General features: G+C 45.4%; 2 long non-coding RNA genes across 2 annotated transcripts; both read left to right on the top strand.

Annotated features, from left to right (window-relative positions):
• Positions 1 to 16,204: 16,204 nt before the first annotated feature.
• LOC120409032 lies at positions 16,205 to 47,992 on the top strand. Its single transcript, XR_005601062.1, has 3 exons — positions 16,205 to 16,350; positions 36,989 to 37,087; positions 46,160 to 47,992. It is a non-coding gene; the product is annotated as an uncharacterized LOC120409032 (long non-coding RNA).
• Positions 47,993 to 53,477: 5,485 nt separating this feature from the next.
• On the top strand, positions 53,478 to 119,175 carry LOC120409033. Its single transcript, XR_005601063.1, has 3 exons — positions 53,478 to 53,623; positions 59,974 to 60,126; positions 118,877 to 119,175. It is a non-coding gene; the product is annotated as an uncharacterized LOC120409033 (long non-coding RNA).
• Positions 119,176 to 144,179: the final 25,004 nt, after the last annotated feature.

Raw genomic sequence — 144,179 nt, forward strand, 5'->3', positions numbered from 1 at the left:
TGATGAAAATGAACATGTCTGTCTGCACTGCTTTGGATCATCGTTGAGCAGAACCTGTCATCAGCATGGAGACACGTCCTCTGGAATGGTCGTTGAAGCATGAAGGGTCATATGAATCTTCAGGGCATTTGGCATGTAAATATTTTGTGATGCTGGCTCCAACAGTGCCATGTGAACATCTGTTCTCATTTTCAGGTAACATCATAAACAAGAAACGGGCAGCAGTATCTCCTGCAAATGTTTGTCTGAGTGATTGGCTGAACAAGAAGTAGGACTGATTGGACTTGTAGGCTCAAGTTTTACATTTTATTTTTTAATGCAGGTTTTTTATATAATTCTACATTTGTAAATTCAATTTTCATGATTGAGATTGTACTACAGTACTTGCAATGGGGGAATTGAGAAAAAACTATTTCTTTTTTTACAGTGCAGATATTTGTAATAAATATAGAGTGAGCAATGTACACTTTGTATTCTGTGGTGTAATTGAAATCAATATATTTGAAAATGTAGAAAACATCAAAAATATTTAAATGTTATTCTGATTGTTTAACAGCACAATTAATCATGTGATTAGTCACAATTTTTTTAATCGCTTGACAGCCTTAGTAAAAACTAAGCATTGTACATTCCTCAGGCCCAAATATTTACAATGAATGTATCCACCTTCTAGCTGTTGCCTTGCAGACTTTCCTGAGGATCAGGATTTGAGCAATAGAATGTAGCTGACATACTGTAATGTATTACATTTATAATACAGTTATGACTTGATTTACAAATGCTCCTCAACACATCAATGTGCATAATTCGATCAAATCTACTCAGTATTTATCAAATGAATTTAATAGTTGGGGGCGAGGTCCCTTTTAAAAATTAAGTGCAGAACCGACAACCGTGGAGACATGAGTCCTAAACTTACTCATGCCACAGGTACAATATGGGCATCAGCAGTGCACAGCCCTGTCTCCCATGCTGCCGTGCAAATGTGACTCAGCCCAGATGTGAATGGGGGAAGTTGGCATCTCTGCTCAGGCTGCCAACAAAGGGGCAGACTGTGAACTGAGCTGGTGGTGGCTGTGATGTGGTCACGTGCCACTGGAAACTGGACTGTTGCCAACAATTCATTTCAGGTGGGCCACAGAACAGCCATGAGATGGTAATTCTTTTCAGTCGCTGCTGCTCTAGGGCCTGATCTGAAGTCAATGGAAAGACTGTCTTTGACTTCAGTGAGCTTTGGATCAGTTCCTAGGCTGGACTTGCTCTGGCATGTTTTAATCTTTTCTTCTTTAGGCTTTGGAATAAGCATTACACCAGTTGCAGGTGGACAGGATCTTAGGGCTTGATAGAAATAACATTGGCATATGCATCTGAGTCATTTTGTGAGTGAGATCCTAGCCCAGTTGCTTCTGAATTTTTCCCACCTGTTTTAAGCAAACAGGTTATTCTATGGAAGAAAAGAAGTTGAGTAACTTACTGGTTGAGTCAAATGTAAATATATCCCTCTGACTTACACATGTGTCTCCCATTTTCCCACAATGATTGTCTTTTTCATGCAGGGGCTGAGAAACCTAGAGGGATTTCCCTATTACAAAATCAGATTTCAAATGTGTAGCTGAATTGATTTTTAGAGCAGTGGTTCTCAAACTTTGCTATTGATGACTCCTTTCACATAGCAAACCTGAGTGCCACCCCCTCTTATAAATCAAACATTTTTATATTTAGCACTATTATAAATGCTGCAGGTTTGGGGGGGGGGAGACTGACAGCTTGTGACCTCCCCCTCCCCATGTAATAACCTCATGACCTCCTGAGGGGTCACAACCCCCAGTTTGAGAACCCCTGTTTTAGAGGCTGAACCTAAACCCTAGTAAAAAGCTTTGTAATTGGAAGACTAGCAGGAATCATCCTAACAAGGCATTACCCATAGCCTCCCAAGGAGTTATTGTTCTGGTGTATGCCATTCACATAGTCCTTCATCTCCCTGTTTCTAATGCCCCTGCCCAGCAACTGCCTGCTTCTTTCACTTCTGGCCTCATCTACTTGACGGAAATGCCTGGAGGTGGGAGGTTTCTGGTCTTTTACTGCAGTTGTCCTGAGGCTACCACAACCTGCATGGTGCCACTCACCACATCCACTGCCATGCTTGGCTAGTTTGTATACTTATCACTGCTCCCTAGTGGACGGCATACCAAAAGTGTTATGTCTGGAATTATCACAGCTACCCAAACTGCCAGCACCCTCAGGCAGAAGTTCTTTAATTCCAGGCACAGGAGTCTGTGTTAACTAGAGTGAAACATCCTGGGTTCTATCCCTATTATACAATAGTGCTGTCAGAACCAACTCCAGCTGTCTCTGAAATCCAATAGGAAACTCCCCATTGACTTCAGTGGGACCAGAATTAGGCAGGGAGAGTGTGTGTCTGTCTGTCTCATCAATTCCTGGCAACACCACCTAGGGTTCTTTCAGAATTTCCGCCATGTAGATTGACAGAGGAAAAGTCAATGACATTCTCATCAGTAGCTGATTGTTAAAGGTCCCACAGACAAATAGCTGGGGGTTGTTAACAGCGTAACTCATGTGGTTCTTAAAAATTAAGCTTACTTGCCATTTACCATGTACCAAATGGTCATGAGCTGCTTAAATTAAATTGGATAAAATTCATTGTTCCTAACTGTCCCATACTTGATATTTCAACTATAATTCTGTCTCAATCAGGTCATTGTTTCGTACTTCTCATTTCCCTTTCCAGACAGTCTAAACATCGTCTTTAACATTATCTCTCTGACACACACAGTTCAATATTTCTTTGAAAAATGAAGACTTCATCGCTACCAGACCCTGTTCACTAGTTTGTCTTCATTTCATGGTTCATTTCAGATGACTAAATTAATAACAATCTGTGATCTTGACACGTCCCCTGTAGAATGCAGTCTGGATTGGAAATGGTGCAGTGCTGCATGACACGGCTGTGTAGACCAGTGGCTCTCAACCTTTCCAGACCATTGTATCCCTTTCAGGACTCTGATTTGTCTTGTGTATGCCCAAGTTTCACCTCATTTTAAAACTACTACTACAAAATCAGACCTAAAACTACAAAGGAGTGTCCCAGTGCACTGTTACTGAAAAATTGCTACTTTCTCATTTTTACCATATAATTATAAAATCAAGTGGAATAAATATTGTACTTACATGTCAGTGGGTAGTACATACAACAGTATAAACAAGTCATTGTCTATTTGACATTTTAGTTTGTACTGACTTGTTTCTAGTGCTTTTTATATAGCTTGTCATAGAACTAGGCAAATATCTAGATGAACTGATGTACCCCCTGAAGACTGCTGCATACCCCCAGGGGTATGCGTACCACTGGCTGAGAACCACTGGTGTAGAACTTTCAACAGTGCTGCGACTGTGTCACTGAGCGTCACGGGGGACTTTATCCATAAACACTCTATTTTCTTTGATGTAACCTCCTGTAGACAAAAGAGAGACCAAACTCATTTAGTGAAATTTAACTATTTTTAATTCCTCATAATCTGAACTCTCATAATTAGAATATTTGAAATAACAGGGCAGACTCATCCCAGGAACAACTCCCTGAGTTCCTTAGAGCTACATCAAGGCTGAATTTGGCCCAATAAGCTAGCGGAGAAAAGAATCCCTCAAATATAGGGCTATTGTGTCAGGTCTTGTATTCTTACCTCCGTATCCCAACAGCTTGTATTCTCTTCCCTCCGCCCCCCTTTTTTTAAAGTTTGTAGGCTCTAGCCTTAGAACAGGTAGGCAACGTAGGGAGATGAGCAATGCAGACTTTCTAGTGTCTTAACCCCATTTCACACAGACGTGACATTGTAATTCCTACACGACCACCTGTAGAGAAAAGCCAATAGTTCCCTCTCTATACTCATTTGATGCTTGATCTCTCCACTGTGCCTGCCAACAAGGGGGCTGAACTGACAAATATAATAGCATGTTGTTGTTGTTGTTTTTCTTCCTACTGTCAGAGATTTCTCCTCTGCAGCTTTTTCCAACTGGAGCAGCCTTTCTGTATCTCTTTGCCTCATCAGCTCTCCACTTTTTTCGCTCTTTGACCAATATCACTCAGTGTGTGTTGAATGTAAATTAGAAGGGAATGGCTGCATTAGCCTGTCCAGTCCTCATCTGCCTTGGCTTATGCAGCAGTATTGCTAGGGAGAGAGCTTTCTCCCCCATATGTTGTCCAAGGGAGGAACACCAGGGCAGATGGTTCAGGATCTGGGTGGGTAAGGGCTGCAGACCCTGGTTGGGGTCTGTGGAGAAGGTTGTTGGCTTCAAAGGTATAAACATATGAATGTTTTGCTGTGGACTTTTTTCCTGTGCTGAGTTTGCTAGATATAACTTTCTATTTCTTCTTCAAGAGGAGTCTTTGCCAGGTCCACTCCATCCCTTTGAGAATCAGTGCCACATGTCCACTTCTTTACAGCAAATCTGTCAATAGTGCAGCTGGTGATAGGCCATGGCAAAGGGGAAGTTTCTGTAGTCACTGGTAATTTCTTGTAACAAGGCCTTAGCTATCATCAGGTCATTCTGCTCTCCTTGTGCTCATCTTGGCCTCTCCGTTGGCTCTGTTTGGGGATGGAGAACATAACCTCTGTACTCAGCCTGGGAGCTGCACATTCTTTTACTCAGTGCTTCATGTTCTCCAGCGTGTCAGACTGGGCTGTCTCCCAGAAGGGTCCAGGATAAAAGATTTCAGTGGCAAAGTACCAAAATCTGGACTGTGGCCTGCCCTGGCATGGGCCTACGGGGTAGGTGTAGAGCAAGAGGCCTTGAGCCCCCCCCAACCCCTTTCATGGCCCAAGCAAAGATAAAACACATTAATCTGTGTTACCAGGGGCAATTTGAACCTTGCTCCCTCTGTGGAACAAATCACCCAGAAAGGGGCAGGGAGAAGGTGTGGTCATTGCCCTAGGCAGTAGTCCATAGAGTGAATCATGTCTCTTGCAGGACAGGGGACAATCTGAGTCCCCCAATGGATAGTATGGGGCCTACTCCCACGGACGCCCAGGAATCCTGGAAGATGCACAGTCTCTCCTGATGCTGCTTGTGGGCCACAAGGCTCTGTTCTGGCCCCTACACTGAGGTGTGTCCACAAGTAAAGGCAGGAGCATTAAATGAGTGGAAATTGAACTATATTCTCAGTAGGTCACTTTGAACTCACCCCCTCCACCAGGAGGCAAAGTTTAAAATTTGCCAAGGTCAACCCAAGTTTGTGAATTATTTTGGTGAACCTTTCAGGACAAAATGTCAGGAATTCTACACTGAGATTGTCACACATTGTAACAGTCTTAGCTCTGGCGAGAAAATCACTATTGGGCACCATTAACATATTGTGGAAATATTGTAGTGGCGATCCAAATAACATGAGTCTATGGTGTTACCTCTGACTACAGTATATTGTCCTTCAGGCAGAGCAAACAAAGCTTTTAATTTTTCCACAGCTCACTTTTTGTTCTTTTGCCCATAGGTGCCAACTCTGTGGCTGGAGCACCCACAGAAAAAAAAAAAAGGGTGCTCAGCACCCACTGGCAGCCCTGTGGATCAGCGCCTCCCACCCACTGGGGACCCCACCAATCAGCTCCTTCCTCTCTCCCCCGGTGCCTCCCACCTGCCAGTGATCAGCAGTGTGCAGGAGGTGCTGGGGCGGAGAAGGGGAGGAATGGGGACAGGAAGAGGCGGGGGAGGGGTGTGAAGAAGCAGGGCAGGGGTGGAGCCTGAGGCGGAGTGGGGATGGGAAGAGGCGGGGCAGGGCTTGGAGGAAGGGGTGGAGTGAGGACGAGGCCTGGGGCAGAGCAGGGGTTGAGCACCCCCTGGCCTCTGAGTAAATTGGCGCCTATGCCTTTGGACCTGGACTGTGAACCAACTGCTTTGTCATTTTACACCTGGCCATTTCAGATCCCAGTGGGTCAGAGATGAAGAAGGGAGCCAGCTATGATGGCCTCCTGGAAATAAAATAATTGATGTTCTGTCCCAAACATACCCATTAGTCAATATCAGCTTAATCAAATTCCATCCCTGTTTATTCACTATTGTATCTATTGAGGTCAGGCATGGGTATTCCAATTACATTAAAATGTTTCCCCATAACATCAATACAATATATGTCACACAGTAAAATTGCTTATTAGTGTGAGCACCCAGTCTTTGCCCTACAGTTAGGCCTACTTCCTTTCAGTAAGATGGTCCTCTAGGTTATACACCCATGCAGGTTGTAGTGGGCGTGGGAAGACCTCCTTACGGTGGTTCAAAGACTACTTTATGCTGTGCCTCACAGCACAGAAGAGTCTCCAGCAAGCCACCACTGCATCCCTTCCTACATAAGTAAGGGGGAAGTGGGTTGTCCAGGCAGGTAGGGTACAGATCCCACCTCTCTGCCCATGCAGTGTGGAGCCATGCAATAATTCTGATTAATGCACACTAGTGTTTGTGGTCCCAGCTTACTGACTTTAAAAGACAAATTCTTCAAAGAAATTCCCCCATGGTGTACTTTAGAGAAACTCACACAAAACTGTTATCTTTCAAAATGGCTGCCATCTCCCAATGCTCATGTTTCAACTTACTGGTCTCTTTTGCAACTTCCTAAATTTCAAACAGTGGTTTTGTAACCTTATCTCTGAACTACCTAACATTTGTTTTTTTTATTTTTCATTCAACCGCTTTCAAAAATAGTTTGTTTAGTATAAACACTGGTATCTGAGATATCACAGCTTTATCCCATATTTATTTCTATCTAATTATAGGAAATATGGCCCTGATCCAAAGCCCACTGGAGTCAGTAACTGTGTGCAGTAAGTTTGAGTAAATGTTTTATTAGAAGTAACTACTGTATAACTAGTTCACAACAATAATGCTGTTTTAAATAAACAACTATCTGCTTTGTTAGCTAAATGGGCGGACATTTGGTTCCCCAGATGCTAGTTGTCTTGAAGTTTTGGTAGCTAGAGGCCGGATCCAACAGCCACTAAAATAAAAAGGAACTTCTCAGTTGACTCAAATGGAGTTGGATTGAGCTCTATAGAAGCAAAAACTCTTAGATGTCCTGCAGACACCCTCCTACACACACACACCTTTCCCCCCACACACCTTAAAGAGAACTTTTAGGAGACTGAAATTATGGATGATGATCTCCAAGGTTTTAGGCTGACAGACCACATTCCATCACCTAGGAGGAGGCCTTCAGTCCCTTATTGAAAAGCCCTATAGAACATAATACAGAATGGTGACCTTTCGATTGAGTCCTTTAGCATGTGACAGAGTGTTAGCTTGTAGGATTTGTAATGATTTCTTTTCTCTGCCTATTTACCGTATCTCCAAATGCTGTACAGTGTTAAGCTCACCAGCTGAGCCAGTACTACAGCACGAGAAAAATCTGTTAGAAAATGTTGGAACACGTGCCACAGAGGAAAATGGCATGAGGGAGACAGCCAGGCTTGGCTGACTCAGGAAAGTGACAAACAAGTTTGGGTACTTCCATTTTGAGGTACCAGTTTGAGAAGGTGGCTCAAGTCGGACACCAAAAATAGAGATGCTCACAAGCTTGGCCAGAGAGTGCATGCACTTGGCCTAGCATTGCTGTCAGGTCTGTAGGGACAGTAAGCCCAATGGGAGATCAAAGGAAGAAGTTACTGTGTGACACCCAAGCTCCAGACTAGCTCATCTCTTTTTGCACTGTGCCCTGTGAGAGGTGCTTTCATGTAACTCAGGCATGCAAATACCAGATGTGCACTGCAAATGAAGTACTAGCACATATGTGTGGCCAGTTAGGAGCAAGCAAATGTGTGTGCAAACTTTGATAATTCCGCCTTTAAAATTGGCCAGCATGAATTCATGATTTGTGTCAGTGGAGTTGAAGGCTGGTGGCTGGCTGGGCAAAGTATGGGAAGCTGCATGCAGGGAAACCTGCTCAACTATGCACAGTGTGACAGGTTGGATCAAAGAACCCCCCTTGGGAGCTGCCACCTGATGTGCCAAGACTACTTCTGCCCCTGCTTTCCTACCCCGTCATCTTAGGACTTCAGTGCCCTGCCTGGTTTGAGACAGACTCACAAGCCTGCTGCAAACCCAGACCCAGGTCTGAATTACTTGCCCCACCAGCTGTAGGCTTACCTGAAAGCAGCTAACAGAAGTGTTCCTGTCTTTAACACTCAGATGCCCAACTCCCAAAGGGGTCTAAACCCAAATAAATCCATTTTACCCTGTATGAAGCTTATAAAGCTTATACAGGGTAAACTCATAAGTTGTTTGCCCTCTATAACACTGATAGAGAGATAGGCATAGCTGTTTGCCCACCCAGGTATTAACACATACTCTGGGTTAATTAATAAGTAAAAAGTAATTTTATTAAATACAGAAAGTAGGATTTAAGTGGTTTCAAGTAGTAACAGACAGAACAAAGTGAATTACCAAGTAAGATAAAATAAAACACACCAGTCTATATCTAATACAGTAAGAAACTGAATACAGATAAGATCCTCACCATTTCCAGAATGCTTCCTTTTACAGACTAATCTCCTTTTAGTCTGGGTCCAGCAATCACTCACACTCCTTACAGTCACTGTCCTTTGTTCCAGTTTCTTTCAGGTATCTTTGGGGGTGGAGAGGCCCTCTCTTTAGCCAGCTGAAGACAAAATGGAAGGGTCTCCCCTAGGCTTAAATAGACTTTATCTTGTGTGGGTGGAGACCCTCTCCTCTTTCCTAAGCAAAGTCCAGCTACAAAATAGAGTTTTGGAGTCACCTGGGCAAGTCACATGTCCATGCATGACTGAGTTCCTTACCAGCCAAGCCACATTCCTGGGAAAGTCCAGATGTGGATTGGTGTCTCCAAGTTCATTGTTGTCTTAAGTGTTTCTTGATGGGGCACTTACTGAGAATAGTCTTCACTACAGCCTACTTAGAATCAAACAAGTATGCAGCCAATAGTCATAACTTTGAATACAAAAATGATACATGCATACAAATAGGATAATAGATTCAGTAGATCATGACCTTTACAGAGATATGTTACATGGCATATGTAGCATAAAATAGTGCTTCTCAAAGTGGTGGTCTGCTGACTGGTGCTGGTCCATGAGCCATCGGCTGCCGGTCCGTGGCGAGTTTCCTCAGAAGAGCATTGAATAGGATAATAATATAGCACCGGTCCCTGGCACATTGGAAAAAAAAAATTTCCGGTTCCCCACATCAGATAGCTTGAGAAGCACTGGCATAAAACACATTCTAGTTATGTTTGTGTATATATATAGATATAGATATAGATGATATACACACACACACACACACACAAGCATATTTCCATAAAGCCTTATGGGTGGCACTGTCACACATGGATTATATCTTGAATTTCAATAGCACCTTTTTACTTGGAGCATTGTATAAATGATACACATGTAGGCATTTCCGTATCTCCCCACTCAAATGCAGCCATCTCTGAGGCGCTGCTGATAAACAGTCTGGAACAATACCATGTAATTGTTTAGGGCAGGAAGCAAAGAACAGCTTGTGATCTCTTCCAAAAACTGCCACTGACTCTTCAGTGACAATGCTAGACCACGCTGTAAATTTTACCTCTCATCCAGCTGATGGAATCTAAAATAGCACAGTGGCCTCCTAACTCCATGCTTGAGTACTGGTTCAATATTGACTCAGACACCACTTCCTGTAGAACCTCTGAGGTCTCGCATCCAAACACTGACCACACCTACTCCTGCTTGGCTTGTAAGAACTGACAAGTCCTAGCCTGAGGCGGGAGGGCTTCAGGCCATGTTTAGAGCCATTGTTTCTAAGACTACCAAGCATGCAGGTTGCCATCAACAGGCTGCCAGCAACCTCTCTCTGCATCCCCGCTACATGCTCCCACACTGACACACCAGTAAGAACTTGTCTGTGAGTCACTCCATTCTGTTCCCCGGGTGGGTGTCTTTGAAAAAGGGCAAGGCACATGGGTTTGGATTCCTTTTATAAAAATGTCCTTTTACAATCAGTGTAACCTTTCCATTCCAATCCCTTTCAGCATCAAGACTGGCAAGTGCAAACGGTAGGGAATGTCTTGCAGAATATTTGGCTCAGCATGAGTAACAGTCTCAAATGTAATTTTTTTTTTTTTTGGCAAAAAGCATAGTGTAAATATAGTATAAGGAGAAGATGAGAAGAGAGGTTTTGTAAATAATGGGGCAGTGAGGAAACACAGGGCAAGGAGCATGGACATTGCCCCATAAAGGAAGGGTGCTTTTGAGAAAGGACTTTGAGCAAAGAGCCAATTTAGTGGATCGATATTATGTTTTGTATCAGCCAAATTGAGAAAGTGTTGGTGGGGGGAAAATCTGCACTAAGTGCATTTGCTTTTTGGCTGGGACTAGGTTTATTTTGCAATATGATTTGCCAGTGTTGTTCAGTGACTTCAAGCATGCGGGGGTGGGGGGAATCAATTTGCAATTAATAACCTCTCCCCTTCCCCTACCATTTAGAGAAATATAAAACACAGACCAAAACAAACCATCTAAATATTGTATGTGATATTTTACTTCCAGAAGTATTTGCGTTTTAGTGGTCAATTACTTCAAGTGGTCTCTGTACTCCATATAGTGTGTATGTGTGCCCTTTGTAAATCAATCAGTTATTATCCAGCACAGTGTTTCTGGGATTTCTGTAACAACCTTGCATTCCACTAACACATCGATTTCTATGTTTGTGTAGGTCATACAGTATGTAATGCACAGGGCAGGTGGCACCATGGCAGTGATTCATGCAAAAAAAGAACCTACATGTTACAGCTGACTGGAAAATATAAGAGAGGGGAATCATAATTTTTGTTTCAATTTTTTTCTGTTTTTATATTGAAATTTTGTCAAAATTCTGACATTGGAAAATTTTGACCAGCTCTAGTTGGCTTAAAAAACAAGGGGGGGGGCTTCCTGCCCAAAATTGAATTTTTTTTGACTTTTTTTACATTGAAATGAGACGTTTTGACATTTTTCATCAACATTTTGAAATGAGAAAAATTTCAACTAGCTTTACTAACTTCACTGTCATAGCAGCTGCACCCTCCATGGCCAGAGAGTCCCAGGCACCATACCACTTGCACCTCATTCTATCTTAAGGGCAATGGGTCATCCCAATAGGCTGCAGCAGAAGATATCTACAGAAGCAGAACTCAAGACTATGTGGCATGCTAATCCTTTGCCCAGAAGATCTTGACTAGACGGTTTCATTATGAGCAAATAATAGTAAAAACATCGACTTTTTTTAGTGATTGCAGTGGTGGTGGATGGTGCATATTGACAACACTGTATGTTAAGGACACAGACTAGGTAAAGCAAGGCTCGGGCATTGTGAGCTCCTAGGGTTCCCAGCTCAGCCCACACCCTATATCATCTTTTCTCTCTAGAAAGACACTCCCACCTCCTTAATATCTGAGGTGGTAACGATCACCTACCTCACTGGCTCATCAGAAAAATGTGCATCAATTCTGATTGGCAAAGACCACCTCTGCAAGAAGAGTGAGCACTTAGTTTAGTCTTTGTGAACATTAATTACACCTCTACCTTGATATAATGCTGTCCTCGGCAGCCAAAAAAATCTTACCGCGTTATAGGTGAAACTGCGTTATATTGAACTTGCTTTGATCCACTGGAGTGCACAGCCCTGCCCCCCCGGAGCACTGCTTTACCGAGTTATATCCAAATGTGCGTTATATCAGGTTGCATTATATCGAGGTAGAGGTGTACTTTGATTTTCCTATTGGAAGCTCCCACTCACAAATATGGAAAAAGAACCACGCTGGCTGCACTGGTGGTACTACTATCAGCCTAGCTTTCAAAGCACCGTTTAGGGAATTAGCCGCATGACTTCCATTAATATCAGTGAGCCAGACTGTACACTGCGCCCCGTCTGCGTTGTACAACATTTTCAGAGAGAGCTCTCTGTCTAGGGTTTTCTGCCCCACCCATCCTGATGCTATCTGAGCACTTGAAAGAAAAGTTGTGCAACAAGAAAAGAGCCTGATGCACCAGGATGTGGTCAGGCTTGAATGAGCCATGTTTTGCCTCTTACTGATTTTTGCAAGTGACTCAAGGTGAGAGCTCTGTGTATGATTCATAAAACACAAGGCTCAGTTCAAGCAGGCATGAACTGACATGTGGCATGCAGAAGCAGGGCTTCCAATACACATTTAGGGAGCAGCTCTCTTTTTGAAGCAGCCTGAAAACAGGGTGTGAAGCTGTTTTCCATGCTGACAATGTGGTCTCCACCAAGAGGCCTGCAGGAATGATGTCTAAAGGGAAAACAAGGTGTAGTTCCAGCCACACTTAATGGATACCATAGGAAGTGTGCTGTCATAGGGCCAATAGCCAAAAGCACGCTCTGGAAATAGCCTGGAATGAGAACTCCAGATCCCAACACTCCTCAAACTTTGGGGCAGTTTGGATCCAGATTCAAACTTTGCAGTTTAGTCCCATCTCTAATAATTGTCAGGCCCATGGAAAAACTAAACAAATTGTCACTAGAATAGTGTGAGGAAAAAGCAACTAATCAAATAAAATGGTGTGTTTTCTTATTGGGATGGTTACAGCTTTGGTGATTATTCATAAAGGGAAGGTGTGCATTGCCAAGAGCAGAATTTCCTAGCTCAAAATTGGGCAGTGACATACACTGCACAAGTGATGCAAATCAGATAGTGGGACAAATTGTCAGGTGGTTTAAAGTGGGGTAGTGCTACTAAGAGGTAGTGTGGCCTAGCAGATGATACACTAGACTGTGGGTCAGGAGAGACCTAGGTTCTAGTCTGAGCTCTGGCCTGCTGGTTGACCCTGGGCAAGTCACTTTCCCTTGGCTGTGCTGCAGTTTCCCCATCTGTAAAATTGGGATAATGATGATAAACTTTGTAGAGTGCTTGGAGCACTAATGATAAGTTAGGCATTACTGTGAAGAAAAAGAATCACTCGTGTAAACCATAACCTCATTGTCAGAATCTTCACTGCCCCAGGGCTGGATCTGCCATTACTTGTATAGTAACCTCATTGCAGAATTATTTCTGAGTGTTTTATTGTTCACAGATGTATGTATCTTACTCATAAATTTCAATTATCTGTGTGATATCTGTAGTCTCAGGGACACCTTTGAATACAATTAAACAGTGATAATCACTTACGGGTGTGGGGAAAAATGAAGGTTAATGTGTTGCTACTTAGGGAGGCTGACCAGAAAGAACACACAGACAAATGCAGCTGCATGTTTTCTCATGTAACCTAAGTATAAAACCTCCCATGGATCAGTCCAATAGCAGATGCATTTGTTTACATGGAAAACTAACACACCCAGAAGATAGGCTCTTCAGATCCTCTGAGGCCATTTGATTACATTTGTCAAGTTAGTGGTACTCTTTTTACAAACAGAGAAATATGCATCACTTTTTGATCCAAAGGCCATTAAACATTCACTGGGAAGACTCCTGCGGTGCTTTGGATCAAGGGCCCTAGATTGGGCCCCAAGTGTGCTGGTTGTATGGAAATGAGTCAGAGTGGTCTAACCTGCTTTGAGGGCCAGATCACAAATCTCCTATTGTACTAGAATTAGTCTCACAGTTCACTGATGATATTCACAACCAAAGAAATGTAAAGCTATCTGAGTAAGTCACGCCTGGAGAGGACACAGTGGAAAATTTGCAAATGTCAAACAAGGTTGTTGGTTGGGTACACTGGTCTCGGCGTTGAGACAGTTACTTAATTTTACTGACTTGGAACTTGCAGGTTCCAAGCTCTGTTCTGCAGGGTGAGAGAACAGGAAACAAGTTTGGCGAGAGGAGAGAACATTGTTATTGCAGCACTTAGCCTGGGAATTGGTTTCTAGGAAAAAGGCCATTTTGTGCCACGAGGGACAGTCATCCTGTTTTTATTAGTGTAGCTTGTTTTAACTTTGCCACTCTGGTAAGATTACAGGCCCAATGTCAAATATAAGGTTGAGAATGCAGGCACTGCCCAGCTGTATCATTGCCCCACACCGTCACCTACAGTACGCCTGCTACTTGGTTATTGGACCCTCCAGCAGTTCTGCCACTGCAAATCCACTTCAGTCCTGACCTGCAGCATTCCCTGCCCTTCCCGTCCTTGCCTCTCTCTCAGCTCTGTGCAGTATCTCCTGCTCGTTCGCACGTTTGCTGCACTATGAACAGATGGGTGCTGGTGAGTAACTGGAGGTAAAATCCTGGTGAAGACATGGCACTTTGAACTTTTCACACAAATTGCCGGGGTGAGTTGAAGACTAGGCTCTGTCATAACCTGACCTAACTCGTGTGAAAACTACAAGCTAAGTTTCTTTAGATTATGAATTGTGTTTATTATGGTAGTGCCTAAGAACCAAACAAGAATGGGACCTTAGTGTGCTAGGTAAAACCGGAAGGTCCCTCCCCTGATGAGCTAAATAGAGCAGACAGAGCCAAGGAGGAGAAGAGGTAGAACACGCCGGTGGAGCAAACAATGTGGTGGTAGCAAATGTCACATTCATTTCATGATTTTTGGGGGAGCAGGTGTAGTTAGAAGGGGATGAGCTAACTGGGAAGTGACAGGGGGTAAGAGGGGCAGGTGTGGAGTGAGGCTGAGGTGAAGAGACGAAGAAGGAGGGCTGGATCAAACAGCACAGGGCTGAGAAAGCCTGGTCAGAACTGTACAAGTTTCTCTGAATGTCCGGAAGTCCCTGCTTTGGCAGCTTCTGCCCCTATGGGCTGGAGTGTTTGGTTGGCTCTTCTCTGACGTCTTCTCCCAGGGCCATTGGTGGGGGGGACGGGAGGCAACATGGGCCCTAGTGCCACCAGAAGGGCACTCCAGTTAGTGAAGGGCATGCCCTGTGTTCTCGGTGAAGGCCAGGCCTCAGTCAAGAGCTCCCATAGTTCTGCAAGGGCTCTTGGGCAGCACCCATTTCTGGGCCCTCACACGGCTCTGCCAGTGCACCTCGGCTCTGCCAAGCTGTGCCCTCCAGTGTTGCCTTTCTGGACAGATGCTGGGTTCAGGTATACTGAACAGCGAGGGCACCAAGTGACTTTCCCTTCTGAGGTGAACAGAATATGAACTTCGGACTCCTAATAAGAAATGCTGGTGCAGCCTCACTCATCACTCAGCCCCACCTTCTAGCCCTTGTGCAAAAGTGACATCGCATCTATCAGACCTTTTACATTGTACCATAAAGTGTGAAATTTAAGAATAAAAGCACGTACCCCATGACGATCGTCCTATGGCAGGAACTCAACTGCATTACTGTAAGACATGATATAATTGAAACGTCTGGCAGATTTCCCACAGCATAATTGTTAATCCTCACTAGCTAGGATTAGTCACTACTTCTTACAAGCCCTGACACAAAGCTTGCAAGTTATTCAGTTAATCCCCACTTATGGGATAAATATTGCATCCTATGGGAAATTTGGCAGTGACTTCCTTCCATCCTATTGCATAGTGATGCATTGTGTCTCTTACAACTGAAGTTGGGGGTGCGGGGGAAGCAATAAGGTGTGATTGATGCCAGCAGACTTCATCTGTCAGAACGTAGCTGGATCAGCAGGAAAGTTTAGTACAAAATAGCTCATTGAAATACGAAGTGGTGAATGCCTGATTCTCCTTCTCAAAACACTAGAGTATTCCACCTTTACTGTTTTAAAGTATTAAATAGTCCTCACTTCTAGCTGGGATATACCTACTAATGTTTTCTTCCTTCTTTTTTCCCATAATAGCATGCTGCTGCTGGAAATGGTGGTGTTGCCTTCAATCTCATGGGGGTAACATTTTTAAAAGCATCTAAGTTCCATTTTGAAAAGTGCCTAGATGCTGAACCTCCATTGAAATCATTGGGATTTAGGCACCTACATACTTTTGAAAATCCCATTAGGTGCCTGTCTGCATGTGTAGTTGAAGTACCTAAATATTTTAAAAAATCTGGCCCTAAGTCACTTAGGTGCTTTTGAAAATGTCACCTTAAGAGCATTTAGTAAATACAGAAATGGCCAAATCTTCAAATTTGCTGCTGAAGTTTGAAACTACCAATTTTGCACCTGTGTTTTTCCATCTGCAATCAAATGATGGGTGCAGATTTGGGTACTTTCATTAATGACCTGATTTGCATCCACAATCAGGTAAGTGTTGCAAGTATTCAACAGCTATAATTTGTTTGGAAGGTGCAAAAATGCAGCTGCCAGTTGCTCCTGCAAAATGGGAAGTTGGAGCTTAGCTCTTTTTCAGAAGTTAACTCAAAGAGCAGACCAGCAGATGATTGAAATCAATGGACCTAAGCTGATTTACACAAGCTAAGGATCTGACCAACTGTAATAAGGTAAAGAGCAGAGCTGCTTGGAAAAGCATAAATATTTTCTGTAAAGAAAAAATTCAAAATAAATTAGAATTTGTATTTATCTTCCCAAATTGTTTTTTCATTAGAAAAATCCTAAACAAATATTTCCACTAAACTAAGTGGGTTTTTTTTTTTTTTGGAGGGATGGGGAGAGGAGGTTGGTGGGTTTCAATATCCAAAAAGTGAAAATAAATTTTGTGGGGCTCAGTTATTCATCAAACAGCTGTCTTTTTTCTGCAAATTTTTCTTCTTCTTTTGAAAATTTACATCATCTAATTTTTTAAAATGAAAAATCATGACTAGGTTTAGTAAAGAGCTAGCAGGGTTATTGAATATGAACAACTTTTCTGATAAGCCTACCTGTAACTAACCACAACTTCCAAAGTTTCTGAGTCTAGCATGCACTGGGGCTTAGATAAAGTCAGGCATGGATTCTTCAGGAGTTTTCTCTGTTGGTCCTGGGTTAGCCCACAAAGCACTTTCTGGTGGGTTTGGTACAAATGAGATCCTGTGTGTCAGAGCTTTCTGTGCTCTTTTCCAATCTCTTGCCCTACCTGGTGGACTTCCACCCTACAAGACTCTTCAGGACTGGTTTGGATTCTGATCCAAGCCACAACAGGCCAAATTAACCTGCTGGATCAAGCTTGCCCCTGTTGAAAAGAACAGGAGTACTTGCGGCACCTTAGAGACTAACAAATTGATTTGAGCATAACCTGGTGTAACCCCACTGGTTTTAGAGTTAGAGCAGAGTTAAATGGTGTCATTACAGTCTGACATCTTCCATTTGTTTCTGCTGGTCATTTTGTTTTCCCAACATCTGACAGATATATTTGCCTTGTGGGGCTTTTAAGCATTCTTGTGTGGCAACTGAGTTAGCAACACAGACATTTTTCATTATTCATTCATGGCATATTAGTGACTACAGAGAAAAGAGCTGTTGGATCATCTTGCATGTCACCCCTGCCAGTGTAGGCTTGTCCCCTACAGTAGTACTTTGTCCATTCCTGTTTTAAATAAGGCCCTGATCCAAAACCCACTGAAACCCCATGGAAAGAATCCCTTTGATTTCAATTGACTTTGGATCAGGCCCTAAAGCTATGATGCACCTATCCCTTCCTTACGGTGTTTATTCTACAATCTAATAAGTCTCACTCTGAGGATATATTAATCCAATATTCAATTTAGATTTTAATTTTGTCCTAATTATCTATACTTTATTCCCTGGGGAAAACCCTCACACACTTTGTGATTTGAGTTGATTTTGAAATAACTGCAGGTGTTTTGGAGTCAAATTGCAGTCTCAGTTGGCATTTGCAAGCTTTATTTTTCTCCCCTTCAATCCTTACTGAGAATTTTGTGTGAGAAGGTTATTTTTCTGTTTCCTCTCCTACATCCCTTGTCATACAAGGTCACTTCTTCAGCTGGGGACTGGTTAGACTTTAATTCTGCAGCCATGGAAAATTATTATCAAATGAGACTAGTTTTAATGCAGATAATTAACTGGCACATCCGGTACCTGGTTATATTTTAACAGGTTAATATTGCACAATTGCCTTCAGCTGTAGTGACTCAACTCAAAAATAAGTTTTCACTGAACCCTGTTTTCACTTAACTTTAAAACATACATGGCCTTGACTGTGGGCCTGATTCTCCCTTGCAACAAGCCCACGTTATACTTCTCTGGCAGAGTACAGGGGACTTTAACTGGGTGGAACTGGCCTGCTGAGAACACCCTCATTTAGGGAGACTTCCTGGCTGGTGTACCGTTCATATAAGAATTCTACTCTGGCCCTGCTCCCAACACTTGGGTGTGGGGGATTGGGGTGTGTCTGATACATGGCTGGGATGTGCTGCACTATGGCTATTCTCCATTTCCAAAGATTATGGGAAGTAGAGTGTATAGTAGCACAACCCTGGGGCTGCTCTGAATTACACCAGGGGCCAGGCAGAGCCTTGCATGGCCCCAGAATACACAGAGCACAAAGGTGGCTTCAAGCTTGCTCCTCCTATTCTCTGCTTGCCCCAAGTGCAGCGATGGAGTGACTGTGAATCAGACCTGTTTCTTTAAGGCATAACCCATGGTGATGGGATACAGTGGTGCACCATGGGAGCATCCAGCAGTGCAACCCTTGATGCACCTGCCCCATGTCAGGAGGAGTGAATTAATCAAACAGCTTATGCACAAGGGGTTGAGTTAAGGCCTACTTTCACCCTTTGTAACCTGAAAAATGTTCTTAACATAGGGGCTCTTGTATGGCATATGTATTGTAATATAGGATAATTTTGATAAATATCTCTATTAGCTGTATTTGTGAATGTTGATTCCTATATGGAAAAATGATTGATTTATAACAAGAGGAAATATTACAGTAAGTTGTAGCTGGGTTGGGAATAAGGAGTCACAGATTGGGGAATCCTAACGAGAGCATGTTTGTAGACCGCATTCATCACTCCAGTTAAAGAGTGTGTCAGTCTTTCCATTACAACTCCTCCTTACTGGGATTTGTAACTAATGTTAAGAAAAATCCCCCAGAACTTGTTTCTACCTGCTACATTTCAGGCTATGTTCCAGGCAAGCCCATTTACAGCCATATCCTCAGATGCTAGAAATTGATGTCATTCTGTTGACTGCAGTGGAGCTACACCAATCTACATCAGCTGAGGATCCGGCCCTTAGACCTTTACTACTTCAGGATATTTTATCACTCTTTTCATCTGAACTCTCTGTTGCTCCTTAGTCCACTGCATGGGATGGCACCTCTGTGCAAGTGTCTTATACACAATCTCAAACCGCGAAGGCTGGTTCATCTATGGGTCATCCAGTCAAAATTTTGGCTTTAAAACACAGAAGGTCAAATCTATAACTGTTGACATCAGTGGAGTTATGCTGGCCAAATTCTGTCATAAATGACACCCAGAGGCTTAGCTAGTATACAACTGAGGACAGAAATTGTTCCTTATTTTTTTAAAAGATCATCTCATTTGATAAACATTAGAGGACAAATCGTAGAATATCAGGGTTGGAAGGGACCTCAGGAGGTCATCTAGTCCAACCCCCTGCTCAAAGCAGGACCAAACCCAACTAAATCATCCCAGCCAGGGATTTGTCAAGCCTGACTTTAAAAACCTCTAAGGAAGGAGATTCCACCACCTCCTAGGTAACCCATTCCAGTGCTTCACCACCCTCCTAGTGAAAAAGTTTGTCCTAATATCCAACCTAAACCTCCCCCACTGCAACTTGAGACCATTACTCCTTGTTCTGTCATCGGGTACCCCGAGAACAGTCTAGATCCATCCTCTTTGGAACCCCCTTTCAGGTAGTTGAAAGCAGCAATCAAATCCCCCCTCATTCTTCTCTTTGGCAGACTAAACAATCCCAGTTCCCTGAGCCTCTCCTCATAAGTCATGTGTTCCAGCCCCCTAACTATTTTTGTTGCCCTCCGCTGGACTCTTTCTAATTTTTCCACTTCCTTCTTGTAGTGTGGGGCCCAAAACTGGACACAGTACTCCAGATGAGGCCTCACCAATGTCGAATAGAGGGGAATGATCATGTCCCTCAATCTGCTGGCAATGCCCCTACTTATACAGCCCAAAATGCTGTTAGCCATCTTGGCAACAAGGGCACACTGTTGACTCAAATCCTGTGAATGCAGCATGTGTAGCCATACCTGAGCTAGGTTTGATCTGGCTAGTTCTAAGTACAATCTCAGTGAAGCCACAGTAGCATTGGCAGCAGCACCGGCTGTACAACTTGCTCGGGTGTGTAAAGTACCAGTGTAAACAGTGCACCAGCGCTGGGAGTCGTGCCTCTTGTGGAGCTTTAGCATTGCCAGTCTAGACTAGCCCTGAGAAAATCTTGGCACCTGGTTAAATTCCTTCTGCACTTTCAGCTGGACACCAGATTCTTTTTCATTTCCTGCCATATGTAGAGGTGCAGGGTTAATTACTAAATTTCCCCTAGGTAGTTGCATTTCAGTTACAACAAGCCCTAAATATGGGACTAGACTGTGGCTTTGCCACAAGACCTGAGTAAAGGGTGGTGTTACCCCAACAGCAGGCCAGGAACAGTCAGAGAGGTGCACTATGATTCCTGCTTCAAGCCCTGCTCTTGTGCCAGAGGGGAAGTAATCTGTGCCAGCCCTATAGCTTGTCCAATTACTTGCCTCTCTGTGGCTTCTCAGCTGCATTAGCTGGTGTGTTTCTGGGGAGGAAACAAGACAGCACCCACTCTTTGTCCTCCTTTGCAGAAAGGAAAGCAGCAGCTGCACCTAGGCTACGCCACCTGCAGCAATACTGTGACCCACACTAAGCATAACCCGTACATGGCAGGAGAGTATTCGGGCTCATACCATGTGTCACCGTTGTGCCCATAGCTTGCATATCCGTTTGAAAAGCATTGTGGGTTGCTTTGGGATAAAAACTTCTATACAAATGCAAGATGCCATGGAATTAATCTGTAAAGGTAACTATGACGAGTAAGGACTCAGGGAATCAATGAGATCAGAAGGTGAGGAAATGAACAAACAGGAGAGTGGGGAGAAAAGCAAACAGGAGAAGGCACAACCAGCCAAATGACCTTTCTTTTAGACTAGGCTTCTGCTCTCCTTTTCAGTTCCTCCGTGAGGGGGTATGCAGACCCCACACTGGGCTCCCAGGGGTTAATACTGGACCCAGATAACCCCACCCCTCTGATCTGCCAAGCCTGCTCCATCTGGAGGAGCAGGCTTGGCAGACCAGAGGGGTGGGGCTAACAGGAGCTCAGAAGCCCAGGTAAAGGGCTGGTGGGCAGGCTGTAGAGAGACAAACCTTCACCTGAGAGGCCAGACAGAAGGTTGAGCCTGAGAGGGGACCACAGAGTAGGTAAGGGCCATAGGCAGGGCCTTCTCCAACCACCACCCACTTGGAGAACCAGCAGTTTATGCAGAACCCTGCTCAGTTGGACTCTTTGTTACTCTGACACACCCCAAACTGAAGGTCTACAGAGGTAGGAAGCAGCCCAGGGCAGCAGATGTAGACTCTCTGCAGGGAGGACCCTGCCCGTGTTGCTTCCCACAGGGCCCTGGGTGGGGACCCAATGGAGAGGGAGGGCCTGGGTCTCCCTAATACCTTCCCCCTTAAGGGCAAAGTCCCAGATGTGGGTGGAGTCCAAAAAACTCCTACCCTAAGGCCCAGAAATAGGCACATCTACTGCCCCCTGACAAAGAGCCAGGGGGCTGGAGGTCAGATGTGCTAATTGCTAGGCCACCTGGCCCTCTGAGTGCCCTCTCCTACTCTCTGCTGTGCCCTCCCTTAGGTTCAGCAGTTGCGTTTGGTAACAAGGTTTACGTAGGGAGGAGTTCTTTGCTCAGGTCTGGCCAGAAGAATACCAGATGCACCATAAGGGAGCTTTGCACTAGCTGCTGAAGCTCTGAACTACAGGACTGGACAACAGGCCTGGTATTGATCACATTTATGACAGCTTGTGTCTCTAGTGTAACAACAGCAACTTCAATTCAGTTGCTCCTAAGTAATTCTATTGATTTAAATGGATTTGACCTCTTTTCTTTACTTGACCTACTTTTCCCATTGCTGAGTTAAAATGGATGTTTGCATTTGTATTAGCAACCAGATTCCACTGCAATAAGCCGCATTATAAAGGAGTGAAATACATAGACATCCATATGTTTTGATATATATTTTAATTATTTTTTTTAGCTGTTTTATGTGGGTGTAGTGCTTTGGGATCCTTGGGGGTGAAAGGAGCAGTAAGACATAGGTGGTTGTTGTATACATTCATGCTGAAGCCTTGTGCAAGTCCCAGCTGTGAAGCTGAGCTTTAAGTGTAACAGCGAAGAATCATCCCCTAAGAAAACACAGGGAAGCATTCAATAAACTGATTCCATTTTTGTTAACAAAATTTCAGGGAGAAAAGTCAAAAGTGCTGAGGAGGCACTCTGCAGTCAATATGATGGCAGATTCTTAGGTGTCCTTAAACAGCATTTCCATTAAGGGCCTGATCTTTTACACCAAGACTCCTTTACATGGCAGTATTAAGGGTTCCATAACTATACTCACTTTCGGGTCCCTTTTCATTGCTAAAGTAAATGAGGCGCAGGCCTGGAAACTCTCTTGGAAACCCCATGCAGCACAGAGTCCTCCATGCTTGTAGCAGAAGTTGACCAGTTCCTTGTAGAAGTGCCTGTTAGTTTGGGAGGAGGCTGCTCCTGCCAAAATTTAAACTGACAATGCTGAGGATTAAAGGCAAGGATCCTGGTCCTCAGCAGATGTAAATTGGTGGAGCTCTACTAACTCCAATAGCGCTCCATGGATTTCTATGAGATGAGGATCTGGCTCATTAAGTCTACTACCTGAGTTGAAGGAGACACTTCAGTAGCTCAGACAGCCTCATGCAGGCCTCTTTAGCCATTAGAGAAGATAGTCAGTCATTGGAAGTAACTAATTGAAGCTGTTCTATTTAGAACATGACCTACAAGGTTGCTTAAGAACACATTTTGGCACATGCCTACAATTCACTAATGTGGGGCCACGTGTTATCTGTGTTTTCAGAAAACGTCTGTGGATTCGCCTTCTGTCTAAATAACAACCTATCCCAGCATACAGCCCTCCGCTCTTCACTATGTGCTTCAGATATGTAGCAAGTGGGGTTTGCAGCTTGTTGGGCCTGCACTGGTCATGGAGATAAGGCAATGGCAGGAACTTCCCTTCAGCATCTGGGCTTGCTGTGGTGAGGAAGGTGAGGTTGCTGTGGTGGCCACCCCTTCCTCTGAGAAATGAACAGGGTTTCAGCCTGAGAGGGACCTTGGTTCTGGAGGGGAATGTAAAATAGAGGACCTGGCTGCTACTTGTAATTAAAGATCTCAGGGCACTTGTCTTAGAAGAATAAACAGGTTAGCCCAGGGGTCTCAGTCAAGTCCTCACTGGGTAATTACAGCTCTTCAGTCTCCTTGCATTTCCTAATGCACACACTCTTCCCATCAGGGGTCAACCTGGAAAAAAATAAGTGGTGATGCTCAGAGAAGCTCTGCCTGCAGCTTACCCCCAGACCCCTCCACATTAGTGTATGGCCAGACACCTCCTCATCCTACCTCCAGTTTACCCTACCACTGTGGTCCTAGATTATAAGGGCAAAAGTGACCCCTGAGACCAGCTAGTCTGACCTCCTGTATGACCCCAGCATTTGGACCTCCCTGAATTAATTTCTGTCTAAACTAGAGCCTTTCTTGGTTGGGGGAAGTGAGGGAGGAAGAGGTAGTGGTGGGGGAAGAGGAAGAAGGGAGTATTGAGTCACTTTCCAATGTATATTAATGCTCATATTTAGTGGCTTTTACATTAAAAGCATACTGTGTCAGGAGTGTCGCTGTGCAATGGCTGCTGTGTTTAGGCTCAGAGATAACAAACCACTCAAGTGCAGCCAAGTGAGTTCACGTAACTAACCGGATACTGTATGCTTATAGCTGGACGAAGAAGAGAGAATGACTCTGGGATGCCTTTTCAGATGAGAAGTATAGTACAGTATAATATAAGGCATTGTATTATTGTACTCCTCCTCTTAGAATCCCAAGGGATGGCCTAAGACTCATACAGAGAAAGTTAAAGTGCTCCTGTGACGTGTATTGCAACCACATGCAATATCTTTGGGACCCATCCATATCGTATTAGGTTTATGAATGATTTATGTATCAGTGTGGGCTACAGATTGCATGCAATTCCATGGGGGGAAGGCTACCAGAGCTCCCCCAGGAATTAAAATCAGTGTGTGTGTGGTGGCTGGGTGATTACTACTGTCCTTGAGATTCTAAATGGCTCCAGAGAAGTAACAACCCCATGGAGTGGTTTGCATAGACTAGTTAAGGCTGAGTTTTCCTGAGACTGGGAAACAAAGAAATGGCTTTTGGTATATAAAGGCTGAGCCTAGGTGGTCTTCCTCTTGTGTCACCAAACAGGATCATGGGCCCTAGGGGGGCCCAACCTTTGCTGAAAAATTGGAAAGACTTGGCCTTAGTAGAGCCCATAAGACTGATGGGTGAGTCTGGTGGTATGCTTAGTAAGCATGTAGGAACTTCTACTGGTCTTTGTTGTCGCTGTGTGCTTTTTTGTACTTGAAATGCTCTGAGCGAGCGCACTTAGCTGTGTGGTCGCTGCTAAAAACACTGTTCACAGCCTTCAGAGAGAAGGCCACACCCGGGCTCTGGTCTTTAGGCAGACTGACTTGCTGGGGATATCACAGTGTAGTCAGGGAGCTGTGCAGCCTCCAAACCCCTGGGTAGGAGGGAGAGAGACAGACATGGGGTCTCCATCCAAGAGAGGTGATGGCTGGGCACCTAAAACCCAAGGGAATGCCCTGGAGGGATCGCAGAGGGGAAAACGTAGGTGCAATTACCCTGAAACTGTGACAGCTCCATTTATCACAAAGGACGCTGGCTTTGTTACTGTTTGGCTTCTTAGCATAGTACCTAGTATCCCATTGTGCTAGCTGCTGTACAAACATGGAACAGAGAGACTGTCCCTGCCCCCAGTGATCTCATAATCTCAGTACAGTTCTGAAGCAAGATGGTTTGTTACGGTGGAGAGCTGATTCTTAGCCAAATCCCTTTGGAAAACATGGAGTACGTCTCACCTTTATAAGGTATTTTATGCTCCAGAGCTGACTTACTCACACCCAAAGGCAGGTGAGTCAGACCTGACTGTTTGTCTGGAAAAACAAACAAATAAAAAACAATGAGTCACTTAATATAAAGCTGGAAAAGGCAGCCTTTGAAAGGAGGATTTTATCTATAAAACAACAAAGTTCTGATGAAGTATGGAGGTGAAAAAAGTTTTGTGGATATATTTGCAATCTTCCATTCTCTTCCCCAACGTGTATGAAAGGCGCCATGTTGGGGACAGAGAGAGAAAATAGACTTACACAGTTAGGTATTTTATTTGTTACAGGTGGGTCTTATGTTGGCCTTGAACCACATGTTATGTGGGGTGGGGGTTATTTTGTTAGCCAAAGTGAGTCTTGCAGGGCAAACTCATCCCTGGTGTAGCTTCACTCAACTTGGTGGAGTTACACTAGGAATAAATTTCATCCTGTGTCAGAGTATGGGACATAAAATAAAGAACACAGCAGGGCCTGTACAGTAATATCTGTGTTTATGTCTGGTTATCAGGCACTCGCAATGTTCAAGTGGTCTCACCAAATTGTTATGATCCTTGTATGTGCAACAACCAGGAGGGAGAAAAATATATTTAGGAGTCTGATAGCTACACACATTAGGTACATGATTTGTTTCCACTGAATGGAATTCTGCCACAAGACCTTTAAACACTCTCATAAAGGAAATGAGATACAAGAGAACTGCATTTTGGCTAGTAGTTCTCTAGTATCCAACTTACTTTGAGCACCAATTTCATTTAACTCCATCATGACAAGCTACGCTAGCTCACCATCCAGCCAAGCCAGAACTGCCCTAGCAATAGGTCAGAGCAGAGTAGAGGCTGGCCAGCTGAAAATCAGCATTCTCATCAGAATAAAAAGTCAAAATATTTTACGGGACAGAAAACTCTGAAAATCTTCAGTGGAGAATTGCTGAAAAGTTTTGTTTTGACACTTTTATTGGAATAATGTTTTGAAATTCCCAAATAAAAATGTTTTGTTTCAGTTTGGTTTGGCATTGAACTGCATCTGCCAGAGCTACCATGGTGCTTCAGGGGAGTTGCAGCTCAGCTGTCTTGTGCCCCCCTTCTCTTCTCTGGGCTGGGCTCCTCCACCAAACTACATCTCCTGTGATGCACGTGGTCATGGGACTCCAATGACCCACTTTGGTAGCTCAACCAGAGGGCAGGGCCTGGTGTGCCATGGCTAGCTGGGGAACCATATTTTTTCCTTTTGGGGGCGGGGGGGAACACTTGTGAGGAGAAATTCCTGGCCAGCTATAGTCTCCAGCTTTTCATTCTGCAAACCTCTTTGTACAAGAGAGAACTGTTGAGGGGGCTGGGATCTCTCCCAACACACACACTCCACTTCTACCTTCCCACTGTCAAAATCTTAAATTCTCTGGAATACCAGATAGTCTGTGTTTCAGAGACTAAGAACCACTAGACTAGAGTCCTTCAGCTACAAAAAATCAGTATATACAACTAAGCCAGGTATACAGCTGCAATAGCATTCAGTCCCTCAACCTCCAAACATCAACGTATAACCAAGCCAGTGATAGCGCTGTCATACACAAGTATGAACCTCTGCATAGGTGAACCTCAATAGAAAACCAAAATAAGGTGCCCTGTACCATAGCATAAATAACTTAAATGCCTCAAAATACAACCACACCAAAACCTATAGTAATAAAGCTACTGAACCTCCATGTACAACTAGATTACACCTACATCAGCAACAGGTTACAGCTCCAATGTCTAACAAATATGTACAACCAAAAATTGATTTGTTTTTTCCAGACAATAGACCAAGTAACTGGGAAGCTGCGCAAATGTAGTCTGATAAACCTGACACCAAATTAAAGTCCTGTCACTAAGCAAATTCCGAACTGGTCCACATCATGCAATGAATGGGGGATAATCTACATTCTAGGAGGGGCCATCCCACATATGCCCATCATGGGGGGTGGAAGGGAGAAACCACCCTGCAAATCTCTTTAATGGCAAGTAAATAGTAATGAGAACATATGTTTCCACTGCTAAGAGAATTTCCTGTGCAATGAAGTGCAAATATATGTAAATATGCAGGAACAAATGACACGCATTAATCACTGGGCTATTCTATAGCTATGGTTTTGATAGCTAAGCCTGTACAATAGTGCCACCATCTCTGCACTGGACTATAAGGTGGATAGAAAGCTGGCTAGATCATTGGGCTCAACAGGTAGTGATCAATGGCTCCATGTCTAGTTGGCAGCCAGTATCAAGTGGAGTGCCACAAGGGTCGGTCCTGGGGCTAGTTTTGTTCAGTATCTTCATTAATGATCTGGAGGATGGCATGGACTGCCCCCTCAGCAAGTTTGCAGATGACACTAAGCTGCGGGGAGAGTTAGATATGCTGGAGGGTAGGGCTAGGATACAGTGTGACCTATACAAATTGGAGGATTGGGCCAAAAGAAATCTGATGAGGTTCAACAAGGTCAAGTGCAGAGTCCTGCACTTAAGACAGAAGAATCCCATGCACTGCTACAGACTTGGGACCGAATGGCTGGGCAGCAGTTCTGCAGAAAAGGACCTAGGGGTTATGGTGGATGAGAAGCTGGATATGAGTCAACAGTGTGCCCTTGTTGCCAAGATGGCTAACAGCATTTTGGGCTATTTAAGTAGAGGCATTACCAGCAGATCGAGGGACATGATCATTCCCCTCCATTCGACATTGGTGAGGCCTCATCTGGAGTACTGTGTCCAGTTTTGTGCCCTACACTACAAGGAGGACATGGAAAAATTGGAAAGAGTCAAGTGGAGGGCAACAAAAATGGTTAGGGGGCTGGAACACATGACTTATAACGATGATTTAGTTGGGTTTGGTCCTGCTTTGAGCAGGGGGTTGGACTAGATGACCTCCTGAGGTCCCTTCCAACCCTGAGATTCTATGATAGGAGAGGCTGAGGGAACTGGGATTGTTTAGTCTGCCAAAGAGAAGAATGAGGGGGGATTTAATTGCTGCTTTCAACTACCTGAAAGGGGGTTCCAAAGAGGATGGATCTAGACTGTTCTCAGGGGTACCCGATGACAGAACAAGGAGTAATGGTCTCAAGTTGCAGTGGGAGAGGTTTAGGTTGGATATTAGGACAAACTTTTTCACTAGGAGGGTGGTGAAGCACTGGAATGGGTTACCTAGGAAAGTGGTGGAATCTCCTTCCTTAGAGGTTTTTAAGGTCAGTCTTGACAAAGCCCTGGCTGGGATGATTTAGTTGTGGATTGGTCCTGCCTTGAGCAGGAGTTGGACTAGATGACCTCCTGAGGTCCCGTCAAACCCCGATATTCTATGCACTCTGAGCAGCTGAATATCTACATAGAAAAGGCTTTGTCAAAATGAAACTTGTTACTTTGATTCACCTCTTAATGCCTTTAAAAGAAAACTGTCAGTCACTGGAGCTATTGGATGGAAGTGTGCAGCATGTGGGGGCCAGTGCTATGAAAGCATTTTAAAGTCTTCCCTTCCTTGATTGTCTGAGGTAAAGCAAAAATGATTGACAGCAGTATATATCTTGCAGTCGTTAGCTGGAATGATCGCCAGCCTTTCTTTGTCAGATTTCAGGGAGAATCAAATATTTACCACTGAGTGTAAGAAGGAGTTGGGGGAGGGAAGGAAGAGCCTGATTCTGATCTCACTTGCATCTGAGAGAATTAGGAGTAATGCTACTGAAGTCAGTGGAGTGATTCCAGTGTGGGCACCAGTATAACTGAAAGACCTCTTCCCCACCGCTCTGGTCATTGCTTGGTAGTGTGGGTTAGCCCTGTGCTATCTGTGGGTCTGATCTCGAAAGCTGTCAGTGCTCTGGGACCTGAGGGTACTTGGCACATCTCTGGATCAGGCCCTGAGCTGTAAGCTGAGCAATCTCCGACTTCAGAACATACTGTATTTTTAGCACAACTGATGGTGATGATACTGACAGCGGAACAATTCAGTTCCCTCCCAGTGCAACATGATTCACACTCTGTAAAAAATAATGCTCAATGAAAGAAGCCCTCAATCCCAAGAAAAGAGCACTGGAGCCTCTTAAACTTTCTAGAATGGACCTTTTTTCCCTGTGTTGTGTGTGTTTTTTTGTAAGAAGCAGTTTCTTGTGGAATAGTTATTTTTGGTCAGGTCTGCCAAAGAGCAATGACCGGAGCTCTTGGGTTGCTTTGACTTATGCTGGGGGACCAGCCTGACATAGGGAGCACAAATGTGTTTCAAACCCACTTTGTCACCTCCATCCTAACCCTGAATGGTGCTGTTGGCGGCTGAGTTCCAGCCAAAAAGCTGGGCTCCCTCTGTCCCTTAAACAAGTGGACGCCAAGTACTCCAGTTACTTGTTGGGGAGCTAGTTGGCTGAAAAAGCCGGCTCAGGATATTTCCAGAAAGCTCTCCGGCATCTTGATATCACAGGAGAGGAAATGCTGACCCAGATACACATCACTGTTTCAGGGAGGTTTCAGAAACGTTCCCTTATTTTAACAGTTGCCTGAGCAGAGAAGCATCTCTTTGAATTTTACATAACTTCTCTGTTTCACCGATCACAAGGCTAGAACTCTAGCAGGATTTTGGAGCTGCAGTAAAACAACTCTCTTCATGCTGCCAAAGCTGGTCCTATGTAGTTAGTGCTGTATAATAGCACTAGGGCAGTGGTTCTCAAACTTTTGTACTGGTGACCCCTTTCACACAGGAAGCCTCTGAGTGTGACCCTCCCCCCTTATAAATTAAATACACTTTTTAATATATTAAACATCATTATAAATGCTGGAGGCAAAGTGGAGGCTGACAGCTCGTGACCCCCCATGTAATAACCTTGTGACCCCCTGAGGGGTCCTGACCCCCCAGTTTGAGAACCTCTGCACTAGGAGGTGCTGCTAAGGCCCCTAGCAGGAGATATCTGAGGACACAGCCATGCTTATCTCCTCAGTGCACTCAAGTTGCTCTCCAACTGTATTACTTATAAGCGTAGATACTTCCTGGCCAATGACTCCATACAGGCAACCCCCATCTATTCCCCTCAGACACAACTATAAATTAGCAGCCAGGGATGCCTGACAGAGAAGAAGCCATGATACTGTAACATCTGCCACTACCACATCTTCAATGGATGCTGCTGCAATTGAAGCCATATGGGAAATTCATTACCAAAGAGACAGTGCTACTCCATTTCAAGGGAGAATCTGGATGTAAAACATTGGCTAGATTCTATGGTGGTTTTTTAAAGATATGAAATATTTCAATTCACTAATTTTGCTGGCAAGGTATTAAATTGTTTTAGCAAAAGGTACAAAAATTCTATGCAAAAGAGGGCTGTAAAGAGTAACCTCAGGGTGTTGGTACCTCTTTAATTATTAGTACAATGAACATGTTCCTTTTCACAGCCCTTAAGTGGGGATGTAATTCATATGCTAAAAATGATCGACTTCTTTAGAATCCATCGATAGAAATTAATAGCCCTGTATGGGGCCTCTACCTGCATAATGACCTGGTTTGAGAGTCACTTGGTAGCTCTTTACAAACTCTAGAATGTCCAGTGCCAGAATTAACATGCAAGTGCACAGAGGTGGCCAATCCTTTTTGTTGTGAATTTTTTTTATGTAGCAAATGCTCATCCCAGCTCCCCTTGATCAAATAACTGGGGAGTTTTGTGGGGCTTTTCTAGGAGATGGTCTTGGTGTTGACACCCCATGCTGCAATGAATGGGGCAGCTCAGCCATCGCAGAACTATTGTTTCAGGGTCTCTGCAAAATCAGGCATTGCTGCTTTGGTCAGACTTGAGTCATGTTTTAAAGATATTCCCCTCCTCCCGCCATGGGGGCTAGGAACTTGCCTTCATTTTTAAATGAAATCTGAGGTTGAGATTCTGATGTAGTCACATGAGGTGAAGATCTGGGAGCATAGGCCCAGGCCTGTGGTGCCTATACTGCAATCCTGATCTACCTGGGGAAAGTGAAATCACAGCTTTATTTGCAAGGAAACTACCACTAGTTACAGCAGAGGTTACTTCCTGATTCCAGGCTAGGTTTGCAATGCAGAATAGCTTCACAATTATATATTTCTGTGCAGTGTACATTAAACGATTCAGCCATAGGTACTGAAATAACGATTCAAGTCCAACAGCACTCATATAAAAGCTGCAGGGTGGCAAGAGCCTATCTTTTCCCTGTTCTAATAGCCACCTCTGACCTTTAACTGAGTGAGAAATGGCTTATTCAGAAGGAAAAACCTGCAGCAGGAATCTAGCTTGTTACTATCGCTTGAGCTGCACACGACATTTATTTCCTTTCCCTTTTGCAAACTTGATTCTCACATTTTAAATGGCACGGTTTCTATTCTGGGAAGTTGACTGATACATTAGCCACATCATCAAAGATCTTCAGATTGTACTGGGGTTAAGAAAATAACCATAAACTGGGGATTGGAGACTACATGGTTGCGAAGGTGAATACATCTTTAGAGACCTGAATTCAAAGCCTATCTAAGGTCACAACTCATAAAAGTCCCCAGAGAAACTTTTTTTATCAAGTTTACCAAACTGCTGTACAATTTTAAACAATTGGCATTCTTTGCTCCGGAGCATTTGGCGAGTTGAACAGCAAGGATGTCTCAGGTCAGAATTGAGGTGCAGCAGCAGCACTCGGCAGGAGAGGACCCAGAATTTCATAGTGCCAGTTACGTTGCACTGCTGTAGTTACATTGATGCATATGTCCCTAATCTAAGCAAGTCTTTACTTGGGTTTTCTCCCTTGAATAGAGCAGGAGAGCAGTAACTTGGATAACTTCTTTCCCCAGGAAAGCACAGCTCAGTGCAAGCCCCAGGCACTTTAGGATCCAGTCCAATGCCTTCCCCATACAGAATCACAGTCTGGCCTATCAGAGAAATGTACACCCTCCTGTCTGCTTAACATACAGGCTGTGAGAAAGCCCCCAGACCTGAATCCTGCAGTTGATATTTTGTGGACACAGCAGCAGATGCACCCCATTACACTGGGTCAGGGTTCACGCCACACAAGGCACAGGTGGTAAATTAGGATAATTAACTGGATAGGCTGTCTCTGGGGAAGAGCTGGGGCTTGAAGGACTGATGGAGCCCACTCAGCTGGGGAGAAACAGGAAAGGCGGGTATAAAGCCAGAAAGTGGCTGCAGGGGAAGTAGTCTGTAGTTACTCTCTGGGAGGAAGGCATTTGAGCTGGTACACCTAGAGGTGGGGAAAGAGCTCAGGGTCTGAGTGAAAGCAAACTACGGTTGCCAGGTATATGATCCTGGATTGGAACCCACAGCAGTGGGGTGCCCTGGGTTCCCCTACCAGCCATTGAATGAGTGGGCAGCGATCCTGAAGACTGTCCAGGACCATTCATCCCAGTCACTGAGGGAGTGACTTGGGCAAGGCAGTGGACTTAAGGACTGCCTGGGATGCAGTGGAGGACATTGATAGTTCCCAGAAGGGGAGGACTACAGTGAACTGATCAGAGGACCGAAGAAGGAGCACCCCATGTCCCAGAGGGGAGGAGAGACTGCAGGGTGAGGAATTGACAGAAGGGGGCATCAGATGGGTGGAGAGCTAATCCCCAGAGTGACCACAAGGAGCCACCACCTAACATTGAGTGGACCCGGTGACTACACCCAGTTACATGGGCAAGAAGGTAGAGTGGAAACAAGAGAGGGCAGTTAGGGAATTCAGTGTCTCCTGTGGCTCTTCAGCAGTGGATTCAGACAGGACTGTGGATGGGAGGAACCAGCAATAATGGCCTCATTCAATTTGATGGTGTTGGCTGAGAGCGGAAGGCCTGGGAAGGTCAGGGCCCATGTCACATAGGCCTAAGGCCTCAGAGGTCACAAAAGGAACAAAGCAATTTTCCTCAAATAAAGGTAGGTTCTGACATAAAACAGGAGATGGTAACTCAGTCATCAGGGGGGAAGCTACTTACTCCTAAGACAATGCAGAATGAGAACAAATGAACCATGAACAAATGGCCATGAAGTACAGCCCCTCCAACTGAAGAGTTCCTGGCCTCTATATGGGCAGAGCGCAGCACTGCTCCAGAGCTCATTGCAGGAGCAGGGCATTGGTACCTACCTAGCCCAGCACTCAGAGGTTCTATAAAATGGGTGTCCTAAGGATATAAACTGGGAATATGGGGACAACCTACAGCTGGAATGGTGACTCATCCCTCATTCTGATCAGGTGCCTAATGTAAAAATGTTAGTTAACTGGCATGACAGACAGAGTCAAAACCTACATGGTTCTCAGACTAACGGGTAAAATAAGCACGTTGTCTAGCAGTTTGAAGCGTAACAACGAAAGTGGCTTTTTATGGTGTCTGTTGTGTGTGAATACAGTGATGACCCAGGTCAATTACATGCTCACTAAAAGATCTCTCCCTGGATAGCCTGTGCCCTACCAGTGGCAGTGAGTCATTATGATCTTATTCACTGTGGAGATGCTGGCTTACCACTGTTCAGCAAGTCTTTTGTGAGGTATAAACGCCAGTAGTATGTTAAGTGGTGTCCTTTCACTGTACGATCGAGAGTCAGGAATCCAAGGGGATATCACATTTCTGCTTTTTCACTCTGACAGCTCTTGTTTGGGATAGGTACAAGACAAAAGCTAGTATGCCTGTCTGTCATCTTTGTGTCTAATCCTTCAGTGAGCAACTACCTTCCCTGAGCAGAGATCCTTGTTTCATTTCAGTTACCTTTCCTTTTTTTCCCATCCGTGAAAGAAGGATTGTGTCTGTCCTCACCTTTCCCCACATGTGTCCTATTTTGAAACCTGGCATTCAAACCCAGTCCAACACCACCCCAAACCCACTAATTAGTAGTTGACAAGTTAGGAATGCGAAGCTGTGCCAGTCTGAATGTGTGAGATTTAAAAAAGCAAAATTATGAGAGATTTGACGGGTATCATTGAACCAGAGCAAACTTTTGTATTGTAAGACTGAGATTTTTTTTTAAAGGCCTTTAAAATTAGGGGGCCAGATTGTCACATTTACTCACACTAAGGTCACCTTACTTGGTGAGTAGTGCCAGTGATTTCAACATGGAGTAAAATGCTACTCAGTGTGAGGGAAGCAGGCAGAATCAGACCCAGAAATTATGGAGGCGGGTGTGGTGTGGGATTTGCAAACCCAAAATCCAGGAGTAGTTTTGATCCTATTTTACCTGACTCCACAAAATTCAGGGATGGGTGTGGATAAACACATCTGATATTTTTTTTTTTGGTTCAGTTCTACTTTAATATTAATCTGAAAGGCAAGAGTCCCCTCTCCAAGCGAGCTGGGTCTAGAAACTTTGTGGCTTGTAGTGCTGGTGATTATCTCACCTAAGAGGCGGGGCATCTTGTGGTGATTAATCTCTGACTCTAGTCGGTTACAAAATCTTATTCATAAAAAAGTCAATAAAACAGCATTCAAGTAAATAGATTGTCTTGCCTTGGACAAATTTCCTGGAATTTCATTCTAAATACACACATTTCCTGGCACCTTGGTTGTGGAAATACAGTAAGTTCCCTTTAAAGTCAAACATTGAAGTTTCAGTTGCCAACCCTGTCTTGCTATCTCTCTGTGTATCTGCTTCCCCCACGGATGCTCTGAAAAGTCACAGCTAGGTCACACATTCTGACTGTCTCTGTGCTACTTGTTGTTGTCATGTCTGCTTGGAGCACTAAGTTCAAAGGCCATTTCATATTGAACCAGGAAGATGAGTTTGTTCCATACATGTGCAGGAAATACAGCTTCAGGCTCCTGCTCATCTAAAACAGTCAGAGCCTTTCTGTAAATACAGGGACTTCTGCGAACATGAAAGGAAAAATGCTAGGGCCCTCCATGTCCTAATGAGGAAATTAAAGAATTCACACTGGGCCTGACAGTGCCATAGAGAGCTCTATTGACTTGAACAGGATTACTCAGCATCAAGGTTACAGAATTGGGCCCATTATTAGAGTCTTGTCCTATTTGAGGATGTGATATTTAGTTTTCTAGCCCAAGCAACTCACCTAGGTTAAGTTGCACTTAATTCCACAGAGACTGGTTTATGGGCAAAAGTACTCAAATTGTACATGAGTGCATCCATATTCAGCAAAGCACGTGCCCAAGTGCTTTGCCAAATCAGAGCCCAGGTGGCTTATGTGCTATGTCAGTATTGGTGCTTTCTGTGGAATGAGCATCAATGAATTCTATAGCCTGGAAAATTAGCACTAGTTTCCCACAGACACACAAAAAGTTCCCAATACCCCTGTCATGCTGGTGCAAATCAGGAGTGACTCTGAGTTGGCTAGGGTTACGCAAGGGTAAGTGAGAGGAGAGTGTGGCCCAGTGTTCATCAGTCTTTTGGTTTTTATAGAACTGTAGAAATGATGGGCTGGAAGATTCCTCAAGAGATGATCTAGTCTCTCTCTTCCTCTTCTCTGCCCCAACACCCGCAGGCAGGATTAGTTATACCTAGACCATCCCTGACAGATGTTTGGATACAGTTTTATGCTCCCCACTCATGCCCAGCTTAGGAGAGCCCAACACAGCCACAGAGTGGAGCATCAAAGGGGGGACCACAGATGTTAAGGGCCAGCTTCTCAAAAATTGCTCAGCACCTTAACTGTTCCCACTGCCACTTGCAACCAGATCTGTAGATGGGTTCGTTGCCTAATATGCACCTGGTGCTCTGGAAGACCTGTCCACTTATTCTGAGACCTACATGGGAGCTGAGCTCTCTTGAAAACTTGGCTCCAATTGTGGGTGCTGAGCTGTCTTAAAAATCTGGCCCTCCAGAATATTGTTCTTCCTCTGTTAAATTCTTTGTATTGATTTATAGCGGATGGGAGCTTAGGCCCAGATCCTCAAAGGCATGTAGGAAATCAACTCCCATTGATTTAAATGGGAGTTAGACTTGCCTGCCTTTGAGGAGCTGGGCCTTAGACAGTAAATCCAGTATCCATCCAGATCCTTCTCTACGCTCTCACCTGGCTGGACAGGAGGTTCTGGTCACTTGGGTGGAGCATGAGGCCTTAGGCGACCAGTGGCAGACAGCAAGCATGGAAAAAGCTGTGTCCCATTGCCCATCCCCCTGATCCATGCACTCCCCTTAGTGTATCCAGGAGCCTCATGTATAACAAAAGCGCATGCCGGTGTATGCTATTGTGTAGCTAGATACATACTTTCTAATGGCTCAGGAATCTTGTCCTGCAGCTTTGTGCCTCACAGAGGCCCCAAGGTCTTTACACCTTTGTAACCGCACTCCCAGCTGCTTTAATATAACAAAGCTCTTTGTGAAGCTGGACTATAGACTTTTGCAGTCTGTGCCTCTCTGAATGGAGCTGTGAATGGTAGGTTGGTTGCTTCTTGGCTGGTACTGTAGAGGGGAAACAGAGAGGAACTTGCCTGGGTACTACTTGGTTCCTCCAGAGCATCTCAAAATCTCTGTGACATGGTTAGTATTGTATTTCTGCTGTAGCCTCCCCGGTCAGCGTTTCACAGTTGTCATAGGCACTGATCCCCCTCTCCCAGGCTGTGTTGGGAAAGGTATTAAATGCCCACTAATTTAATAACCAAATCCTATGGCTACAGATTCAGAGTCCTGTCCTCAGCTGGTGGAAATCAGCGAAATTGACTGACCTCAATAGAACTACACTGCTGTACACTAGCTAAGGATCTGGCCCTCCATTTTTAATAACAGCCCAGGGCCTTTTACTTCCTTCGCTCATCGTCACCAGAGATGGAATGAAGTTTGCACTGAGTCTAAGGCTTGTGGGCCTGAGACTCTTCCGTTCCGACGCTGGTATAAATCAGGAGTGAGATGACTGATGTGAGTGGAATTGCATTAACATGAAACTGGTGGAAGAGGGATATCAGGCCCCAGGGTTCATTGTGCTGGGGATGGAGGGAGGAAGGAGAGAGAGAGAATGTGTTTTTGCACTTCCTAATGAATTTGGACTCTAGAATGACAGTCTGTTTTTTGTTCCTTTTTAGAGCGGCATACAGCTGATCTAAACTGGGGCAGCGCATCTCTGGAAGTTGTCTTTCCATGGAGAACTCGTTAAAGTGCTTTTTATGGAGATCTTCCCTCAGGTTAGAAATCCTTCTGGGTTGTTTTTTTCCGAACACAGTTAATGTACAGCTCCCTCAATAGCTTGTGCAAACATTAACCTGCCATTCTAAAAGTGGAAACCGGAGGGGCCTGCCAAGAAGAGCTGGTCAGTGCAGGTCCCATGAATCATGTAACCAGCTCATTGGCTCACGGTGACAGCTCTCTTACTGACACAGGGAAGGGGGAGGGAACGTGACTCATTTCTCAAGCTGCTACCTTTAGGTTATGGAAACTGTTGTCAGGGAGTGCAGAACTGGGCCAGAAGTAAATGAACTGGAACAAGGAAGGCAGTGGTGATTTTTTACAGCTTGGAGGAGGAGCGGGGTGTGAGGCAGTGAGTGTGCAGTGCCCGTTCCTATTTAATTTATTGCTTTGAATAGCTACATGTACCCGATCTCCTTGTCTCAGAAAAGCTGGGGAGGAAATGAGTTAATTAGGATCAGGAGGGCATTGTTTCTGAATTCAATTTCAGCTGAGATTCAATTGCTGCCCGCCGCTGGTGCCAACTCAGATTTCAAAATGTGGCACTTGTGCTTTTGGAGACAGCAGCAGCAGGCTTACGCTGTGTGCATCTTAGCTGCTCGCTTAGAGAGCTTCATCTAATTAGCATTGAAAGCCCTGGCACTCTGGGGTAATAAAGCAAGAAATTCATACTAATGAGTAATGTGAGGCGGTGTTCAGGCAGGAAATTTCTCAACTGGAACCACACACATGAAATATCCTGGGGAATAGTAAGAAAAACAAAGGGAGAAATTGAAAGGAATTGGCTGGTTTGGGTGAGGAAGCTGGGGAAGGGAGATGTGAATCCTACATAATGGGAAAGAGGAAAATACTTTTCATTACTCACACACCCACTGGCTCAGAACACCCATCAACATTCAAGGTGTCTGCTAGTCAAATTGAGGTCTGACCTTCTCAAGCAGCCCATGTCTTTCTCATGAGATGAACCTAAATTCTGCATCTGAGCACCCCAAAACTTTTGTATGGTCAGAGTAGGAGCAGCCATACCTGATCCAGCCAGTCCAGCATCTTGTCTCTGACAATAGCCAGGATTAGGTGCTTCAGAGGAAGATTGAAGAAACACCATTCTAAAACCACCTACCCATGGGGGCAATTTGTTCATGCTGTCTCTCTGTTAGCAGTTGGTTTATCATCTCAAAGCATTAGGGGTCACATTTTTTTATACATCTCTCCTATCTAACAGGTTTCAGAGTAGCAGCTGTGTTAGTCTGTATCAGCAAAAAGAACAGGAGTATTTGTGGCACCTTAGAAACTAACAAATTTATTTTGAGCATAAGCTTTCGTGGGCTACAGCCCACTTCATAGGATGCATAGAATGGAACATGCAGTAAGAAGATATCTAACATACAGAGAACACAAAAAGGTGGAAGTACCTATCTAACATAACTGTGGGTGTTCTTGCTGAAGAGCTAGTCCTGTCTGAGTCCTCCCAAGCATGGAGAATATCTTGTGGCAAGGAGTTACTTTTTATACAACATAATTAACCCATGTATTTCAGCATTAAAATTGCCTGTCGGTTTCATGAATGACCCCTGCCTGCCTGTCTGTATATGATTATGTCAGTTTACAACTAATGAATAGTGTAGAGAAACAAATTACAGAAGCAGAAGGGATCAGAACTATTTGTGGTAAACCATTTACTGGGTCTGTCCGGCTCTGTCCTGACTTGTCTATGAATAAATAATGGCTTCAGCCGATGTATTCAGAGGTTTTAGGGCCAGGAGGGACTATTAGATAATCTAGTCTGACCTCCTGCATAACACAGGATGTAAGAGACTAGGGTCTTTCAGAAGATCCTATGGGGTTTAGGAGCCCAAATCTTTCCATTTCAGTGACAATTAGGTACCTAACTTCCTTGGGCACCAGCCTTGGTGAGTTTCAGGTAGAAGTTTGGCCAAGCAGGATGTATCCACTAAGACTGTGTGGCCTTTCCTTTCATAGACAGGCAGTGCAGCCTAGTGGATAGAGCATGGGACTGACTCGGGAGACCTGTGTTCTATTCCTGTGACTGACCTGCTGCGTGATTTTGGGTCAGTTAATTTCCTGCTCTGTGCCTCTGTTTCCCCATCTGTAAAAGGCCACACCTTGGTAAGTGCTTTGAGCTCCACTGATGAAAAGTGCTATAGAAGAGCTGGCGGGTGAAAGGTGTTACTGAATCTCAGTGTATGTACTGAAGTTGCCAGTAGCACAACAGTACTCATCTGCATCTCCCCCTTCCTAGGTTTTTCAAGCAACACTCTTCTTCTGGGAAAAGAGAGCCCTCCTTTTCAGGTCCACATTAATACAAAAGGGAAACAGCATAGACTTAATCCCATTTGGATCATGGCCTTTAGTCTGGTGGAAGATTTATGACACTTCATTTGAGAGGCCTCAATTCTGAGCTCAGTTAGGTGGATCTATATGTATTGTAGTTCAGACTGAAACTCTATTGAATTGCCTAATATTGTTGATCCTTGAGTTGGACTCAAAGCAGAAGCCAGCAGCAGCATTTCTCTAACCTTCACTGCTGTCATCGTGCTGTGGGCATGACTTGGAAAAGGGAGAATAATGACTAATTGCAGGTAAATGTTAAATCACTGGGGCCAGAGAAAGGGAAAAGCTGATCAGTTGGAGAGATGTAAATGGTATGTCCTAAAACCTATTAAAATTGGGGCTTATGATTTAGTTAAAATTAAACCTGACCTACTACTAGCCTCTGTTTCCTAAAGTATTAGGACAGAAATTGCCAGCAGAACAGAGTAATTGTTTATCCAGTTTGGTGTCCTATCTCCATCAGCGGCTTTTGATAGATGATTGAGATGAGGACGCAAATCCTGTATAATAGGCCAGATTCACGGACATTAGTGGAGTTACATCAGCAGAGATGTTGGCTCAACAATCTAACTGCGCCGTACTGTTCCCTGGAAGAAGAATTCCTTCCGGACCTCAGCCATCAATCAGTGTATGCCCTGAAGGATGAGCAATGAATAGCTCTTATCGTTTTACCTTTAGCTAGTTGTATTGTAGGCTTAGCTGGTATAAATCAATGTAGCTCCAGTGACTCATGACGCCTCAGCTGAAGATCTGTCCCTCTCTTCCTACTCATATGAAGTACTAGTGGCTTTGTGCAGTATGTTTTTTCTAAAGGGAAATGCACGTGCAGTTGCTTTATTATATTGCAGCCATCTTCTAAAGCAACCAGTTCAAAGATTGGTCTCCCTTTGGCACACTTACTTTACACCCATTTCTCTCAAATGAATAATCCTCTGATGCATCTCACGTGGTGCATGTTTATGCTGCAAAGATTCAAGCTTTGATGCCCCTGGAGCCTCATGGGTGAGCCATGTAGTTTTAAACAACAGGAGAAGCTTAGAAAATCTGGGGAACTTCTGTTTTAGCTGCTTTGATTCTGTACTGACCTCTCTCTCTCTCTCACCATTGGGCTGCTGCAGAGTTTCTGGTTTCAGAGGGATGCCTGATAACATATTTTGGGAGAATCCTGTTTGGCTTTTCTACAAGTTCCTTAACAGCTTAGGTCCAGATTCTGATGCCTTTTCCATAGGAACATTACCATCATACAGGTACATCTGAGTGGTCATTCTAGTTCAGTGTCTCCCAATAGCTTCCAGAACCAGCTGCTTCAGAGGAAAATGCAAGGAACCCCTCAGTAGAAAGTTGTGGGATAATCTGCCGCCTAAGCAGGTCTCATCCTAATGCCTAGTAGTTGGAGATAAAACCTGAGGTATATATCCTTGTCATTTATTTCAGTGGGACTAGCCATGGAGTAAGGTGCTATTCACCATGTGTAAAGGTATCAGAATCTGGCCCACTGGCAGCAAGTCACATGAATGGTGTTCAAGGCCTGTTGAAGTCCAGAGGAATATTCCTACAGACTTCACAGGGCTCTGGATGAGACCCCTCTCCCCAGCCAATGCAGTGGAGGTACCTATCAGCAGTGACTTCTCAGAGATCAAGGAAGGTGAGGAACCTTGCAGGCTGCAGGAACCCCAATAACTGTGGGGTGTCACAACGCTTTCACAGAAGAACCCTGGCATGGGAGGTTTACAGACACACATCCCTGGGGCAGATTTTCAGAAGTGCCAGTGGGATTTAGGAACACACACTGAAAAGCCAACGGGCCTTGTGCTTCAAATTCATGAGGCTCTCTTGAAAACCACCCCTCTTAATAATAAATAATAATAAAAAGAACTTGCATTAGAATTCCCTTCTCTCTCATCAGTCTGCTCCATAGTTAGGAGAGCATCTTTAAAAGCAAAGACCAGGGAGCCAGGAGGCTGGAGTTACTGGAGGCAGGACCGTAGAGAGGGTTGTGGCTGTACGAGAAAGGAACCTCAAGTCAGGAGATGCCAGGAGGTGCCAAAGGGAAAAGTTTGCAGGGAGAAAAAAATGGTGATGTGTATCCCTTGCTCCACTAATTTTGGGGGGGAAGTGTGAGGGGAAGAAACAGTCCCCGGTTACAGCCAAGAAAAGAGTCCCTCTAACAGTCAGAGCTCTGAGCTCCAGAACAATTCCTCCTTTAAGAGAAAAGGGTGACTGTTCTCTATGGCGCATGCTGTCTTTGCCCATAGCTGTTTCACTCTGAGGCGGTAAGTAACTTGTCTCAAAGGTCTTGTTTGCACTCGATGCAGCTTTTGAAATCCTGAGTCACTCTTTACCCAAACTCACCCTTAGATACATCTGTTTGCTCTGTGGTTATATAATGGTTGGGAAAGTCCTTGAGTGCAAAGAAAGAGGAACCTTTGACTGCATCTTAAAACTCAGCCCTGCTTGTATAATGAGAAGTTAAAATATCATTTTTAGCAATTGAGTCCCTTAATGAATCATCCCTGATTTCAGCATAACAGCTTTGCAAGCCCCAGAGTTGAATTTGGTTGTGCTTTTGGGATGGGAGATCTTTATGGATTTTGAATTCAAGACGAGCCCTATGAACCCGTGTGTTCCAAATTGCTCCCACTCAGGACCGGTTCTAGGCATCACCGTTCCAACCATGTGCTTGGGGTGACACATTTAATGGGCAGCGCTCCGGCCCTTTGGGGGTGGGGGGGCGGCACTTTTCAAGGCTGCACTTTTTTTTTTTTTCTTTTTTTCTTGCTTGAGGCAGCAAAAAACCTGGGCGGCAAAAAACCTCCCACTCTAAATCACCCTCCAAGAATCCGATGAATAGGTTTCCCCTTGCCATCATTACTCACTGATAACTTTGAGTCGGTACTCGTGACTCCAGCTGATTCAATGTGGGAGCAATGAGAGACTCTGAAGGACAACAAGCAATTACACTTATCAATAGGCGCTGGGGTGCTCAGCTCCTTAGAATACAGAACTGAGCAGCTTCACACTTGGCTTTTGCTGTCAATGTTATGGAGATCTAAAAAAAATCAAGTTCAGAAGAAAATTGGTTGAAAGTTTAACATTGGAAAGCCCCTGGAAAATCTTCTTTGAGCAATGAAGAGAGCTTTTGATTAATAAAACCACCACTGCATTTCTTATAGAACACTTCTTACCCACCGATCTCCAAGCCCTTCACAATCTCTTAGTCTAGTTATCTTCGCAAGAGCTCTGGGAAGAAGGGAATCATCATTATCATCCTCACTTTGCAGATGGGAAATGAGGCACAAAGAGGCTAAATGACTTGCCCAAAGTCCCACGGGAAGTCTATGTAGAGCAGGGAATTGAACACGGGTTTCCCATGTCCTCCATCAGTGCCTAACTGCTAAAACCACTCCTCTCAAAGGAGTCTGCAAATCAAATTACATTTGAAGTTGCAGCCACTGTTACATTGTCCAAATGTTCGCAAATCAGCTGTGGACTGAGCCCATGCATGGAGAGAGGTAGCACCAGAAAAGTTTAGCTGAGCCAGTAATCAGCAACTGAAAAACGGGAGGGTTGAAGGGAAACCTTAGGTATAGCTGGCACGGCATATAAAGTTAAATAGAAACGCAAATGATTATCAAGTTCCCCTTTTGAAATCATACAAGATCTTTTAATGCAAAGAGACTGGACAAAAATCCTGCCACCTCAATCTTTGTTCTCAGATCCAACAGAGCAGCAAACCCCCCTCTTCTGGCCTAGTGCATTTGTTAATGATCCTTTCCCGGCTGGGTGCATTACAATGGAATATGCAGGCATTTCTGTAGTAAGAGCCTTTTCCACAATGTACAGAGATTGGGGTTAGCCTTCCTTAGCGCTTGTCTTTGCCGGACAGGGCTCCCAGTCGCTCTCTGCCAACTGCACTCACTTAATTCCTTCCCTTTGTTCCTGTGTTTCCAGCCTCCTTTTTGCACCTTAGGGCCACATCTTTCAACCTGGGTCACCCTGGGTGCAGAGGAAAAAAGAGAGGGAGAAGATGTAAAGACAGCAACGTGTTGGCCAACGACTCCAAGAAGGTGAAACAATAGAAAATCAGACTGGAGCCACATGTACTTCCTAATTAGGCAGTTGACTTTCATCTGGCCATTAGTTTTCAATCAACAGCCCTCAACTTCCCATGGTTATTATGGGTTCACATTCCCTTATTTTCCTCCTAAGTCTAGAGAATTAAGGGAGTTTCCCTAACCCTGCTGTTTAGGAACTATTCCCTCTCAGGTAAGCAGTAGTGAGAAGCTGATGCTTATCTGAAACCTCCAATCTTAATCTCTTACCCTCATCTCCACAAAGGTATTTAGGTGCTTAGCTTCTATTGGTTTTTCATTTTCCTTTAAATCCTGTCCATTTCAGTCACATGGCATCAGGCAGATGATGATAAACCCATCTGGCTTTGCTGGCAAGGATATTAGCAAAGCCCCCAAACCCCAGAAGATCGTGCAGGAAATAATTAGGAATGTCTCTTGACTCCAGCTTCAGGGATAGTGAGTGGAAGCCTTGGTATGGGGCCTGGGGTGACTGCTGGAAATGAATGCACTGTTCTCATTACCTAATCACGCTAGTCTTAAGAGACAGGAAAAGCCTTGAGACACAGGCAAATCAGCTAATTAGCAGAGAGTGCTTCCAGCTCCCTGAACAGAGCATTGTAAAGAAATAGGGGAGTAAACAATTCTGTTTATGAATCAGTGTTTGTTTATGTTTATTTGTTTGAAATGATGATGAGCAAACAACTCTCTCACTATGCTGTCTGGACCTAATTTTTCCATTGCCTAGTGAAAAGTGAGGAGGAAAAGCTACCATTGTGCCCACGGAGTGTAATGCATCCAGTCTGATCCTGGTGTCAACGGCCACAGGGCAGGGCAGTGGCGAATCAGGCCCATTATTTGTGTCTGGCATTCTCATGAGCCTTGAAAAAGTTGGCTGCACAATGGGCAAAATGAAAGCTCGGTAAATTAGGTGGCTTAAACCTCCATTCCTGTTAAGCACCATTGGCCCTGCTGCCTGGTGTTGTCTGGACTGTCTGTTTGTAGAGCCATCAAGAGGCAGAGATGTCATTGAAACTGACAGTAGGACTATGCACTAGGGAATCAGAATGACTGGTGGCATCTGCTGTGCCACATCTGAGCCACTCTTCTCCAGGAAGGGTTTCTGTCCCAGCTGATGATAGGAATCTTCTAACAGGAGAGAACTGATGTGTCATCTTACAGCAGTGGCATAGCTGAGTGTGGCATATGACAAGGCTCCCAGCTTTGACATCTCTGTTAAGGCTAAAAAGTGTCTCTTGCTCCTGTTTCTCCTAAAAGGAGAATGAGGCAAGGGTGGGGTTTTTCCCCCCCATCTCCCTTCTATTTAAATGTAATTTGTTTTTTATGGAAAACATCCTTGTTTGTTTCAAATCTTCAGATTTTTCTGTTAAAAAAACAAAAAAACCAGATAATTTAAAATTTTGAGGCTTTTGGAAACCGAAACCCCAAACCCTTTCCTAATTTCTAAATGAGTGACTGAAATCATTTAGATTGTAAATGTTTTGGGGCAAGGACCTCTCTTTATTATGTTTTTTGTACAGCATCTGGCACAATGGGGCTGTGGTTGGGGCTCCTAGACACTACTGCAATACAAATAATAAACACTATACATACAGTGCCTTCAATTTAATTTGATCACTGGTACATTGGGTCCCTCATCAAATTTGATCAAAACTTCACAAACTGAATAACTGTTAATAAAACAAATGCAACTTTTGCCATTTATTTGTTACTTTTGCTCACATTGGGCCGATTATCGTTGGATCATTGATTCAACCATTGGCTCAAGACAGTTGTCATATAATTATAATAAGGATGAGACCTTTTGAATGAAGAAGAAACCGCTCCCTTCCCCCGGCCCCTTGTTGGCTTTTCAGGAGCTAGTGGGAAAGGAGTGTGGGAACTTTAGTTCTGTCCCCATGTGACCGGAGTTCACATCTCAATAAGTAACCACCACAATTGCCGCCATTGTTGGCAGTCTCAGCAGAGAGGCCAAAGACTCAATGGGCCATGGAGATGGAACTCCAGCCTTGCCCTTAGAAGAGGTCAGGGTCAGGGAACACGGACAGAATGTAGTGTAAGGGGAAGCTATTATTTGTGGATAAACAGAGGATATCAGTCTTCATGGCTGTCAATCTAGCATCTTTCACCAGCAATAAATTCGCACAAATTTAAAATGACTTAACAAAAAAAGGGAGCCAAGAAAAAACTGTCATAACAAAGGTAGTGACATCTGAGAGCCCCATTGTGCTAGATGCTGGGCAAGACATTACGGGATTGCTATTCCAAATTTTAGCTCTTTGGTTGCATAGATTAGAGGGGCACAATTTATCTCAAAGATGACCGTGAGAGCATCAATGAACATTTACACTTGCAAAATGGGGAATCTCGCATGCAACAGGCACTTAATGTGCAAGTACCTGTTTGCACATACAATTTTCCCTTATGCGCACATATATGCGCATATCTTATCAATTACACCCTCGGCGCATACCACGTATGATATTCTCCTTGGTGGTCATCTGGGTTGCAAGATCAGTCACTTAATTCTGTCAAAGCACTTCCAAATGGACTGGATTGAAATGAGCAAAAAGCTAAACAAAATATGCTAACAGTAAGTTAATATTCACCCCACTCTTCTGATTCCAGAATGTCCGATCAGGTGTGCCAAATTCTTCTCCTCCTCTTTCATCATCTCTCCAGTGAGAAGGAAGAGTCCTCTTCATGGGAAATAGATGTTACTATCCCCAGCTGCTGCCTAAGCCTACATGATTGTCAGCTAAACGTTAAGAGATGCAAAAACTGCTTCCAGCCAAGACAATCATAGCATGAATCCTATCTGTTTGGTCAGCTGGAGGCTTCCTCATAGGTCTCCTGGCTGCACTGCTACATCAAAGGAAATATGCTAACTTGGGATGAGCTCTTGCTGCACAATTCAGAGCTGGGCCTGAAGTTTGAATACTTCAGTTTCTGGTGTGTTTGGAGTTGATGTTTGTTTAGCCATTTACTCTATTATGAAAACTGGGACCAGCATTTGAATAAGGAATTTTGCCCTCTGCCCTGGGTATTTAGATCTGGGGGGTTGGTTCAGGCCCAGCACTAGTGCAAATTGTTTTTGCTTTTCAGTAATGTGGGATTTTGCTGGATGTAACAGTAGTGCAAAACATCCAAGGGCCAGGCCTAACTCAGGGTGTGCATAGACTGCTGTTAGAGGTGTGAGTGCAGCACATGGAGCCAGCCCTACCTAGCTCAAATAACAATAGCACTGAAGCCATATCCAGGGCCCTGACCAGGTGTGCAAAGCCCATGCTAAGGCCACACTGCTAGCACTGTAGAAGTATCCCAAGTCCTTACTCTCTCAAATTCCCCACTGAAGTCGGGGGAGCTAAGTCTGCTCTTCCACTGGTTTTAAGTACCGTTACTCTCCCTGGGTTACTCCTCATTTATAGTGGTGGAAGTGGGGATCAGGATTTGGCCCATTTTTCACTTTGTGACAGACGTGCTCTGATCTCTTGTGCTCAGTCACCTTCCCAAATCACAAGAATCCCTGGTGAGACATTCCATGCTAACCTGACCTGCTTCTGTGCAGCAGTGGAAATCACATAAGTCTAAAGATTCCTGCTCTCTTGTTCATGTTTGAAAATTCTCTGAATTACTGGCAATTTTGTGTGAATACCTTTCCGAAAAGAGGAAACTCTCTAAAGGTTTTCAGTTGTCGTCTGTTTCTAAATGACCCTGCTATCTGCATGCTGAGTCAGCTGTTTGTCATGTACAGGGGTTAAGTAGCTGCAATATAATCCTGCCTCAGGGTTATTTCATGTACATCCCCTGTTCAGTGGTTTTGAATTTCCCTAAAATATATTCACATAAATTTAGGCAGCAAAGAGAAAATCCCCCCACAGTGCATGTTTGTGCTTATGCTCCATGACTTGGCCTCAAATGTCATTGCACCACTGGGAAAACGACCTTGATCATGAAATACCACAGGCCTGTTTTTCTTTATTTTTGTAAAACTTTTTCCATGTGTAGGCATAGAATGTCTTCTGCATAATACTCACTCTGCACTGGAATATCTTTTGTATCCTAGGTCAGGTGTGTGCTGGAAGCCACTGTCCAGTGTATACTGTGGAGTGAGTGATTTAGTCCAGTTCCCATTCAAGTCAATAAGAGCCTTTCCATTGACTATATTAGGAGCTGAATCCTTAGGCCCTCGCTCTGTTTTTAATTGGGCAAAATTCTCATAGGTTAGGGTCGTTATGATTCAGTTTTTATTCAGCCCTTGTTCAGGAAAACTTCCATTGGCTCCTCAGAATTAGGACCTCAGGAGCTGGCCCCCTGTATGCAGACTCACAGTAAGCTTGCTGTAGGCTGGTGCTGTTAGTCCATCTGTGACAAATGACATACCCCATCAGTCCACCAGTAGTACTATTTGTAACCCAGGGGTAGCCTGAGAGATTCGTATTTATTGACCTTAGGTAAAATCAGCGAACTTCTCAACTGCCAACATTGTTGGCAACATTTTGAGGCCTAGCCTAGGACTTTGATTTCTCCATCCTTCACTTGTGAATTAAGGCCTTGTGGGCAGAAGGAAAGAAGGGGAAAAATGCAAAAATAGATCCATTAATTTGAATAAATACAGATACGTTCTGTAAAACTAAAAGGCTGTGCTTAGCAGTACATTAAACTTAGCTAGAGGGAGCTGGAGGGAAAGGGCAGAGGTATTTTTAGGTAACAGGAACTGGCTTTTTTTTTTAAAAATGGTGAGATTTGTTTCTATAATAAATGCTGCTTCATGGCATGAGGGACAATATAAAGACAGAGGCAAAGGGCAGAACATCTTTTATGTTGGTGCGTGGGCAAGGAGAAATAACATGCTGTAAATATTGTAGCTGACACAGCACAGACCTATTTGGACTGGAATATAGGGCAGTAAAAGCCATCAGGTGATTCCTGGGTGCTTTGTTAAATCTGCCAGGTAGTTAAGAGAAAGCAGATCAGGAAATAAATATGGCAGATAAGGGTGGCTTGTAGGGAGACCAGCACCTCCTATGACCGTGAAAGGGTTTAATGATTAACTGCATGGAAAAACTAAAAAAGAGGGAACGTGCTTCCAGGGGTCACACAAGATTGCTCTGTTGCACCATTAACTTGATAGCTGCCTTAACAGAGCCAGGGACTGGTCTGCCTGGACCTCCTCATGGAATATGAGCCATGAGCGAATTTTAAGCTGCTTTTAGGATCTGAGATCAAAGAGCAACTGGATTCCAAGGTTTGAGTGCAGCATCCAGAACATCTGACTGTGAGGGAAGACCTGAAAGGCCCTGGAAGAATCCTCATGGGGAATTCTAGACTCAAATGAAAACCATCCCAGCAAAATGTAAACAAAGGGGAGGGCAACGTGACTTTAACGGGTGTTTGGGGAAAAGATGGGAAGAAGAATGAGCACTTTGCCAGAGTAAGAACTGCAGGATTTGGCCTATAGGTATTACAGGGCCAGATGCACTGATTTACACCAGTTGAGGATCTCCTGTGAAGCCCATTTACACTAGATGAAGCTTTGGCCCTAGGATACTATTTTGAATGATTTTCTGTCAGTTTCCTTAAGAACTGCTGATAGCAGCATATGGCCATAAAAGTAACTCTTACCAACCGATCCCTATTTGGTAGTCTGTGGCTCTACCCTTGTTGCGTGATGTACAGCACAAAATGGGCCTGATTTTCCTCACTGACATCAGTGTAACTACATGTGCTTCAGTGGAGTTACTCCTGATATGCAGCAGTGTAAGGGAAAATGAGCTACTGGCCCTGTGTATTTTACTTCAGTGGATTAGGAGCCTTACTGAAAGACAGTGGAATTTAGGCCCTTACGTTAAAATGTTACCCTTTGTCCTTTACCTATAACAGCAAATACAGCACAATGGGCAGATCCTCAGCTGGCTTTAAATCAGTATAACTCCATTGGAGGAAATGGAGTCTAGGCAATTTAGACCAACTAAGGAGCTGGTGCAGAATATTAGAACTGCTGCAATACCAACTGGTGGGCATCATGAATGAACTAAGGTTGGGACATATATATAGTCTTTAGGTAGTCTTTTATATAACACTACCTATAAGACTATATATATGTAACATATATAATCTAATAATACACACACATATACACCTAGCCAGGGGCGGCTTTATGAACTACGAGGCCCGATTTGAATACCCAGCGGCGGTCCGGGGCTTTGGCGGCAGGGGGTCCACACCGGGTCTTCCACAGCACCGAAGGACCCCCCCCCCGCCACCGAAGACCCAGAGTGCTCCCCCTCCCCTGCTGCCGAAGTGCTGCCAAAGACCCGGAGTGGACTGGGTGAGTTTAAAAAAAAAAATTAAAAAGGCGCCTAAGGCACGGGGCCCGATTCCAGGGAATTGGCCTAAAGCCGGCCCTGCATAACATAAGAACATAACATAAGAGAGGCCGTACCGGGTCAGACCAAAGGTCCATCTAGCCCAGTATCTGTCTACCGACAGTGGCCAATGCCAGGTGCCCCAGAGGGAGTGAATCTAACAGGCAATGATCAAGTGATCTCTCTCCTGCCATCCATCTCCATCCTCTGACGAACAGAGGCTAGGGACACCATTCTTACCCATTCTGGCTAATAGCCATTTATGGACTTAGCCACCATGAATTTATCCAGTCCCCTTTTAAACATTGTTATAGTCCTAGCCTTCACAACCTCCTCAGGTAAGGAGTTCCACAAGTTGACTATGTGCTGCGTGAAGAAGAACTTCATGCACCCAGCTGTAAGTCTACCTGTGAGTTACCTCATGAGTGACAAAAAGAGAGCTAGTTCCCTACAGTATAACAGAGCCTGGATATTTAGAATTGCATTTGTACAATTGGGTATGCAAAAATGCACACTTATAATTTGTTCACACAGTGTTTGCAAGTGCATAAGTGACCACAGTAGCTGCTGGATCAATTGGCTACACATTTACCAATGAATGTACGTGTAATCATGAGGACTGCATGCACAAATGATGCATACAGATTTGTCTAATCATCTTGGCCTAGATACCTACTATGTGATCATTTCTCAGAAAAATAAATCATTAACATATTATTCATTATTATAGGTAATCAATATGCTCTGATCCTGATTCATGAAGATACTAAGCGCAGGCTTAGGTACTTCGCTAATCTCCATGGGAGACATGTTTAAAGTTTGGCATGTGCTTTGTTGAACTCAGGCCTCTATGCTTTTGCAAGCAGTGTGAATGATGGCTTGGCCACAAGGCACAAGATACTTACCACATAAACAGGACCCTGTAGTTGAGAGGTGCCATCAATAAGTAGAAGACGGCTTCTAATTAAAGCCAAGGAAAGAAAGGGACAGTCACAAATAAGTGCATTTGGGTTCCTCCAGCTGCTGGGGGTCAGCTTACTCATACAAAGTGTTGATGCCAGAGATCATTTATTGTGGAGTGTGTAAATGTGTTTAAATTATATTGGACTGCCCTTAATGATTGTACTAGAACACAATGTCCATGAGGCGAGAGAAAGAGAGGACTTATTTATGGAGAGGCAGCGAAGTGTTGCAATGGCTTCTGCAGCATGTACTGGGAGAAATAAAAACATTGACTCATTTTCAATGTACTGTTGTGCTGCACTGTGTGGTTATTTACAGACTCATGGTTGAAAGCTGATTTTGTAAACAGGCCACTATTTTAAGGACCAGAAATCAACAGTAATTGTTAATGAATAGTTTCTTAGGTTCTTGGCACATTATTATCTGGCTTTCAATTTTCTTATTCGGTTCAGGTAGTTGAGTCTTTTAATCAGTTCAGTAATTATCCCCTAATTGTCATACATTTCATCCAATTAAAATGCCCTAAAAATATAAACTTATCCTCACCAATCCCCTGTAGAGAGTCCACTCTAGGGGGGGATGGGAACAGAAGCACAAAGAGGTTAAGGCCAGTGGTTTGAAATGTGGATGCTTAAAGTTAAGCATCAAGGGTGAATTTTTCCAATGCATGTAAATGTTTTAGAAATGTAAGAACTTGTCTACATGGTGGGCTAATGAGCTCTACAACGGTGTGACTTCTAAAGCACACTAACATGTGGCACATTAACCGGTCTGTGTAGTGCACACCAGCAGAGTCTAAAAGTTCCCTAGTACAGTTTACCATAGTTCTGTTTCAAACATTAAAGCACACCAGCAGGATCTACACAGACCAATTGATGTGCAACACACCAGAACCTTTTAGAAATGCAGCCCGCCATCCCAGAGCGCATTACCCCATGGCCTGGATGAGTCCTACATCCTGTTGAAAGTTAGTGGGACTTGGACACCTAAGTCACTTGAGCTCAAAGGTGTTGAAATCAATGGAAGCTAGACACCCAAATACCTTTTGCGGAGCTGGACTTGAGGCACGTTTTGAAAAATGGAGCCCAAATCCATGTTTAGACACCTCCATTAAAACCCTGACTAAGTAAAGCATGGCTTAACTTTGAACATGCAAGTAATCGCATCCTTATTCAACAAAATATATACTTAAAGTTTAGCACACACGTGCTTTGTTTGACTAGGGATGGGTCTCAGGAGTAGAACCCAGGCCTGCAGGGCAGTGGGAAACTGATGCTTCTATACTGCCGCCATGGCAGAGCTGTGATCAATGCACTATAAACCCGGGAGATGAAATGCTGCCCATGGAAGACCCGATTGGCAGCACCCTCCATGACATGTACACTATTTAAGCATAAAAGCAGCAAAAAGTCCTGTGGCACCTTATAGACTAACAGACGTTTTGGAGCATGAGCTTTCGTGGGTGAATACCCACTTCGTCGGATGCAAGACTTGCATCCGACGAAGTGGGTATTCACCCACGAAAGCTCATGCTCTAAAACGTCTGTTAGTCTATAAGGTGCCACAGGACTCTTTGCTGCTTTTACAGATCCAGACTAACACGGCTACCCCTCTGATATTTAAGCATAGAGGAAGTTCCAGGAAGGTGTCCATGCAATTTAGCAGAACTTGGCTTGTTGCTACATCAGATCCTGATCCTGTTCCCTGCTATGGACCCTGGCTCTGTTCTCCAGTTCTGACCTTTTGGTTTGACTTCTGGTTTCTGACTCTTGGCTTGATGCTCTATTCCTGCTCTGATTCCTAGTCGTACCCACTAGATCAGCCTGCACGCTTCCCAGCCGTGACTAACGTGTGATTCATGTGAGTAATCCCATTGTGTGTATTGCTGAATTAGGGCCGAACGGGTCTGATTCTCAAGAGGGTGGGACAGCTAGCACTTTTGTTGCTAGAGAGATTTCTTCTTGCTGTTTGGTGGAGCGTCAAGAAGAGCTCCCAGCGTTTTGTAGTCATGTTAAGAAAGAAATGACGTAAGGGTGGCACCACCTCAGTGGAGACTTCATGCTCTGATCAAGAAAAGGATACGTAAATGGCAAGTTGAAGGATTCTGTGGCCCAGACGCTTTGCTGGTATAAAGTAGTGGCGTTCTGTTTAGTGAAGCTTTGCTTATTTACACCGGCTGAAGAGCTGGCTCTAGATAACTATCAGTGGGTTTTTTAAGTGAATTTAATTTCCGTTATCTTCCTACTTGCAGAACATGTATAGAACCTGCACCCCTTACCACCTGCTAAAGCACTATAACTCTCATTATGAGTGACCTGCCATGATAAGATAGCTCAGTCTCCATACCCACTTGATGAAGGTAATGGAAAGATTCATATTGACTCCAATGGGTTTTGGATAGTCCCTTCGTACTGAGACTATCCAACAAGCTACAGTTCTTATGGTTGCCAAATACAATGTATTCTATCCCACCTCTGTGTCAATAATGAAGGCCTGCAGCTGTGCCTGCCCATTGGTCAGGCAGTCAATGAGCACAGCTGGACCACTGCAGAACCACCTGTTTGGCTAAGGCAGCCAGGTGGCATGGTCATAAGCCCAGTAGCTGCAGAAGATCAGCAGCTACTCAATGCACATGCCTGTGGATTCTCTGCCTCCCTGTGGTTTCTTTGCTCCAAGCCCCATTCTTGCTTTGCTGCAGCCTAGAACCTGCCCTGCACCCAACCTTGTTCCAGTCCTGTTCCAGCCCTGTTCCTGCCTTCAGGTATGTGATGCTGTACCCCATAATGCTTTATGGGAATATGACATAACTGGAATATGTTTTGTGCTGCCTGTGCCATGTAACATATCTCTGTAAAGGTTATGGTCTACTATATCTATTCATCCTATTTGTACACATGTATCATTTTGTACTTGAGGTTAAGAATATTGGCTGTATACTTGCTTGATTTCTAAGTAAGCTTTGTGAGGCATTTGGTCAGCTTCTTTAGGAAGGAATTGACAAGGTTAAGTACCTGATCAAGAAGCACTTAGGGAACAATGCATCTTGGAATGCTCCAATCCACATAAGAAGTCTTCCTGGAGACATACAGGATACCATGTGGACAATGGCTTCTGCCTGTAAAGACTGAGAGTCATGCATGGACATGTGACTTGCCCAGGTGACTCCAGAACTCCATCTTGGAGCTGGATTTTGCATAGGACTGAGGAGAGGGTCTCCACCCACAAGAGAGAGTCTATTTAAACCCCTGGGAGACCCCTCCATTTTGTCTTCAGCTGGCTAAAGAGAGAGGCTCGCTACCCCCTAGGATACTTGAAAGAAACTGGAACAAAGGACAGTGTGCAAGGGGTGTGAGTGATTGCTGGAGATTAGTCTGTAAAAGGGAGCATTCCGGAACTGGTGAGGATCTTATCTGTATTCAGTTTGATTAGACATAGATTTGTGCATTTTATTTTATTTTGCTTGGTGACTTACTTTGTTCAGTGTTAGAGAGGGCGAACAACTTGAGTTTACCCCGTATAAGCTTTATACCGGGTAAAACGGATTTATTTGGGTTTAGACCCCATTGGGAGTTGGGCATCTGAGTGTTAAAGACAGGAACACTTCTGTTAGCTGCTTTCAGGTAAACCTGCAGCTTTGGGACAAGCAATTCAGACCCTGGGTCTTTGTTGGAGCAGACAGACGTGTCTGGCTCAGCAGCACAGGGTGCTGGCGCCCCGAGCTGGCAGGGAAGGCAGGGGGAGAAGTAGTCTTGGCACTTTGGATGGCAGCTCCTAAAGGGGTTTCTGTGATCCAACCCGTCACAAGGTAATCTGGTGCTGACCCTTGGCTCTGACTCTCTCGACCCTTGGCTCTGGCATTGAGACTCTGGTTCTCATCTTTTGGCTCCAATCCCTGTCTCTGGCTCTAATTCGACCTTGGGCTTTGGGATTTTGCCTCTGACCACTAGGCCTGACTGCCTACCACCCAGTCTCCTGATACACCCCCACCAACTTCTTTACCATGCTGTCTATTCTGGTTTCCCTAGTAACATGTAGAACTGCAGTGCTACAACTGTCATCTGTCCATGTTCATTGATCCAGTCTCATAGCTTAACATTTAAAATGACAAATTCTATTTTCAAAGTCTTGGTAATAAATTCTCTAATCATCCTATTCTCTGAAGTAGCTGAACCTTGCTCCTCATGCAAGTGGGGAAATAGCCTGCTTATTTAACACACTGTCTTGATTTTTCTTTGATCAGACAGTTAGCGCTAGGGCTGGCTCAGCAAGCTCCAAGAAAATCTATACGCCGGCGCTTGGCAAGATAGGTCACACAGGCCCTCAACACAATAGGGCAGCCCAATCCTCACATGAACTTTTAGCTGTATCACATTGTAGCGGGGTGGTCACCCGCTCCTGTCTTAAGGCTTAAAACAGCCTGGGGAGAGGGCTGTGGCAGGGAAGGAAAAGCGGGGCTGATTGGGGAACCAGCCACAGATGCGGACATGCCCCAATCAGGGCCCAGCTGGCCCTTATAAGAGGGCAGTGGGCCAGGAGCACACAGTCTCTCTTGCAGTAGAGAGGGAAGGGCCTGGCTGCCTGGAAGCTGAGAGGATAACAAGACTGGAGCAGGGCTGGGGAAGGCCAGAGGGTCTGGGGAGCTCTGGCCGAGAAACCCCCCAGGCTGCAGGCCTTTTTAAAGGCCAAGGAAGGTACTGGGGTTGCAGAGGGGCAGCCCAAGGGCAGGCAGAGGCAGCAGGCCCCAAACCCCCTTGCTGGTGATGAGTGGCATTTACACTGCAGTCTGCCCCAGGGAATGGGGCTAGTTGGTGACTGGCAGTGGTCATAGACTGAGGCAAGGTGAGGATAAAGGGTGGGGGTTCCCCAGGGAGAGGAGACCCAGATTTGTGGGGGTGCTGCCAGGGAGCAGGACCCCAGCCTGAAAGGGGCACCGGGGTCCAGAAGGGACTCGGGCCCAGCAGCAAGCGGGACACTGGCCTGCAGAGGGCGCTCCTGAGGCCGGAAACGCTAATTCTCTGGATGACCAGCAGGAGGCGCCGCAGGGGTGAGTCCCACACTGCTACACACATAAACAGTGCAGAGCAGCACTGGGATAGCAGAAGTGTGAGGACACTGGCTACAATTGATTTTTTTTTTAACTGATATTTTTGGGCTGTGAAACTCAGTGAGTTTTAACCTTTAAAAAAAGGAAAAGACTTGAAAGCATTAGCTAATCTGAGGGATAGCGTGGTCAGAGGCTATTTGGGCTCTTGGTACAGTTTGGATCCTGCAGTGAGGAGTAGAGTACTACACAGATCGGCTCAGAGAAAGAACTGTCAGTCAAGATCATGGTCATAAATATCTCAAGCCTTCCAAAAGTTGGGACTGATATACCTGAAGGACTGCCCCTCTCTCTCTACAGCCATTGCCATCCATGACAGCTGAGCTCTTCCAGATCATACCAAGGGTAAGATAGGCCTTTTTCAGGTGTGCAGCTCCCTTGTTGAAGAGATGAGGACAACCAGGAACCTTACCACTTTCCAACCCAAATCTTCCCCCATTTCACCCCTTGTTTCCCTGGGACCAAGAAAAGGGAACCATTAGCACCAAGCCACCTCTTTATTTTCTTGTAAGGCTGTGGCGTTCTGGTCAGGACACTCAGAACTGTGAGCCACCGTTACTCCTCTGCAAGTGAGAGCTTTGCTGGAGATTAGACTGTCAGCTCCCTGCCACACCCGGCTCTCTGCCTCACCAACAAACTCCTCAAGACTCTTTCAGTGTAAACCTTGCCTTGCAAGTAACAGTCAGATAATCCCAGCTCCTGAGTTCTCCGGGGATGCTGTAGTGTCCAGTATCTGTGTGACACTCACAGAAATTAAGTTAGCTGCCTCCAAAGAGACTGTGCGCACATCAGCGTGTGAGGTTAGCTGAAGCCTCTCACTGTACTTAAATACACTGTGTTAAGAAGGTTTTGTAATAAAACCAGAATAAGTTTATTAGCAAAAAACAGATGTAAGTGATACTAAGCAAGAGAAAAGGACAGGTATGGTTCAAACAAAATAAAGAATGCTTTCTAGCATCTAACGCTTAACGGATTAAATCTTGGTCTCAGCCAATTTTTCATTTATAGGTAGTTCCCAGAGACTTCAGCTCCCATGGTTGAAGGATCCACTTTTCATGGAGTCCAAGAGCTCTAGCCTCTTTTGTCCCTTAACTGATGGATAACTAGAATGTCTTTCTGCTCCCCTTATATTACTCAAAGTCCATTGTCTCTGCCTCAAGAGCCAGGCAGATTCCTGAGGTGCCTGCTCTGCCCTCTGATGTGCTCACTCAGCTGCCACTTATTAGCTTGATGGCTTTGATTATCTTATATGTAAATGTACTTTCACTGTCCTCTGCCTATAGTCAAGCCAGTCAGAAAAGGAAATCCGCATTTCTTTGTCAAAGGCTGGCTGGGTTTGTGCACTGCCTCCCAAATACATTTTACGAACATATTTCTGGCACACACACGACTCTCTGCACACTATCTGTACATACATCATGCAATGATGTTACCAGTTTACATATGATACCTGACACAACACTTTTTAGATATGTATTATGACAATTGTATGTTAGGGATAGTGAGTGTTTAGGTCTCATGCGAGTTACAGTAGGGTGGCCCTCTGCCAGTGGGAATTGAGGGGCTACCAGGGTCACAAAGGCACTCTGATTTCACAGTGATGAACTTCAAAGGCATCTATGGGAGTGAGGTACCCAATCCCCACAATTTAATAATGGGGTTTGGGGCCCTATCTCCATAATAATCCTTTGAAAATCCCCACCTAAGTAGCCAGAGAGAGATTTGCTTATGAACCTGAGTCCTGACCTCTATGGCCCAAAACTGTTTTTCCCATACTTCCCCTCCCTATATCTCTTCCAAGGTACCTCATTTCTGATCTGGAGTGTCCCTTGCTGTTTCAGTTCCTCTCTTGTGGAGACGCTGCAAAGTGTCCATGCTACACGATGGTTTTATAATGTATGTGCATTTTCGTGGAAGCCTGTGCTAAAGCAGCAAAAGTCATTTCGCTCATAATGAGCTGAGTCCAAGCCAACACCCTGGACCTAAACACTTCAAAGTTGGGTGGATGTTTGGCACTAGATCCAGGCCCAAACTTCACCACTAGCTCCTGTCTCTACACTGGGCCCAACCAAACTGCTGGATCCAAACACACCTAAATATTGGGGAAAGACTGGATCTGGGTCTGCTCTCCACAGCTCAGCCCTTTCTCTATGTGTAGCTGATGGACTGGTTTGGATAAATTAGTTAAAGAGGATTTAGCGTCTCAGGGGTTGGCAATTCTACTTCAGATGCAGTCTAGGTGCGACAGTCTGGTTCAAAACATGCCAAAGTCAACACAAAGACTTCCATTGACTTCAGTAGGCTTTGGGTCAAGCCCCTAATGACTAGGGACATGTGAAGCTTTCTGGATTATTCAAGAACTAACACAAATCTTCATGCAGTAAACCTTATCTGAGATCTGGCAGTACTCAGATTGTCCACGTGTCCTGCAGAGGAGTTGAAATTCTGCAAGAAGGGCTGTTATAAAATGTCAAGCCTGTTTTAAATTTGGTAGGCCCCAGAGCTTTAGGCTGTTTGGATATGGGCTAAAATGAACGTCTGAGCAGTCTGAACTTTGCCCATCACTGTCCTCATCACAGCTGGTACCAGCTGGCCTCCTTTTGCTTGCAATCTCAGCCCAAAAGTCAAAGCCAGAAAGGGCCGTGGAGGCTGATCTACCCTCTCACCCCTCAAAGTCAGCCCTGCAGCCCCGGACAGAGGCATATTGGTGACTCTGCCGCTGCAGGGCCGGTTCTTAGGATACAAGGGAGAGTTAGTCTTTGAGTCTGTCAGTTTCAGAACTTTCAGGGATCCTGCAATTAACTTGAAAATTGGAAAATGTACTAAAAAGCAAGCTGTGGAGTTAACCTGTAGCAAAACTCAGTGTGACAGATACTGCAATGACATACAGTATATCTGGGGATCCTACTGTCCTAAGTGTATGTATTACTACAGACCAGGGATTGTATGCAAATACAAGGTTGGAGGGTTACCACAGCTCCTCTGGAAGCCAAACATGGGAAGGGAGGGGGGGATGATTCAGGTGAATCATTCAGGTTGTAAACATGTCCAGAGAGGTACCACTCCCAGCCCCCAATAGACTGGTTCAAACTGAGTTTTCAGAGACCAACACTCAAAGCAAAGGCTTTTTTGAATAAAAAGGTTGAGTTTAAACTGACAGAGGACCTTCTTCTGATTCAACAAAGACTGGATCCTCTGGCCAATGGGCCCCCCCAATCCCTTGCAGAGGGGTTGAAAGGACTTTAGCCTACTAGGACCTCATAAGACTGATGATAAGCTGCGGGTATTAACTTGTATTGTTTTATTTCCTTCTGTAATCCTTTTACGTTAATAACGGATGTTTTGCATTGTGCAGGCTGGTTGGTAACTGACATAAGTCATTGTAGCCCCTGGAGAAAGGTTAACCCTGGGTGTTGGGCCCTGCTCAGACCTGCTGGGGAAATCATAGTGAGGTGCAGAGTGCCTGTAAGCCTCAACCTCCAATCTGGAGGAAGAGGGACACGGGTCTCCACTCAGCTGGTAGCCTGAAACCTTCAGTGGGTGCCTTCAAGGAAGACCAGAAGGGGGCTCAAAAGTGCAGTTAACTGTGACACTTGGCACTTACCATACTGTTCAGAATAGATCATCTGTGTCCATTTGGTTCAGATGTTAGAACTGTCCACTTTGGCTGTACATAAAATATACACGCAAGGCACTTTGACTTGTATTACAAAGGTGTGGAACATGTAGGGAATTTTTCTCTTTCCAATGTTGGGAATGGCACAGTGATGAGTCCAAAGAAGATTTGGTGTAAACTGGCACTGGTGCCAATTATTTTATATATTTGGAAGTTCTGTTTTTATCTGGAGAATCACAATGTAAAAAACCAGATTTGGGATTTTCAAAGGGATCTAATATAGTTAGGCACCTAAATCCCCCTCAATTTCAATTGGAGTTGATGCCTGAGGAAATAGCCAAAGGCATCACTGTAAACGTTAAGGGAATCTGTTGTTCTGTCAATGCATGTGCAGCGAGTTCCCATCTAGGGGACAGAAGACCCCTATATAGAAACCTACAGCGAGGAGACAGGAAGGAACAGGACCTGTCTGCAGAGTGTTCACCATTGGGCATGGGCTCAGCTGACCCTAGGAGATGATGGTTCCTGCTCAGTGGTCCAGAGGAAGGTAACTCTCCCTAAATCCTTGTCAATACAAGATGGGGAAAATTTCTGAATGTGTTTAATGGGAGATTGTGTTGCTCCTCATTAAAAAGCAGAAGTCACAGGATATGCAATTGGCTAGCTGCTATGCTACTGTTCAAACAAACACAGGCGGATTCTGTTTGCAATTCAGTAATGGGCCGGTCATGCAAACAGGCTCTGCTGTTTGTACTGTAATAAAGCTATTGAGCACTTTTCCAATATGCAGATTGCCTTTGATATGATCACCTTTTACTGATATTGCACAATCATTAACAGTCCCAGTATCTCCAAGCAGAACGCTTCTGCTGTATGCAGGGGCGGCTCCAGGCCCCAGCATGCCAAGTGCGTGCTTGGGGCGGCAAGCCGCGGGGGGGCACTCTGCCGGCGCCGCGAGGGCAGCAGGCAGGCTGCCTTCCGCGGCTTGCCTGCAGAGGGTCCGCTGGTCCCACAGCTTCTGTGGACCTCCTGCAGGTGTGCCTGCGGGAGGTCCGCCGAAGCCGCTGGACCAGCAGACCCTCCACAGGCAAACCGCTGGAGGCAGCCTGCCTGCCGTGCTTGGGGCGGCAAAATCCCTAGAACCGCCTCTGGCGGTATGCATTAGTCACCGAGAACTCTAGAAGTCCATGGATTTCCATGGCGTGTTCATGGACGATGGCAGTGACAGGTAGAGCTGAGCAAATAATTGGTTGGGGGGTTTTTTGGTTTCGTGACCATAATGAAAAATCCGGACAAAGCTTCATTTCAAGTTGGGCTGAAATGGAAACAGTTTGATTTTTTTTTTCTCACTGTGAAATGAAAAACCAAAATAACATTTTGTTTTGAAATTAATTTTTGTTTCATTTTCCTGGTGGTTTTACCCTCCTTTTCTTTTCTTTTTTTTTTAAATAAATCTAGCTAAATTGCTAAATGAAACGTTGCTTTGAGATGGAACATATAAATGTTTCATTCCAAAAATGTTGAAATGAACCATTTAGATGTTTTGGAGAAATGTTCAGTTTTTTCCAGCTGAAACTATTCACTGAATTTGCCAAGAGCTAGCCACTGCCCACCACACCCCACCCCCATTGAATTTTTGGCACATAAGATACTTATCCAAAAAGCTTTGCCCAGCTGTAATCTGACACTGTGGTAATCAACTGTACAAGAATTAAAATAGTGTCATTAAGCTGTTGGTTTACCTTTGAATCTCTAATGGGACACATACATACTTGACCTCCTAAAGGATGGTCTTTGCTTGTTGAAGGCAGGCTCCCTTTTTAATAAGTCCCATGCCAAATATAATCCAAGGCACAAAATAAGATGGAAAATGGAAGTCCATCTCCTGCAGTCAGGCCCGCCTACAGCAATTCCGGGCCCTAGGGCAGAACAGTCAATGGGCCCCTGCTGGTGCCCAGCGAGCGGCCGGCTGCGTTGCTGGGTGTGCTCTTCCGGCATGGCCAGGGCTTCCACATGCCCTCCTGTCTGCCTTCTCCACCGCCGGTACCACCCTGTGCGCACCTAGAAACATAGGCTCCCACGTCCAGATTTCCCAGGGAGTGCTCGACCTCCTGCTCCATCCTAGGCTCCTTCTCCCAATGCCCCACCCCATCCCTTTCTGCCTCCTCCCCCGAGGGTGCCCTATATACAGCTGGTGCCTCCCCATAGTGTGTGTGTGGGGGGGGCACGATTTAAAGGGCAGGTCATGCGTCTCCCCTTCCCTCCCCCCGTGCCCACCCCAGGGCCACCACACTCTCCCTGCCCCATGCTACCTGAAGGGGGGTGGGGGGCGCTTTGTCCTCCCACTGCCCCTATCGCCCCCTCCCTCCCCCCCGGCAAGTTTGACTGCTCTCCCTTGCAGGCAACCCAGGCGGGAAGCAGGAGGGAGCCGCTTTTAACGCCAGCACCTCCCGGTCACTGTTCTGCAGCCCCACCCGGCTCAGCTGCTGGGGACGGGCACCTGAGCCTGGGCAGGGAGCGGGAGTCACCTCCCCAGCCAGGCTTTCTCAGGCAACTGCCGCGCAGGGCTGCAGAGCAGCGTCTCAGCAGCTGGAAGGGGCTGGTCCCGCCCCTTCTGCTCCTGGCATCTGGGCCATGCGTCGCCCAGGCCTGGCCCGCCTCTTCCCACCCCCGGCTCCTCCCCCGCCCCGCAGCGCCTCTGGCACGCTGCCAAACAGCTGACAGCAGTGGGCAGGAGGCACTGATGGGGGCGGGGATGACTTGATTGGGGGGCCCGCCGCTGCTGGGAGGTGTGGGGGGAGGAGGGGGCCCGCTGGAGCCTGAGCCTAGGAGCCCTGTGGCTTGCCCAGGCAATTTTAAAAGGGCCCAGGTCTCCCAGCCACCACTACTGCAGCAGCGGCAGGGACCCTAGGCCCTTTTAAGTTGCCTGGGCCTCTGGGCAATTGCCCCCCGCACCTTCTCCCCCCCCCCATCAGCAGGCCTGCCTGGCTGCAGTAGGGGTGGGGGTCACTTTTTCTCATGATCTGCTATCTAGGCCAAAGTTCTGTTCATTGGATACTATTCCTGGACCAGTCATCTTCCAAAATGGAGCTTTGCAAGGACATATGTGAAGTCATCAATTTTCTTTAGACCCAACATGTTTTCCCTCTGTGAGATTGTGCAGGTGGCAGGACAGCTCTGTGTGCAAAGAATTTGCTTCCACTTGGGCTTCCAACCAGACAAGATGCAATTCTGAAGTGCTTTCTGCATTGCTGTGTGTTGAGAGCAGCAAGTCTTCATTTTCTTCAGATTCCCTCTCTGTGTGGGCTGTGGGGGTTGGCATGCATGTGTATTGCCCAGAGGGATAGTATGATTGTGAAGCTGAGCCAGGGAGGTAAGCAAACAGCAAGCTAAGTGACCCGAAATCAACCTTTAAGGACATATTAGAAAAGTATTGAAATGGTAAACAGGGCCATTCCTTCTAGATAGTTATCAAAGCCATGTTAAGTAGACTAAATTATTTAATATGTATTGTTGGAGAATCAAAGGCTAGATACTAAGTGTATTTGTCTGTTTACCTACATCTTGTTAGAAGTTTAATAGTGTAACCGGATTAGCTTGTAGATGCTAATTCCCTTTCATGTCTTAATTGCCTTAATTCTGTATGCATCTGTATTCAGTTAACCTTAAGATCAAAAATGTAAGAACTGAAGACAATGTGAATATCATCATTAATTTCCTCGGTTAATTGCCTTATGTGAAGGAGCATAACTAGTGTACCTGTGTATGCATAGGAAATAGCAGATTAGCTTCAAAGCAAAGAGCTACATTGCCTGTTCTTCCTCAGGAGGAGGTCCTGCTGTGACAAGAAGCTTCTTAGCTGCTTGGGAACTATAACAGAAGGTCTGGGGCCGGATCTTCTTTTATCTCAGATCTGCTTAAACTTTATCAGGGGAAGTTACAGTTGCAAGACTGAGGTCTCCAGGTCTATTCTGGATTATCCCTGCAAATTCTTGTGGAAGAATTTGAACAAACTCTGCACACGAACTGCCTACTGGACTAGAATCTATTGAACTGATTCTGGAAGGACTTTTATAAATCAGCAGCCTCACCATCTCCACTATGAAACTCACCTGAGAACTTCATTCATATCTGTGTGTATAATGATCTTTTAACCACAGTAACTCTTTCTTTTAGATTTAATTAATAAGAATTGGCTGTAAGCATGTATTTGGGCAAGATTTCAAGTATTCATTGCCCTGGTGGCAGGGCCGGCTCCAGGCACCAGCTTATCAAGAAGGTGCTTGGGGCGGCAACTCGGGAGTGGGGCGGCACTTTCAGGGATTCGGCAGCAATTGGGCGGAGGGTCCCTCACCCCCATTCAGAGCGAAGGACCTCCCGCTGAATTGCCGCAGATCGCGATCGCGGCTTTTTTGGGGGGGGTGCTGCTTGGGGCGGCAAAACCCCTGGAGCCGGCCCTGCCTGGTGGGTAATATGTCCAATCCCTTGGGATTGGTAGAACTTTATATATAGTGAATATGGTTTTAAATAACCCACACTAAATAGGCTTGACTGTCTGAGTGGGAGCCAAAGTCTGGATTGCTTAAAGGGAACAGCATTTTAGCTTCTTGGTAACCAGTAAGCCCTATTCTTTGCAGTTTGCCCTGATTGAACGTTCTCAGCATAAGCCCCTCCAGCGACCACGGTCGCAATGATGTTTTGTGAATTAGTGCTTGAAAGGGAACTTCTTTGAGGGGGAGAAACAAATGCACCTGTTATGGCACAAAGCTTTTCTCTTTCCTTGGTTAATGCTTATGTTAAAGCAGTGCCTAGATCAGCTCCATTCTGCTAGGCACTGTACAGTTGTTAGAGGTGGTCCCTGCCCAAAAGAGCTCGCAATCTCCATAGCTAAAAGGCGAGTGGGGAAACGGGCACAGAGAAGTGAAGCAACTTGCTGAAGGTCTGTAGTAGACCCAAGAATAGAAGCCCAGATGTTTGACTTGTATCTAGTGCACTTTCTGCCAAATGCCCAACATGCTGTGAGAGTGCCTGTCTCAGGAGACTTCCAATTTGGGTTTGAGGATTCTACTGTGCTGGGAATCAGAAGGAATTCCTCTGAGATCAAGTGTAAGTGAAATTGGAATCAGATTCCTTGCATCTTCAAAACCAGGTCAGAGGCTTCAAATATTTTTCCAAACGTTGTTCGGTGCTTATCAGAACCATAGCCCAACACAGAAGCATTAGAGGTTTGCCCATCTCTCGAGCTCCTGTTTAACCATCTCAAAAATGTCATCTTTGGTGGAAGCACTGGAAGATTTGGCATTTCCTTCCAAGCAGGCTAGGTTCTGGGAAATGAAGTCCTGATTTCCAGTAACTCAAGTGAGCTCTTCAGTGGGTTGTGAGAGAATCTAGGCTCCCATGTTGCCAATTCTCTTAATAGAAAGGAGTGTGGCGTAGTTGTTTTGAGCAAGCCCCTGAGAATCCGCTATAATGGGTTCTGTTCCCGCCACTAACTGCCTACATGGCTTAGGACAAGTCACTCATCTCTCTGAAGTGTGTTGTGAATTAAACATAAGATCATGGGAGGGAGATTGCTGTGGGTCTGGTAGAGTTTCCCAGGCTTACATTGGTGTCATTCCCTTGATTTCAATTCCATGGAAATTGCCTTACTCTGGTTTTATGCTATGGGGGATCAGGTCCCATAGGAGTAAAAAACCTGTATTATTATTGATGTATTGATTAATAGCTGAGGGTGAGAAGGTTGGGGAGTAATTAAACAAAGGGAAAAAAAATCAGTGCTGCTCTTAGAGAAGAAGTGAGATTCCAAGAAGGTTAACTGTACTCTGAGTTGTTGTCTGTTTCCCTGGGCTTTTCAGAGGAGGAAAGCATTAGCACTGGAGTTATTGAATGGGCTAAAAGGTGGTATCATCCCCCATGATGTGCTGCAGGCTTATTGGATACGACTGTCAGCAAGAAGTGTGGTAAAATCCAGGTCATGCCAGGAGACAGGCAGTGTGCCGCTGTGGATAAGGCACTGGTCTGAAAATTGGGAGATTGGATTCTAGTCCCAGCCCTGCCACCGACCTGGCTGAACTTAGGCAAGTCCCTTCATCTTTCTGTTGCTCATTTTCTCCATCTGTTTGCTTCCTGTGTGAAGTGCTTTGAAATCTACAGATGAAGAGATTCCAGTATTTAGTTTGTGTGCTTAGCCTCAAAGCAAAGAGCTGTCTATATTCCATCAGTAGGAGCAGCAAGCATGTTTATTAGGGGAATTCTTCTATCCCTTCCTTTAAGGCCAGAACTTCTAAGTTATCAAACTAAGATGTTATCTGTCAGCAATAACATGACAGGAGCTGTGGTTAGAGCAGAAGCATTCCTGCTAAGGGGCAATATGACCCAGTGGGTGCATGTGTATTACCAGATTCTTAGCAATGCCACATGAGAAGGTGTGTGTTTTTTACCAGACACTTGACTGCCTCTAGGGTAATGCACAGCAATGCGTGTGGTTATGCTGTATATATCCCTGCTTCAGATATATTGTCCAACCGAGGCTCTTCAGCCACCTGAGCAGTGCAGGTATCTAGGAGAACTATTTCCTGAAATGTTGGCACCCTTGTACAAATATGATCTCATTAAAAGTATTTGCAACAAATTGCCTAATGAAGCTGGTCCCAACCAGCTATTCTGGACGCCTCCGTGATATAAACCTTGGTCAGCCTCTTGGCGTACTTTCATAATGCCCAGATTATAATTAGGGGACGGTTGCATGTGTGGTTTGGAAGATGATAATGAGATCAAAATCATGCATAATTAACCTGTGGAACTCACCACCCCAAGATACCGTTGAAGGCCAAAGCTTTCCAATAGGATTAGCCCTTTTTGCAGATATGGAGAGAGGATAAAATTACCTTATGGCCAATACCCTTGAATATGTGTAGGAAGAGATACTATGAGTGAAATCCTGTTCCCATTGAAGTCAATGACAGGACTCCAATGGGACCAGGATTCCAAATTTGCTCACTAGACATAGGCTTGTATGATTCCCTATGTGGAACCCTAAAAAAGAGGGTAAGAATCAGGGGTGTTACAACTTGGAGGGATGCATTTTTCATAGTGCTCAGTGCAAATCCCACTGAGGCTAATAGGAGCTCAGTGGCTTATGCACAGTACTTTGCCAATATTGTTACCCTATGAATGAAGAGACTTGGGTTGATGAGGGGATTTGAATCATACTCATAAGCAAAGCAGGCTTCTGCGGAATATTTTTTGGCATAGAAAAGACCCCTGGGTATAATACAGAATAATTGGAAGGAGGGCCTACTGATGGTTGTGTGGCTTGGAAACTGGCGAAGTCTAAGCCGCTTTTGCTGTTCTTTCCCTGCAGGGGTGAATTTACTGTTGCTTTCCGTGTTGATTTTAGCAAGCCTCAGTACAATATTATTTGTTGTAGTTGGTGCTGTCTAATCCCTTGCTTGCTTGTGCCTTGTTTTCCTGACATCAGGACTGTTTCCTGTTTAGACTAGTATTTATTTATACTGGACCCCTGTAGTTTTGCCAAAGGTTATGGTGGCAGCTTAGCCAGCTACTGAAACTCAATTCATTTAGCAACCCCCTGTTGAATACTTATTAGCTTTATTATCCTACCCAGGCTGTTCCCAGAAAGCCAGCTTAAATAGTTTGGATGCTCCTACCACGCTCACATCAAAGGCTTATCATGGCTCTTCCTGGATATCAAGCACCTTGCATGAAAATTAAATCAACTTTATCACTTTAAAATGGTTGATAGTCTTGATTCTGGGCTCAGAGCCAAGATCAGTTAGAATTCAAGTGAGAACATGCAGCAAAACCTGAGCAATCTGTAGAAACTCCTCCACATCCTGCATCTTGTTTGTTTCTTTGACATGGTAAAAACCTGAGATGGCTAAATTACAACAGCTTTGCAAAAATGTCCTGACCACTTACCAGTCTAGATCCCAAATCTCTTTGCCCACCTTAACCAAAAGAATACTGAAACTCGAGAACAGATGCTATTTTACTCATCTGGAGGAAGTTGATGAGTAGATTGTTGCCAGGTCTGACTTAAGAGACAAATATGATAATGATTGCCCAGCTGATCCCAACCAAACTCAGTGAGCATGGAGGGCCCTCAGTACCTTTCAGGACTGCATCCTCTCAAGCAACAGATGGAATTCCCCCTCGTGCAGAGGATGTCCATGAGAGTGAAGTAGTGCATCGCGCATGTGGTGCAGTGACCACTATTATCCTCATTTTATGGATGAGAAGCCGAGGCACAATGTGATCGAGTGATTTGCATGAAATCATGCTGGAAAGCCCCTACTCTGCATCCCCACTGGAAGATTGTGCCAGATGTACAGTCAGCGGTTCCTTCTTGAACGTCTCTCCGTTTCCAACATGGGAATGCCATTCCTGGAATAGAAATGAGATGCTCATTTGAAATCCCTGTACACCACCCCATAATTAAGAACAAGAAATACGTTTGCTATTAATTAGCTTGCACTGACCCAGTTTTGACCCTCCAAATGCTGTAGCAGCGCACGAGGTCTCAGAGAAGGCATGTATGTCCTCTTCTCGGGGGAGAGATTAATCTTCATTACTTCTATTACATTAGCCTGGCACTCTTGGTTACAGTCTCATTACAGTGTCACGTGCATCAGAGCCGCTGGCTGAGAATGAAACATGTTCACGCTTACCCTTATGAAAACTATGCTACAGTAATGGGCCATAACACTGCAAAGTAACTGCTGTAAGATACAATCCATCTGGTGAGGACTAGGCCAGAGGCAAATAGCCATTCAGAAGTGGTGATCACCAAGTATTGTGCATACAGCTAGTTTGAGCTAAAACATCCTATTTTTGTTGTTGTTACCACATACCCCCTCCCTTCCCTGCCCACTTATTTGTCTCATCCCCATTTTATTTTGTCATAGAATGTAAGCTTCTTGAAGCCAGGATTTTCATTATATGTTTATATAGCACTGGCACAATGGGGCCTCTAGGCATTCCCGTGATATAAATGTTAAACAATAACAACACCGGGCCGGATCTAGCTAAGGCTCTGCGCTGTAATGTTTAGAGTAATTATGGCATGATCCCATGAGGAGTGATCCATTGAATTCTAGCTATAGAATTCCACCGAGTACAATGAATCAGGCCTGTAATGTGGGGTATGGTAGAGGGTTTTTTTTTTTTTGAAAGAGAGAATGAACCATGTGGCCCTCATGCAGTTTTCTTTGAATTGTTCCAGCTGATATTTACCAATAATATTTGTCATGGGAAGCTCGGCACCATGAGATCACAGCGCTTTGTTGCCAGTTGCAGGGAAGCCTGTTTTTTGTTTTGGCTGCGTCTCCCAAAGTCTGGTTATACCAGTCAGTCAAACTGGAAGACCCTCATTTGTCTGTGCGCTCTCAGCCTGCCAGAGCTCCTGTTATTATTTATGGTGCTCACTGCCGTAAGACCCCAAAATACAGGGTATGGCTACACTTGCGAGTTGCAGCGCTGGTGGAGGCTTTCCAGCGCTGCAATTAGTAAGTGGCCACACCTGCAGGGCACTTCCAGTGCTGCAACTCCCTGGCTGCAGCGCTGGCCATACACCTCACTCAGCATGGGGAATAAGGATTGCAGCGCTGGTCATCAAGTGTGGCCACACACCAGCGCTGTTATTGGCCTCCAGGGTATAAGGGTGTATCCCAGAATGCTTTTAACTAAATTACTCCCTTTGTTTTGTTATGCACCCTCTCTTTGTTTTGTTGTGAACCTCGGGAGCCCCGTTGCTACTACGGAGCTGCTTATCAGCTCCTGTTTGCTGTGATCAATCTGTGAACAATCAAATGAGATCCTCCTCCCTGCGTGATTCACAGGGGTTGAGTGTTTGCATTTTGCTTGACCAGCAGCGAGAAAAGGAGTCATTCACAGGGGTTGAGTGTTTGCTTTGCTTGAGAGAAACGGTGGGAGGGGGCAGAGGGGGGAAAGAGAGTATGTTGGATGCAGGCTGTTTACAGTTAACAGTAAGGGGGTGGGAAAATTTTCTGATTTTGCACAGTGTCAGTTCCAAAAATCCACTCTCTCTTCCCCCCCCCCCCCATCCCGGTCCCTGTCACACTGCCCCACACACCCCTCTTTTGAAAAGCACATTGCTGCCACTTGAATGCTGGGATAGCTGCCCATAATTCATCACTCCCAACAGCGCTGCAAATACTGCAAATGTGGCCACACTGCAGCGCTGGTAGCTGTGAGTGTGGCCACACACCAGCGCTGGCCCTGCACAGCTGGACGACCAGCACTGCAACTACCAGCACTGCAGATTTGTAAGTGTAGCCATACCCACAGACAATCCTTTCCCTGAAACATTTGTAACCCACAGGAGGTACCAAGAGGCCAGGATGCTGTGGGAAAAGCAGGGAAAGGAACAGGGAAGAGAGAAAGGATGGTCCAACCATTAGGGTGATTGCTTAGCACTCAGGAGAGCAGGATTCAATTCACGGCCCTCATCAATCACAATGGTCACATATAATTTAGGAAACATGGAGAGTTTTAAAAGATTCATTGGCAATACTATATTAAGTCAATTCTTGTGGGCCTCCTGGAAGGAATGAGTTGACGAAGAGGAGGGCCACAGATGGAAAGAGCTATTGTATACATACAGGACACAGCATTGTTACAGTAGGAAATTGGCCAGAGCTTAAGTCAACTTCAGACTGTTTTCTTCTTTCTGCTCCAAATCTGATTGTCACACAAATTTCCATTTGCTTCATCGAGGCAATGTGTGTGTGTTGTGGCTGGTGGATGGAACATGAAGGGGTTGTTAGTACAGTTTTATAGGTAGGGCCCTACTAAATTCGTGGCCATGAAAAATGTGTCTGTGAAATCTGGTCTCCCACTGTGAAATCGGGTCTCTTGTGCACTTTTACTCTATACTATACAGATTTTACAGGAGAGACCAGGGTTTCTCAAATTGGGGGTCCTGACCCAAAAGGGAGTTGCTGGGGAGTCACAAGGTTATTTTAGGGGGGACCTGGTATTGCCACCCTTAGTTCTGCCTTGATTTCAGAGCTGGACAGACGGAGTGGGGCGGCTGCTGGCCAGGCGCCCAGCTCTGAAGGCAGCGCCCCGCCAGTAGCAGCGCAGAAGTACGGGTAGCAATACCACACCCTTACTTCTGTGCTGCTGCCTTCAGAGCTGGGGGCTGGGGAGTGGTGGCTGCTGACGAGGGTCCAGCTCTGCAGGCAGAAGCGCAGAAGTAAGGGTGGGCAATACCATATCATGTCATCCTTTTGTTAGGTAAAAAGCAAGTCCTTACTCACCTCTCCAGCACCCGAGTTCGTGCGGAGTTGGTATGGGGCTCACAATCTGTCAGAGACCAGACAACACTTCGTTGATCAACGGGCTCACACCATCCTTAGCTTAAAGGCTTCGGAGTAAGTGTGGCAAGTTTATTAGGGTTGAGCATCAGTATTTATACACAGAAGTAAACAAAGTGATTAACAGATCATAATGGTCATGCATAATCAATCAAGATTCTACAGGATAAAACAGGTTAAAATGTAAATTTAAAAAGACAAAAGGGGAGATGGCTACTTAAGGCGAGAGGGGGTGTCATGAGTAGTTCGCAGGTCAGAGCTTTGATTAAAAGTTTCAGACAGAGACATCAAATCTGGGTTAAGTTTAAGTTCATCAAAAGTTCAGACTCAACATTCCTCCATTTGTAGCTTTGGGATAACTATTTACCAAAAGCTACACCCCATTTTAAGGAGCCAAGGGCGCTATAATTTCAGCCTGGGCCAACTCGAAGAGAGTAAGGCCTTTGGCTGAAGTAGGAAAAGAATAAACTGACCCACATGAGTTTATGAGGGAGGGGACACACTGAATACAGCAACACAGTATTATAAGGATTACTATGGCCCCAACAATACCCACCAAGAGTTTTTTAACCCACCCAAATCCAGGCAGCCAATTTCATAAAGCTTCCCACCAATCATAAGGTGGCTGGCCAGAGGAGTAGTTCTTAGCCATTTTCCTTAGATGTTTGGTACGTTGAAAGGTGTCAGGGTAGGTGTCATTTACAAAAACACAGCATTCTTTATTTATGAGGGCGCAAGTTTCTCCCTGGGCTGCTAACATTATGTCTAAAGCCATTTGGTTTTGCAAAGCTAACTGGCGCAGTTGGGACATTTCCCCGGACTGATTCTCAAATAGGGTCGCAGTTTCATTGGTTAAAGATTCTAGTAGTCCCTGTAGACGGATGACACCACCCCTCAAGCTAATAAGACCAGCCCACCCATGAAAAAGTTGTATTGGGGTGAGGGATCCACATATGGGATAAGTGGGATGCGCAAGGCTTGAAGCCAAGATTTTTACTAAAGGCGGTGCCATTAAAATACATGTTGCATTTACTGGTTCCCACAAAAGTTGACCCCTTTTCTTTAACAAAACACAGTGATCCTGTCTGATTTGTTACCCTGAGATATCTGTTAATCGGCACTCCTGTTTTGTCCCATGTAAGATTGTGTTGGACTGGATCTTTTACTCTAGCCGGTGGCATCCAAGTCATATTAGCAGTGGTCAGGGGAATGGGTGTGAAGGGGAGTCCCTGTTCTGCATTTACTGGAAATTGAGTACATACCCAGCAATTACTTCTATTTCCTAAAATACGAGTTTTAACCTCGTGGGAATATCTAATAAAAGCATTATCTTCATAAGCAGAAAATAAACTAAAAAGGCATAATAAAAAACATACAGTTGTCAGAATAAAAGGTCCTCTCATTTTTTTCGAGTCAATTTAAGTCTGATGTCTGAAAGAGGTAAGCTGGTCCACTGGTCAGAGTCAGTGTCCTCAGTGGTAGCAAGAGCTGCTGGTCCGTCACTGTGGTCCACTACGGCTGGCTTGACGTGGGAGTGGTGGATCCAGGATTTGCGTCCTTCCAGGAACACTGCAGTCTGGGTTGTTAAAAGAACCTGGTGGGGTCCAGTAAACCTCGGCTGGAGGGTGTCGCCACGAACGAACTTTTTTGGCCCAGACGAAGTCCCCTGGTTGGAATGGGTGGATCTGTTCTTCTAGTGGCACGGTCTGGGAAAACTGCGAGGCTTTCCAAAGGGTACGGAGGCGAGCCTGTAGGGAGAGAAACTGGCACGCGGTCATATGATCCCCTCCCAATAGTGAAACATCAGCACGTGGTAGCGCCCCGCCTTTGAAAGGGGGGTGTCCATAGAGCAGTTCAAAGGGGGATAATCCCAATACACGGGTTGGGTGAGTACGAAGGTGAAACAGGACCAAGGGAAGTACCTGAGGCCACTTTAACCCTGTTTCCTGACAGTATTTAGCCAATGTAAGCTTAAGCTTCCTATTTATACGCTCAACTTTTCCGCTAGACTGGGGGTGATAGGGTGTATGAAAGGAGTGTGAAATGCCCAGTCCTTGTTCTAAATGGCCAAGGACATTACCAGTAAAGTGGGGTCCGCGATCTGAGTCAAGCACGAGAGGGATGCCAAAACGGGGTACAATGTCTTTAAGGAGAATTTTTGCCACTGTGGCAGCAGTACAATTAGCAGTAGGAAAAGCTTTGACCCATGAAGTCAGGGGGCAAACCAAAACAAGGAGGTGCTTTTTCCCAAAAGCCTTTGGCATATCTGCAAAGTCAATTTGAAGATGTTGAAATGGAGCAGCAGGTGGAGGTCTTCCACCCTTAATTTTGTTAAGAGGCGGAGCAGGTCCATTACGCTGACATGTGCTGCATGCTTTCACTATTGACAGGCAGTAGGGTTGAATGCCTGGAGCATACCAAAAGCGAGCGATGGTGTCCACAAGGGCGTGCGTGCCATAGTGACCCCCCTTATCATGGTGCCAGCGAACTGCCACGGGGTATGTGGAGCGAGGGAGGCAGGCTCGGCCATCCGGCATAAGCCAGGTCCCTTTGACCAGAGTGGCTCCGAGGCTCTTCCACGACTGTAGTTCAGCAGCGGGTACCGGTACGGGGTGCGGTGCAGTAAAGGAGGAGGTTACAATAGCCAACGTGGGCATGGCTAAGGGTAAGACGGCAGCCGTTTTGGCGGAGGCGTCAGCCAGGGCATTCCCACGGGTGACGGGGCTATCATCTTTAGTATGGGCCCGGCAGTGAACTACAGCCAGGACCGAGGGTTCTTGGAGGGCGTCCAAAAGCTTGTGGATGAGGGGGAGGTGCTGAATGGGTTTACCGGCAGCTGTCTGGAAACCTTGAAACTTCCAGAGGTGGATGTGACAATGCACAACTCCAAAAGCATACTTGCTATCAGTAAAAATGGTAACGGTCTTACCAGCGGCCAACTGGCAAGCTCGGGCCAGGGCATAGAGTTTGGCGGCTTGGGCTCCCCAGTTGCCTGGCAGTGAGGCGGCCTCTTGAATGTCCCATTCAGAGGTGACTGCATAACCGGTGAAACGCTTGCCATTAACATAGAAGGAGCTTCCGTCCGAGAAGAGGATGCAATCAGGATTGTCAGGTGGCACATCAAACAGGTTGTTCCTTATTTGTAAGATGCTATGAACTACTTTCACACAGTCGTGCTGATCCTGGAGGACTGGCAGGTCAGGAAGCAAGGTAGCTGGATTAAGGGGCCCACACCTTTTAAAAATTAGGTTAGTGTCTTCTAGGAGTTTGGCCTCTAGCTGCTGCTGACGATGGGCCGAAAAGACTTGGGTCGTGCCCTTATGCAGAAGGGCTGACAAGGCATGAGAGGTCCAGACCGTGGTAAAATGACCCAGGGTCAGGCTCTTTGCCTTTGTGATCAGCAGGGCAGCTGCTGCCAGAGTCCGGGTGCAAGATGGGGTTCCCTGAGCGACAGGGTCGATCTGCTGAGAGTAAAAAGCAAGCGGGAAATGGTGGGGCCCGCTCAGCTGGGTAAGGACGCCACTAGCAATTTCGCCCCTCTCGTGGACAAAAAGGTGAAAGGGTTTGCTGTAATTGGGGGGGCGGAGAGACATGGAGGAGGCCACACTGTTCTTGAGTAACTGAAAGGCTTGGATCGTGTCTGGGGACCACTGCAAAGGGTCAGGAGCAAGGTTAGCAGTGAGTTGGTGGAGCGGTTTGCTCAACTCCCCGCAGGACGGCAACCAGGGGCGACAGAAGCCAATTAATTCTAAGAAACCTCGAAGTTGTTTCTTGGTGTTTGGCAGAGGGCAGTTTTGGATAGTTTTTATGCGGACTGGGTCCATTTGTTTTTCCTCTGGGGTTAACAGGAAGCCCAGATATCGGACCTTTTGTGAGACCCACTGAATCTTGTTAGGGTCTACCTTGTGGCCTCTGGTGTGTAGGTATAATAAAAGTGCCTTACCATCGATGCGGAGGGCGGCTTTTTCGCGGTTACCTAGTAGGATGTTATCTACGTATAGGACTAACGTGGATCCCTGCGGACTGGTGAAGCCTTCCAAGTCGTGGCGGAGGCATTGGCTGAAAATCGTGGGGCTGTCTCTGTAGCCTTGAGGAAGTCGTTGCCAGACATAACTTTGTCCCTTCCAGGTGAAACCAAAGAGATATTGAGAGTCTGGGTGCACAGGAATGCTGAAAAAGGCTGATTTTAAGTTAATAACAATGAACCACTTAGCATCCCAGGGGATTTGGCTGATGATAGTAGCTGGATCAGGAACTACTGCATGAAGAGGGACCACATACTGATTAACAACCCGTAGATCCTGTACAAAGCGCCAACGAATAGGGTCTCCGTCCTTTTTAGGATGCTTTTTGACAGGCAGTATAGGGGTATTACAGGGAGTGCGCTGAGGGCGGACTAGCTTTTGTGCAATGAATTTCTCGATAATGGGGCGGATGCCCTTCCGGGCTTCCAGCGACAGGGGGTATTGGGGGGACTGACGGGGAGGGGTAAGGAGGGCTTTACTTGAATCCTTACTGGCTCTGCCGAAAGGAGCAGGCCAACATCAGTGTCAGAAATTCCCCAGAGGGTTAAAGGCAAGTCAGTGAGGTCAGGGGAGGGGGGGGGGGTTCCCAATTACCCTGAGTTGGGGCCGAATTTCCTAACACTGTCATTAATAATCCTACCCCTTCAGGAGTGCAGGTTAAAGTAGCCTCAAGCTTCCAGAGTAAATTCCGGCCCATCAAAGGGATCGGACAAGCTGGGGAAAAAAGAAATCGGTGAGAAAAACATTTATCATTATAAATAACATTTAGAGGCAAAGTGAGTCCCAGAGACTGTGGGTTGCCCTTCACCCCAGTTGCAGTTTTAACCTTAGAGGATAGCCAGGGAGAGGGGGCATGATTTAAAAGAGAGAAAGTAGCTCCAGTATCAATGAGGAAAGAGACAGGCAGTCCTTGGACTGAAAGGGTTAGACAAGGCTCTTTGCTGGGAGGGGAGAAAGTGAGGAAGGAGCCGGCTAAAGACATTAAGGAAATAAGACCATTACATTGTTTGCCTTCGTCCCCGGGGTACCGTCATTGAGAAGGCTGAGTTTTCTGCAGCTGCTGCTGTTGCCCGTAGTTGATCCAGGCCCGAGGAACAGGCTGGGCTGGTGGTGCAGGGGTGTATTCGTCCCTGGTGTAAGTATCTGCGGATGCGACCGGACCCTCTGGGCGTCCCCAGGGGCATTTACGTTTAAAGTGACCGGGCTGTCCGCACTGAAAACAATTTCCTGGTGGCTGGGGTTGCCAGGACCCTCTTTCCCGAGCACCCTGAAATCCCCGGCTACGGCTTCTGCCTCGAATACCACCGCGAAAAGCTAAAGCCATCAACTTATATTTTTCCTTTTTCTCTTTCTTTTTACTACTTTTCCTTTCTTTCTTCCATGCAAAATCAGCTACGTCCAACACTGACATGACTGACTCACCTCCCGAACCAGGGCGAAACTTTAAGAAATAATCCCTTACAGGAGGTACTGACTGATTCACAAAAAACGAAATAAGAGTAGGGTGGTCTGCTTCTCTCTCAGGATCCATTTGAGTGAACATTCGGGCCCCCTCCAATAGCCTCGACCAGAACTTTCTGGGTGGCTCATCAGATTCCTGCCGAATCTGCATGAACTTAGCCTGATTAGGCAAGCGGCGAGCCATTTCTTTGAGTCTCTCTAACAATCGCTCTCGATCTGTCCGCAGCTGAGTCAGCCTTTGCTGACTCCAGTCTAGGGGATTCCAGCTGGCGGCTTGATCCCGCCTATCCATCCAAGTGGTATTAACCGCATCGCTATCCCCCCATGTCCTTTCTGCCATTCACAATCTACTACGTTCCTCTCCGGTCAAAACTCTACTTAACAACTGATCTACATCCGTATAAGTAGGATTATGACTTGAAAACAATCTTTCTAAAAGTTCTGTGATCTTTCGGGGATTTTCCCCAAAGGACCCTGACAACCGTCCCCACTCTTTTAAGTCCCATTCTAGCCATCCTTTATATTCCACAATATTAGTATGTTGTAACTGGCCATTATTGTCCACAAAAGGTTGGTCGTGCACCTGTAAAGGCATTTCTCTACTCACAAAAAGTTTGGCGGAGGCAGCCTCTGGGCTATCCTCAGGGGAGGGGTATGCATCCTGCTGCATCTGCTTGATCTTTTGCCTAGTAATTACTCCTCCCGAGGTGTGCCCTTCCATTTCCTCCTTATCCCTCTGCAGAGATTTCGATCTGGAGTCCTGCAGATTCCCCTCTGCGCTCTGGAGAGAGCCCCCCTGCGGAGGAATAGGGGCAGGTGCAGTGGGGACCAACTGACGAGTCAAAACACGCCGTGGTTTATACTCTTCATCGAAATAACATGGAGGGGATTCACTCTCGGGAGAATACCTGACTGCCATAATTTTTAAAGATTTCCACAGCTCTGCTGCTGTGTCCCAACAAAACCAGTAACATAACTGTCCCGGATGGTCTTTTTCGATCTGGCTCCTTACTCCTCTTAAGGCAGCCTGTTCGAAAGAGCCATACGAAGGCCACCTCATCTCCGGGTCGGCCAATACCGCGGTATACCCAGTCCAATTCCTTACACACAGTGTGTACAACTTTCTCCTAGACATTCCTGTCTGTACTGGGAGTTTCCCTTCGTTCCATAACTTATTTACAATCCCCAGCGGACTCTCAAGAGGCACGCTAGTCCCTTGACCCATGGTGTCTGACAGGAGCCCTCCAACTGGCGTTTATCCTGCTGTCCAGTACACGACCCCTCAATATTGAATTGGCTGGGAGAAATCTCCCGTGGCGCCTGCCAATTCGTATATGATTGGTCTGGCCACTGGACAGAGGCACCGCACCAGAAGGAAATCCCGGACGAGCCCCCAAATTGTTAGGTAAAAAGCAAGTCCTTACTCACCTCTCCAGCACCCGAGTTCGTGCGGAGTTGGTATGGGGCTCACAATCTGTCAGAGACCAGACAACACTTCGTTGATCAACGGGCTCACACTATCCTTAGCTTAAAGGCTTCGGAGTAAGTGTGGCAAGTTTATTAGGGTTGAGCATCAATATTTATACACAGAAGTAAACAAAGTGATTAACAGATCATAATGGTCATGCATAATCAATCAAGATTCTACAGGATAAAACAGGTTAAAATGTAAATTTAAAAAGACAAAAGGGGAGATGGCTACTTAAGGGGAGGGGGGGTGTCATGAGTAGTTCGCAGGTCAGAGCTTTGATTAAAAGTTTCAGACAGAGACATCAAATCTGGGTTAAGTTTAAGTTCATCAAAAGTTCAGACTCAACACTTACATCTGTGCTGCTGGTGGTGGTGGCTCTGCCTTCAGAGCTGGGCTCCCAGCCAGCAGCCACTGCTGCTCTCCAGCTGCTCAGCTTTGAAGGCATCACCGCCAATAGCAGCAGTGCAGAAGTAAGAGTAGCAGTACTGCAACACCCTCCCTCCTCCCCACACACACAATAACCTTGCCACCTCCCCATAACTCCTTTTTGGATCAGGACCCCTACAATTACAACACCATGAAATTTGAGATTTAAATAGCTGAAATCATGAAATTTACTATTTTTAAAGTCCTATGATCATGAAATTGACCAAAATGGACTGTGAATTTGGTAGGGCCCTATTTGTAATCCTTTCCCTTGATTCCAAAGCCCAGCTGTTCTGGACACATCAGTTACATGGTATGTTTTCAGTCTCCAGCTGGGTGAGAATCCGGTTTCAGGTGTAAATGCTTGCCGTTATGTATTCTAATGTTGTTTTCTACGAACATCTAGAAATTCAGTTTGCCATCTCAGCAAACATTGCTGTCAGGGAACTCATTTGCTAGACTGTTTGGAGAAAATCCCCACAGAAGGGACACACATACACTCCAAGCTAATTCTTTTACACAGTTGGAATTAATGTTTGCAAACAGCCTGTGGTACTGGAGTGGGTGAATGCGGAATCATGCTAGACCCCTGTGCCTTGCTTTGCTTACTGTTACATTAGCTGAGAAGAGAATCACAATGCTGAACTTATTATTAGAGCTGGTCAAAAACTGATCTTGTTACCAATGAAAAACTTTTGGGTTTTCATCAGAAATTAGAAACTTGACAAATTTTAGCCAAAACCCAAAATATTTAGATTTCAGAATACTGCTGTGGTGCATCTTGGGAGGCGTCGTTGTGTGTCTTATGCTCCCATTCCCCTCCCTGGCCAAACTACATCTTCCATAATGCATCATGGTCTCACCTATTCAAGAGGGAGGTGGTATGCCATGGGACTCCCTGGCCATGGTGCATCATGGGAGATGTCCAGCCAGAGATCCTGGCTCAAAGAAGAGAATAGAGACCTAAGTCAACCATACAGCAGTTCCCATAAAGCACCATGGCAGTATTTCTATACTGAAATATTTCAGATTTTAACCAAAAAAAATCATTTTCTATGGAAAGCTGACACTCCTCACAAAAAAAAATTAGTTTAATCAAAAACCAATTCTCTGTCAAAAATAAATAGTTTTTTGCTGGAAATGTTTTGACCAGCCCTACTTACTGTTTATTATTTTATTATGTTTGCATTTCAGTAGCACCAAGAGCCCTCAGTCAGGGATCAGGACTGCATTTTGGTAGGTCTGGGCCCTGTGTGAACATATTGTGAGAAACAACTGAGGGAGAAAAACAAGTAGATGGAGAAGGAGGACAAGAAAACTAGTGAACAGCAGCAATCCTAGCATGCCCGTTACGTGACCATGAAGAGAATGAAATGCTAAGACTCAGCTAAGCAGCAGGTTTTGTGATCCCATATCTAGATGGAGAAGAGAAGGTCTGTAGTTTTCTTCCTATCACAGTGGCTGGAGATCAGGGAAAGGGAGTAGGGTGACCAGATGTCCTGATTTTATAGGGACAGTCCTGATTTTTTGGTCTTTTTCTTGTATAAGGTCCTATTACCCACACCCCGTCCTGATTTTTCGCACTTGCTATCTGGTCACCCTAAAAGGGAGCCAACTGCTCAGAAGATGGCAAGACAACATGGGGAAGTTAATTACAAATGTTTTAAAAAATAGAATTAAGCTCCAATTTAGTGCCGTAGGTTGCATGGTTAGCTGCTGCTTAAGGAAGTCAGGTTATGATTATATAATTCTCTGGGGAAACACTACTGCAAATGGTAATAGGATCAGCTCAGAGCACTGTGTTGTTTAAAATATAAGATTTCTGAGTGCTGAAAACTGTGTGGAGGAGGATAGCGAAGTAGTGAGCTAAAAAAATTCTAAATCTATGCAGCATAGTAGGGGGGAAAAGCCAGCGAAGAAAAGGATTCATTTGACATGTGTCAGAGATATTAACAGCATAGGCAGTGTCAGCGCTAGTGACATCTTTAAGGGGTAAGTGGAAATTTAAACAGAAACATTTAGAACAGAAGCCTCAAAGCACTTTAAGAACAATAAATTAAAGCAATGATACAAGTGTGGTATAGCTCAGTCTACCTAGGAATGGCAAGATGGCTCTTTTCATGACCGTGTATAGCTATTGCTCTATATTACACCTCAGGGTACTAACACTAGACCAGCTCAGAGCTTAGGAGTTAGGGCCTGATCCAGAATTCATTGAAGGGAGACCCTACAAGAACCTACAAAGCACAGTGGCGATCAAGGGAGACAAAATCTTTGAAAAACCAAAAGCTCACAGCTCCTTGATTCAAGAATGTCATAGGCTAGAGACTGTTGAGAAGATGATCAGGACCCCTGGGTTCTCTTCCTAGCTCTGTCATGGACTCACTGTGTAACCTGGCACCAGGAGTGAAAGTAAGGCAGCATAGGCTGGTACGGCCGAGGGGCTGCAGGAAGGGTGGCCAGCACATCCCTCGGCCTGCGCCACTTCTCGCAGCCCCCATTGGCCTGGAGCGGTGAACCACGGCCAGTGGGAGCCATGATCGGCCGAACCTGTAGACGTGGAAGGTAAACAAACCGGCCCTGGACTGCCAGGGGCTTTCTCTGAACAAGCGGCGGCCCAACTTTGAGAAGCACTGACCCACATCAATAACGTGCATGTCATCATGTGTCAACACTCTCTAGTGCCCTGCATTGGTGAGGTAGGTGGTCTTCAGGTATAGTGAGGAGCGTTGAAATATCATACAACATCCCAAATATACTGCTGTGTTCCTTGTGCTGCATGAAACATTCTTCAACTGACTGTATTGCTCAATCTAGCACCTGGTAAAGAATTCAACTTTGAATTGTTGTTTGGGGTCTCTTATGGGATTATCTCATGCCTCGTAATTAAAATGTTGTCTTCTTCAGTGACTCTTGTATTTTTGAATGGGTGGGAAAATAGCTTCAGTGTGAAGTTCCTCTGTCAACTTCTGTGCACTCTTCAGAATGTTTTGAAATCCCTCATCTGACCGGTAAGACTGTAGGTGTGACTGCTTTGTCCAGTTGTTCCATTGCACCAGATATATCAAGGTCAATATCTTGGAGTCTCTTGCTTACAATATTTATTTCAAACAGTATGTCATGCCACAACACTAAGCCACACAGAAATGTGAAGTTATGTATGTTTCTGGTGATTCCATTTCCCTCTGCCACTGTTCTCCCATGAACAGTTCCTATCATATCATTATACTCCATAATGGCAACTATGGCATCATCTCTCTTCCCAATTTGGTGTTTGATAGGCTTTATCGCCTCCACTCGACTTTCCCATCGTGTGGCACTCAGTGGTTTCAGTGTCAGAGAGGCTGTTCCCAAATGTCACTTCAAAATTTCCCATCAATGAGTTGATGCAGAGAAAAATACATAGATGCTTTGAATTACATTTAAAAATTCAGCAGCCTCACCAGAAGCTGATGCTGCATCACTGACCACCAAGTTCAGTCAATGAGAACTGCATGGGACAAAAAAAGCTCCAGGGTGTAACTCTCAGATCTGTGTCTGCATTCCTCTGTTCTTTCCTCTCATGTTGGCACCATTATCGTAGCCCTGACCTCTCATGTTAGCTATCGCAATTCCCATATCTTCCAGCTTTTTAAGAAGCACATTTGTCATACCAGCTCCTGTAGTATCATCAGTGTCAAATTCTAGAAAATACTCTCTGACATCACCATTGCAGGGACATTCTCACTAGGCGGTTGTTGTTACATAATGCACCATTAAAGTCATTTGTTCTGTATGGCTGATGTCAGGTGTGCAGTCCAGAATAACAGAGTAATATCTTGCTGACTTCAGATCCGCCACAATCTTCTATTTGGCTTTTGCTGCCAGGAACTGTGTGATCTCATTTTGAATTGTTTTTCCAAGGTAGTGGTGTGTGTACATTTCTTGGGTGGTGACTCTTCTTAGATGTTCCTGAGTACAGAATCAAACTCAGCCATCAGCTCCACAGTTTTAAGGAAGTTTCCATTGTTTGGCACATACAGCTGATCTGAAGTGCCATGCAGTGCTAGGTTTTGGGTAGCAAGCATTCTCACAATGGCAATGAGCCTTTTCAGAACATTTTGCCAGTAAAGAGACTCTGATGCAATCTTCTCTTGATGCTGATCATCTATGGTGGCCTTTAACCTTAGTCTCATCTCAAGCTCTTTCCACCTATTGAATGCTCTCTGGTGATTTGCTGCCTTCTCATGGCATGCCAGATTTCGAGCCAGATTTTTCCAGTCCTTTGTTCCTGTAGAACCCAATGTGGCTGGAACATTAGACTGGAAGAGTTTGCAACAAAAACAGTATGCAGCGTTCTGGGTTTTTGAGTACATAAGCCATGGCCTCTCCACTTTGTCACCATTGGGGATTTCACTCCAGTAATGTGTTGAATGGAAACTTCTGTTTTCATTGTCTTTGGTGAACATGAAGTTTTTCACTTGCTGTGGCCTAGGCAGTACAAGGAAGTCCCTCAGGCTACTGCTCAAGTGGGTCCACAGTCCTGGATCATCTAGACTTAAGGAACTAAACTCAGTAGCAGCTGTTTCTTGCGCCTCCACCACACTCTTCTCTGATCTACACTTTTCTTCAGAAATGTGCATGGTTACATCAATTTGAGATGGAGATATGGATGCTGCTGTAGCTGCCAGGTCACCTGCACTCTGACTAACTGGAAGATCAGGCATCTCCTCACCACTCACATCCTCACTCAGGAGAGCTCCTTCCTGCTTAGGTAGAAAAGCTTCCTCTGCTTTCTTTCTTTTTCTGAATGCTGCCCCAGAAGGGCATTTTCTTCTTTCACTCATGACTGCTGTTCTGCACCAGCTACAGTGGCTCTCAACACTCAGTTGAAGGGGACAAATAAGCAGGCTGAGTGAGGGAAGATATCAGCGTCTTAAAGGCCTACCTGGCTCCTGCTACTTCAGTTGACTGCCTGTTCTCCTCAAGTGGGTTCAGGGAAGCAGCAGGAAACAGGAAGCTCCCTGAGAAGCTGGTGTTAATCAGGCCAGGTTCCGGGGGGTGCTAGAGGTACATAAGAGGCTCCTTCTCCTCTCTCTCCCTGCAGCTCCTGCTGCTTTCCGTTATTCCCTCTCACCTTTTCTCCTGCCTGTCCGTTATTTCTTGTGCCCTCCTTCCTCCACCACAGCACTCCACCATCTCTGTGCATCTAGAGCAGAGAGAATACATGCACCAGCAGCAGACACAATTTTCTACACTCTGGGTCCTAGTGGTGCCTCCTCACAGTCTGGCAACTGAAGCCGCCTCAGTTCACCTCATGGTAAGGCCAGCCCTGAATGAGCGGGTCAAATTATTTGATTCCAAAGAAAAGATTGGAAGAAAAATGGCTTTTTTTTTCTTTTAATCAAAAGACTTTTCCATGGGGAAATGTCTGGCTTCAGGAGCAACTTGTCTGTTTTGAGCCCACATTTTTTGTTTGAGTTTTCAATTAAAACCCCAACAACTTTTGAAGAAAAATTGTCAAAGAACTTTTGTCACGGGAACAAAAACTTATCCTGACTGGTATAGTCCTTAACTCCCAGGAATACGCTGTAGCACAGTGAATTAATGTCTGTACAATGCTTTGTGATTCTGGGATGAAATTTGTTTTCTAATCACGGCATGTTGTTACTCTAACAAATCTGTGGCCATCTAGGAACTCCCTGGTGGTCATTATGCTGCACACCAGGGCCATTCAGAACCCTATGCTGGCAGTCTGGGTGTAGCTCAGCTCCTCCTGCTCCAAAAGCACAGCCCCCTGACCATTGATCTCATGGAGAATCTCCATTAGCTGTTAGTAGTATAGGGTGTATGGTCCACAATTGAGCAGTTTTAATTGTCTGTAATAAAGGGCAGTGGTGCCTGTGAGCATGTACACAGACCAGGTAGTAAGTGTATTGCACTAATCATTCCATATACTGTATACTGAGCTGTAGTGAGGCAATTGCTGACACAACACTAAGATCTGTGGGTTAGATGGAAGAGGTTTTTACATCCACTTTGGATTGTACGATGTAACAGATGCACTCTCTCTTTCCCCGCGCTTTGTGCAATCATTCACAGCAGTGCAAAGTGAGCATAAAGCACTATCCAGTTCATCCTATCTGGACCCTTGTCGCACTGGTGTAAATGAAGGGCAGAAGAGACTCAGGCATTTGTTGTTTTCTTGGCTCCCTTCTCTTAGTACGTGACCTCTGTCAAGTTTCCTTTGACTCTCTGGTGTTTGTGAAAGGAAAAGACACCACAAGGGAGTTTGTTGATAACTGATCTGAGATCGGAATCTTTAAGCAAAGTCTTGACTTGCCTGACTTTCGGTTTCTGATCGTCTTTCAAAGTGAGGCCCAGTACAGTACTGCGCCAACCTGGTTGCTTTCCATACAACAGATCAGATCGCACTTAGCAATAATCTTTAACACCGTGAGGCCTCCCTTGGTTAATAATCCTCTGTCCCATTTATTTCAGTCTCTGCCAGTGTCATGGGTATTAATTTGTATCCCTCTTATTTCAAACAAACAAACAAGCAGAGCAAGGCGGGAGCAATATGATATCTCGGATATGTCTCTTGGAGTCGTTAGTGCCTAGCTTAATACAGAACATTAGGCAGTCACTGCAAGCTGACATACCGAAAGCTTTTACAGAGACCCACAGCAATGGCTGAGACTAGGGAGCAGTACACGAGCTGTGTAAGGAAGTGAGAGAGAGAGAGACAAACGTTCTCATTTCCTCAGGAACACAGCTTGATGCAAACAAAAGGATGAGTCAGATGCAAAGGACACTGGCCTCTGTCAGTTGTGTGATTTAGCAGCTGCTGGTTTTTAATTCTGTAATGTTAATATATTGGAACATTTAAAAAGGGAAATAGAGATGGGAAAGATGTGCCTCATTGTGTGTGGAGAATCTGATTTTCAGATGTGGGCACGTAACCTGGGCTTTCTGAGCTCTACTTTGGATGTTTGCCAGCTGTATGTTTAAGCTTGTGGCCATGGTTATGTATAGTCTACAAAGTTCTCTGGGGATTCTACAGGATGAAATGAACTGAAGAAATGTAAAGTTACAGAATTCTCTCCTCTTTGTCCAGATACACTAATGTTCATCTGTATATCTCAAAAAACCCAAGATCTTTTTACTCCTAGTTATCTTTTGCTAAGGTTCCCAGAAGTCTTCAATGAATGATCATTTATTTACTTGGTTGGTGCTGATGGCCTGTACTTAGCACCTTTTTTCTGGGTTAACTAGGTCAGAGAACAATTCTGTGTGAAATGGACAGGCAGACCTTTCCTGTTTCCTTAAAAATCCTCCTTCTGGCAATGGTCAAAACAATAGAAAGTCAACCAATTTAGGGGGACACAAATCTGACATCAGGAATCATAACATTCAAAAACCAGTAGGAGAACACTTCAACCTCTCTGGCCACTCAGTAACAGATTTAAAGGTGGCAATTTTGCAACAGAAAAGCTTCAAAAACAGACTGCAAGGAGAAACTGCTGAACTTGAATTAATATGCAAACTACATACTATCAATTTAGGCTTAAATAAAGACTGGGAATGGCTGAGCCATTACACACATTGAATCTATTTCCCCATGTTAAGTATCCTCACACCTTCTTGTCAAACTGTCTTCAATGGGCTATCTTGATTATCACTACAAACGTTTTTTTTTCTCCTGCTGACAACAGCTCATCTTAATTAATTAGCCTCTTAGAGTTGGTAGGGGAACTCCCACCTTTTCATGTTCTCTGTATGTATAGATATCTCCTCACTATATGTTCCATTCTATGCATCTGATGAAGTGAGCTGTAGCCCACGAAAGTTTATGCTCAAATAAATTTGTTAGTCGCTAAGGTGCCACAAGGACTCCTGTTCTTTTTTCAGTTTAGGAGATTAGGGTGAGATGTAGTCTGAAGGATGGAGACTTGAGTTAGACAGATAACTGAGGGAATATCAAGGGTATAGAAAGATCTTCAGTGTATGTCATACCAGAATTTCTTTAGCCTTCAGTGAATATCATGTTTCCACGTTTTGCTTGGGGCTGGACATTGGCATAGTCCTTATTAGTGCATCTCATAAACTACTCAATAACTGAGGGTATTGCTAATAAGAACTGAGGTGTGGTGGCAGAGCTGTGTCAATGATAACTTGAAATATCAACGTTAAGTGTTTCACTGCTGATCAAAACCTAGAGGAAAGAAGAGGAACGGTTCTATTGGGATGTTATGCGCTGTCTATTGTGCATGATATTTGATTTTTGGGGCCACAAGTAGGTGGCTCTTGGAAGATACCATTTTTCTTCTTCCCCAGTTGAGAAGGAACCGGGACTAGCTGAACCCAGCAGGGCCAGATTTCTAAAGTTCGTTAGGAGGCTAAAAGTGCAGATAGGTGCCTAGTGGGATTTGTTAGATGCCTGACTCCCATTGAAACAAATGGGAATTAGGTGCCCTGGTGCTTTTGAATATCCTACCAGGCCCCTAGCTGCATCTTTGGTCTTTGAACTAATGTTAGAAGTCTGGCCCTTAGTCCTAGATCCACAAAGGGACTTGGAACGCAAGTATCATTTTTTGATCCACAAAATTCCCACTCAGATGCCCCTTGACCCTGTAGGCACCTAAATCTCCACTGTGAAAGTTTCCTTGACACCTGCGTTTCTGCCCATGGGCACCACTCGCTGCTGCCTCATTGTCAGCAGCTGGATGTCTGAGCCACAGTGTGATCCATGAACTGGGAGAGAGAAGTGGAGAAGCACCTAGCTCAGCCATGGGGCCTGATCCAGGAGGCATGGTCAGAGGCCACCTACCAGATCAGGTCCTATTCAAAATCTGTCCAGAGAAGGAGGAAGAGATGGTGGGGTTGTAACTTTTCATCCAGTGGTTAGAGCACTTATCTGGGATGCGGGAGACCAGGTTCAATTCCCTACCCTCTGCCAGAAAGGGAGAAGGGATTTGAAAAGGGGTCTTCCACCTCAGGGCTAGTAGATATTCTGATGTGGGGCTCCCAAATGCCTGCAGTGAGGCACCAGTGAGCAATGCCCAGAGGGGCAGATATTTAGATGCCTAGGAAACTGAGAGGGGAAACCTATTGTGAGTGGCATCTCATTTGGATATCTCAAGTGGGCATGGCTTATTTGTGGGGTGGTGCCTATATTTTTGGCTGGAGCCTGGGAAAGTTTCACTGCCTGCCCCTGCCATTCCACCTGTGCCTTACATTCTGATAGTAATAGTACCCCTGCAATGTTCAGTGGACCCAGCTGCAGTGAGATCTAATGGTGCACATTGTAGCAACCTGCACATGAAGGGAAGAGCACAGGCTGTAGGAGGGAAGTATTTGGAGGAGGCACCAGGAACTCATTCTATGTGCACACAACTAAAATACTAGCTGCAGTTGCAGCATCTCTGTAAACAGTTTTCCTGATAAACAGACGAATTAGTTTTACAAACATGGAGTCCTTTTGTGTTTACACCCAGCATGCGGTACATAAAACACACACATTGCTCTTCTTTTATTTTAACTTTTTATTTGCTCTATTTTCTGTCTGCCTTTTTATTTTCCCCCTTTTGATTTGAGGTAGATAAAATCCAGACAGCGCCTGACATCTGGTATCTGAAGGAAACTGAATGTGGATCTAAACCAGCCACCCAGCTCCAAGAATGCAAAGGAGGGGAGAAAATGCCTTTGGTGTTTGAGGGGTGATTTATTGCTTGTGCTATTGATCTAACTAAACTCATGCTTATCGAGGAGCCTCTTCAACAGCTCCGTAAACTAGGGAGATGGTTTTCAAAGCCCTTTTGTACCAGAAACAAGAGGGAGGACCGTATCGAATTGATTCCCAGTGTCTTCTGCAGAGCACTCAGTGCAGTAGTTTCAAGATATTAATGTAGCCCATCTTCTCTCCTCCCAGAAAGGCACTGAGCTTAGGGTCCTGATGCATGACAGTGAAAGGCTGATCACATTAGCTAAAGGCGGTTGCTATACAGATTTCTCCCATAGAGTCAAAGGCTCGGTCCACACGAGAGCTAGGTGGGAAATTAAAAACAAAATAAAATGATTTATCTGAAAAGCCCTTTTGGGGGCTTATCTACACTGGCAAGTTTTGTCGCCAAAAATGCCTTTTGGCAACAAAACAGCAAGAGCGTACACACTACAGTGGGACTTTTGTCGCAAAAAATGCCCAGTTTTGGTAACAAAAAGCTTCCATCCCTACGAGAGACTTTTGTCTTTTCTCCTCGCTTTATTGTCGACAAAAAGCCAGTGTAGACACTGCTGATTGTTTTGTCGACAGAACTGGCTTCCACCAGTATCTCACAATGACTGTCCTGATTGCTCTGCTCAGTGTTTTGATCTCTGCTGCCCTGCAGGCATGAACCCCTCCCCTTTCAAAGCTCCGGGAAGTATCTGTGTGCTGCTCCATTTGGGGTACAAAGAGCAAATAATTGGAATGCTCCTGTTCTGCCCAGCACTAGGAACACAGCGGCAGGCAGACTGCTGCTGCAGGGGAAGGGGGGCAGACTGCTGTGCTGCTTTGCCATTCCTCAGCATGGAGAGCTCACAGAGCTACTCATGATGCTGCTCTCCGCAGCTGAGAGGGCTGTGGGAGAACTCGCACAGTGATCAACTCTTCCTTCCCACAACACTGCACTGAGGGATATGTACCCGCGGTGCGTTGCTTACCCTGTCAATGATGGTGTCCCCAATGTGGACGTGATCTGTCGACAGAGGGAGCAAGTGTGAACACCCTTTCACGATTTTTGTTTTGTCGACTTTTGGGCATCAACGTAAGTTTTGTCAACAAGACTTGGTAGTGTAGACAAGCCATCAGAGAATATTGTACTTCAGGGTATAAGCCAACCATTCAACTAATTGAAAGAGGTTAGGAAAAAATTTCCCTTGTGGGCAATCTATTCCATAATTGCCCATTATGTGATTTCTTTTATCTGCCTCTGTGGCATCTGGTTCTGTCCATTTGTTATATACAAAATACCAGACTTGAGGGGCCAATGGGGTATTCTCATCTGGCAATTCTTCTGCTCCTAAAAATATCTAAGAAACAACTAATGAGAGCGTATTGACTTTCAACAAAAGAAATGATTGATTATTGCAGGGTCAGGTCAGGCTTACACAAAGATATGAAACAGTAGAAAACAGAATTACTTAGCAATTAGCGTCTCTCACTCAAAAGGTTAATTGCCTCCGCTAGATAACTTAAGTGAATTAGACTGGGGTTTTTGTTTACATTATTTGACACAGGAAATGTAGCCATAGCCTTTCTTTGTCTTCATCAGCTCTATTCAGGGGTAAGAGGAAATGGTTGTAAATGCAATTTAAAGGTGGATTGCAGTGGGTTTTTTTTTTAATTAAATAACTACTGGTTTAAGTTCTCAAATCATATTGGAATAGATATGTCGATTTTTGAATAAACTTAACTATCGTTTAAAACAAAATATTTGAAATCAATTCTTCCTTAATTATTGATTCCTTTTATGACATTACTTTGGTCAGCCTGCTGTTTATAAGAGCCAGGGTAGTCTTGTAGTTCAGGCAATTCACTGGGACTGAGCAGATCCTTGTTAAATACTCAACTCTGCCACAGATGCTGGGTGTGACCTTGATAGATCACTTAGCCCCCCGGATCAAGAAATAAAGTTAAGCATGTGCTTAAGTGGAAATGTGAATAGCCTTGTTGACTTTAATGGGGCTACTTAAATTCAGTATACACTTTAGCGTTCTGTTGAACCAGTTCCTTCATTTTTCTGCACTCAATTCCCCACATGTAAAGTAGGAATAATTAATCTTCTACCCATTGTCTGTCTTGTCTGTATAATTCACAAGCCCTTTGGTCAGAGAGTTATCCCTGACTGCAGGCACCCAGTAATTCTAGAAAATGAAACATCTGCAACAGGATGAACCAAGACAAAATATTAGTGCAATCAGGTATCAGTGATAATGGGGAAGTGACAGGATAGCAGGAAAACCCTGTGATCTAATGAATTGCTCTCACTTTTGGTGGATTTAAAGACCCTGTTAAAGCCAAAGAAATGGAAAAAAATAACCCAGCATAGAAAGAAAATTATGATGATTGTGGAGGGGGAGTGGAAGCAAATAAGATTCCATGCTTGGATGCAAGACCTTCCAAATAGCTCCAAGCAAAGCCTACTGGCTCATTTAAACCATCATTAGAATGCAAAGCAATCCCTGGGATTAATAATCTATTAATCCTAGATTATTGAGACCACAAGGCTACTGAAACATGTATCATTTTATGGATTTGGCATGTTTGGAGACGACTCTTCCATTATGTTAGCCTACTTTGCCACCCTTAGTAAAATCCCACTTAATCTCATCACAGAATCTATCCTACCTTGCTATGTAGGAGGTGGAATGCTGCTGCCAAACTGAACCTTCTTCACATAACAGAACATGTGCCTAGCAAAGTGTTCAAATGGAAAATGTTGGGGGAGTCCACTCCGGACATAAGAGATTGCAGGAACTATGTTGTCAGCTGGTAATAAATTGACCTCCTCCCCCTCCTTTTACTCCTATTAAGTATTTCAAAAGCATTGAAATGAAACCTTTTTTACTTTTTTCAGATATTTTGGGGGGTAGGGCTGGTATTTGTACATGAACAATTAGCTGAACATGTCATAAATTCAGAAAAGGGTTTTGTGTTGCTGAATCTGCGTTTTTTCACTGGAAAAATCTTTCAGCCAAAAAAATTCACCCAGGGGTGGTGTAGTGAGTCGGTATGGCTCCCCTCCTGCCCGGCAGAGGGAGCTGCCCTGCCAACACCTCAGTGGGCGGAACTTCCGCCCCCAGTCCCCGCCCCCTGGAAGTCAAGGGGCGGGGCAGGAAGTAGAAAAGGCGCATGCCCAAGCTCAGTCAGCACCCAGCCGTCGCCGAGAGCAGACGTGCCTGCGGGAGCTCCCGGCTGGGAGCCCTCCTCGGCCCAAGGTAACTGCCCTGCCTGGCCGGAGCTTCCCCGCGCCCACTACCCAGAGGAGCCCGCGGAGCCTACCCGGAGCCCGTACTGGGAGGAGCCCCCAGGATTGCCGAGCGCCCGCTACGAGGAGGAGCCCCCTCGGCCCTGCTGTTACCCAGAGGAGCCGCCGGAGCAGTCCTGGCCCAACTTCCCAGAGGAGCTGCCGGACCTGCCGCCAAGCCCCCCCCCCGGAGCCGATGCAGACCGACTGGCCTGAACCGGGTGCGACGGACGAGGTAGGCCTTGAGGGGGAGATGGAGTGTAGCCCGGGGGTAGCCGACCCTTGTCCGGCTGAGGGCACTGAGGTGCCCATGTCAGTGTGTTGCGGCCAGGATCCCCACTGACTGCAGCGGGTCCACGCCGCTGCTAGGGCCCCGGGCTGGGACACAGTGGAGTGGGTGGGCCTGTGTCCCCCCTGTCACCCCACTCACGGGTGGCAGTCTCCCCCTCAACCCAGCACTCCGGCCTAAAAGCTTGCACTTGCCTGTTGCTGCTCAGCCCCTGCTTGAGGGTCTGAGCTAGAGCTGCTGGTCTGCTGCCCCGCCCTGACTGAGGGCTTGGGCTTTATAGATTTGAACTGCTGCTCAGCCCCTGCTTGAGGGCCTGAGCTAGAGCTGTTGTTGTGCTGCCCCGCCCTGACTGAGGGCTTGGACTTACAGACTGAACTGCTGCTCAGCCCTGCCTGAGGGTCTGAGCTCTGCCTCTTACTGTTGCCCCGCCCTGCTCCAGAGGGCCAGGGCTTCTTGAACTGCTGTTGCCCCGCCCTGCTCCAGAGGGCCAGGGCTTCTTGAACTGCTGTTGCCCTGCCCTGCTCCAGAGGGCCAGGGCCTATTTGTTCTGCGCTTTGCCTAGCGCCGGCACCAGAGGGCCCGGCGATCTAACGTTGTTCTCAGTGACTCCTACAGGCTAGCAGGCAAACAGAAGTGAGTCGGTGCGGCTCCCCTCCTGCCCGCTGGAGGGTCGAGCCCCGACCGACCGATTACAGGTGGGCATTTTGCATAAGTTAGAATGATACCAAGCAACATCTTCCTCAAAATACTGGTGTCCTACAAAAAATTACCCAGTTCCTCATGGAGGATGCATGATCTCAGGCAGCAGCCAATAGATGAAAGATCAAATCCTGAATTAGTGACCTCAGTAGAGTTACACCAGTTTATACCTGCAAAGGATCTGGCCTCAGATGTCAGTAAATTCTACAACTTGATGTTAGTGGGGAGCCTGAACACAGATGTGTCCTAAACCCCACTCCAGATTGGGTGCATCCCATAGCTGAAGTGTGGCTGTGTCTGTAGTAATGCAGCTTGGGATCATTCAGGATGAAGAGCACAGTAAACATAAGCTATTCCTTTTACCATTAGTGACCCCAACTGAAGAGGATATATTGTTAGTGCAGAAAATTGTGGCTTGGCATTTGCAGCCATTAAAAGTGGAATGGAAAGTATGCCTGGCCGAGGCGCTCTTTAAACTAAAGTGCTCAGATTGCGATAAGAGGGTTTCAAACATGCCACTCAAGTATTGGACCAGGGACAAAATGTTTTTTCTATGAACTGGAGAGAGAACAGCCCCTGACATTCCATGCAATTCAGATTATGTTGGCTGTCAAGCAAAGCTGAAAGGATCTGGAATCCCATCCTGAAAATTCTCTTTTCTCCTTCTTGACTTAGTTGAAGGAAAAATTCTTCTTTCTTTATGCAAATTTTTTTTGGGGGGTTGCTGATTGCTAATGTTCAAAGAACAGAGACGACCCTTTACTGCTCTTGAGCTAGCTCTCTGGCCTGGTTATTTTTGAGGTGGACATAGAGCTGGGTGGGAACCAGATTTTTCTATTTCATGGGAAATACCCCGAGTTACTATTTTTTTTCAATTCTGAAACAGAACCATTTTTTAAAATATCCATTAAAAAGGAAAAAAATGTTTTGGGTCAATCAAAATATTATGTTTGGATGTTCCCCAAGGGTCAGTCCTAGGACCAATCCTATTCAATTTATTCATAAATGATCTGGAGAAAGGGGTAAACAGTGAGGTGGCAAAGTTTGCAGATGATACTAAACTACTCAAGATAGTTAAGACCAAAGCAGATTGTGAAGAACTTCAAAAAGATCTCACAAAACTAAGTGATTGGGCAACAAAATGGCAAATGAAATTTAATGTGGATAAATGTAAAGTAATGCACATTTGGAAAAAATAACCCCAACTATACATACAACATGATGGGGGCTAATTTAGCTACAACGAGTCAGGAAAAAGATCTTGGAGTCATCGTGGAGAGTTCTCTGAAGATGTCCACGCAGTGTGCAGAGGCGGTCAAAAAAGCAAACAGGATGTTAGGAATCATTAAAAAGGGGATAGAGAATAAGACTGAGAATATATTATTGCCCTTATATAAATCCATGGTACGCCCACATCTGGAATACTGTGTACAGATGTGGTCTCCTCACCTCAAAAAAGATATTCTAGCACTAGAAAAGGTTCAGAAAAGAGCAACTAAAATGATTAGGGGTTTAGAGAGGGTCCCATATGAGGAAAGATTAAAGAGGCTAGGACTCTTCAGTTTGGAAAAGAGGAGACTAAGGGGGGACATGATAGAGGTATATAAAATCATGAGTGATGTTGAGAAAGTGGATAAGGAAAAGTTATTTACTTAGTCCCATAATACAAGAACTAGGGGTCACCAAATGAAATTAATAGGCAGCAGGTTTAAAACAAATAAAAGGAAGTTCTTCTTCACGCAGCGCACAGTCAACTTGTGGAATTCCTTACCTGAGGAGGTTGTGAAGGCTAGGACTATAACAATGTTTAAAAGGGGACTGGATAAATTCATGGTGGCTAAGTCCATAAATGGCTATTAGCCAGGATGGGTAAGAATGGTGTCCCTAGCCTCTGTTCGTCAGAGGATGGAGATGGATGGCAGGAGAGAGATCACTTGATCATTGCCTGTTAGGTTCACTCCCTCTGGGGCACCTGGCATTGGCCACTGTCGGTAGACAGATACTGGGCTAGATGGACCTTTGGTCTGACCCGGTACGGCCTTTCTTATGTTCTTATGACATTTTAATTTTTTAAAAATTTGGTATAATACATAAAAGAAATTTCTAATCAAAAAGTTGTTTGGCAAAAAACCCCAAAATGTTCCCCAAAAGGTCCAACCAGAACTTTGACGCTATCTAAATGTTTTGTCGAAACTGACACAGTTTTTGAACCATTTTGCTCTCGACAAATGGGCATTTTCTGGGGGGAAAAACATTCCGTTGGAAAGCTCCTGACCAGCGCTAGTGCACACTAAGCGCTAAACTTAGCATACCAATGTGATCAAACAATCAGGAAATCCACTCGTCTGCAGCCCGCAACCATCTAACACTGTCCAGATCAGCCACCTCTCCTCCACATAGTCTAGCCTTTGCTCCTGATCTGCTGCCCTTTTATCTTTCAAAAGTTGCTGAGTGCACAGTAGCATGCTGGGCCCTTTACACCAGGTCGCTATGCTGGGTGTTACGGGCAATGGACTGCTGGGAAATGTAGACTGAAAGGAGCCTGGGAATTGTAGGCCGGGGTCAGATCATTGAGGCAACCTTGTGACTGCAGTCTGGGGGGGCAGGTCTGTATAAAAGGCAAGCTCTGTGGTCAGTCAGAGAGAGTTTTTAGACTGGGGGTAAGATGTGGGGAAAGGATCCCGAGTGGCTAGGCTGGAAAACAGGTAGGATGGGCTGATGGAAGGGACCTGGGACAGAGTGTAGAAAGACCTGCAAGGAGGGATGAAGTGAGAATGAAGAGCCCAATGCACTGCAGAGTGTGTTCAAGATCTCAGTTACCACCTACACCTATATGGGCTTCAGGCTGGGACTTCCATTGAGTTTGGGAGAAGTCTCCTCTCCCTTCTCTGGCCCTGTGTCATCAAGGACAAATGAACTTCTGAGCCCAGGCGTCAATGTTACCCAGCAGGAGGCTGGGTGTAATTTGACTGTAATGTGGGTATTTTCATTATCTCCAGGAGGGAAAAGACCTTATCTGAAGTTTGGCTAGAGTGCTACAGCCCAGTTCCCCCATCTGCCAGTGGGAGACTGCAGGCCCCCGGGAGGAAAACTGATGTACGAACAGAGGCAGAGATAAGAACCTATTGTGCTCAGTAAGAGGATCAATATACATTTGGAGTTTATTTGCCTGGTCCACCCCAATCTCTGCCATACCATATTATCTGAGTTTTCATGAATTTAACTGGAATAGTTCATGTTGAAGATGTAGTGGGTGGCATTTTTTAAATCAGGTCCTCTTAGCAAATTCTGCTCTTTCCCTTTCTGCTCTATGTGAGGAAAGATTACCCCTGAGGCCATTCTGTGCCAAAAAATTAAAAATTCTGTGCACAATATTTTAAAATTTTGCAAAATTCTGCAAATTTTGTCAAATACATGTGGAGGCTCCAGTATGGTATTGGGGCGCACAGGCCACTGGCTGCACAGGGATGGGAGATCCCTGTGCAGTTCGCCCCGGGACACCGGCTCAGCAGTGAGGCTGCACCCAACCCTCACACAGCACAAGGACTAGGCCTGCCCCAGAAACACCTCAGGGCCCTGCCCCTCCATGCCAAGTGCACCAGGTGTGGGCAGGCAGGCTCAGCAAGGCAGGATCCAAGTGTGGAGGGGCTTAGTGTGGAGGGCAATCCAGGCGTGGGTTGAAAGGGTTCTATGTGGGGCAATCTGGGTGCAGACAGCTCAGTGGGGGGATCTGGGTGCAATGACAATGGGACTCTGCAGGGTGGTCCAGGTGAAGGTGGTTGGGGCTGGGAGGGGGGTCTGGGTGTGGGGGGCTCAGTGGGGGGTCCAGATGCTGGAAAAGTGGGGATCTGTGGGGTGGAGATCCAGGTGCAGCTGATTGGGGCTCGGTGGGGTGGGATCTGGGTGCAGGTGGCTTGTCACAGGGGTCCAGTTGCAGAGGAGAGGGGCTCATGGCGGGGCTGGGTGTGGTGGGGGCTCAACAGGAGGGTCTGGGTATGAGGGGGTCTGGATGCACCGGTTTTGGGCGGATGGGGGAGCAGCTACCTGTACAGTGATCCCTCCAACTGCAGCTGAGGAGCGATGGGTGCAGGAAATGCGGGGTGGGTGGGAGAGTTTGTAGAGCTTCATACAGGTGGGGGAGAAATCTGGGGGTGGGTCTGACACAGCCCCAGATGCTGTGCAGAGGAAGAGGAAGTCCCTGTACTTTCCAGCCCTCCCAGGACTAGCAGCTGAGCCTGATGCAGGGTAGGAGCCACCAGTCAGGTCTTCCCTAGTCCTACTCTCTGCCCCACAGTGATTTATCTCTCTGCCAGCTGCCCTGGGCACTGCTGGGGGGGTCGTGTGACCGCTCTTGTGGCTTCCCCATCAGAAAGTAATTTTTCTGTGGGGAAGCAAAGAAATCTGTAGAGGACATACATTTTGTGCACGCGCAGTGACGCAGAATTCCCCCAGGAGTAAGAGATGATGGAAATGAAGAGGTAAACTAAATCCCAGTCTATAAATACAGACACAGAGAGAAGATATCTGATAGTAGAGGACTCTTTTATCTAACAGACAGGTGCATAATAAGAGTCAGTGGCTAGAAGATGGAAGTCATCAAACCTGAAACTGAAATGAGATGGAAACATTTAACACGGATGGTAATTAACTATTTGAATAGCTTCCCCAGGGCTGGGGGAAAGATTCACTCATGGAGTCTCTAAATCAAGATGGCATGTCTTCCTAAAAGTTAAGCTCTAGTTCAACTGCGAGTTGTTGGGCCAGATGCAGGAATCACTGGGTGAAGTGCAGTGTCCTGTGTTATGCAGGAGGGCAGCCTAGCTGATCCTAATGGCCCTTTCTGGCCTTGAAATCTATGAACTCCTCATGAAATAAAAAGCCAGATTCTTTTTGCAAACTTCACAGAGACACGTGCACGCACACACTGCATCAATCGACAGCAGGGAGGGAGGATCAATATTGTGCACTAAACAGTATGGGTCAGTGAGCTAGCAGGGAACGCACAGCAGGGAAGCAATTTTCTTACAGTGCAAGAACATACTTGAATGATGCAACAAATCCTTTATTGTGCTGTTCAGGAATATGTGAATTTGCCTTCCTGGTTCACATTGACAGTCTCTACATATGAGTGTAACTTGAGAATAAGGAAATGGGTTTTGTGTTTGTTTTTTGATGGATGTGAATGCCTTGATCCGCCAGGAAACAGAATTACAGCAGGCTGGTTTTTAGTTGTTTGAAAGTACAGTAAAGGTTACAGTAGCATTAACTTTTGAGGCACAGGGTATGAAAGTGAAGAGATACCTCCCCTGTTAGGTTTGGCTGCCACAATGTCATATGAATAACACTGATCTGGAACAACTTCCCAGTACTCTGTGCTATTAAGCTCTGAACTAGTGAAAGCTCTGCTGCTGGGACTCTTTTTGAAAGACCAAGCAGAATACTGGAAAATGTACTGCCACATTGATGGGGGCACCGTCCTGTTCCTCAAAATCTGTAAGGGCCTGTTCCAAAGCCCACGGAAAGTCTCCCATTGACTTCAGTCGCCATTGAATCAGACCCTAGTTCTGTGAACTAATGTGCCATGCTGGCTGTGGCTTCTGTGCAGAACAGGCTGAGTGGAGGACAAGACAACTCCAAGCTCTGTCCCTCCACGTAGGGTGACCAGACAGCAAGTGTGAAAAATTGGGATGGGTGTGGGGGGTAATAGGAGCCTCTATAAGAAAAAGACCCCAAAGTTGGGATTGTCCCTATAAAATCGGGACATCTGGTCACCTTACCTCCATGCCACCCCGCTTCTTGCATAGGCGTTACAAACTTGCCAACTTTGTACCCATCTCTGCCCCCACCAGTTTCCTTCCTGCTGTCTGTGAGGTAGGGGAGTATTACTTCCCCTCCCACCCCCCTTATACTGATGGGGGGAAAACAGGCATTTAAAGTCACTCACAGAGTTTGGTAGTAGACACCATTGCTATTTCCGTGCCAGGGTTCGGATCCGATGCAGAAGTTTTGCTCCTCGCAGCCTGAAGGTTGTTTATGAACTCTTCACTTTGAATGCTCTTCACTATTTGTTCCTCTTGGCTCTGAATGGTCTCCTGTGTATCTGCATTTTCGTTGCATCACCGAAACTTTCGTAAGCAGGCAGAGTGAAATCAAAGAGATGGATGGTCATGGAACTCTGTGGTACAAACAGTTTCATGAGTACAGGCTTGCTATAGTATCCAGGAGTCGCCTGCTTTCTGCAGACAGTTTTTGAATGTGAAATCACTTGTATGAATGTTTGAAGAAAATGGATAAAGAAGGAGAGGAGTCCATTGAAGTAAACACATGGCTTTTACTTGAACAAATGATAGTGAATACTAGTTTTTGCAATATTTTCCCAGCTCTAATGTTCACACTGAAAAATAGAGCTGCACTATACGCCCCTCACCGACCTGGCACGCTGCCTTGAGAATAAATATTGACATCCCTGACTGTACTTGCTAGCTGGGTTTTGAGGCAGACAGTAGAAACTTTTGGTACATTGATGTAATGCTGTTCTGCTGTATTTAAAGTTGCAAAAACTTTAAGGGAAAGACACTTCTTAATAGAGCATAGATGTTTAAAATGCATCGGACAGTAAGGAAATGCACACTAAAGGAAAAAAATAGAGTTGAAAAGTACAGAAATGCAAAGTTAAGGACCTCAGACAACTTTAACTTTGCCCCATATCCCCAGTCACCCTTTGCCTAAATTCACAAGACAAACTTATGTTTGCAAACTATAAACCAATATTGATCTTGTGTTTGTACACGTATGAAAACACCTCGTTGGTTTCTCAGCTGGTTAATCCACCTAATATTGACTAATAGGATTCCTTCATGAATCAATACAATTCTCAGTGCATAAGTGGGAGTAGATCAACTACTACAGTGATTCTCATTCAGATAGGGGTTTAAAGTGATTTTGGATCCCAGATTTGGAAAGACATTTCATATCTGATGGCTTCCTCTGGATCACTGAGCTGGGATCTTCTGACTTGGATCAATTCATCATGGGCCACATGATTGCAGTGAGGGGGCCTAGATAGATATTGGTCCATTATAGCTTGTCTTTCTACATTAGTAAATCCTATCTGGAATGAGTTAAAGCACGTAAATCATTTTTCACAATGGAGAGAGGTAAATATCAGGGTCCACCAAGGATCTGTACTTGGACCCATGCTTTTCAACGTATTCATATATTATCTGGGAAACGGGGTGAACAGTGAGGTGGCAAAGTTTGCAAATGATACAAAATTACTCAGGATAGTGAAGTCCAAAGCTGACTGTGAAGAGTTAAAGGGATCTGACTGGGCAACCAAATGGCAAATGAAATTCGGTGTTGGTAAGTGCAAAATAATGCATTCTAGAAAACATAATCCCAACTATACATACAAAATGATGGGATTTAAATTTGCTGTTACCACTCAAGAAAGAGATCTTGGAGTGATTGTGGATAGTTCTCTGAAAACATCTGTTTAATGTGCATCATCATTCCCATAACCACACTGTCATTGGGGCACTATCATTCATGAGCAATCAATCAATTGTCTCCGTCCCTGACAATTGTGTGTCAGTGCTTGAGTCTCCATGAAGTCCATTCCTGTCCACTCTTTTATGTTGTCAGTCCATCTCTTCTTCTGTCTACCTCCTCTTCTCTTCCCCTGTACTGTCCCTTGGAGGATGATCTTGGATAGGCCAGATGATCTTGTTACATGGCCGTACCACTTCAGCTTGCACTTCTTCACGGTCATCAGGAGGTCTTCATATGACCCAGCACATTGGGTGCTGACGTTGCGGATAATGTGCAGTGGCAGTCAAAAAGCTAACAATGTGAAGAACCATTAGTAAATGGGGGATAGATAAAACAAAGTATCATAATGCTGTTTGTGAGTGCCAGTGGGTCATAGAGTGTTTGTCTCACAGGTGGTGGTGAGTTGACTGGTATTTTCATCCCTGCTGTTAGCAGTGCCCCCACTAACGAAGCCAGTGTTGGTTGTGGGGAGAGTGGCTTTGTCCATTTCAGCAGTAGCGATCATCATAGTAATGAAAGGTGCTCTACTGTTTGACTAGCTGTGCTCAAACTCTCCAAGATAGTGGTAGAGGGATGGTGGTCTTACCAGGTAGTCTGCAGCATTCATACCCACGAGCAATAAATGAGAGGACCAGGTGTTCTGCTTAGCAGCACTCCCAAAATTCTGTAAGAGTCTCCAAACAGAAGCAACCCAGCATTGGGTGGGGGAGAAGAGGTCCATCTCAGATCTTTTCCCCCCTGTGAAGTCACATTCACAGAATGTTTGGAATTATTCCAGTCACCAGAAAGTTTTATTTAATTTCTGAGTTTGGATAGGAATTAGAGCCTTAACCATTTAAGGCCTAGAAAGTGTTCCTATTGGGGAAACTCTCCCATCCAAAAAGTGCAGTGTCTTCAGAATATTGAGGGGCCAACCTCAGTGTTCAGCTAATTTGGTTCAGTTTGGGGAAGATCCATCTACAATTTCAGATGTATGACATTGTGTGGTGCAATCCAGATACATGAGGGGTTGTGTCACCACCTGTCCTGCAACCTGGGGTGCCTCTCAATGCTTTGCTTCTGTAGCTCCCACCTGGGCCACTCACAAACAGCCAAACAGCATGCAGGTCTGTGTATAGCTGCAGCCTGCCAGCCACACATCAATCACACTCCCTGATTTCCACCAACCTTGGTTACCACTCACACGGTGACCCGAACACACTTCCAGTCCTGGATTTCCCCCTAAAACATGAGTTCTACATTGTCGAGCCCCCTCCTCAGCAATCCAGATATATTAGGTCCATTGCCTCCTAAGAGGATCAATATACAACAGTTTGCTACCCTAAATGGAGTTACTGAAACAATTCACAACATTGGATTAGTTTTGATTAAAGAATAAAACAAATTTAACTACAAGGAGAGAGATTTTATGTGAGTACAAGTATAAGGCATTAAAGTCAGAAATTCTTATAAGAGAAATAAAGATAAACTTTCTGGTGCTAAAACTTAATAAACTAGACTTAGTGCAAGTAAAATTCTTCCCACATCCTTCCCACAACAGGGCTTACCTAATTTCAGGTCAGGGTCTCTCCCAAAGTCCAATGCACTGGTTTCTTTTGTTGTCTTAGGTGAAAGAGCAAGTGATGGATAGGAATTGATAACTTTGGGTGGTTTTGCTCTTTGCTTTGAAATGTCACCCTTTGAAATGCATTTTCCTGAGGGTTACCCTTAAATAAATTTCATTCCTGCTGTGAGGATGGAGACAAGGAGTCAGGTGGTGAAAGGTGTGCTAAGGGCAGATCTGTTTGTTCCAGCCCCATTCCTTGCCAATAAAGGCCACTTGATTGGTGATGGCCCATCAACTTTGATGGCACCTGGCTAGAGGTGTCAACTTTGTCTTTGATAACCCCCCCTCTCAGACTTGTCTGGTACACACACTTCAGTCACATTGCTACATATGTTTCACCATGATGATATTGACCAGCAAGTTATTAGTTATATTTTGTGCAAAGATTATTACAATGGTGTGCAGGGTGGGACTGCAGGAGTGCATTCGATCACAAGATGCTTCTCCGAGCCTCTTGAGTAACTGATGTTTGGGTACCAATCTTGGGTGAACAAATGCTGTGGCAGGATATGCAGTGCTTTCTAACTGTATTTCTGCTGTGTGTCTCTTGCAGAATCAGGAAATGCAAGAGCAATAAGGAAAGATTATGGAGGGGTTGCGGGGAGCAAGGGAGGTAAACGAGAATGAATTCTTTTCAAACCTCCAACATCCGTTTCACATCTTGGGGAAAGCTGGAGATAGGATCTTATTTAATCAAAGCCAATTTGCCCATCCTTGCTTCAGCCTGCGGAATGACTCTTCATTAGCAAAGTTGCAAAACTGGAGCAGATCATTAGTCTATCAGCGGAGTGAAGGCTCCAGAAGGGGAAAATACAGATCCTTCCCTCCACTGGACAGGTTAAAGACTTTGTTTTTCTCCCCATAATATACTTCTCATCCCTGGAGCAAGTCAACTTCTGCCACGCAGCCATAAATGTTGGCATTCTTTGTAAGCTAAGTGTACTGCACCTATACCTCTAGTTCTATTATTCAAGCCTTACTGAGCCTTTTTTTTTTTTTTTTAAATCTAGTGAGTAAGAAGTAGAAGGGGATTACAATAAACTGGCTAGTGTGCATGAGTTCCACAGCCCTTTACTGGATGGAATCAGAATTGCCCAGCCACATCACAGGCCCCATCCTACCAATGGCTAATTGAGATACTCCTTCAGTTTGACTGGGAGGGTCTCTTGGCCTTTTCCAGCAGCGTGACGGGAGCCCTAATCCTGCAGTGAGGCACTTCCTGGTTGCCGTACTGTTCAGAATCACGGCAACTGTTAAATCTTAGGCTTGTCTACAGATTATTTTTAGTGTATAAAAGTTTTCAAGACTTTTAAAAATTCTCTGTTGGGAGGTTTTAAGCTGGGAATTCTCCCTGTAGTCTATTCAGCGCATCACTTTGTCAAGCGACAAAATGTCAGGCAAGATGGGAGTGCTTGAAACACAGCCTAAGAATAGCTCAAAAAGATGGGGTGAGCTGTTCATTTTTTGACACCCGTTTGTTGAACTTTGAAGAATTTTTGTGCCGTGTCAAGGAAAGGGCGAACCTCACTGCACGTTTTCCTGTCAGAGGTGAAGAGCAGTCTGCTCCCTTGTTACCAGAACACAGCATGTTGTTGCCATAGAGATGGGCTCTCTCTCTCTCTCATACAGATTGTCACTGCATTGTAAAGAGATTGAGTAATGTTGTGCTTCCAGGATGGAATTTTTTATTTGGAGGTGATATGCTGCAGGAACTATGCTGACCTAGCTACTGATCCAGAGTCCTCACAAGGTGAAAACACCTGCTTTACTGTTTCTGAACTTCAGCTTCCTCCACATGTGGTGGAATCTCCTTCCTTAGAGGTTTTTAAGGTCAGGCTTGACAAAGCTCTGGCTGGGATGATTTAGTTGGGGATTGGTCTTGCTTTGTGCAGGGGGTTGGACTAGATGACCTCCTGAGGTCCCTTCCAACCCTGATATTCTATGATTCTAATTCTATGATTATGATAGCTTTTGGCTATCTTACATTTTGGGGAGAAAGCACCATTTTATAGATGAACATTTGAGTCGGGGCAAAATATTCTTTGTTGGCCTGTTTGCTGACAGTCATGTATCTGGGTTTGTTCATTTGACTCACGTGTTCCCTTAAGGCAAGACAAAGAATGGTTGGCAGTTGTGGTTCCAGGCAATCTAGAAAGACTATAGACTTGAAATGGGCCTGACCATGAATGCCCTTGAAACTGATGGAGTGGGAATTCCAATCTGAAACTGGACCCAGAGCTGAATTTTGTGGCTAGTTCCAGGCTACACAGTAACCGTGACCTGAGTCTTAAATTCAGATGACTGCAAAATTTGTGGTGCTCAAAATCTAGACTCAGAGCAAAATTTTGCAACATGGTTCCATATTTAGTACTAAGTATCCCGTAGGTCTCACAATTAAAGATTCTCAATTCTCTTAATTTGCCAATCCTTTGAGACGATATATCCGGTCCAAACAATACCATTTGCAATAATGTAACAGTAGGATAGTTAGGGGGTCACATTGGGAAAGTGAATTGGTAGGATATCTGCAAGAAACAATCCCCTGTAGGGTCTGTTGCTTTATTGAGTGATGACTAAGGTTGACATTTCCTAGTCTAACAGGAATACAACTTGTTTCCAAAACTGCTGCTTTAATTCATCTGGCAAATTCACTCCTATATGCACAAATTGTCTCCTGGCACTGTCTCTCTGCTGTTCTTTGTAGCCTGTCCGCACTGCATGTTCCAAACAAGAACTGCACTAACCCTGATTCTTAGATGAAGTGCAGGGCAAACTTCCTGGGAACAGAACGTCATCATCCAAATAGGCATTCCTCTTTCTTAGACAGCCATTCTCACGTTACACAATGGCAGTAGATAAGGAAACTTTCTAAATGGGCTCAATAAATATGAAAACCTTGTGTTGTATCTGATGTAGAAACCATTTCACTCTATGTACAAGAAAAACATACAGTACAATTCCAGTGAGAACCTAGGAATTAAGCCAGGCATGGTTGGCCTGCAGCTACTTCCTGATCAAGGCCCTTCCCAAACTATCAGTCATGATACTAAATATTAGCACCCAGGAAATGAAAATTTCTATCTCTAAGAAGTCCCTCTCAGCCCTTGCACTTTCTCCCGTACATAATGTTACTACATAAGACCAGTGAATTCCTTCTTGGGAATGTATCTGTGTTGCATGCGTGGCCATTTACATTATGTTTTCAGGAAGGGTTGGGTGAGCTGCACAGGAATGTGCCTGAAAGATGAGTCTTGGACGTAAAATGGGGAAGTGCCATGTGAACATGTCTTTATTGCCATCACCAGTTTCATTGCAAACTTTTACCAGGTACAACCTCTTAGACCAGGAGTGGGCAAACCGTCAGGGCTTTGGATTACCACCCCTGTGGCGCTGTGGGGCTAAGGCAGGATCCCTGCCTGCCCTGGCCCTGTGCCACTCCCAAAAGCAGCTGGCACCACATCCCTGCAGCTCCCGGTGGGGGTGGGGGGTGGGCAGAAGAGGACTCCGCACGCTGCCCTCGCCTGCAGGCACTGCCCCCCACAGCTCCCATTGACTGGGAACTTTGCTTTGTTACCCCTGCTTGCATTCCCCGGGGCATGTTTGTGCAAGAGGTGGGTGGGCTGTTCTCCAGCCCAGGAGAAGTGGTGTAGGCTATAACAGAAGGAATGTAAAGTGTGTGTGTGTGTGCGCACTGTGCTGGGCAGGGGAGGAAGGGCTGGGGGAGTGATAAGAAGCATGTGGAATGCTAACAAGGTGTGTATCTCAAGGACTTAGTAGGCTGGGTCTTGGGGTCAATGGTGCTGCAGTGGAAATTTGTATTTGACTTAGCCTTTCTTGTTTGTCTTGAAATATAAGGTTAGGGAGAACAAGGACTCTTAATTTCCCCTCTCTCTGCCAGCCTTTAAAGTGGGATGTTCAAGAATGCTCATTGTTGATCTACTTCTCTCCCCACTTGACCAAATGTAATGGGAATTAGATGTTTAATGGCTATTGGCCTTCTGAACATCTCTTCCTCCTCATCCTGAGTTAACTCAATGCTGAGTGCTTCTCAAAAGTCCCACCCATACTTATTGGGACACTTGGACAAATGTTTGAAAAAGATGAAAATAAATCTCTCCATCCACTCCTCCATCATTGCTCCTCCCAAAGGTTCAGGAAAGTCAGATTTTTGACATAGCCCCACATGATATTCTCATAAGCAAACTAGGAAATATGGTCTAGATTAAATTACTATAGCATGGGTTCACAACTGATTGAAAGACCATACTCAGAGTAGTTATCAATGGTTCACTGTCAAAGTGAGAGGACATACCTAATGGGGTCACACAGGAGTCAGTCCTGTGTCCAGTACTATTCAATATTTTTATTAATGACTTGGATAACAGAGTGGGCAGCGTGCTTATAAAATTTGCAGATGACACCAAGATGTAAGGGGTTGCAGCACTTTAGAGGACAGGATTAGAATTCAAAACAACCTTGACAAATTAGAGAATTGGTCTGAAATCAACAAGTGCAAAGTACTACATTTAGGAAGGAAAAATCAAATGTACAGCTACAAAATGGGGAATAACTGGCTAGGTTGTAGTACTGCTGAAAAGGAACTGGGGGTTACAGTGGATCACAAATTGAATATGCGTCAACAATGTGATGCAGCTGAGAAAAAAACTATCATTCTTGGGTGTTGTGAAGGGGTATGAGCCCTGCACTGGCCCGGCAAGGGTTGAATTGGGCCAGCTGGGCCCAATTAGCTAATCAGGCTGAAAATGGGGGCATTTTAGGCTGGTGGCAGCTAACTGAAGAGACACTCACCACTAAGGGACAGGTGAGACTTCTACAAAAGACAGGAAATTAGAAGCAGAGGGGGCTACAGTCGCTTCCTGGGAATATGGAGGTGTGTTTGGGTGGCTGGAGAAATGAGCTGTCTAAAGTTACTCCATGGGAGGAGGGAGTGGAGAGACTGGCAAACCCAGAGGAGTGGGCAGGGCCAGGACCAGTGCTTAATTTGTGTCAGGACTTGCCAGGGGTCAGCCCTGGCACCTCTAGGCTTGGCAGTTCATAGCCCCAGCACCTCTGGGCTTGCTGCATCCATTATGAATGTAAAACAATTGCTTGAGCCATGGCACCTCTTTCATTACATATTAAGCACTGGCCAGGAAGTACAGAAACAGCTCAGGGAAAGGCAGCAAGGTGCAGGGAATGGATCTCGGCTGCTGTGTACGGGGTCTCTGAGCTGAAACCCCGAGTAGAGGGTGAGCCCAGGTTCCCTTGCCAGCCACTGTGGGAGTGGCCCTGTGAGGCAATGAAGCCTCAGGCTGCTGAAGAGTAGGAACCGTGATACACTCCCCCTGGAAGGAGAAACCACAACAGTGAACTGGCTGGAGGGCTGAATCATGAAGAGGACACTGCCATTCCTGAAGTGAAAGAGTGGCTGCAGACAGGGCCGGCTCCAGGGGTTTTGCCGCCCCAAGCAGCCAAAAAAAAAAACAACCCGCAATCGTGATCTGCGGCAATTCAGCGGGAAGTCCTTCGCTCCGAGCGGGAGTGAAGGACCCTCCGCCGAATTGCCACCGAATACTTGAAAGTGCCGCCCCGCTCCAGAGTGGCCGCCCCAAGCACCTGCTTGATAAGCTGGTACCTGGAACCGGCCCTGGCTAAAGAGGAGAAACTAACAGAGTGTAATCACTGGAAGGAGCGTCTACCTGACTGAGCTAATCCTCAGAACTGCTAGGAGGTGGCACTGTCCAGCAGTGAGCAGAGCAACCCTGTCATGGGTGTATTAACAGGAGTGTCTTACATTAGACACAGGAGGCAATTGTCCCGCTATACTCGGCACTGAGGCCTCAGCTGGAGTACCGTGTCCAGCTCCGGGTGCCACACCTTAGGAAAGATGTGGACAAACTCGAAACAGTCCAGAGGAGAGCAACAAAAATAATGAAAGGTTTAGAAAACTGGACATGTTCAGTCTTGAGAAAAGAAGACTGAGGAGGGACCTGATATCAGTTTTCAGGTGTGTTAAGGGCTGCTGTAAAGAGGACTGTGATCAATTGTTCTCCATGTCCACTGAAGGTAAGACAAGAACTAACGGCTTAATCTGCAGCAAGGGAGATTTAGGTTTGATTTAAGAAAAATCTTCTAACTATAAGGGGAATTAAACTCTGGAATAGGCTTCCAAGGGACGTTGTGGAATCCCCATCATTGTAGGTTTTTACACAGGTTGGACACACACCTGTCAGGGATGGTCCAGGTGCCCAATTTATGGCCCACGGGCTGTACACAGCCCACCAAAGCATTTCATAAGGCCTGTGGTCTGCTCCAACACAATATACTAATGGCTAAGTAAGGAGAGGGTTGTGTGTTCTTTACTTTTTTTCCTCCTGTTTTCTATAATTCTGATACATGTTTTGTTCACTGATTTCTTTGTTTGTTTTTAAATAGACAATACTACACATAGGTTGTTTCAATCTAAAATATAAATCAATACAGGTGACTTTGCGTCTTATGAAAATGTGTAGAATCTGGGTGGCCCACACAAGGTTGTGCTTAGGTTTGTGTGGCCCTCCTGGGTAATAAGGTTGGGCACCACTTGTGTAGGTTTACTTGGTCCTGCCACAGGGCAAGGGGCTGGACTTGATGACTTCTTGAGGTCCCTTACAGCCCTATATGTCTATGATTCTATGAAACATCAGCTGCATAATGGGGCATTAGGATTTTAAGTGAATGGTGATAAGGCTGCTGCACGTCTAGAAAAGAATTTGTCAATATAATGCTGACCAGGAAAGTAGAGTTATACCCTCCTCTTCACAAACGCATACCATAGCCTCTCTAACTTGCACTTAAACAGCCATCAGGATGAGTGCACCTTCAGCTGATCAATACAGTCTTTTTAGGTAGGTGCTACTGTAACCTGCTGGTGAGTGTGACAAAGCTACTTCTGTCCTGATCTGCAGAGGATGAGAGTGTTACAACCCCAGCTAAAGAGATTTGGCCCTTTTGAGCAAAAGCATGAGCCTCTATCATCTATTTCAAGAGTTCCCTGGAATCAAGATAGCAGCTGTTGCTCTGCTATAATACAGACCACCTTCCCTAATTAAATAAGGGCCAGATTCTACTGTTATACCTGTGCAGCAAACCCTTTAAAGTCGAACTGGTGGAGCAGGGTAGAATTTGGCTAAATGTAGCACTTCCAGGAAGTAAACTGCAACTCAGGGTAGAGCAGACTGGATGATATTAAGTTGTTTTTTCACACAAGGATTTCTTTGGGAGAGGTGCTGAACTGCCTAGGCTGGTGGCAAAGTGGTGATTGTCACTGGCTGATCGTGCAATGACTGTAGGTAGTACAGTTATCAGGAGGATCCCTGACCATCTTTTGAAGTAACGTGAAATGTTTGCACTGTGATACAGAGAGGCTAAACCTGGAGATTCAGAAGTATGGGATGTGCATTCTTGTGAAACCTAGCCTGTGAGAGTGCCATCAGACCTGCTGCTCGATATGCAAATTAGTCTTTCTATGAATAGAAAAGCTGCTTCTCTCCAGCAAGTTGTTCATCCTATTTTTAAGATGTGGAGGTGGCTTGAACTGTGTGCTCATCTGACTCAGACATCAATGTAGCTCATCGCACTGCATGGATTCAGTTGTGGAGGAGTCGGTGAGACTCCAGGTGCTCCTAGGGTAAAAAAAAGGAAATGGGAAAATGCTGAGAGAGAGGGGATCTGTTAGCGAATACTTCTGAAAGTCCATTGGGGGCAAAAGGAAACCTTTCTGGGTGCCAATTACAGTAGATCTTGTGTGATTATCCCTTATTTCAGACTGGAAACAAGGCATACGTTTTTAAAAGTGAGAGTAATAAATCGTTGTAACAACTTACCAGGAGCTTTGGTGGATTCTCCAGCGCTGACAACTTTAAAATCAAGCTTGGCTGCTTTTAGTCCTAGACTTTTTAAGGTCAGAAGGGACCATTGTGATCATCTAGTCTGACCTCCTGAACAATGCAGACCACAGAATCTCACCCACCCACTCCTGCAACAAACCCCTAACCTATGTCTGAGCCACTGAAGGCCTCAAGTCATGGTTTTAAAGACTTCAAGGTGCAGAGCATCCTCCAGCAAGTGACCTGTGCCCCACACTGCAGAGGCAGGTGAACCCCCCCCCCCAGGGCCTCTGCCAATCTGCACTGGAGGAAAATTCCTTCCTGACCCCAAATATGGTGATCAGCTAAACCCTGAGCATGTGGGCAAGACTCACCAGCCAGACACTCAGGAAAGAATTCTCTGTAGTAACTCAGATCCCACCCCCTCTGACATCCCATCACAGGCCATTGGGCATATTTACCGCTAATAGTCAAAGATCAATTAATTGCCAAAATTAGGCTATCCCATCATACCATCCCCTCCATAAACTTATCAAGCTTAGTCTTGAAGCCAGATATGTCTTTTTCCTGCACTGTTCTAAAATTTTTCTAAAATCTGCTCTAGGAATTATTCTGGGGAAGTTTTCCAGCTTGTGTTTTACAAGAGGTCAGACTAGATGATTGTCTGGCCTTGGAATCAATTAAGTAAATCTGGATATTTTGTGGAATTAACATTTCATATAAACAGTGCTATATAAATTTTTGTATGTAAATACACTAGAGTTCTGACCCAAAACCCTTTGAAATCACTAGAAAGACTCCGAATGACTTCAGTGGGCTCTGGATCAAGCTCCATATAATTACCTAGGTCAAGTCTTGAACTGAGTTTATATTGTTTTCTGAAGTCTTATGTTAGTCAATCATGTGTGTCTCAGCTAACTCCGGGGTTATCTTCTTGCAGTGTGGGGCCCTTTCCAGAGCTGTGAAGCCCAGGTAAAATGTTTGGAGTTCTTGCAGGCTTTGTGGCATGGCGAGTTTTTAGTATTTTGCCTTGGGTCTACTGTAACTATTCAGCCATTGTAAGCTATCTACCATATACTTAGTTACTAATTATTAAGCAGGAGGTGTATGGCATTTGTGCCTTGCAAAAGCTTTGCTTGGTGTTTTACTTGATGGCATGTCAAAACCACCAGATTCTGCCTGGTTTAAACTATAAACTGGCCCAGATTCACTTGGCAGGTTTGCGATCCTGGTCCAACTCTTGGATTTATAACCAAGCCTGAGACCAGGATAGCCTGAGTTATGGGCTCGTGTCGCACCACAGTGGTGGGTTAGGAAAGAATCAAACACATGAGCTGGAACCCCTGACCCAGAGGACCAACTCTATATACTACAAAAGGGCCCCACAGCGTGCAGCCCCACTGCTTCACCTGAAAAATAAATAAGTGACATGTGTCCCTTATTTTGAGTTGACTGGTCTCAATCCATCTTTGAGCCATAATCCATCCCTCTCTGCGTACACTGGGAGGCCATTGTTCTACTTCTAATTAACAAGGCTGTGGGGGAGGCAGTTCCCTGAGTGCTTTCCTCTCTCCTGTTTTTAGTGCAATCCTGGTCTCCCATGGCAGCTTTGATTTAAACATCTAGTGCTGAGCATATGGGGAATCTGAGGCTCCCTTCCAGAGAGTCAGCTTCATTGTGTTTGTCTTAACTGTCCCTATAATGTTTCTGTTAAGAGTTTAAACCCAAAGTCATATCCATAACCCAAATGTATTATTAGAGAATTACTTGGCTCTGATATTTGGACGTCCCAAGCCTTTTAATTGAAACACTTAGCAGTATTATAGCTCAGTTTCTTGGTAACTCAGTGGTTGTTCTTGGCACATCCAAAGCTCTCCCAGACCGACACTCGCAGCCCTCTCCGTCTAGGCAGCCCAGCATGTGGGATCGCTGAGAGCTGAACATTTTGCAATCACGCTGCTCCAAGTGTTCATGTCTGGCACAGAGGCTATCTGTTTCTCAGTGTGCCTCCTGTATCCTTGCACCTTGGTTTGTATCTCCCTGATGGAGTGGTATTGTAGATAGTGTCATTGCTTGTTTTAGCTAAAGTGGGCAAAACAATGTGCTGGACTCTGGGTAGGGTTGCCAACTCTGACTGAAGCTATTCCAGGAGATTTTTCCCCCCAACATGACGTAATGTCATTTTCTTAAAACATCCTGTTAAAATATCCGATTACTTTCAATAGAGACTCCAGGCCAATCCTGGAGGGTTGGCAACCATAACTCTAGGCTATGTAACCCACCTGTAACAAGGAACTCTAAGATGAGTAGGAAGGAAGGGCTTGTAAGCAGACCTTGGGAGACCTAGGTTCAATTCCTGACTCTGATAGATGCTATCTGTACTTGGATCCTATGAAGATATGGGCCATCTAGGCACATACATAGGAGTGGATGAACTAGGTTCTGAATTGACTACTTCTCCAGGGGTGAGCTGGCATGTCAGAATTGGTGCACTGGATCAGACCAGCAGCAAAGAATCCTGTGGCACCTTATAGACTAACAGACGTTTTGCAGCATGAGCTTTCGTGGGTGAATACGAAAATACTGGATCAGACCAGTGGCCCAGCCTCTCTGGTATTATCTCTCTGATGGCGCTGATACCAAAAGCTTCAGAGAAAGTTTCTAGAAACCCCTTAATGGAATTATCTGCCCACAGGGGAATCTTATTCCTTGTCCCATGAACTAGTGGCTGGCTTAGGCCCTGAAGCATAATGTGTTCTTACTCCTTAGATGGTTTTGGTCCTATGCTGAAGAGTCTGGAGCAAGAAGCACCTCTGCAGAGTTTAGTTAAAGAGCTAAAATCAACATAAGGAAGCTGGAGTAATTATTTCCTGTCACCCACATCCTGTTTGCCCACCCTGCCTTCAAATGCCAGCTGCCATAATTTAGCACCAAACCAACCACATGAAAAAAAACTTAGCTAAACTTTCCTGAGTTCCTCAGCACAGCACACAGTTGTTAAATGTATTTCTGTGTGTGTGTGTGTATGTGTGTGTATTGTTCGGCTTGGCTTTCATTTCCTCTTCTGGAGGGGATTAGGCATTTAAACCCATGAATCATTGGCAGCATTAGTGGCTTCTGCAACCCTTCTTGGTAATGAATATAAAGGAACCGATGATAATCCCGATTTAGGTCAGCACAACTCCAAGAGAAATTCACTGGTGTCTCAGACGTGCCATTGTTTCTGGGGTGCAGCGAGGACAGGATATTTTCATTTGGCTGTTAACCAGGAAGCAGGCTGCTGAGAAGGGTGGGGAGGTAGGATGGGGATGGATTAGAACACACTTCCTCAGGTAAACTGGATGCCTCCCATGAATACATGCCACTTTGGCATCTAATGGAACTGTGTTCTGCTTGTAACGTTCCACCTGCATCATGTCCATAGGGAGCCCTATATATCTTGGCACTCTCCTTCAGTTTCTGAGACTGCAATATCTACTACAGCCAGAGGTGACGTGTGGGGGATGGACATTCAGGGTTACATGAAACACCCCTCCACACACCCCAAGATTTGCTGCTTGGCTTGGACGGAGCATGCTCAGGGCCTAAGCCAGCATGCTCAGTAAGAGGGGGAGGGCTCAGCCGGCTGCCCTCACTGTGCTCCCTTTCTTCCCCCCCCCACACCATTGGCAGGAACATATAGTCTCTGCCTACAGCAGTGGTTCTCTGCATATGGGTGACTAGTTGTCCTGGGGAAGTGGTTCATGAATTTTTTTCTGGTTGGTTTCTTTCTGCTCCTCAGCTGAAGCTGATTTGCTCAGTGACTACTTGCTGGGGTCTGCTGGCCCCCAAGCCAATTTACAGTGCCCATGCTACCTCCTTCAGCAGGTCTGGGAATATCCACTCGAAGGATTCCAGAGCACTGTTGGGGTTGGGTCTGGGTCTGGCTGTGATGAGCTGAATGGAATAACCAGCTGCTCACTGCCACCTGTCAGGGAAGTTTCTGCCCGGTGATGTGCCTGCTGCTCCTCTCCCTTGTGGAGACTGAATGCAGCTTTGGGACACACCACATTGCTGATCTTTTTTCAGAAGCCAAAGTCAGGAATGCAGAATCAGGCCACACTTCCACTGGCTTTGCTAAGGTGAGAAGTGCAGGATTGAGTCCTAAGGGCCAAGACCTAAAGCCCAATGAAATCAGCGGAAAGACTCCTGTGGAGTCACTAGGCTTTAGATCAGACCATAAATGAAGCAGACAATATCCCCAGCTATGGCTGGGTATTGTATGTTTTTTTTTCTGTTAAAAAATAATGGGAGTAGATGGGACAGAAAGCTTCTCCTTCATAGCTTTCATAGCAATCTATTTTTGGCTTTTGGTGAATCTTTGATCAGTAGTGCAGTAGCAGAATCTACAACTTCTGTCCTGGAGCTGTCTTGGATTTTAAATCCTGTTGGGGAAAAGTTAACAGCAGAGAGCAAATTATCTGCAATTTGCTGTACTTTTTATACAGTGCTCTTCTGCTAATGATTGAATAATCTATTCAAAGTATAAGTTGCCTTGTTCTTGAAGAGCTATAGCTCATTATAAGAGATACATTTAATAACAAACTACAATAGACAGTTGTGGGAGGTTTCTGCTACATTTGTTTTTGAAAGGACACCAAGTGAAGTTAAGAAGAATGGGAGGGAAAGCTGTAGCATTTCAGTAGGGACTAGAGTTTGTTTTATTTGAATTACAGTAATATCTAGACCCTAACTGCAATTAAGGCGGTAGGGAGCCTTTCTGTATGTGTGAGTTTCTGCCCCAAAGAGCTTACAATCTAAAAAACATGACTGCCAAAAGATCGGAACTGGGGGAGGGATGCAACTTACTGGCAACAAACAGTATGTTGATTTGCAAACATAATGGATGTTCAAAGATATTTGGGCAATTCTGGTGCGTTGTTATACTCACTGATGGAAGCACATGGATTTATTGGGGCAATGCAAGCACCAATGCTGGTATACACAGGCAGGACTGAACATCCTGCTCGCCCTCCAGGTCAGATCAACAATATACAAGATAACATTCAGATAGTTATATCACTATCTACTGGTAGAGGTGCTGTCTTCACTAACGATTACGGTGTCTCAGCACAACTCCACTGATTTCAATAGAGCTATGGCATTTCCAGCAGCTGAAAATGGTGCATTTCTGCCTGATGCTCACCAGTCTTCCTTTTGGCTTAGAAAAATAACTACACTAATTGCAAATTTTATTTAGCTCTTCACTAAAACGGATGGAGTTCATATTTATATTATATTAATTTTTAGAAGTCTTTCATGACACTATCTCCAAATGCTTTACAGAGATTGTACAAATCATGCCAAAAAATACTGACATATAGCAAATAATTCAAACCAATGCACACCAGGAACATGTACAGTCCAGTGGTATAAGCTAGAGATGGGTCTGAACTGCAGCATTGGAACTGGGATCTGAATGTTTTCAAAAGTCAGGTGAAGGATTTTAGCTGTGGTCTGTCTAAATCACAATTGTGGGGTGGAGGGCACTGGTAAAATCTTTGGTCGTGAGGCCAATAACAGTGACAGAGAGAACAGGAAGGAAATCTGTCTAAAGATGAGATTTGAAAAGCCTTGAAGAGGAGAAGGGCTGGAGAAAGGAAATCTCTTTTCAAAGGCATGAGAGGTTGAGGAGTATCTTGTATCAGTAATGACATGATTTTAAAAAAAGGACTCGGGAAATTATAGAGCCGTCAGTGTAACTTTGATATCTGGAAAGATATTGGAATAAATTAGTAAGCAATCAGTTTGTAAGAACCTAGAGCACAATAGAGTTATAAGAAATAGCCACCCTGGATTTGTCAAGAACAAGTTATGCCAAACCAGACTACTTTTCTACTTTGACAGAGTTACTGGTCTAGTGAAGAGGAGGGTAGGGGTAGTCAGATTTTAGTAAAGCTTTTTTGACATGACAGTCTCATAAGCAAACTAAGGAAATTGTGATCTAGATTTAATTACTATAACGTGGGCACAAAAATGGTTGAAAAACTATATTCAAATAGCAATTTATCAATGGTTCGCTGTCAAACAGATCTGTCTTGGGTCTGGTGCTATTCAAGATTTTCATTAATGACTTGGATAGGATAATGGAGCAGAGAGTATGTTTATAAAATTTGAAGATGACATCTAACTGGCAAGGTTTGCAAGCAGGATTAGAATTCAAAATCAAATCAACAAGATGAAATTCAATAAAAAATAAGTACAAAGTACTACACTAAGGAAGGAAAAACAATCAAATGCACAACTACAAAAGGGGGGAATAACTGGCTAGGCGCTGGCACTGCTGAAAATGATCTGGGGGTTATAGTGGATCACAAATTGAATGAGTCAACAATGTGATGCAGTTGCTAAAGAGGTTAATATTTTAGAAAACCTGACCCATGAGGAAACATTAACAAAACTGGACATACTCACTCTTGAGAAAAGAAGACTAAGGGGGGACCCAATATTAGTCTTCAAATATGGAAAGGGCTGCTATAAAGAGGACTGTGATCAATTGTTCTCCATGTCTGGTGAAGGTAGGACAAGCAGTAATGGGCTTAATCTGCAACAATGGAGATTTAGGTTAAATATTAAGAAAAATGTTATAACTATGAGGGTAGTTAAGCTCTGGAATAGGCTTCCAAGGGAGACTGGGGAATCCCCATCACTGAAGGTTTTTAAAAACAGGTTGGACACACACACGTCAGGGATGGTTTAGGTTTACTTGGTCCTGACGCAGCACAGGGAGCTGAAGTTGGTGACCTCTTGAGGTCCCTTCCAGTCCAACATTTCTCTGTTTCTACGACCAAGGAGAAAGATCAGAGAACAGGCTAGTATTTTAGGTGAGAGTAAAAGGAGGGGATTACAAACAGATCAAATCTGTGAGGTGGGCAGGCCCCAGAGAGAACATAAATTTGGGTCCAAATTTGATGTGATGGTATCCATCTCCCAGCAGAAATAGAATGCTCTGTAACTCCCCTAAGTGGAGTTCATACTGCATGTTGCCTTGCTTTAAATGGTTATAGCATCTGCCCCACACAAGAGATTTAAATGGCTCAGGAGGCTGGGATTTATTGCTAGGTCCTGGGTTCAATTCTGGTCTCTTTTTGAAGCAATGCAAACAATTACTCATTGGATTGCTATTCAGGGGCTTGGCTGTCAACTTGGTGTTCCCAGCACAGACAGCAATGCACAAATCACCCTGACAATTGGCATTAGTTGACACCCTCGCTGGCAGCCGTGGCAAAGGGGGATATAAAAGGGGATGCATAAAGAGCTTCCTATAGATACCCAAGGCCAGTGGGATGCACAGTTGCCAACTTTCATGTGGTAAATAAGCACCCTGACTTTCACAATAAGCCAAAAATCAAGCCAATCCCATTTCAAAACAAGGCCAAAACAAGCCAATCCCTAAGAACCCCACACTGTGCACCCCGACTCTCTCCCCCTCTTGCCTGTGCTTGTCCCTTGCCCCTGCTTGCTGGGAGCCAATCAAAAACAAGAAGCAACAAGCTGCTACAAGCCAAACGAGCTACAAGCCAAAAACTAGCCAACAAGCAACTCTCAAGCCAATTAAGACTGAGAATATATTATTGCCCTTATATAAATCCATGGTACGCCCACATCTGGAATACTGTGTACAGATGTGGTCTCCTCACCTCAAAAAAGATATTCTAGCACTAGAAAAGGTTCAGAAAAGGGCAACTAAAATGATTAGGGGTTTGGAGAGGGTCCCATATGAGAAAAGATTAAAGAGGCCAGGTCTTTTCAGCTTGGAAAAGAGGAGACTAAGGGGGGATATGATAGAGGTATGTAAAATCATGAGTGATGTTGAGAAAGTGGATAAGGAAAAGTTATTTACTTAGTCCCATAATACAAGAACTAGGGGTCACCAAATGAAATTAATAGGCAATAGGTTTAAAACAAATAAAAGGAAGTTCTTCTTCACGCAGCGCACAGTCAACTTGTGGAACTCCTTACCTGAGGAGGTTGTGAAGGCTAGGACTATAACAATGTTTAAAAGAGAACTGGATAAATTCATGGTGGTGAAGTCCATAAATGGCTATTAGCCAGGATGGGTAAGGAATGGTGTCCCTAGCCTCTGTTCGTCAGAGAATGGAGATGGATGGCAGGAGAGAGATCACTTGATCATTGCCTGTTATGTTCACTCCCTCTGGGGTACCTGGCATTGGCCACTGTCGGTAGACAGATACTGGGCTAGATGGACCTTTGGTCTGACCCGGTACGGCCATTCTTATGTTCTTATGTAAGCCAAAAACAAGCCCAATTTCTGCGTTTTTTCCGCAGGTTTGGAATGTCTGGTGGGAAGTGGTGTGGGAGGATACTGGACTTGAGTCATGTCACAGTTGTCAGTTTGATACTTTTTGCCAGCACTACATTTACATAATAATGCATTGTGGTGAGACATTCCCTGCTGAGTTAATTTCAGGGATCCTTGCCCTTCCCCCCCCAATCCCCTCCTACTCCCTTCGCTATTAGTCGGCATCTGCAAGGCTCCAGCAGGTGACTGGAATCTTGCTCAAGGAATGAAAGAAGGACAATAATTCATAAAGTATCCATCCTTGTCTCATCCTCCTGGGCTATCTCGCAAGCTGTTTGCTTAATGACTCACAGAACCCTGAATCTCTGCCTTCACACCCTGAGGATAACAATCTGCTCAGACCACCAGCTATTCTTCACAGGGGAAACTGGCCAGCCCACTGTAGATCAAATATTTCTTTTTTTTTATTTCAGAAAACCACAGGATGGTTCAAAATGTTGTACATGTTTCTCCAGGACACACAGTAAAGAGGGGCTGCTTTTTCCATTGACAACGAAAGGCCAGATGTTGAAAACCAGCCTCCCTCTTTGGAGGTGTAATTTCTTGTGAGGCAACATGGTCCAGAGAACAGTGCACTGGACTGGAACTTAGGGGTGCTGGTTTCTATTCCTGGCTTGGCCGCGTCATCTGCAGCCAATCCCTTCACCTCCTTGGATCTCTGTTTTCCCCTCAGCCCTGTGGGTGTGTCTATGTTCATACAGGCCCTAGCACAGTGGTAGGCAACCTGCAGCCTGTCAGGGTAATCCGCTGGTGGGCTGTGAAACAGTTTGTTTACATTGACCATCCGCAGGCACGGTCGCCCGCAGCTCCCAGTGGCTGTGGTTTGCTGTTCCCGGCCAATGGGAGCTGCGGGAAAGGCTAGCACATTGGGCCACGAAGTGCTACCATAATACAAATGCATGATAATGAACTATGGGTTCAAATGTATGTATGCATTTATTGAAGTGCCTAACCTCAAATCTCTAAGTGATGGTACATCAGTTCTGTAAAGTGTGTTGGAGGCAGGGACTCCACAAGGTATATGACTTGCCTTATTAATCAAATAATCCTGAGGCAAAAGGAATTTGGCTTTCCCATAATAAAATAAAGAGCATATGTGATGGAATCAGAGCTGCTCTGTACTAATTATGAGCAATGTATGTTGACCTGTTTATTGGGATGTTTACTGTCTGAAATTTTTTATTTTTTTTTAGTTTAATGGAGGGCTGTTAGAGGAAAAACAAGCAGGAAGGGAAGAATGACTCAAGACAAGCCACTTCTCAGCAAACACTTGAAACAATTCTAGGAGGGGAATCAAAAGGACTGAACAGGTTTAAAAAGAGTCTCCCTCTCAAGAAGGGTGAGTTGTTCAGGAGGGCCAGCCTGACACATGGGGACCCCGCTGGGGTCTCTGCAGAACCTAGGCCTGCTTAATCACAGTGGCAAGACAGTGTGGCTTGCGATCAGAGACGTGCAGGCAGACTGTTCTTAAAACCCCTTTCCTCTTTGTTCCTACTGGTAAATAAACAATACATTGTTTTAAAAAGGCTGTTTGGTCACTATGTACACCACAGGTTACAGACTCCCAAAGGGAAGTAACTCAGGCGCCGAATCCTGTCAGACCTGCCAGGTGAGCACGACTGATACACAGGTTACTGTAGCCCAGTGGCCAGTTCAGGAGGAGGAGAACTGCTGCTAGATACAGCCATACGGCCTAAGTCCTGAGAGGGTGCAATCAGAGACGAGAGAGGAGATAGCTCGCCCTGCAACTGTGCACTACCCATAGGTGCTGACTCCGTGGGTGCTCTGGATGATCAGTTGGCAAGAGCAAACAGGACAAATCCCAATTTTGCCAAAAAAGTTGGGACAGCCGGGACAGGGCTCTAAAAAGGGACTGTCCCTGCCAAAATGGGACATATAGTCACCCTACTGTCACTTAAACACCTAACTGTGTCCATGAATCCTATAGACTTCTACAGTGAGTGACAACCCATTGAATATATATCATGAAGGCCCGGTAAAAATAGACCTATGTAACTTGTACCTCTATCCCGTCCACCTGAGGAAAGGGGTGACAAAAGCCTTGGCTGATGCACATAGGTGTTCTTACCAGGAGAGAATTAACAGTAGTGATTTTACACTCTGAGACCTGTCCTTACACAATGTGATCACTAGCATTGTTGTTATAAATAATCAGCGAAAGGCCTGAAGAAGAATGGACCAAATCTGTCATTTCCCAAAAGAAACATTGCACCTCAGGAATCAGAATTAAAAATTGTACGTGGTGGCACATACCTGCCCACATCCATCATTCTGAGTGATTGATTTGAATTAGTGACAGGCAAACATCAGTAGGTTTGGCATTTTGTGGGTTGGTCTGAATAGACATTCAAGCGCTTATCATACTTAGCTCAGGCACTTTGCTGCCCTACCTCGAAGGCATAGTGTCACCACTGAACTTTGTTCACATCAGGGACAGATGACATTCCAATAAAGCAAGATCTGACCTGAGCTGTCACCTAAAATTCAAACAGTGCCCAAGATTTTCATAAGTGATTTCAAGTGCCCAACTTGAAATACCTTTTAATAGGGCCTGATTTTCACAGCACTGTCAAACGGGGCCTTTTTATAGCATGCCAATTTGGCCACCCAAAAAAATGAGGCTCCAAAAATTTCTACCCATATTTGCAAATCTTGTTACCCTTTGGGTATTTCCTAATCCTCTAAGGATCTACATTTCTACATCTACATTTCTAGGTTCTGGCTGAGACAAGGAGCAGATATGCCACAACAATGCCATACGAGTAAGAGGCTTCTCTTTATGCAGCAGGGCTGTGTCTGGAGTTCATTCATGAGCACAGGTCTCTTATCTCTCTGACTGCTACTTCATCCTCCTTTCTTTGCCTCCATTATGTAAACACAGCATCCTTCTCCATTGTTAAATCAATGCCCACTCCCTCGTTAACCGGCAACGTTCAAGAACTCTATAGGTCTATTTTATTAAAGCTTTTTTTCAGGCATTCTTCCCTGTACAAAGGGGGCTTCTATCTGCAGATGGGTTTTCTCTGCCTTTAGATCATTGTTGTGCTGGGGCTGGTTGTTGCTACCTTCTCTTTTAATAGGGAAAACCCTGGCACAACACAACAAAGCCAGAGGATGCCTGGGGTCCCCATTGATTCAGCGAGCACAGGCCAGTGTGTGAAAGAGATGACAGAAACACAGCAAGTGCCTCTCTCCTCCCCTTTTATTCAAGGAATAGGGGCTGGTTTATGAATGAGAAGCTGAGGCTCATTCACAGACTGAGTGAATAACTGATAAGCTGCACAATGGCAAGCGGCTTACAAGCTACAGAAGTGCTTAAGATGTGGCACTCCCCAAAGGAGAGCTTAATTCCCAATGACTCATTGGTGTATGACAGATGGAAAGGGAACTATTAAAATATGAAGGAATTATAGAGCTTTGATCTTCTAGTTTTGAAAAGAGCAGGTTCTGGTGCTGGGGGGATCTTCTTTTGAAAGAACTACTCTGTGAATTGTGGTTTATAGGCTAAGGCCCTCATTCAGCAAGGCACTTAACTGTGTGCTTGACTTTAGTCACAGGAGCAACCTCACCCCTGTTCAGTAAACCATTTATGCACCTGCTTAACTTTAAGGGCATGCTCAAGTCCTGTTGATTTCAATGGGACTACTCACCTGCTTAAAGCTAAGCACCTACTTAAATGCTCGGATGGAACAGAGCCAGAGTGGAATGCTTTGTCTTGCAATGGTATAATTGAGCCTATGATCCCAGTGTGACACACAAGAAAAGATAAAATTTATTTATGGTCCAAACACATCTATCTTCCTTCAGCAGCCTCAACTGTTCAAAAAATCAAAAGACCCCAAAATACCATGAGATCTTAAATTTTGGGCTATTTTCCCTCTGATGTCTGAGCCCTTATCATTGATGATTTCAAGTTTTAATCCAGAACCATGAGGGCTAGATCCTTTAAAAAAATAAAAACGTAACCTGAGATTCCCACATTATTACCTGACTCTAGGAGTTAGGGCTTTAAAAAAACACCACGAGACTTGTGATAAAAGCATAGGAGTTAGCAATGCTGTGCTCTATAAATTCCTGTGGGCCCTGCATATCTCAGGGTTCTTCGCTACTGCTTGGGGGTGCATGTGGGAGAAGGTAGTAGACTGTAAGATGGCCTGCCCCTTTATGCCCCAGGATGCCTGGGGCTAGCCCAACCCTGTTTAATCAGCCCCTCCTGTGTCATAATTAACTGCAGCCCAGCCTGAGAGGGCAGGATGAGGGGTCAGCTGTTAGGACAATGAACGCTTGAGTCTTGTGATAAAATGGCTTAAAAGAACACAGTCAGAAGGAAGCTGGGTTAGGAGCTGCAGGCAGCAGCTTAGGTTCCTGTGGGAAGTTCTGAGTTAGGGCTCATAAGAAATAGGGAGGCCACTGGGAGAAGCTTCTAGAATCCCCAGGGAGGGGAGGTAGTGGGAAACCTGTCAGGCCCAAGGGGATAAAGCATGATGTAGTTTGTTTGTTTGTTTAAGTGGACCTCTGCTACCCTGGAAGAGGACTGACCTTGTATGTGACCAGGCCAGAAGGCCAGGTCAGTAGAAGAGTACTGTGGCAGAACCACATCAGCTGGCAAAAGGGGATGCTTGAGGTGAAGACCCTCTGTGATGCCACATTCTGGTTGGTGGTGTGGTGGTGTGTAGAATTCCTTAATGGAGGCCGTTGTATGGCTTTTTACTACATTTCCTAAATTCTGTGGGTTTGGGTGTTTGTCCTTAGTAACCTTACCTTGTCCTTACTAACCTTAACTCAGAGTTGGGGTTGTTTTGACATTTTTTTTAGTAATTATTGGAGACAACTCAGTTTAAAGAGTTACACACTCTTTTTCTGCTTCCAGCTGTGGTGCTGCTATCACCAGTGTTCTGGTTTGTATACCACATTCCAGCCTCCCGTTTTCCAGTCAGCCTGCGCTGACCTTGCTCGGTTCACTCGGTTGTGCCCACTGTTTAGTGTCAGGGATGTGACAATTCCATCTCTGGGGATGCTATAGCTGGCTCGTGGTAAGGTGACCAATCCCTAAACTGGCTTCTAGTTTCTTCTAGCATCAGATTTCAGCTTCTCTGCCTCATCCTGCAAGCCCAGACACAATCCTGTCCCCACAACATCTCTGGACTCCTTCTATTGATTCCCTTTCACTCTCTCCCCACTCCTCTCAGTTTCTAGTCTCTGGGCCAGACCCTTAGATGGTAGAAACCACCACAGCTCCCCTGAAATCACTGTGCTATAGTGACTTACACCAGCTAGGGAATCTGGCCCTTTGGTTTTCCTTTTCCCCCATATGCCTGTTCATGCCTTGATCCCCCTACAACTGGAACACCTTCCCTGTGCTCAATTGCCAAGCCCCCACCTTAATCCTATTTCCTCTAGCAATCCCCCTCTCTTCTGATCAGTGATCCCCTCCCTTCTTCTCCTGATCTGTCTTGCTTGTCTCTGTCTTGTTTACATTGTTGCCCACTCTTGCAATTTTGATGAGCAGTCCTGCAATATCTAGTGTCGTTTTTTTTAAAGTTCCGGCTCCTGGAGTCAGGTGACTAGGTGAGAATCTGTTTTCATTTTTAAAAGATTTCTAATGCTCATGGTTATAGAAAAGCTTGAAAATGTGACCTGAGTGTGCTCTGATGGCACAGAAGCCAAAAGGCAAGTGAATGGCAATTTTTCTTAAATGTCATGGTTTTGGGCTTGGGAGAGGAGACCTGAGTCACAATTATTGAATATGAGATTGACAATACTGGGTTCATCTTATATCACAAGCTTTTTTTTATGCAGTGCATGAGTCTTATTTGAGTTTGTAAAGAGCTGAATACACTTGCAGTGCTATAGAAATATGTTTATAAGATCACTGGGGGGATAGTTACAGCTCTGCTGTGTTTACAAACAAAAATATCCTTGTTCTGCAGTGATGGGACTGGAAATATGGGACTATCACATGACAAGTCTGTGGTGGTTTAGTAAAAGACTGTAGCAAAGTTTGCTGTAATGTCGTGATGGTTCCAAAAGGCATTTCAGGCGGGTGAACAGGAAGAGAGGAAATATTTTTGACATCAGGGCATACAGTATGCAACCTCAGGGCTTTAATGGTGCCCTTCTATTACATAAAAACAGTACTTAACTTGTTTTTCCATGAGTTCTTCAAATTCCTTGGCCAGTCCCATGGCCATTTAATCATAATAGCTAAGGGCTGCTGATCAAAGCACAGCATGGAGTCCGCAGATGTGTAGCAGAGGAGTAATTATTTCTGCTGAGTATCATGGATCTGACTCTACCTAACTTCACTGTTTTTGTTGTAATCTGTGTGGTGGTATAAAAACCCACAGGGCCCGCTTACTGCTTATTCTGGCCAATCAGCCCCCTGCCAAGGATCAGAAAGAGTCTAACACTTCCAGTAGCTGGCTATGTAACCAGTGGCCTGGGGAGATGATGCCATTAGTGGAAGTGCATGAAACACTGTGCAGCAGCCTGATTCTGGTGAACACCTCTGGCACGCAGAAACCAGCTAGAGCTGGTCAGGAATATTCTGATATAAATCTAGCAAAAAGAGAACTCTGCAGGAAAGGGATAGTTTTCAGAAACTTCTCATTTTGAAGAAAAAATTGAAAAGTTTTGAAATTGTCAATGGCCTGTTTTGACATTTTCTAAGGGGAAAAGTTCTTGTTTTTTATTCTAAATGATTATTTTGAAATTTAACCTAATTTAAAGTTTTAAACAAGATTTTAATTGAAACAAAATGATTTGATCACCCCAATTTAAAACTTTTTTATATTTTCTGTTCACAAAAATATTTGAGACATTGACTTTTCCTGTTCTGAATTAGGACAAAAACTTTTGAAACCTTAGATTCTCGCAGAATGGGAAAACAGCTTCCCTCCTGGCTGTAAGACAAGGCTGATCACACCTTTTGTCTCTATTCCTAGGATTCTTTTCCTCACGTGTGTTTGCCGTCTCAGGGCCTGACCCAGTAGACATTTTCCCCTGGACATAGTGATTGGCTGATGCCATGCCAAGGAGGTAGAATGAGGGATCAAGGATTTGGTCTCTAATGCTAAAATATTGGCTACATTTATATTTCCCATATGATACCCCTGGCACAGATCCTTTCCCTTAAAAACATGTATAGATACCCAAGGCTGGCTCTGGCTTTTTTGCCGCCCCAAGCAAAAAAAAAAAAAAAAATGCAGGGCCACCAGAGCAGCTAAGCGGGGGGAGAGGAAACAACACAAAAACGGCGCGGCTGGAGCGGCAAAGGGAGAGGGGAACAATTGCGTGGCCAGCAAAGCAGGGAAAAAACAAAACAAAAAACCATACAGGGCAGCCGGAGCTAGCGGACTCCCTGTGCTGCAGAGTGCGCACCCAGTCTAATGGGGGGGGGGAGGGAGCGGGGGGGGAGAGAGAAGGGGGGCGGCCAGCGCTTCAGCGGGGCACTCACCCCGCGGCCCTGATCACTGCGCCACCTGCCGGGAGGGCTCTGCTCTACTCCGGTCGACGGGGAGGGAAGGATGCGGGCTGCCTTGCTGAGTTTGCTGCAGGGCGCTCCCCTCCTCTGTGCCGCCGGCCACTACAGGGCGGCCAGAGCAGTGAACAAAAAAAAAAGCGGCCGTGCCACCCTAGGATTGGGTGGAATGCTGCCCTGTAGAATCTGCCGCCCCAAGCCTGAGCTTGCTCAGCTGGTGCCTGGAGCCGGCCCTGTAGATACCCCTGGCAGCAGTCTCTTGGCTTCTGTGCAGGTTTGTCTTCTAGCTTGTGGATGGTAAGTTCCTCATTTATTCCATAAAGTAAAACTCATTTCAGAAGATGCAAAGCCACCTGCTCACAGTCCAAATCTAGACTAACTCACAACAATCTGGCTAGCAATCTGTATCATTCTGATGGAATAATACACTGTTAACATCCACCTGGGGCTTGTCTAACTGGAAAGTTAGTGCAGGGCAAGCAGGGGTATTGATCTGAAATGCACTAGCCTGCTGCACTATAAATGGCCATGTGGACCTTGCTACCATGCACTTAAAGGTCCCTAATATGCATTTAGTGTGTGGTAGCAGGGTCCACCCAGCCAGTTAGGGCATACACATTAGTATGCTGTAGACTTATGTCCCAGCTTGCCGCTCACTAACTCTCTGCCTAAGCAAGCCCACAGAAGGATGCTGGGTATGTAATGCTTCTCAAGGGAAATGCACTGCAGAGCTTTGGGATTGCCTCAAAACAAGACATTAGTGGTGAGACATAAGGCTGGGCTGTCCTTGGTCTTTGTGCCCATGCAGTATTGGTTGTAAGGGGTGGAAGGGTGTTTTATATCCATACACAGGTTTTCCAGCTCCTTGGGCCTAGTCGTGCAGGGGTAATTCAGTGCTGTGCTCCTGCAACTCCACTCTAAGCAAGCACGCAGGAAGGGGACAGTCACCTAGCACACTGGCCATCTAACTGAGCAACCCCAGAATGGTACAACCTCAGTGACAGTTACTATCCCCACATATGCCTCCATGTGCTAGGGGGAAGAGAAGAGGAGACTGTAACTCTGTCTAAGGCACCGTCTCCCTTGCTCTCGGGCTGCTTCTGGGGTGGGGTGGGGTGGCTGCCCATTGTAGTAGGAAGAGAGCCTAAAGGCCCTAAAACATAAAATCATAGAAGATTAGGGTTGGGAGAGACCTCAGGAGGTCATCTAGTCCAACCCCCTGCTCAAAGCATGACCAACTCCAACTAAATCATCCCAGTCAGGGCTTTGTCAAGCCTGACCTTAAACAACCTCTAAGGCTGGAAATTCCACCACCTCCCTATGTAACCCATTCCAGTGCTTCACCACACTCCTAGTGAAAGTGTTTCCTAATATCCAACCTAGACCTCCCCCACTGCAACTTGAGACCATTGCTCCTTGTTCTGTCATCTGCCACCACTGAGAACAGCCGAGCTCCATCCTCTTTGGAACCCCCCTTCAGGTAGCTGAAGGCTGCTATCAAATCCCCCCTCACTCTTCTCTTCTGCAGACTAAATGCGCCCAATTCCCTTAGCCTCTCCTCGTAAGTCATGTGCTCCAGCCCCTAATAATTTTTGTTGCCCTCCGTTGGACCCTCTCCAATTTGTCCACATCTTTTCTGTAGTGGGGGGCCCAAAACTGAATGCAGTACTCCAAATGTGGCCTCACCAGTGCCGAATAAAGGGGAATAATCACTTCCCTCGATCTGCTGGCAGTGCTCCTACTAATGCAGCCCAATATGCCATTAGCCTTCTTGGCAACAAGGGCACACTGTTGACTCATATCCAGCTTCTCATCCACTGTAATCCCCAGGTCCTTTTCTGCAGAACTGCTGATTAGCCAGTCAGGCCCCAGCCTGTAGTGGTGCATGGGATTTTTCCATCCTAAGTGCAGGACTCTGCACTTTTCTCCTTGTTGAACCTCATCAGATTTCTTTTGGCCCAATCCTCCAATTTGTCTAGATCACTCTAGACCCTATCCCTACCCTACAGTGTATCTACCTCTCCCCCCAGTTTAGTGTCATCTGCAAACTTGCTGAGAGTGCAATATATCCCATCATCCACATCATTAATAAAGATGTTGAACAAAACCGGCCCCAGGACTGACCCTTGGGCACTCCACTTGATACCTGCTGCCAACTAGACATTGAGTCATTGATCACTACCTGTTGAGCCTGACAATCTAGCCAGCTTTCTACCCACCTTATAGACCATTCATCCAATCCATACTTCTTTAACTTGCTGGCAAAAATACTCTGGGAGACCATATCAAAAGCTTTGCTAAAGTCAAGATATATCATGTGCACCACTTTCCCCATATCCACAGAGCCAGTTATCTCATCATAGAAGGCAATCAGGTTAGTCAGGCATGACTTGCCCTTGGTGAATCCATGTTGACTGTTCCTGATCACCTTCCTCTCCTCCAAGTGCCTTAAAATGGTTTCCTTGAGGACCTGCTCCATGATTTTTCCAGGGACTGAGGTGAGGCTGACCAGTCTGTAGTTCCCTAGGTTCTCCTTCTTCCTTTTTTAAAGATGGGCACTATATTTACCTTTTTCCAATTGTCCAGGATCTCTCCCGATCGCCTCCAGTTTTCAAAGTTAATGGCCAATGGCTCTGCAATCACATCAGCCAATTCCCTCAGCACCTTTGGATGTATTAGATCTGGACCCATGGACTTGTGCATGTCCAGCTTTTCTAAATAGTCTTTACCCTGTTCTTTCACCACTGAGGGCTACTCACCTCCTCCCCATACTGTGTTGCCCAGGACAGCAGTGTGGGAGCTGACCTTGTCTGTGAGGACCGAGGCAAAAAAAGCATTAAGTACTTAAGCTTTTTCCACATCATCTGTCACTAGGTTGCCACCCCCATTCATTAAGCCACATAAGCCCTTGTATCAAAGGCCTGGCATAAGGCAAGACCTTCTCACAAAGTCTTGAAAGAACAAGGCTAATATTGCAAAAAATACACATTCTTAAGAAATGCTAGTCACAAAGTACTCAGGCAAACACATCCCAATATCAAGTGGTACCAAAAAATGGTACAAAAATATTCCCCCAAAATAACAGGAACATACTAACCCCTCCTAAAAGATAAGGTCAGGATAATAGTATGTAATAAAAATGTTTTGATGGAACCAACATGTACAAGGTGATGGGTAATAACTAGCCACATCAGGGGGCAGTAACTAACTGTCAGAGGGGCAGTACTAACTTGTTTTTATCGGGGTATAAAGATGTGTTTCGGAGGGAATATCTTTATCTGCCATTCACTGAGTTGGTCCTTTGTTATGGGCATACATGTATTAGTGGTCCAGTAAAGTCAGCGGAATACTAGTACAGTGCTTCATTGACAATAAACGTGGTTGGGTGTCTTTGTCCCTTAACGGATCTTGTGATCACTGGGCGGTTCACTCGAGGTCTGCTGTGCCAGCTATCTTCACAGGGCTGGGTGGCACACAAAGAAAACACACATACACACAGCCAAACATCATCAACATCTAAGCTCACCCATCACCACAAACGGAGGGACTGTAGCTAAGCCACAGTCCAGGACAGCTGCTTGACACATACTGTACAAAAAATGACCTTTTTGAAAACCACTCCAAAAAACTTACTTTTTTGGCATAACTTTTTTTGCCGCCTCTTATCAAGCCAGTTACAAAAAGAATATTCATTAACTTAAACCTGGGTTTTCTTAAAGGAGCATTTCAAGAAGATTTTCAATTAAAAACTTCACAACAAACCTTCAAAAATGAAAAATGGGTGTCTCATGAGCCCTGGAAACATTTCAATTCCCTTCCCATTCATTTTTGACCTGTTCTGCAATATAGCACATAGTGAAATATATAGAAAAAATGAGACTGAAGTTGAGTTGTCTTTTGTAAAATGATTACTTTCTTCCCTGTATGTATCATCTGGACCAGATACAAATTCTTCTGGCCTGAACTAGAAAATATATTACCAGATACTGGAAAAGTACATTTCCTATTGAGGAATGGCAGGTGGAGGGGAATGATGCACTACTATAAAACAGGGGCATGACTGTGCCAGGAGATGCTATGAGAGACAGCATTTTGTGTTCAGTATTAGTGTGCGGAGGGGGAACTTGGCCAAAACATGCCTAGATGTCACTATGGTGATGGAGTTGACAGACTGCTGTGACTAGCTCCATTTGTAAAATGGGGGGGAGGGGAGGGAGCAAGATTGTATTAAAAAGGAAATATATTAATGCATCCTCTCTCCTACCCTTTGTTGGATTTGTCTCTTTAGATTGTAAACTCTTCCAGGCAGCTACTGTCTCTCACTCAGTATACACTGTGTTTTACACAATGAGGCCCTGACTGCCTCCTGAAGATGCTACTATAATACAAATAATATATCAAATTGCAAGGATTTAAAAACCTTTTCATATATAACTAATTCTGTAACTGTGGGATTCGTTTTGGTTGTCTATAGTCTTTTTAGAATTAACAATAGAGTACAAAAATGTAACTGACCATCTATAACTCTAATATTCAGTTTCATTCAAAGTTGTACAAAGATTTGAACCGGTTTATCTATGAGACATCTTCCAAAATGCCAACTTCCACTGGAGTCACTGAAAAGACTGCTGTAAATGTCAGCGGGTGTTGGGTCAGGTTCTAGGTGCTGAGATAGGCCTTGATTCAGCAAGGCACTTGAGCATGTGCTTTGGTGAATTATGTCCATAGACGCCAGTAAGCACTATGGGCCTGATCTGTAGCCTATGGGAGTCTTGACATTGACTGAAGTGGGGTTTTGGATCAGGCCAAATCTCACTTTCTCTGGTACTTTTTGCTGTCTCTAATGGGGAGTTCCATGAATACAAAGCTTGGGACCATATCCCCTGTGGAGGTTTTCTATCGCGTGGTGCATGTGCATTAACTCTGGGTGCCTGTGCATTAACCCTGCATTGTCTTGTCTACTCTTAAAATTATACACAGAAAAGTATTGGCTTGTGAGGTGTTGACTTTTCCAGACTCTGTTCCCATTAGGCTTTTACTGTTTGCAACAGTTGCCATGTCTCTCCATCAATCCAGCCTCGGTTAGCCAGAGGTGAATGTAAGTTTGCTTGATATGACTGTTTTGATTGGGAAATATAAGCCATGGGGGTAATGATTGAGTTACTGGTACTCGGATGGAAAGAGCATCCTGTATACACCGTAGTGCCTGCAGTATCCAGTGCAGGAGCGGTGACTTCAAGTGAGAGGGACTAGAAATAATACAGAAAGCCTCTGTTCATGGAGAGATGATCAGATTTAAGTCCCAGTCCTTCACTGTGGGCCATGTGAGCTGATCCTTATGCCTGTATGAAGTCCCATTGATATCAGTGGGTCTCCATTCAAAAATTCTCTCTGGGTTTTCCGTTTGTTTCTCTCATGTGTCTGACTGCAATGTGTACAGCCAGTGTCTTGTGAGGGTCCTTCACAGGACAAGTGATATAAGCAGATGTGCTTGTAAAACAAAATTTATATTGGGGGAGGGATAGCTCAGCAGTTTGAGCATTGGCCCATTAAACCCAAGGTTGTGAGTTCAATCCTTGAGGGGCCATCTAGGGATCTGGGGCAAAAATCTGTCTGGGGATTGGTCCTGCTTTGAGCAGGGGGTTGGACTAGATGACCTCCTGAGGTCCCTTCCAACCCTGATATTCTATAAGGCTCTAATATTCTGTTTCAGACTTGGGGCAGGACAGGCACTTCTTTTGCATAACATCAAACCTACTTGAACATAGTGGGTTAGAAAGCTTCACTGGCACTAGATTGTTATTGGATTCCCATCCTGTTTAGGGAAGATTGTCCCCCTCTCTGCTGTCTCACAACCCAATGGAAACAGTTGGGGGGGGGGGGGGGGCGAAGTAGAGCAGACAGTGGAAAAACATAAAGAATATGGGCTAGATGGGGCCTTGGGCTGTATGACCACACAGGAGAGGATGTGGGGGGAGTGTAAGGACTGCCTCTTGCATCCCTACAGGGGCCATCTAGACCATGGGTCCAGGTGCAAAGGAGGGAGGTGAGTGGGTGGAGAGTGGACATTGGGGGGATGAGAAAAAGATCGCTTTGGTTCCATCTCTGGCCAGTGCAGCTGAGCAGAGTTGGCCGGGGGGGGGGGGGGGGGGCAGGGGGCGGTGTTAGGTGTCATAACTTGCTGCTGAAGTAGGCTGTTGACAGATTAATATCTCTGGGATGGTGCTGCTTAAGTATCCTTACTCAGGGCTGTGTCTAAACTCAATCTAGCCCTGTGGGGAAATTGGCAGAGGGATCATTCTAATGAGGGATAAATACTGATACCAGTCTAAGCCTTGGGTGAGAGGATGCACAGCTAATACAGAGGCTTTACCATGGGCTTCTGATAACTAGAGGAACAGGGCTGGATTCCTGTAACGTAAGGTTGAATTACTGGAAGAGAAGGCTTTAGGGGTGTGGGTTAGCTCTGCATCCCCCCTAAAATAGCACCAGAGGTCCTGGCATCCTCAGATTCTAGGAAGCTTGCCCAGCCATCATCCATGTAGCAAACTTTGTTTTTGCTAAAACCTCACCCTTGTTAGGCATCTCTCATGCCTGTAATTCACAGCAAGAAAATGGGGATAATAGCAAGCTTGTGGGAAACAGAAGTAAATTTGGATCGAAAATGAGGGACCATTGAGAGGTGGTGTGTTCAGGGGAAATCTTCATTCTGCAGCATGTGGTAGACCTACATGATGGTTATATCTCCTATCACTGCATTTGAGAGGCTCTGTGCCAGCTTAGCTTGCTTATATAAATCCCTCTGACCTGCCTGTCCCCTGTGGGAGACAGAAACCAGCTCACCTCTCGCTTTACAGTAAAAGGTTGTAAATGAAACAGCCCATGACCACATGCCTTCACCATCACTAGGAATGCTTGGCCAGAGCCCATATATTGCATGGGGAACAGAACTCATAAGAACCTCCATCACTGGAACTAAAAGAACCTGCCAAGAGTATTGGGACATATGAAGCCTGATTTCCAGAGATGCTGAGCGCCTGCCATTCCTGTTGACTTCCACTGGAGTTGTAGGTGCTTGGCATTAGAGCTGGTGGGAAATTGTTTTCACAGGACAGAAAGACTTCAAAAGGTCTTTTTCTACAACAGGACAAAACTGAGACCTTTGACATCTTTTTTTTTTTCTGATGAGAGAGAGAGGGCGCGATGCTCCAGAGTAGCCAATAGCTCATTGGTCAGGGTCTTCCCTAGGTTGTATGGAGGCTCAGGTTTTTCTGATTCAGAGCAGGGATTTGAATGTGGGTTTTCCATATCTCCCATGTGTGCCCTACCCAGCAGACGATTGGCTAAACTGGGATGCCTCTCTCTGGTTTTGATCAAAATTCCATCCTGGAACTGAAACTTTCCCGATAAGTTTACTCAAAACTGTTAGAATTCTGCAAAAAGATTTGGTTTTGATTGAATCTGCATTCTCTGATTGAAAATAAGTTATTCTCTGAGAATCAGGCCTGCAGCCTCTAACTGAGGCTAGCTACAAGGCAATGGGTTCAAATACTTGGGTGGGTCTGATTTCATATCTGAGCAGTAAGGCACATACCAAACAGCACTTTACACTACAGATCTGGGGAGAGGGGTTAACTTTTTTGTTCCATGCTCTGTCGTTAAAGGGACTTACTTTGACCTCTAATCATTTAGGGCCAGCCTGGAAATGCTTCAGTTGCATGAGCAGTCCCAAAAGGACTGGTTCTCTTTCAAGAGTGTTAGGTGCCCATTCTCTGAAATGGGGTCCCTTCAAGGTGTGTCAAGCTGGACACCCAAAAAATGGAAACGCTAAAAGTCACTAGTCACTTCGTGAATTCTAGGGGCTGGATCCCCGGATAGAGTAAATTCAAAGATCTACTCCAGCAGAGAATGTAAGTGGAGCTACCCTGAGTCACACCAGCTGGGGATCTGGCCCTATGTGTTGAATCTATTACATGGCATATCTGATGCAGAAGCAATGCAATCTTATTGATCGTTTTATTCTGTCAACACCTCACTCAAAGAATAAAAATGCTTTTCGGACATTTCTTCTATGGAAGGCAGTATTTCCTGGAAACTAAGAATAGAAGAGCAGAGAGGCAGTATGATGACACCCATAACTACCATTTCGAAGGAAAACCACATTGCGTACCCCAAAGTAATTATGGGATGGTTGTTAGGAATGTAATTTTAGGAGGCGATGCACATGGATGCACTACTTGTGTTCATCAGTCCCATCCAGGCACTATACTGGAGTCTTCAGATGAGATGCGGCTCCTAGCCAGTTCACTGGTGTTTACCTCCTCTGACTTGTGTTTTTGTTTTCTATCCGACACTTTCAGCAACCATAAATCCAAGACCTAATGTCTTGAGAGTTAGTTTTAGCTGAAATCAGAACTAGGTGAGAGGCCATGATGTGGGAATCCACTCCCATAGAGGGCTGATATGTAATTCTATCACACTATCTAGTTGGTGCACATATGGTGCCACCTGTGACAGGCCTGGTCTGATCACCACAATGAGGCCAATTATCGGAGATTAGTGTGCTTATCTTTGGAAACGCTCTGCTAATCTTACCTTTGCTCTGACTGCAGCAGTTTGCAGTTCCTTGTCACGCACGGTGCCAGTGACTGTTGGCCTGCTGGGGTGTGTGCTTTGCTGCCTGAAACAATTAGACTTCAGAAGATGATTCCTTGTCTCATGTGGGAAGGAAGAAAAGCAAAAGGAGCATTAGGTGAGGATAAGGGCAGGGATGTTTGCATAACCCAGTCTGTCAATATTACAACATAAAACTAGATGTCCACTGTTTACTAAAGAGTTTCCCAAGGTGAATGGAACCGAAGGCTCAGAGAACAACCACCTGTTGTTCCATTAATGTGGAATGCAATAGTGGTTTAGCTCAGGCACGAAAGCTGCTGTCTCATAGTGTTATGACTTAGACTTGTAACACAGCAGCCATCGTAGTCAGGAAGTGTTTCGTAACAAGGTAATGCCGAGGGACAGGGCCAGATTCACTCTCCTGGGGGCCCAGGGCTATTAGACTTTTGAATATAAGTCTTTTTCCTGGGAGGGAGTTTGGTGCAGGAGGGGGCTGGGGCAGGAGATTGGGGTGCAGGAGAGGGTGCAGGGTCTGGGAAGGAGTCTGAGTGCAGGAGGGGATTCTGATCTGGTGCAGGAGCGGGTGTGGGGTTTGGGAGGAAGTTTGGGTGCAGGAGGGGGTTCTGACCTGGGGCAGGGGTTTGGAATGGAGGAGGGGGTGTGAGGTGCAGGCTGCCTGCCATAGCCCCACATTGCTCCCGGAAGTGGCTGGCTGCTAGCACGTCTCTGCAGCCCTTGGAGGGAGGGGGGCAGCAGGTCTACGTCTGCTGTCTGTGCCCGTAAGTGCCACCCTCATAGCTCCCATTGGCTGGTTCCTGGCCAATGGGAGCTGCGGGGATGGTGCTGGGGGCACGGGCAGCATGCAGAGCCGCCCTCCCATTCTCCGCCAGGGGCCACAGAGACTTGCCAGCATCCAGCCACTTCCGAGAGCACCGTGGGGCCACAACATGCAGGCAGCCTGCCTGAGCACCCCTTTTAGCGGCCCAGAGATTGCTACCTGCAATTTTTTTTTTTGCGGGGCCCCCTTTGAGCCCCTAAAGCCCCTGCCTTAATCCAGCCCTGCCGAGGGACCCCAACCAAGATCAGTGCCTGGTTGTGTTGAGTGCTGAACAAATGCACAGCAGGAGACAGTTCCTGCTCCAAAGAACTTACTTTCTAAACATACAAGGCTCAAGGGAACTGGAGGCACAGAAAGGAGAAGTGCCTTGCCCAAGGACTAGGAATTAGAACCCAGGTCTCCTGATTCCCAGTCCAATGCCCTGTCTCCTGGGCCATACACCCATAGATATTTCACCATATATTTGAAAACTTCCCCCAGTGGAAAGAGTCCATGCAGGGCCTATGGAGCACTTAAGCCCTTAAAACAGGGTTTTAGCAGCAGACATTGTACAGTGCCTCTGCTCAGGAGGGCGTTTCAGCCTATACAGCCTTGGACATTCTTCTCTCAAAACTGTAGAGCCAGAAAACTGGGTTTACATCCTTCTCTGTTCATAAACTGCCACGGGCTTCCAAAGCCACCTGCCCAGCCCCAGAGAAAGGCCAAAAGGCCTTTTGTTGACTTAAATGAAAGGAAAGTTCGGTCTTCCCTACAGTCTGTTTGTCCTGTTTAAGTACTGGCATGGCAACAGACAGTGACACTTCGATGTCCTGGCCATGTCTCGATGGCCTGTCATTTACCGCCAGGGGCACTACAAGTGAATTCAGTAAGGCAGGGTGGTTGGCTACAAAGATGCCGTCACATAGACACTGTTTAGGAGGGACCTGGAATGAAAAGGCACAAGTTCTGAAGCCACAGAATGGGGGACGTCAAGAAAACAATGAAAGGTTAGCAGAGGATGAATCAATCTCTCTCTCACGATCCCTTGTCTCATTCCAGTGCTTGACTACTGAAGAGCAGCAGCACCTTTAGACATACTATACTGGTGCAAACACTCATGATAAAATACTTGGCTGATCTGATCTGTGGAAAAACCCATTTGGCACCTGAGTATAAAGAATTTTCTGATCTGTTCCCACCTGCCTCTTGTGTGCTGATTAGAGGAATCCCCCTGTGGAGCCTAATGATCCCTTTCACCACCAACCATGCTGCAGTTGCGAGTACAACCTAGGCTTGCCATGTCAGACTCTCTCTGTAAGTCCTGACCCCAGTTGGAATGGAGAGATGCCAAGAACAGATATAATTACATGCCTCATACACCCTCTAATAATCCTCGTGCCTTTTCAGTTTACTTCAGCTTCTTGGACTAAATGCAAGATAAATGGATTAGACAGAGGGGACGGGGGTCCTCGCAGAGTAACAATGGGCTATGCAGCTTTTAACCTATATGTTGCCAGTTCATATCCAACCACATTTAGTAGTGCACAGAAACAGGTGCGATGTGATATTGGGGCAAGTCCCATTATAGACAAGTGTCTATATCCAAGAAACTGGTATTTGGTATTAATTGGCCCTTTATCAGTTTCAGCAGAGAAGCAGAAGACTAAACTATCCCAGCAGTTCTCAAACTCTGGGTCAGGACCTCATTTTAATGGGGTCGCTAGGGCTGGCTTAGACTTGCTGGGGCCCAGGACCAAAGCCTGAGGGCTTCAGCCCTGGGCATCGGGACTCAGGTTACAGGCCCCCCTGCCTGGGGCTGAAGCCCTTAGGCTTCAGCTTTGCCCTCCACCCCACCGGGGGCTCGGGCTGGCTCAGGGTTCAGTCCCCCATCCTGGGGTCGCATAGTAATATTTATTGTGCAAACGTGGTCACAGTGCAATGAACTTTGAGAACCCCTGAACTATCCTCTTGAGAGGGTGTCCTCCAAACAGGGTTGAAGCAGACTGGCAGGGACTAGAACTCTGAGATGGGGGCAGAATAGAAGAATATCAATCTAAAGTTTTTAATTTCAAGAAATATTAAAATATTGTTAGTTTCCCTGGGATGATTGGACCAGTAGACCTACAGCATTGAAATAAATTGGCATTTAGGTACCTAAAGATATTGGTGGATCTGGGTCTGTTATGATATTTCCTTCACACTTAAGCATATTTCTCCTGGGATCTTTTTTTTCACAGCGAATGAGATGCTTTGTGGGTTTCTGGGTTTGGTTTTGTTTTGTTTTGTTTTTTCCTATCTTGTACTCGTAAATCTTTCTAAAACCTCTTGAGTGGCACATCTCACAACAAGTTTCTTACACTTTCTGCACATTCAGATAGCAGCATTTTCTTATAGACTTTGTACAGTTCTCTTTTTGTTAGAATGAACCGCAGAAGAGCCAGATGGTTTGGCAGAATTCCAGTTACCTAAGAAACGTAGTACTGGAAACCTACAAACAGTAATGTTTTCTCCAAAGATCATGTTCCATCCGTCTTATTCTAATAACCAGTTTCAAGTCAACATCTAGCTTTCTAACTCTTTCCATCAAGACCAGACAGGAATCAATATAATTGATCTCATTGCTTTTTCCTCCCCTTAAATTATGTTTCTCAACATGACTCCTCCCTCATACAGCTGGATGCCATAGCACATGGTGCTTTTGTTGTGTACATCCTCTTCAGGAGTTTGATTACACTACAATTAACTTCTTAAAGCTAAACTACTGTTGCCTTACTTAAGCTGTAGAGTCAGAGGCCTGGTCTACACTATGCGTTTAAACCGGTTTTAGGAGCGTTAAACTGATTTAACGCCACACCCGTCCACACTAAGAGGCCCCATATATCGATTTTAATGGCTCTTTAAATCGGTTTCTGTACTCCTCCCTGACGAGAGGAGTAGCGCTAATATTGGGATTAACATATCGGAATAGGGTTAGTGTGGCCACAAATCAACGGTATTGGCCTCCAGGCAGTATCCCACAGTGCACCACCCCAGCGTGGAGAGCTCATCAGCACAGGTGACCACACACAGCTCATCTGCACAGGTAACAATGCAGTCTCCTGAGAATCGAAAAAGAGCCCCAGCATGGACTGCACGGGAGGTACTGGATCTGATCGCTATCTGGGGAGAGGATTCAGTGCTAACAGAACTGCGTTCAAAAAGACGAAATGAAAAAGTATTTGAAAGAATTGCAAGGTCTATGACAGATAAAGGCCACACCAGGGACTCACTGCAGTGCAGAGTGAAAGTCAAGGAGCTCAGACAAGCCTACCAGAAAACCAAAGAAGCAAACGGAAGGTCCGGGGCACAGCCAAAAACATGCTGCTTCTACGCTGAGCTGCATGGAATTTTAGGGGGCTGCGCCACAAGTACCCCACCCCTGTCCGTGGATTCCGAGGTGGGGGTTGTAATCTCTGCCATGGCTGAGGATTATGCGGACGGGGAAGATGACGATGAAGAAGGTGAGGAGGACAACCTTGCAGAGAGCACACAGCACTCCGTGAGCCCCAACAGCCAGGAGCTTTTTCTCACCCTGACGGAATTACCCTCCCAACCCACTACCCCAGACAATGAAGCCATGGAAGGGACCTCTGGTGAGTGTACCTTTGCAAATATCAAAGATTGTTTTTTAAGCAAGCGTTTTTTAATGATTGATTTGCCCTGAGGACTTGGGATGCATTCGCTGACAGTATAGTTAATTAGAAAAGTTTGTTAACATGTCTGGGGATTGAGCGGAAATCCTCCAGGGACATCTCAATGAAGCGCTCCTGGAGGTACTCCAGAAGCCTTTGCAGAAGGTTTCTGGGCAAGGCAGCCTTGTTCTGTCCACCATGGTAGGACACTTTACCACGCCATGCATGTAGCAAGTAATCAGGTATCATTGCATGGCAAAGCATAGCTGCGTATGGTCCCGGTGATTGCTGGCATTCAAGAAGCATCCGTTCTTTATCTCGCTGTGTTATCCTCAGCAAAGTGATATCGTTCAGAGTAACCGGTTGAAAATCAGGAATTTAAGTAAGGGGGATGGCCATTTTCCTACTGGGTTCGTGGACTGCAGCAGCTTAAAAAAAAATCCTTTCCTGCACGTAGCCAAGCGGGGGGAGGAGAGGAGTGAAATGCTGATGATCTTTTTTGTGTTTGGTCAGCGGGGATCTTCCCCAAGCTACCAGACAGGCATTGGGGGGGGGGCAGGAAGGGTGTTGATTAGCAGGGAGCTAGCATGGTATTAGCTATGCGTTGGGGGGAGGGGTAAATCACTGCAGAAGCCGAAAGACAGTGGCTTACCATGGCCGCATGCAAGCTGAATTCTGATGCCTGGACCTGTGTCTGTGAGATCTGTAACCCCAGAGCTGCAGGCACTCAGTATTAAGATGAAAAATGCGACCTTGTAGGGAAATCACATGTGCTATGTAAGGTGAATAGTGCTGTTCACTGTGAAAGAGTATAACCATTGTTCTGTAAAATGTATCTTTTTAAATACTTCTCTCCCTCATGCAGCTGCAAATTTTTCAAGCCTCCCTACTCCATCCCAAAGGCTAGCCCAGATAAGGCGGAGGAAAAAGAAGTCGCGAGATGAAATGTTCTCGGATATTATGGAAGTTACACGCAAGGAAAGAGCTCATCTGAATGAGTTGAAGGACGTGGTATCAAATTACAGGAAAGATGCCAGTGAACGTGAGGACAGGAGAGACTCCCGAGATGAGAGGTGGCGGCAGGAAGACCGGCAGGAAAATCAGAGGTGGCAGCAGGAAGATCAGCGGTGGCGGGATGCAACTCTGGGGCTGCTGCGTGATCAAACTGACATGCTCCGGCGTCTGGTGGAGCTTCAGGAACGGCAGCAGGATCACAGAGTACCGCTGCAGCCCCTGTATAACCACCCTCACCCCTCACCATGTTCCACATCCTCCTCACCCAGACGTGTAAGAACGCGTGGGGGGAGGCTCCGTGCACCCGCCCACTCCACCCCCGTGGACAGCCCAACCAGAAGACTGTCATTAATGTGAAATTTTTTTACTGCCCTTCTCCATCCCTCCTATCCTCCTCCCAAACCACACCCCTACTTCTCTCCCTCTTTTTATAATGAATTAATAAATAAATCATGATTTTTAAAATATAGTGCCTTTATTTGCATAAGTAAGCTGTACTCGAAGGGGGAGGGTGAGTTGCTTACAGGGAATGAGTCAATCAAGGAGAGTGGGTGTTCATCAACAAACACAGCAGTCACACTGTACCCTGGCCATTGATGAAGCTCGTTTTCAAAGCTTCTCTGATGCGCACCGCTTCCTGGTGTGCTCTTCTAATCTCCCTGGTGTCTGGCTGTGCGTAATCAGCGGCCAGGTGATTTGCCTCAGCCTCCCACCCTGCCATAAAGGTCTCACCCTTACTCTCACAGAGACTGTGGAGAATACAGGAAGCAGCAATAACATAGGGGACATTGGTTTGGCTGAGGTCTGAGCAAGTCAGTAATGTGCGCCAGCGTGCCTTTAAACAGCCAAATGCACATTCCACCACCATTGTGCACTTGCTCAGCCTGTAATTGAACAGATCCTGACCACTGTCCAGGCTGCCTGTGTATGGCTTCATGAGCCATGGCATCAAGGGGTAGTCTGGGTCCCCCAGGATAACGACAGGCATTTCAACATCCCCAACTGTTAATTTCTGGTCTGGGAAGTAATTCCTTTGCTGCAGCCGTTTAAACAGAGTAGTGCTTCTGAATACGCGAGCGTCATGAACCCTCCCTGGCCATCCCACGTGGATGTTGGTGAAACGTCCCTTGTGATCCACCAGTGCTTGTAGCACCATTGAAAAGTACCCCTTCCGGTTTACGTACTGGGTGCCCTGGTGCTCCGGTGCCAAGATAGGGATATGAGTTCCATCTATCGCCCCCCCACAGTTAGGGAATCCCAGTGCAGCAAAGCCATCCACTATGGCCTGCACGTTTCCCAGAGTCACAACCTTTCGTAGCAGCAGCTTAGTGATTGCTTTGGCTACTTGCATCACAGCAGCCCCCACAGTAGATTTTCCAACTCCAAATTGATTCCCGACTGACCGGTAGCTGTCTGGCGTTGCAAGCTTCCACAGGGCTATCGCCACTCGCTTCTCTACTGTGAGGGCTGCTCTCATCTTGGTATTATGGCGTTTCAGGGCAGGGGCAAGCAAGTCACAAAGTTCCATGAAAGTGCCCTTACGCATGCGAAAGTTTCGCAGCCACTGGGAATCATCCCACACTTGCAACACATTGCGGTCCCACCAGTCAGTGCTTGTTTCTCGGGCCCAAAATCGGTGTTCAATGGATAGAATCTGCCCCATTACCATCAGGATCTCCAAAGTGCAGGGGCCCGCGGTTTGAGAGAATTCTGTGTCTACGTCCTCATCACTGTCATCGCCGCGCTGCCGTATCCGCCTCCTCCTCGCCTCGGTTTGAAGGTCCTGGTTCACCATATACTGCACGAGAGTGCGCGAGGTGTTTAAAACATCCACGATTGCGGTGTTGAGCTGAGCAGGGTCCATGCTTGCTGTGTTATGGCGTCTGCACAGTTCACCAAGCAAAAAAGGCACGAAACGGTTGTCTGCTGCTTTCAGGGAGGGAGAGGTGAGGCTGTACCCAGAACCACCAGCGACAATGATTTTTGCCCCATCAGGCACTGGGATCTCAACCCGGAAATTCCAAGGGGCTGTGGAGGCTGCGGGAACTATGGGATAGCTACGGGATAGCTACCCACAGTGCAACGCTCCAGAAATCGATGCTAGCCTCGGACCGTGGACGCACACCACCGATTTAATGTGTTTAGTGTGGCCACGCGCACTCGATTTTATACAATCTGTTTTGCTAAACCGGTTTATGTAAAATCGGAATAATCCCGTAGTGTAGACATACCGAGATACACTAGATAGGGGGAGACCTCAGACATGAGGCAGTATAGCTGCTTATGGGGTATTTATTTGTATTGTAGTTGCACTTAGGGTACATCTACACAGCAAAAAAACTGCCCATGGCAGCAGACCGAGGTTCTGGAACTTGCTGCCAGGGGCTGTTGTGAAGGCACCTCTAGAGGCCCCACACAAGCTCAGAATCATAGTCTACTAGGTGCTGTATCAACATAGTGAATGACAGAGCCTGCCCCAGAATAAACAAGGAGGACCAAGTAGAAGATGGAAAGTACCATTCTCCCCTTTCTCTGTGCCTCTGATCCCCCTCTGTAGAAGGGTGAGGTGAGGTGAGATGCAAGCTCCCAGCATGCACCTTTAGGGCAAGGCTTTCCAACAAGCGCAGCCCACCCAACCAGCTGTCGGTGGTATGCGTACTCAGGCTTTAAAAACAGCTCAGCATCACCTGGGCTGAGCTGTCTGGAAATCTGCTCCTAGTGAGGCAACAAAAGAAGTTGCTGGAGTTCTCTTTGAAAGTGCACCTCTGAGCTCCTGCAGAAAGCCAGCCCTACTGACTTGCCCAAGATGTGTCACTCTCAGAACTGAACCCTGATCTCCAGAGTCAAGGCCAATGCCTTAACCACAAGATTCTCCTTCCTCTCTTCAGCATGCAGATTGTTGCCAAGCCCTTTATGTTATTGGGGATTATCTATTGGGGGTTAGTCTTGCTCCACTTTTTAATTGTCATCCATCAGAATAACCAGGTGACGACAGATGTCCCTGCATGCAGATGTAAAATGTGTTGTCTTTCTGGAGCCTCTACACTTATTTTGGGACCTGGTTTTAAAAAGCTTCCTTTACCCAGGCCATGTAGGAGTTTCCCTTAAAGATGTGGAATGTTTATTGCATACCACAGGCAAGAGATTATGCAGACATGGGTCTTAAAAACACCTACTATTTCTAGACTACATATGGTGTATATGGATTTCCTTGTACTGACTTCACATAGGAACACACACACATGTGACATTATGTTGCTTTTCTAGGAAATATCTGAGCACAGCCTTGCAAAATAATACTTCCTACTGTTACATCTGCTGCATGAGGGGGAGGGTGCTGCCTTCATGTCCCAGGCTGCTGGAACTGCATGCCAAAGCTCATGAGTCACTCACCCTGAGTGTCATGCTTTCCAGGAAGGCAAAGCCCAATTTTAGAAAATATCAGTCTGAAGAGTGCTGTAGGGAAATAATCAAGGAAAGGTCACCAGATGTTATCAACTACCCTGAGAACTGGAGGTTTCCAATGGGGACAGTGCCAGGAAATGCATGATTGGGAATGAGAGAACCTGTTATGTCAAGGCAGCTGGAATAACGCCAGCCAAGAGCTGGAGCATGCTCTAAGTAAGGGGGAAATGAGCTGGTAACACACAAGGGGAGGAAATGGAGGTGTGTGTGGGGGGGGGGAGATCTAACTAAGTAATAGCTAGCATTTAGCTGCACACATTCAAAGCACTGTACAGATATTAGCAGGTGATTCCTCATTGTCCCCCTGTGATGTAGTAGCTCTCCTGTTTTCACTAGAGCCAGGTAAACTGCATATCCCACAGAGCACCTTGAACTGCAGCCATATTGTCTTGGGCTGGGATCTCTCAAGCTAAACAGTGCTGGCCAGGGCAGTCCTTAGGTTGGAGGTGTTGAAGGAAAACTCAGGTGCTGCAGGAGTTGGTGTTAGGTGGAGCTCTTCCTCCTAGTGGGTGCTGAATCAGTGTCTTGCCATGGTGCTAGGGGGCACTGTTCTTCTAGCAGGTGCTGCTCTTCAGATAAAATATCTGAAATCCTGCCTACTTATGGTCCTAAGGCTGGGATTTTCAAAGGAGTCTAAGGGAGTCAGGCACCCAACGGGAGCCTAAATTCCGCCTAAAATTTCCATTGCATTAGTAGCAAGAACAAGAGTGCTTAAGGGTGTGTCCCATCCAAATTCTGACATAAATAAATCCATGCTGCCTGCATCAATTCTTCCTTTTACAGTTTAACTGAATATTATTATTCCTACCCATTTTGGAAATAGTGCCTGGCTATTGTACACAATAGCAGTAGTTGATGTATGCCACTCCAGACATGGCTGCATTTCACTAAATACAGAGTAATACATTTCCATCCAGATCCTTGGTCTGCTTAGTTTGAAAAGTTCACAGTCCCAGATGGTCATGCAGGCCATATAGGGTATGTCTACACTGCAAAGAAAAACCCATAGGTGCCAAGTCTCAGGTCAACTGACTGGAGCCTGGGCTGTAGGATTAAAAATAGCAGAGTAGACGTTCCCACTTGGGCTGGAGCCTGAGCTCTGAAACCCTCCACACTTGTTTTGTTCCAGAACCAGGTTTTTCTTTGCAGTGTAGACGTACCCATAGTTACACAGAGTTACTGTACCTGTGACTAGACCTGGATGGCAATTTTTGACTAACAGGTGGGGTTTAATCACACTTTTTATGTGGGTGGAAGAGGGGCTTTTGAGATTTTTGGGTGGAAAAACTAAAACAAATCTTGGTTTCTTATGTCCAGTTTGGGTTTTTTTGGTCATTGTAGGGCTAAAAATAGGCAGTGTAGCCATCCTGCTCAGGTGCTAACACTCAGCGGGGGTGGGGGGGGGAGACAAC

This window comes from Mauremys reevesii, linkage group 7 (assembly GCF_016161935.1).
Source record: "Mauremys reevesii isolate NIE-2019 linkage group 7, ASM1616193v1, whole genome shotgun sequence".
NCBI lineage: Eukaryota > Metazoa > Chordata > Testudines > Geoemydidae > Mauremys > Mauremys reevesii.